The 131,993-nt window shown below is 47.8% G+C and overlaps 1 protein-coding gene across 1 annotated transcript; it reads left to right on the top strand.

Annotated features, from left to right (window-relative positions):
- Positions 1 to 14,420: 14,420 nt before the first annotated feature.
- On the top strand, positions 14,421 to 125,289 carry CABLES1 (Cdk5 and Abl enzyme substrate 1). The gene is made up of 10 exons (XM_004421121.3): positions 14,421 to 15,382; positions 62,201 to 62,272; positions 67,688 to 67,780; positions 84,972 to 85,049; positions 102,935 to 103,031; positions 104,254 to 104,410; positions 105,527 to 105,630; positions 119,742 to 119,848; positions 121,157 to 121,364; positions 124,364 to 125,289. The coding sequence occupies exons 1-10, from the start codon at positions 14,523 to 14,525 to the stop codon at positions 124,502 to 124,504; spliced, it is 1,917 nt and encodes a 638-aa protein (XP_004421178.2). The 5' UTR covers positions 14,421 to 14,522; the 3' UTR covers positions 124,505 to 125,289.
- The last annotated feature ends 6,704 nt before the right edge of the window (positions 125,290 to 131,993 follow it).

Genomic DNA, 131,993 nt, shown 5'->3' with positions numbered 1-131,993 from the left:
AGTCACAGCCTGCCTAGATTCAAGGCAGGGTGGGGAGGATGATGACATAGATGCCTTCTCTCGATGGAAGGAGTGCGAGGATCACATTGTAGAAGAGCATGTAAGATGGAGATATTGTTGTGGCCAACTCTGGAAAATACAGATGGTATTTATTTATCTGCTACAGATGGTATATATTTAGAGTTTTGTAATTGAATGCAATCACTTAGGAAGCGAGTGTAGACAGAGAGAAGAGGTCTTGACTGAGCCCTGGGCACTCAACATCTAGAGATTGGGAGGAGGAGGAGCCAGTGGGCAGAAGGAAGCCTGGAGCAAATGCCATTTCTTGCAGTGGCTGTCCCTTCCTGCTGACATTCCTTAGGGAATGGGGTCAGGACAGGTTCTTGCATCAGCACCACTGCAAGTAGGGGCCAGAACCAGCCCTCCCCAGTGGGCACTGCCTGGGGGCTCCACTGAGCACAACTCCTCCGGCCCACCAAGATGATCAGATAGTCATCAGCTCTCGGCCCATAACACCAGGCAGGGTGAGGAGCCCGGTGGGCACAGACCCCTCCTGTGGGGTGGGGATTGCCCAGTCCAGAGAAACCCATCCTTAGAGAGAAGTATTTTTGCCCCTTCTTCAAGAGCTGAAGAATCCTCCAATTTCCTCAACTCCAAAGGAAACTTAACATCCAAACGGTAGCATCTGGATTTAAACTTGACTTCAGTTTTCTCTAAGAATAGGTGGTGAACATTGCCCTACATCTTGGAGAATTACCTAAACTAAGAGTCCAAAGGTAACAACGTTTTCACCTCCAGGAAAATAAACTGCCAGAAGTTCCCTAAACGGCAGGTCCCAGGTGACAATACAAAATAAAGTCCCTCTTTGCAAAGCCCCTGCTGTGATAGTTAAAATAAACAGTCTGTGTGTTAGAGTTGGAAATTCTATTATTATCCAGCTGTCCTGCTGAAGCGGCTTCTGACCTCTACAGAGAGTTATAAAGACCAAGGCACGTGCTGTTCCTTTACTGTTGTTTTCGCTCATGCAAATGACCCCCTGTTACACCCAGTAACGCTTAACTGCTAAGTTAAAAACAGCTACATAGCAATTTGGACCCCTCTGGGGTCCCCTGACTGTTTTGCGGTTTTATGCAATTCGTATATTGTATACAAGAAGACTTGACCTGGAGCAGGCAGCAAGAACTGTGTAATTAGAAACACTTCCCAAGGAAATTACGGTGACAAGTGAAGGCTTGAGGATTTCCGCGGGAGCCTGGAGCTGCAAATATTCATTATAGGTACTTGGGAGGCACAGCTGCCCTGCTGAAAACCATGTCTAATTGCTGTGCGGCTGGAGGCGGCGTGGAGGAGAGCCCAGAGCCCCCCGGAGCCAGGGATGGTGTCTATGGCAACACAACGCTCCATTTTTAAACTTTTCATTGCAAAAAAAAGAAATTGCTTGGGGTTTTTTTTTCTGTTTTTCTTCCTACCAATTTCCGAGTTTGTCCCAGCAGTGACTACTCTCCAGGTCTAACATTTCCTGGTAGCTAATGACTAGCTGTGTTAACTGCCATTGGGTTCACCTCCAGAGTTAGCAACTCCAGCCAGTCATTAATTACTGCTGCAGGAAGCATTTTCCATTCAAATCATTGTTTAATCAAAACAAAAGAAAATGAACTCTTACTGCTGTCAACAACAATCATTAACTCTCCCAAGGAGTCTAAATGGGAATAGTGGCGGTTTTACATTTACGGACAAGTTTCCCTCTGGGAATCAGTTAAGAAGGGCTTTCTCTAGATATAGTCGAGTTGCTCGGAGGACTCTGAGGACTGTTCACTGTGGGTGGGGAGAATGCTGACCCACAGACAGGAAGACCCAGGACAGTTACACACACCACCCTGGGTCCCCAGTCATTCTTCTTTGTCAGTGTCCTTCTAACCTTGCTGTTAAGCCAAATTCCCTAAATGCTTCTATGGGAGTGCCTGCTTCCACAAGCAGTGCATATGTGAAACCTGCATGCATGACAATACCCACACTTCCTGAGTACTGACAATGTGCCAGGCAGGCGCTGTGCCCATGGTTTATACACACGATCTCCAGTGAGCCCCGTAATGCCCCCAAGAGGAGAGTACAATCGTTATCCCTGTTTTACAGATGGGGACACTGAGACTTAGGGAGGTTAACCTGGCCAGGATCCACCAAATCCTGGTAAACGGTGGAGTCAGAATTTGATTCCTAGTCTTTCCATCAGAGCCTTAGCTTTTTATTTATTTTCTAAACTTTGTGGTAAAATACACATAACATAAAGTTTACCATCTTAACCATTTTATAGTGTACAGTTCAGTGGCATTAAGTACATTCACATTGTTGTGCAACCACCATCACCATCCATCTCTAGAACTTGTATCGTTTTGCCAAACTGAAACTCTGTACCCATTAAACAACAACTCCTCTCGTTCCCTCCCCGGACCAGCCCCTGGCAACCACCATTCCACTTTCTGTCTCTCTGAATTTGACTACTCCAGGCAGTGGAATTATGCAGTATTTGTCTTTTTGTGAATGGCTTATTTCACTTAGCATAGTGTCCTCAAGAGTCATCCACATTGTAGCATGTGTCAGAATTTTCCTTTCCAAGGCTGAATAATATTCCATTGTATGGATGCACCACATTTTGTTTGTCCATTCACCCATGGATGAACACTTGGGTTGCCAAATATCTTTTGGCTATTGTGAATAATGCCGCTGTGTGTAACTCTTAACCACTGAGATACATTGAGACTTGGAGGAGTGACTCTTAAAAGAGGACACACAGCCCACAGGCTGCCTGACACATCCCAACTTCAGCAGATCAGTCCATTCGAGAAGGCGCCACTTCGCTCTCAAGAGAGAGGTATCTGAGGCCAACGCCTCCTGCAGGTTGGCCAACTGGAGCTCCACAGCTCCACGCTGGCACACCTGACGAGGAATTTAGGTGTTCAATTCCAGTCTGTTTCCCTGAGCCTTAGGTTCTGGGAAAAACAAGTCCCTTCAAGCCATACTGTTCAGGCCAGACTTGACTGCGGGACTCTCCTGCTGACCTGCAGCCCGCCCTGGGACTCCATGGACTCATCTGTCACCCCTGCTGGCTTCTTCCCCCTGGTGGTTCCCAGTGGGTCTAGGGGTGAGCAGTGTTCCCCTCTGAGCAGGGCACCACCATAGGGGCTTGGTGGAAATGTGAGGGGCACGAATGGTTGTCATAATGGTCTGGTTGGGGGGCACTACCGATATTTAACGTGTGGGGCCAGGGACTCGAGGCGCCCTGCCATGCGTGAGGCAGTGGCCCACAACAAAGAATTGTTCTGCATCCTGAATCACTTTCAGATGTCTCATTAAGCAAAAAACCTCATTACAATTATCTGAGCCTAAAACCTAATTATGTTTTACAAGTGAACACAAAGAAATTTTGCATGGCTTTTACATGCATCACATTTTCCAGGAATGCAACTATTGAGTAAATTCAGAGACTCTGTGTTTTTTTATATTTGAAACTTTACTTATAGTTGTTCACCATTTTGGAAAATTACAGCAATGTGGCTCCTAGTGTTTGAGTTGCAAAAATGTATGTACGACTGTATCAGCTGCCTTTGAACTGCCACATTCAGGAGAGTCGACTTTTAGGGCAAGCATCCAACTCATGTCTTAGTCTTCTCGTGTAGTCCTGCCCCAGTATTTACATATCGAAATATACATTATATTATTATACATTTCTACTCTTTTGTTTCTTCTTTAATTTACACTCAGGGCATTATATTACTTTTATTTTTAAACATTATTTGTGTTGGTCGATTATATTAGGTCACAACTCCTCATCCAAAACTCTTGGGGCCAGATGTGTTTCAGAATTCAGAATTTTCCAGATATTAGAAAAGTAGTACGGTGTACATACAATATATTATATAACGCTTCAGTGGGGCCTGGAACAGCATCCTATAATCAAGCATACCAATATTGCTACAGCAAAACATATAGATAGACACATAGAGTGGGACGAATAAAGTCTATACATAGCTTCAGATCAGCTCAGGTCAGGTTTTGCTGACAAAACTAAAAAAAAAAAAAAAAAAAAAACTTTGGATTTTCAAAGCTTTTTGAATTCTGGATAGGGATTGTGGCCCTCTATTATCCATGATAATGAAGCAAGTGTTATAGGAAGGGGTAATGGATCTGACAGGCTGAGAGCATGGCTCCACCCAGCGCTCAACATCAGTCTTTCCTGGGGGCCCCTCCACCATATCCCTGAGGTTCCCCCTTCCCAAAGCCTCCTCTGGGTTCAAATGAATGTGACCTGGTTATTCTCTTTCCTGGCGGTCAGCTTCTGGACCTTTACAAATTAACTTTGTCAGGTAACCGCCATCACACACGATGCCCTGAGGTAACTGGCCTCATCTGGTGGCTGCTCCAAGCAGGGTGGTGGGAGCTCTGTGACTGAGCACCGCTGGCCTTCCCAGCTCCTCTCCCCTCCCGTGCCCAAAGGTGAGCTGTTCTTTCTGCCAGAGACTCCCACGCTATCCCCCTTCTCCCCTAGATGAGGGATTACTTCTTTAAGCCCCAGGCTAAATAGCACCTATTTAGGGGACTTCCCCAAGTCCTCCGAACAGCATTTGTCACTCCCTCAGGTGAGATCCTGTAACTCTTGGTATGTTCATTCATTTCACAAGCTTATTTTTTTGAGTGCCAGGCACTGGGCTAGGCTAAAGAACGAGGATCCTCTATAACCTTGGGTTTCACAGGATGATGTCTCCCAAGGCCTTGCTTAGGGCATGAGACGCTCATTGGCTTCTGTCCTTGCCAGTGGAGCAGAGGTTCCCTCCAGCTCCTCTCCAGGAACAGTTCCGTTCCCACAGAGATGGCAACTCACATTTGTAGGGCAGCCACTTGATGTGCCAAACACTCTAAAGTTCTGTTCTCTTCAGAAAGGGGACACTTGCTGGTGTGCCCAGGAGACAAAGTCCCAGAATAAATGTGTCGTGTCTTCCTAGAATGTTAATTTCACTCAAAGATTTGGGAGGGAAAGTTAATTAGTGTAAGGTAAGTAACTTAACCATTTTTACATTAAGTCAATCACGGATATATTATGGAGCAGAGTGCTAAACTAACACACATTTTTCTTAATTTAATTTATCATTTGAATACATGTTCATGAAACAAAATTCAAAAGGTGTAGAAGAGTTTAGAATGAAAATTTACCCCTCTCCTCTCCAACCACCAGCTCAACTCCCAAGAGGCAACCGCTATTCCCAGACTTTTGGGACTCCTCTGAGAGACAATCTATACACAGTACAAGTAGATACTTATGTATGTGGGTTTTTTTTTTATAAAATACAAATGATAGCATAAAATACACACTACTCTGCAGCTTGCTTTTTTCAGATAACACTACATCCTGGAGACTTTTTCATAGCACGTTCATAAAGGGTTATTTCACTCTTCTAACAGCTGCACAGTATTTCACAGTATGGATGTGCCAGAATTTGTTAACCAGCCCTATGACGGTTATTTCCAATATTTCCCTATTACAAACAACACTACAATAAATATAGCCCTGAATATTCTTCATTTTACATGTGCTAGTGTATCTGTAGGGTACCTGCAGGGTACTCCAGAGGCCAGTGTCCTCAGCCAGCCACCATGTGAGGCCATCTGTAACCAAATTGGAGGACTGTGCCAGGACAGACTCAAAGCCTACTTCTCTTTCAATCTGATAAAGACGAGTAAAGTTGTGATTTACAAAAACAAGATCTTCTTAGCCTTTTCATTGGGCTCATGTGTGATGGTGTGGAACAGAAACTCATGCCAAAATTTAGCCAGTATTTTCCCCTCTCAACTGTTCCCCTTCCCTAGGGTGCTGTTGGTTCTTTCAGGAATTACAGCTGCCCCCCAGGTTGGACATCTGGAAGCCAGTTTCTCCTCAATGTCTCTCAAACTTGACCCCTCTTTTCCATTCTCACTGCCAATTCCAAGTTTCATTGCCTTGGGGCTGAACTGTGGTAACTGAGTCCTGACATTATCGCTGCTGTGCCTGTGCATGGCCTGAAATGCCCTATCTCACGTGTGAACTAGAGTCCCAGTTCAAATATCACCTTCTCTGTGGGGCCTCTCTGACCTCTAGGATTCAGCTGTTCCCTGCTGACACAAACCTCCACCCTAAGATATTACAGAAGGAACTATCCAGGGATCAGCTGTGTGACCAGAGGCATGTCACCATGCTTAACTTTGTTGAGCCTCTGTTTCTTTATCTGTCAGATAGAACAAACAGCAGGACTGTGATGCGAATGTAATCAACTATGTAGGTTGAAATGACTCTTGCAGGGCTTGGACAGTAAAGGGAACCCACCCTTGTTCCCTTTGCTGTCTCACCTGGATTTTCCCAGCAGACTGCTAACTCTATGAAGCCTGAGACCTTGCCTTACTCTGAGTGCCTAGTGGAGAGCATGGCATAGAACAAGAGCTCTGTGCATGCTGAATGAATAAATACACAAGTGGAAGAATGAATAAAAAGCCCTCTCCACCCGTTGAGACTCTCTCTTCACCCCTTATGCATATTCATATTTGCCACGTTAATGCTCCTTCAGTTTGGCTTTTCAACACACAAGTTACTTCTTGTTTAAAAATCATCTATGGCTCTTTAGTACCTATAGGTTCGAATTCCTTATTTTAGGTTGAAGGCCCTCATGACCTGGCCCTGTTTTTCAACTTTATCTCTCATTCTTCACTGCTATAAGCCTTTTAATCTAGCTGTTCTGGCAGGTTTATTCATTGCCAGCCATTTCCCAAAAGTCCTTTCGTTCCTTATCCCTGTCCAAGCACCTTCATTCACATTCACGGCAAGGCATTTCTCTCTGCCTAACCACATCCTACTCATCTGTAGCAGAGAAAACTAGTTGCCTCCTAACATCCCTAAAGAAATGGAAAAAAGTCCCCAATATTTCCACCATTTAACGTTTGGGCATATTTTCTTCCCAGATTTATTTCCAAGCATTTAAAAAATATTTTTAAAACTGTTAATTGGGAAGTGGTTTCTATAATGACCACGCATTTATTTCTACTTAGATAAGCAAAAAGAAGCAAATAAAAATCACCATAATCCTACTAGCCAGTGATCTAACCTTCTGGTCACATGTGGCCTTTAGAAACATATTAGTATTTAAAACAACAATTGCATTCATTTTTTACAAAGTTGAGATATTATGTTTGATCTAGTTTCTGTTCTGCTTTATTTGATTAGCATTGTTTCAAAAGGCATTTTTCATGTCATTAAGAAAGGTTGGTAAAAATAATTTTTTAAAAATAGAAGGCTAATTGTTTTATTGTTTGAGTAAAGCATAATTTACTTGGTTTTTCCAATGTTCCACATTTAGGGTTATTTTTTTTCAAGGTTTATTTTAAACAATGCTGCAATTAATATTTTTGTCCATAAAGCTTTGACTTTGTTTCTCAATAGCTCCTTGGGATTATTATAGTAACTACATTTCTTGAGTGCTTACCATGTACCAAGTATTTACTGCATCACGACTGCACTGAATCTTCCTCACAATGCTATAAGGTAGATATTATCATTCCCATTTCACAGATGACAAAACTGAAGTGCAAATAAGTAAAATAACATGTTCAATGCGCTCAAAGCCATGATAGTGGCACCAAAATTTAACCTGCCCCCAGTCTGATGCTCTCAATCATGAACTTTTTAAGGCTCTTGATACATATTGCCAAATGACTTTCCAGAAAGGTTGTTTCAATTTACACTCTATCAGCAGTATAAGAGTGTCCATCACTCTTATTTCTCCTTGTTTCCAGCAATTGCTAGGCATATGCATTTCACTTTCTGTGAGCTGCCTCTTCATGTAGTTTGCCCATCTATCAATGAAAGTTACCATGGACCAGCACTCAGTCCAGCTGAACTTCCCAGTGGCAGGCAAACTGGTGATGTTTCCCCCAGAGTCTGGCCATATCCATTCCCACTCTGATGTGAGAATGATCTGAATAAATGCAAGCACTATAAAATAACGCTTTTATACTGGGAGACATAGAGCCCTCTAGGCCTATTTATGCAGAGTCTAGAGAGCCTTCATCTGGAGGCCTGTGCATGCAGGCCATATGTAAGTCGCATGTTCAGGACCTGTAATTATATAAGTGCTTTGTTCTTTGCCCATGATCTAGTTATTCACGCATACCAGTGTAATTTCAAAAAGATAAAACCAGGTTAATTTCAAAGAAAATAAAACCAAGAGTTTGCTTAAATTTAAATATAAAAGTAACACAACAAAGAAAATACATTGATTTTCTTTAAAATGCCAATATCGTACAAATTCTGCATTTGTATTATGGGTGGCCTTAAGGGCATGAATCCCCTTTTGGAACACTGAGGACATTTCATGGAAGCATCTGAAATGTATTTTCTTAACACAGTTCTGACGCCAGGGTTCTTCCACGGTAGTTACTGTCTCTGGCAGTGGAACGGGACATCCACTGCTTGCTTGCTCAGCGGCATGCTTCTCCAGGGTTCCTCATATATAATGACCATAGCCACCACTCACAGCACCTGCCACATGTTAGACACGTGGAGGTATTCTAGCTATGCTTTGGTTCTAATCTGTACAATACCCATGCAAGGGAGATAGGAATTGCTCCAGCCTTGAGATGGAGAAGCTGAGGCCCAGAGGACACAGGTTAGTGAGAGAGCTGGGATCTGAAAGCCCCAAACCTGTGCCCTTTGGCTGCACCCATCTTACGGAGGGCTTGTGGAACGGACAACTTCATTCTGAATGGTTATCCTTCCTCCTTCACAACTGGCTGGGCTACATCCAAGGGAGAATTTGGATGGATCAGAGGAAATTCGAAGAGTAAATGCATTTGCACAATTGTTTTCGATATCTACTCTAAAAACAGTGTGGAGGTGAGGAAGGGGTACTGGGACCCGTCTCCCCAGACTGATGAGATATCTACGTCCATTCTCGGCTTGAGCTGTTGTCCTTGACAAATTAGTAACCTGCCTAGGTGACTGTTCATGCAGTCCAATGGACATGCCCCAGTGCCTATTTTTCTCAGCTTCTCATCCAAGTTATAAAAGCCTGCAGGCCCTACAAGATCCTAGGCAAGTAATGCGGGAAAACATCCTTCTTCCTTTTTCCTCCACGTGGTGTGAAGGGTCCAGAGACAAAATGATCCTGTTTGGGCCTATCAATGGACACTGTCAGGGACTGGCGCCAGTTACTGAGGGAAGGGCAGGTCCTCAGGCAGGGAGAGGAGACTTGGAGGATGGAACCATGGCAAGAAGTAGCACGAACACCATCTCCCCTGGACATCTTCTCCCATGTAGAGAGAGGAGGGTGTGTCAGATGGGTGGTGCTGGGGGCAAAGGTGAAACAGCCTCTACTCTAGGAGGCAGGCTGGGGTTTGGTTGAACCCTGTGCACACAGCTCTCTCTCTCTTTTTACAATACTTGATGTATTTTGGTGAAAATATTACCGGGACTTTCTCTGCTATTGGCTTGAGGGCTCCAGGATAGGAGCACATCCTGTTCTCCTTGGCACTCACAGAACTTAACCCAGAATCTATCATGGGATTGGCATTTAGGAAATATTGAGATGAAGACTACAGTAAGCCACATTCCGTAAGCTGCTATAGGTGGCTGTATATTATTCACTGAGTTTGTTTCTTCATTAAATATCCCTAAGCTTCTAGTCAAGTCTTATTTAAGAGTCGTCTCAGATGTCCTGGAGAAATTAAGTAAGGAAATTAAGGTATCTATGCCAAATTGAAAAGGGTGCGACAATGACTTCCCATTCACCAGGGCGAATAGAAATGATCAACAGTCCCCATGGGGAAGGTGAATTTCAAGAAGAGTTGGGGCATTGAGGACCACCTCTTGTCGGTGCGCGCCCGGGATCCGAACCAGCGAACCCCGGGCCGCCGCAGCGGAGCGCGCGCACTTAACCGCTTGCGCCACCGGGCCAGCCCCTCCATTTCTAGTCTTGGAGAATCTACCTCTCACTTGATGAAGGGAAGGAGCAGTTTTCTCACCAGCACTGTGCCTGTATTTTAGACCTATTAGTCTCCTGTGTGTGTTCTAGCAGCGGGCAGCAGCCTGCACGTTTGTGGAACACGCAGTAAGATAATCCAATCTGAACTGGAGCTGGCAGCTGAAGTTTCTCATGGTCCTGCCTGCCTGGCAGGACTAGTGAAAACTACAAAAACCTAGAACCTCAAACATCCTGGCCTTTGTTATGTGCATCTTCTATATTTTGCATTTTTCTAAAAATAGTTAGCCACTTAAGATACTCTGCTAGTTACATAATTTATATTATCACTAATCCTTACAACTCTGCAAGACAAAATATTTCTAAACCTACCTTTACAGATGAGGCAACTAACATAAAAAGTTTGTAATTTTCCCAACCTGGAGCCCCAAAAAGTCACAAGCTTGTAAGAACCTAAGCTGGCATCCAAACCCCTGGTTATTTTCACAGTATCCGATGGTTTCTGCTATGAGTGATAGCCACTGTCATCTCTAAACTAATTTTTCGGACTTCTTGGTCTCCTGAACTATTTATTTATTTTTTTGTGAGGAAGATTAGCCCTGAGCTAACATCCAATGCCAACCCTCCTCTTTTTCCCTAGGAAGACTGGCCCTGGGCTAACATCCGTGCCCATCTTCCTCTACTTTATACGGGACGCCGCCATATCATGGCTTGACAAGTAGCACGTTGGTGCGTGCCCGGGATCCGAACCTGAGAATCCTGGGCCTCCGCAGCTGAGTGCGCACACTTAACTGCTGTGCCACTGGGCCGGCGCCCTGAGTTATTTTTTTTAAAGAGTCACTGATTACTTGTAGGTTCTTTTTCTTTCTTTTTTTTTTTTTTATTAACTTCTGTATGTGTCAATCACAATAGCTGGTGCATGCAAAAAGAGTTTTTAGAATGGGTGCTTGGAAGGGGCAATATGAAGGTAAATGGAAAGAAAAACTTGGCACACCTAGAATTACATTTCAGGTTCTAGTCCTCTATGCCTGCAACCCGAGGGGAATCTACGCAGAACTTCCTCTTCCTGACGTGTCCTCCCCCTTCCCTCCATGTCTCCCTGGTCAGTTTAAATCCTGGCTCCTCCCTGAGGCCTCCTCCACAGGCCTCACCTCATATAAAAATCTTCTTTTTCACATTCTGATAACATTTACAGTCCTAATCGGATTACTTATTTGATCACTTAATCAGAGTTGGCCTTGCATTTTTATTTAAATGTGTCCTGAGCTTCTGTTTTCCATTGTTTTCACTATAGAGGGCACAGTGCTCAAGGGCACACTTCTTTTTATCCCTTTTGTAGCAAGGTGGTGATACGCACATGGAAGTTGCTCAGTAATATTTGATCAGTTAATAAACAGGTGAAAAATAAGTGAATTTGGAATAATTCAGAGAGTAAGTAGATTAGGATAGTATAAATGACATTTTTTTAAAGTACTTTAAGGTTTATAAAATGCTTCTCATGCAGTCTCATTTGTACCTTAGAATAACCCGTAGAGGAAACTGGCTCTGAGAGGTTAAGAGATTTGCTCTTAAAACCCAGATCCTCTCCTCCAAAGCTTGTATTATTTCCATTACAGTTGACTCTCAAGTACAAATCAAGACTAAATCTGGAGGTGGCCCCCTCCATAAAACATCCTCACCAGCAGAGGGCGCAAGAACATGTATGGGTCTTGGAGTAAGACCCATACCCGCCCAGCCACTTTAAGAGCTAGGTGACCTTGGGCTAATTATTTAATTTTTCTGAGCCTCATCTGCTAAATATTGATGACAATGCCCCTCCACCTTTGCAGGGTGGTCTTAAGGATTAGAAATATTTTTGTGGCTGGCACACAGTAGGTAAACGATTAATCCTTATCTCCCATGATCTCCATAAGAGGATCACGGGAGCAGTTTGGAGGTTAAATAGACATTGATTCTCGTTTGGTGCTTTAATAAACATTTGAAATTAGTTTGCATACTTGATACTTAAGACAGGCAAAGAGTTGCATCAAATGGGCAAAGAAATGAATATTGATGAAAAAATTTCAATACTCAGTGCCAGCAGGAGTGTGAGGAAGCAGATTGGAACAACTTTTCTGGATGAAGAGCCTTAAAAACATGACAGGCCATTTGCCCCAGCATCTATTTAACATAAGAAAATAATATTGTATGGTAGCAAGATTTAGAAAGACAAAGGATGTCATCACCACTCTTTACAAGAGAAAAAGTGTTCAATGTAGGGTACAGGTCTAATAATTATAGTCTCTCCATTAAACTGGACACTACGCAGTCATTAAAACGATGCTACAGAAGAATATTCTAAATGGAAAGATGACTGCAACACAGCAAGCAAAAACTACAAGACACAGCCCGATTTCATTTTTGTTTAAAAATACACACAGGACAGAAATCAAAATTTTAAGTTATTTCCATAGGAGATGAGATTGTTAGTGATGCTTTTTTTTTTTCTACTTCTCTTTGCTTATCTTACTCTCTAAATGTTCTACAATTAACACATCACTTTTGTGATAAAAAAAAGTTTTCATTTTACGTGTGCCGAGTCGGTGTCTTTCATTTAACACTGCCTGACAGCACAACCAGGCCAGTGGTCAGGTGAATTAAGTTAATTGTAATAAAGCAGCTTGGAAGTTTCAAGGTAGTTAGTTAAAGTAATGAAACTTCAGAGCTGGTCACCAAACTTGGACTTAACTGCTGTAAAGCTGCTTTACATAGACACCAGGCTCCACTTTCTCAAAAGGCCTAAAAATGGCATAAAAGAAAAAGTGAACAACAATTGTTCATGTAAAGCGCCACGAGCCACGTTTGTCCTAAGCAAACGTAACCTGAAACTCCCCCATACCTCCCCCTCCAGGCTGGCGCACGGCTCTGGACAGGCTGTATTTGCTCTACAGTACTCAACTTACTTTCCTGAACTTGAAATGGAGTGGAATTTCATTGTAGAGTTACCCATTAGCTCCAGGGCTAAATTTAAACCTTTAATTAAATTAATCCGTTGATCTTAAACACATTGCTTCTCCCTCAGAAAAGTGTGGAGAATTTTCTTAGATATCGCAGAGCTTAATTCAGTGTAACGATTGTTCCTTATTGCATTTGGTAAGTCATCCAAACCGCGTAGGGAAACCCACACCCGTTTTCAGATTGCTCCTGATGCCCCCACCCCCAACCACCAAGACAGGCATTTGTCGGGGTGGGGCTGGGATACAGCATTCTGTGACTCCTCCCAGACCCGGAGCTGCCCCTCTGGAAGAGTCACCGCGTCCTCGGGCAGGAACCCATCGTTATGGTGGGTTCCAAACAGATGTTTATGAAAGAAACGACAGAAAGTAACTGTCTATATTGTTCCCAGTTTATATGGGAGAAAAAGAGATCATGATCCACAAAAATTTGCAAGGTGACAAGGGGAAAAGGTGTGAGGCCATTTTAGCCTACCTCGGTCTTCATAGAAAACGGAGCACATTTCATGGCCAAAGTAAAAATGTGTTGATGAAAGAGATGAAAGAGATGAAAAGTGACAGCAACATCAAATGAGGATATGTAAATGAGTGGCCACACGAAGATGTTCACCCGCCTGGGCTCTTATGCATCCCCGGGCGTTCATTTTTCTCAGGGGCTGCATCCTCGGCCTGCGAAGGCGTGAGACACAACCTCACTGGTTAGCGACACCTTTAAGGGGGGACTGCCCACACAAGGGGTTGTGGACCTACCTGTGTAACTATTAATTAGGACCTATTTCTCCGGACTCAACGGTAGCGCGAGTCCAGTTAACTAGCTCGCGGGCCGAATCTCTGCGTCGCTCCGAGTAACTGTCCTGCAGACTCACCACTCTCCCGGGACCACACCCTCACGCCGTGACTCACGGGGTTCATTTCGCACCCCCAATTCCAGTCCGAACGCGGCGGGGAAACGTGCTCGCCTCCCTCCTCTGGCTCCCGCGCGCTCCCCGGGAGCCACCAACTCTGCCCGCAGGAAGCTCGGACTACCTACACCGCCCGGCCGAGCCCCCGCCCCGCCGCGCGCCCGGCTTTCCCTTCGTCCTCCTCTTCCTCCTTCCCCGGCCCCTCGCCTCCCGCCGCGTGCCTCCGCGGCCGCCGCCTGCGGCTTTGTTTTCCTCCCAGGTTTCATTCCCCACACGTGATACTGTGTTATTGCAAAGAGCGCTTCGGGGCGCGAGCGCGGGGCGCGCGCACCTATAAATACGGACGCCCGGGCCCAGGAGGGGAGACCGCGGGGGCGGGGAGGGCCGGGCACCCAACGCCTAGGCGGCCAGCCAGCGAGCGAGCCGCGCGCGTGGGCCGGAGCGGCGGCGCCCCCCGCCGGAGCACAGAGGGGCGAGCATGGCCCGCCCGCGCGGGGGCCGGGCCGCCGCGCACGCCGCCCGCTCCCCGCGCCCTGCCCATCCCGGGTCGCCGGCGCTCGCGCCCGCCGCTTAACACTCGGGCGCCGCTCGCTTCTCGGGGCATCGCGGAAATATCGCCGCAGACGGACACAATGGCGGCGGTTGCCGCCACCGCGGCCGCCTGCAGCGGCAGCAGCAGCAGCAGCAGCAGCGCCGGCACCGACGCCGCGAGCGCCAGCGGATTGCAACAGCCGCAGCAGCAGCCTCAGCCCGCGGCCGCCGCGCCGGCCCTGCCGCCGCCCGAGCCCCCCAGGAAGCCGCGCATGGACCCGCGGCGCCGCCAGGCTGCCCTCTCCTTCCTCACCAACATCTCACTGGACGGCCGGCCGCCGCCGCAGGACGAGGAGTGGGGCGGCGGCGGCGGCGAGGAGAGCGGCGCGGCCAAGCCCGGCGCCGGCAGCGCCTGCGGCACGAGGACTCGGCTCAGCCTGTTCGCCGCCGCCGAGCGGGGCGGCTGCAGCGCGCTCTCCGCGGCCGGCGCGGCGGCGGCGGCGGCGGCGTTAGCAGCTGGATCGGGCCCCTGCCTCCCGCAGCCCTCGTTGCTGCCGCCCCTGGCTCCCGGCGGCCACGCGATGGTGGCCGGCCCCGGGGCGGCCCGGGGGTTCTCGAGCTCCCTGGGCGCGGGCCGGGCGTCGGGGGAGCAGTGGCAGCTGCCACGGCCGGCGCCCATCGCCGCCTGCGCTCAGCCGCAGCAGCCCGACGGGCCCGGGGGCGCCGGGCGGGAAGAGCTGGAGGAGGACGATGCCTTTACCAGCGTGCAGGTGCCAGCGGTTGCCTTCTTGGGCTCCGGGACGCCCGGGAGTGGGGGCGGCAGCCGGGGCCGCCTCAACTCGTTCACTCAGGGAATCCTGCCCATCGCTTTCTCCAGGCAGACCTCGCAGAACTACTGCTCCCTGGAGCAGCCGGGCCAGGGGGGCAGCACTAGCGCCTTTGAGCAGCTGCAGAGGTCCCGGTGAGTATCCTGGACGCCCCGCGCGCGCAACCCCGCGGCCCTCCCGGCCGGGGTCGCTCCCACCATCCCGCGCCCTTCCGGATCCCTGGGCTTCTGGCCCGAATTCCGAACCACAAGGGCACGCGAAAGAGAGTCCTCAGGGAATGTGCGTTCACACGTGTGTGCACGAGCCCGGCACTCGCAGAGCAGAAGACCACGCTCATGCACTGGGTCCGGAGTTAGGAGTTGCGGGAGCCTATTAAAAAGCGGCCCCAGAACCTCCCATTACAAGGAGGAGATCACGAACTTCCAGAAGCCTGGTCCAGACCCAGAGACGCGCTCTCCCCACGCCAGGCAAGACTTGGCGGGGCGCAGAGTCGAGCAGTGGGTCCGGCCGGCGGCTGAGCGGCGCGTGTGAGCCTCAATTTGTCGCAGACTCGCCATGCATCCCTCCTAAGAAGTTCCCGCCTGCGCTCAAAGTATTCCTGCATCCCAGAAAAACTTGGCGTTTTCCTAAGAAATGGAAAGTCTTTACATTTCCTAGCACCGGATCCTGGGGGTGAGGGACAGGGAGGAAATAGGGCTTGAGGATGCTTTTTTCCATTCCAGGATGAATTTGTTAGAGTTAGTTAAAAGCTTGCTGTTTTTGCTAGCTTAAGTCATCTGGAGGTATGAGACATCTTAGCAAAAACATGAAATGTTGGACATTTGCGTGGTGTTCAGGGAATAGTTGGAGCTTGTCGCCATATGTTCAAGGGGCTATATGTTCAATGGACAGTTGAGAGTTAAGTCTGTGTCAGGCAGAGGGACTGGAGATTGGAAGAGGACCGGAGTGGAGGGGGGATGCAGGCCTGTTTCCTGGGAGTGACCTCTCTTGTTAGTTGATAAGGCCTCCTGTGAAGTTAGTTATAGCACTGACTTCACCTTGGCTCAGTTAGTTTAACCTCCTGGGGCCTCAGTTTCCCCTTCTGGGATGGGACCTTGCCAGCATTTTGCAGGCCTTAAGATGAGAAGAGACAGCGTTTTTGGTTACAGCCTCTCTTGTGTGCTGCTCATCTGAAGGGTCAGGCTTGCTCTGGCCTGAGTAAGAAGGTGGCCTGTTGGAAAACTTAACTTCCTCCCCCAATGTACCAATGGGGAAGAACAAGCCTGCTCATCCAGAAGTTTGTTCTGAGTCTCTTTCTTCCCAAGTGGGTGAAATCATGACCCTGCTTCGTAGGTAGCATAGCAGTGAGTGCACAGGGGCTGCAGGCGGGGGTGTGGAGCCGGGGAAGCAGCCTCGTGACTGCACGGATGAATTAGTGATGCTGGGCACAGGTGACAGTCCGGCCCTGGCACTTCTTGTCAAGTCTCCCCATTAGCGGGTGAGTGCACAGCAGGGAGTCCCTTCCTCTCTGGGCTGGTGGTGCGCACTCAGCAGTCTCTGGGCAGCATGATGTTAACTGCTCGACATCACACCCTGGCTTATAAAGACTCCGTAGTTTGAATGTAAGCCCAGCTGGTCCAGAGGGTCATGACAGGAATTGTAATAAACATACATGTTATTCTAAGCCAGTGTGCAAGGCTGGCCTGTGTCTCCTGGTAGACAGATGTGTTCCTGTGCTAAAAGCAGCTGGAGATCAAATTACCTGACACTTTGTCTCCAAGACTCTCATTTCGGGGGATGTGGGGGATCTAGTGTGTTGGTATTCTGATCTAAAGCCTAGCCAGAATTTACTCTGATCCTATAGATATGAGCCCCTTAGATGTTTTGTCGATCTCCCCTCAACACACACGTTAAGGTGAGCTGGTCAATGTAAGATGCTTCCCTTTCTGACAGTCACATTCATCTTACTACTTTGGAATTATCCATATCTGGCAACTTGATAGGCATTTTTTAAAAAATTACGGCTGTCAACAGAAACAGCATCGAATTTAATGTACAAAGAGGAGGGAAACGGGTAAAACAGTGATTTCAGAAAGGCCTTGAAGAGGTAGCTTGGCCACTACCTGTTGGAGTGGCAATGAACTTGAAATATCCTAGGACGCTTTGTTTCCGGCACTGTGATGCTTTCAAGAGTTTTCTCAGATGCGTGCTGCTTTCATGATCTCTAGAGAGTATTTTCATCTGCCTAGACAAGGTGTGATGTAGGGTACAGACTCATTTGAATAAGGCCCGGGGCCCTCTTAAAGAATGCCAGTTGCTTTCTGGTGTGCCTCCCTTTGAGAAACCCTGCTGGCCTGGGTGGTTCCATACACTACTTCAGGGATGTTCTGCCGGCATGTAGTTTTTATTTATTTTATTTTTTAATTTTTTTTTTAAATTTTATTTATTTTTTTCCCCCAAAGCCCCAGTAGATAGTTATACGTCACAGCTGCACATCCTTCTAGTTGCTGTATGTGGGACGCGGCCTCAGCATGGCCGGAGAAGCGGTGTGTCGGTGCCCGCCTGGGATCCGAACCCGGGCCGCCAGCAGCAGAGCACGCACACTTAACTGCTAAGCCATGGGGCCGGCCCCAGCATGTAGTTTTTAAATCAAATTGGGCTTTCCTTAGATTTGTCTCTTGCTACTTAAGGAAGTCTATAGAACCTTGCTGCTCAAAAGTGTGGGCTCTTGGACCTTTGGCTTCACTGGAGCTCTTAGAAATGCAAACTCTCGGGCCCTCCTCTAGATTACTTAAGTCCAGATCTGCATTTTAACAAGATCCCCAGATGATTCATATAGAAATAAAAGTTTGGAAAGCATGGCTCTAGTGGATCTGAAATCTGCCCCTTTTTTAATGAACTTGAGATTTCATCTATCGGGTTTGTTATGGCTATATAAAAATCAGTATTTCCTGATCTGAAATCTTGAAACCCTTTATTTTTTGTTACTTCCATCTGGACACTTGTAAAACCAATCACAGTTATTGCTTGGACTTCCAAACTTTGAAATACGACAGACAAGAAAATTTCTGTGCCCAGGCCTTAGCATAGATAGGTCGATAGAATGATGACACCATCTCTGTGCTCTGGGCTAGATATTTGACGTTCATCACATTTAATCCCCACAGCCACCCTATGTGTAGGTTCTTTCACAAACCCGGTGTTGGCCAGGATAGGAACCCGGATCTTTGACATCCAGCCTAGCCTCTTCCCTCTGCCACTCGACTGTGTCACTGTGCCTTGCACACAAGTAAGCAGGGATCATTTGGAGCGGTTTCTGTAAATGTTTGTCCTGGATACGGCAGGTGAGTCTTACTGTTGTGATTCGAGACCCGCTTTCCTAGTCATCCCTGCACATTTGGCCTCTTTGGGGCCCCCAGCTCTGCTGCTGCTTACCCATCTCCCTTCTGTTGGAGTGTCTAGGGAACCCAGGACCATGGGCCTTGCGAACAGGGCTCCAGCCCTGGGAAGACAGCACACTAGGGTTTGCTCTCAGGCTATGTGTCATGTGGGAAGCCAAAAAGATGCCTTCTAGCTTGACGCCCTGTGGTGTTCTCTGCTGGGCAGTGAGTGCTGCATGAGGAAGGTGTTAATAGGTGAGAGGGAGTGTAAATTTATAAGGTGTGTTTTAAGGCTTCCTTTCTCTTTAAAAATTTCATCTCAGGCAGCAGCTGGCAGCAGTCCTGGCTCACTCTACTTCCTAGAGAGCTTCTGATTGGCAGACACTGCCCAGAAGTGCTAGCGTCGAGGTGTGACAGGAGGTGTGCGCAGTGACCAGGGTGTTATTTTAAAACATGAGGGTTTTGCTTCTTAGAACACCTGAGTTAGTGTTGTACCCCGTGGTGAGTTAGGTCTTAAATGGAAAGAGGGCATGTGGTACAGAAGCTTGGGTTCGAATCCTGGTGCTACCGTAGGACCCTGGGCAAGTTGATCAGCCTTTCTGGGTCTGTTTCCTCATGAGGGCCTTGGCCTGTGTGTTGGGCTCTTTCAAGTGCTAATTGCACTTACATTTATTATTGAGGGCTGACTGTAGGCATGTGATAAATGCTTTATATCTGGGCTTCTCAAATGTGCGTTTAGAATCATCTGGGATAAAAGGGAGATTCTGATCCTGTAGGTCTGGGAGGGACCTTGATTCTTCTTTTCTGACTAGTTTCCTGGGATGCAAATAGGCTGCACTTTGAGGAGGCAGGCTTTACAGGTACTGTGGTTGCTCCTATTGTAAGGCCAGAAAACGGGGGCTCTGAGATGTTGAGTAACCTGCTCAAGGTCACTCAGCCCTGGGGCAGAGCTCAGGCTCGAACCGACTGCCCTACAGACTTGGAGCTTCTAACTGCCTCTCCCTCTGCATCTCCCTCTTGGGGTGAAACCTGGGCTCGTCCTCTGACTGTAGTCTCTGTCTTTACTGAAAAGAAAAATGTGAGCTGACTAGGAGATCCACAGCCCGGGAGTAAGAGAGGGGAATTGGACGTTTTCTAACTCTGTCACAACTTGTTTTGTGACTTGAGGCAAGTCACCACTCTGTGCCCTGGCGGTGAGCTGCCTGACCTGTAGGATTGCAGAAGTCTGTGAAGGACTTTGATCTCCTCAGCAGTAAGCAAACCCCGGTTATTGTTGAGCCATCTTTCCAGCAACATGAATTATGGAAGCCAGAGCTGCAGTCCTAGGCCAGCCCAGGCCCTGGCCAGGATGCGTACCCAAGACCTGACGGAGGCTGTGCCTCGCCAGGGGCTGAGGTTGAGGGGCCCGAGGTCACCCACCGCCCTCCTCCTTGCTGTCACCAGGCCTGTAATGCTGCGGGCGAACTCAGAAGGGGCAATAGATCGGAAGCCTACTCACTGCTGGCAAGTGCCCAGAGAGGGCAGCGCGTTCCAGGGTAGCCTTTTGCCCTCCAGGAGGGGTGAGGGAAGCTGCAGCAGGGCCCTACACTGCATCCCCGTAGCTGTCCCAGAAAGCTCCGCCTGCATAGACTTCCTTCCATGGAAGGAGAGTCATGTGGTAGGGAGAGGGCCAGGGGCAGGTGGCCTTGGTAGGAAAGGTAGGTGAGGCTGGGTGAGGTTTCGTGATGTGGATCAGGAAGGCCAAACCGGTACTTGGCAACCCTGGATTCCGGGCCTGCCCGTGCCGTGGCCGCTAACCCTGGAGGGGTCGCTTCACCCCTGCCTCAGTTTCCTTATGGGATTAAAGGGCTGGGACGGATGAGTGCTGCTGCTTTCCAGGTCAAGTGCTCTGAGCCTCTCAGGCCTGTGGCCTGCTGTGGAGGCCAGGTGCGTTTAGCTCAGGGATGTGTGGATGACCTAACCTTGCAATCAGGCGCAGAAGCGGTGTGAAGCGTGTCCGTGCGGCTTCAGTTGGCAGGACGTGCCCTGATGAATGAATGGATGGGTTTCCCTCGGTGTAAGGGAGAACTTTAAAAAACCCCTTCAGCTGTGCTCCCTACAGCCGTGGAGGTGTCACAGCTGGACTGACAACTTCAGGAGGCTGTCCAAGCTGGTGGCCACTGCCTGGTGAGGCGGTCAGCCCCAGCCAGCACCACCCCCAAGGTGGAAGCAGTCTGTAGTAACCTCCTCTGTTGCTCAAGGGCCTTCCAGTTTACAAAGTACTTTTGAAGACATTGATTTCAGTGCTCTAACAGCACTGAGGGGCAGGAATCCAAGGTCACCGAGCTGGCAAAGGGTGACCCCGGTGCTTTGTTTTCTGTCAGGTATATTGTAAGGAAATTCTGGTGTTGAGACTTAATGCCTTGTATCATTTATGCAACAAACAGTGAACATAGTGAATATCAATTGAGGTGCCTCTGTGCTGTCACGGGAGATACAGACATAAAACCTGGTCCTTGTCTGTGTTGGGAGACAAGTGTAAACAGGCCATTTATTCCAGTGATGAGTGCCTGGTTAGAGGTGAGCTTGTTTGAGCCCCACCAGGCAGGGCCACTTCATGCTCTTCCCTGCGGGACCTGGCTCTGTGCCTTGACACAGTATTTTCCTCTAACAAACATGTCCCAGGCATTATTCTAAGCACTTTATGGGGACTAAGCAAGTTCATATCAACCCTTAGACAGCACTGCTCCATCACCCCCATTCTGAAGCACAGAGAGGTTAAGTTACTTGCCCAGGGTCCCTCAGCCTGTACATGGGAGCTGGATTCACACTGGGCAGTCTGTGCTCTTAGCCACTTCACTCCGCCGTGCTGTGGTTTGTGAGTCAGGCTCAAAAATACTGGTCAAACTGGCTTCAGCTGAACTGGGCAGAAGGTGGCCTACATGACCTCTCAGGGCACTGCTAACCCTGCAGTTTCCTTATTTGGGTTTCTGCCCTTCTGTCATCCCAGGAGGACCTCTGCGTGAGGGCCCAGAGGACAGTGCGGGGTGGAGGGAGGTTCCTGTGACTGCAGTGTTCAGGCCCGCCCTCAGCGCCTGCCCTGCTTGCCTCTTCTCAGCCACATCTAACTGCTGTCACTTTTGCCAGGTCTTGGGCATCTGGAGCTTTACATGCCCTACGTTGTTTGGATCGTGGCGGGACGGGAACACGAGCCTGGCCCCCGCAGGAACCGTGTGTGTGGCTCTGGCTCTGCCACTGACTTTGTGGCTAGATTCCCATCCATGAAATGGGAATACTAATAATACCTCCTTCCCCGGCGTGTTTCCTTTGTGTGGACCCTCTGTATCTCAGCATCACTCTTTCCCCTGAGCCCAGGGGTATGCAGACTCTACGGCCCACAGGCCAGATCTGGTCCACTGGCTCTTTATAAGTAACGTTTTCGGGGAAACAGCCCCGCCTGTTCACTTCTGTTTTGTCTTTGGCTGCCCGGTTGTGCTACAGAGACAGAATTGAGTGGTTGCGGTAGCGACCACGTGACCCGAAAAGCCTAAACCCTTTATTCTCTGGCTCCTTACAGCAAAAGTGTGTGACTGCTGCTCCAGTCCAGTGCCGTGTACCCCGGAGGTACGCACTGGTCCCCTGGCCCGCCCTCACGGGTCCTTGCCTTCTGGAGGCTCCTGGCTTCTGTTTGGACCCGCCAACCCCTTCTCCCCCGGCTGACCAAGGGACCTTTCTGAAATCCACGTCCAATCCTGTCAGTTTTAAGTTCCTTGTACTTCTTGAGAGGCAGCCATGGCCGCCCCCTGGCCGCCGCTGCAACCCCCCTGCCCGCCCCCCGCACCTGTCCCTTCCATACTGGGCCACTTTCCAAAGGGCGCCCCGGGCTCTGGCACTCGCAGGCTTCTCTGCGGGAAGGGTCCCCACCACCCTCCACAAGACACCCCTTCCTTTCAGACCTGTCACCCTGCAGAGCCCTCGAGTTTGGCGCTGAGCACCCTCCCCTGGGATTGACTTTCTTCCTTCTCTGTGGGTCTGTGCTCACCCCTGGCCTAACACTGATCCCTCACAGGTCGGGGACTGCTGGCCATGGGCCTTAGCCCGGCTCGCAGCAAAGTGGAGCAGCTCCTTCTGTAGAGCGACCACAGAACCAAACCAAACCCAAATTTCCTGACAGTGTTAGTAAGGAAACTTCATCCCAGGACCTCAGCAAAGCTTCTTGAAAGTCCTGTTAGGATACCTTTCTCCTCAAAGCCCCACTGATCCTCGTAACTGATCTCTCCCGCCACCGCCTCCGCCAGCTCTCTAGTCTTTTATTTGCACCCAGCAGTCACTTCAGACCCTTTACTTGGTAAAGCAGTTACCACCTCCTTCCTCAGTTCTCCCGACTTGAGTGTTCCTCCGGTCCCTGTCTCAGGGTTAAAGTGACAGGTTGTGTAAGTTGCACTCCTCATCCCACATTCCCCCCTCCGAGGGGAGGTGACAAGTCTGGCGTCCTGAGCACCTCTTACGTGCTGTGTGCCTCACATGCGTTGCTTCGTTTTATTTGCGCGGCAGTGCTGTGAAATGGATTGTGTCCATTTTAGAGCTGTGGAGACTGGGGCTTGGACGGGTTAAGGAAGCTTCCTAATACCTCATAACTGGAACCTAGAACTAGAAGTCGAACCCTGGTTTCTCTGGCTTCTAAGCTGGGTTTCTGCTAGACCCCATAGTCTGCTGTGGCTGCTCGTCTGAACTTGGTAGATGACTGAGGCGTCTGTGAGCTGGTTGGTAACCTCAGGTCGATCATGCTGGGAGAATTTACACCACGGGAATCAGCCAGCTTTACAATTCAGGGCTTTTTTTATCCATCCAGAGAGCTGGTTTATCAGCACGTGTACAGGGACTACACCACACCCCTTTTGTTTCATTTTCTCCTTGGGGGGCTGTGCAAAATGTCACCATCTGAGGGAGAGTGTTGAAAACCAGATGTTTTTATGAGAATCTGTTACTTCACATAATTTTGTGAATTTCTCCAAGGGTCACCACCACCCATTTTCTACTTCAAAAAAATATCTGACCTACTCAAGTTTCAGCCTACATGCAATTTAAAAACCAGACTTTTCACAGACACTGTGGGGCTCGAACAGACTGCTTAGTATCACATGTAGGAATCATAAAATCATTAGCTATTACTCTCCTTTACAAACTATTTTTATTTTCGTTTGGTTTTTAAAAGCCTCCAGGAACATATAATCAATCAGGGTTTCCTGGTTTTTTTCCCCTTTTTGTTTGTGTTAGCATTTTGGATAATTGCACGCTAGTTTATATTTAACGGGGTTATCATTAATGTGGTTTGGGTTTATTCCCACACATTTAGTCACAAAAACAAAAGCTTGTAAAGCAGAACATGCAAATGCTGGAAGTTTAGGACTTGGAATATTGTAATAATAGGTGTGTGCGTGGAAGGGTCCAGTCTTGTCCCTGAGTTGAAGGCCAGAGTGTACTCAAATCTAAGTTAAATTCCATAATAAATAGATGACAAACCACTCAAGAAGAGACTAATAAAGTATTCGAGAAGGCAAAGATTTCTTTGTGCCTAGCACATTGATTTTTGTTTTAAAGCACTTTACTCGTTGACCCAATTACTTATAAAGCAAAATGTCTCCTCTGATAGTCTTAGGAAGGAGGGCGTGGAATGGGAGGGCCTGGAGGACAGGCAAAGTCTATAAAGGTTTTTGCTTAAGGACAAAAGTTGGCATGTTAGGGGACGTGGTTGATCTGATGTTGAAAAGTAGTTGTCGATGAAGTATTATGTTTTTTTAAGTTCAATAAAGTCGGCTTTTGGAGGAGGGGCAGTGAAGAAGGAAGATGAGATTATAGATGTCCAAGGTAATTAATTGTGTGGGTAATCAAGGGATTCAATTTATCCATCACAAAATAAATGTCTGATAATATAAGTTCTACTTAATGGTTTGGGGCTTTATAGTTTACAGAGTGCTTTCATGTGTATTATTTCATCAAGTCATTTCCAAAAGGCAACAGGTAGCTGTTTTATAGATCAGGAAGTCAGGACCATGAAGGACTAAGTGACTTGTCCACGGTCACGTGCTCTGTATGTGGCAGAGCTGGAACTTTGAAACCTACATATTCTAATTCCAAGTTGACAGTTTTAACACAAGCAAAAAACTCCACCGTAGCTGTATCATTTAGGACAAACAAAGAACTCTATTAAGTGCTGTAAAATTTTATTCTCCTTCCTGCCCTAAATCTTCACTTGTATATTAATTAACCTCAAGAAAACAAAAATGCTGGGGCCTCATCCATTTCAGACCTTTTGGCTGGAGTCAATCAAGGTCAGGATGTTGAAGTACAGAGAAATCCTGTGCTGTAGTGTTGGCTGGCCGGCGCCTTCTCATCGTGGGAGGACGCGGACTTGCATGTGATAACCTCTGGGGCAGGCCAGCAGAACCCCTGTTGGGGCCTGAGTTGTGGAAAATGTTCCCAATAATAACATCTCTCTCCAAATAATACTTTGGTGTCAGTTCCTCCTTTCCCACACCGCTGCTCTTCGGCCTCATTCTCAGCAAATTGGGTGAACAGATTCAAGAGTAGAAAGACCATCTCTGCGGTCCAATAGCTCTGCCACTTAGTGGCACCTCATTGAACCCTGAGCCTCAGGGTCCCCCTTTGTAGAATGCGGATAAGAATTCCTGCCTTTTTGAGGAGTTGCAAGCCTTAAATAAGAATGCAACATGAAGCACCTAGCTGAGGTTTGGTCCTTAGTGGCTTTTTTTCCGACTTTATGATGGTGAGAAAGTGATATGCATTCAGTGGAAACCGGACTTTGAAGTTTGAATTTTGATCTCTTCCTAGGCTAGCGTTATGCGGTAGGATTCTCGTGGTGCTGGGCAGTGGCGGTGAGCCACAGCTCCCAGTCAGCCAGGCCATCATGAGGGTAAACAAACAATATACTTACCAGGACATAACCCCGTCATAAGTCGAGGAAGATCTATACAAGCCAAGGATTGCTGTCAACTACCAGTGGTGGGAAGAAGCAAGGAAGGACTCTCCCCTAGAGCCTCCAGAAGGAGCCAACCCTGCCAACACCTTGATTTTGGACTTCTAGCCTCCTGAACTGTGAGAGAATAAATTTGTTTTTTTGAAGCTCCCTAGTTTCTGGTAATTTGTTACAGCAGGTAACAAATTTTGAGGGGGGAAACCTAAACTCTAAGCTGAACAATTCTGCTTTTGTCCAGTTCTTTGGCATGGCTACACACCAGTACCACCTAGGAGCTTGTTAGAAATGCGATTTCCCAGGCTCCACGCCAGACCTGCTGAATCAGAAACTCTGGGGGTGGGCCCAGCAGTGTGCTCTGCAGGCCTAGAGGTGTGTCTGGGGCCCATTCAAATTTGGAGACAGTTGCTGTAGACAAAGCCTCGTGTGTCTCAGCCTTATTGTACCTTCTGGAAGATGTAAACAGTGTCTGGTGTTACTTGAAATATTTTTATTTTGCTTCAAGACATTTGTTCTAGTGCAAATCAGTGGAAGTTATTTCCTAAGGTGAGGCTCTGCCGAGAGCCCTGGTGATTCAGGTTTGAGGCGCCACACAACCATTTTAGGTTCATCAGTCCTGTTGTGACCCCCACAGCCACACTGTCGATCTGGTGAACTTCTAGACATGACTCCAAGGAGTTCCTTTCACATTAGCGTTTCCTCCCTCCTGCCTCCTCTTGTCTGGTGTATCTCTGCTCTCATTTGTGTCCTAAACATTTTATGTTTACCTCCATTTTAAGGTCTTAGCAATTTTTTCAAGTATTCAAACAGATATATTGAAAGCCTTCTGCCATGTGCCAAGGACTGGGGATGCGGTGGGACACCAGTGAGAGAGGGCCTCGCCATCACAGATCTTAGTGTCTGGGTAGGGGTTGCGGGGGAGGCAACCGAAAAAAGCTACACATAAATTCTGAAGAATGCTGTGGAGGGAGTCGTGAGGTTTGTGAATGTCTGTTAGACACAGTGGCGGGAAAGGCCTTTCTGAGGAAGAGGAGAAAGCAGTTAGCCACCTAAGATGGAACATGGGCTTCAGGACTTGGGAACCGTGTGTTCTAGGGTCCTGAGGTGGGAACATGCCTGACGTGTTTAAGGAAGAAAAGGAAGGCAAGGGAATTTGGACTTTGGTGAACTCAGGGCCGAAGGGAGCTGAGGCCCCAGAATTGATCAGGGGCCACAGAATGCCAGGTCTTGTAGAAGATGGTGGCGAGTTCTCATTGTGTTGTAACTGCGCTTGGAAGCCGCTGGAGAGTGTTACGTGGGGAACCGCGTGGCTTACCTTTCAAGGACCCGCTGCGGGCTGCGTGGCGAATGGATTGAAGGAGGACAGGCATGGATGTGGGGGGACGTTTGCAAGCCTGTTGCCTCCAGGCGAGTGTCCTGCTGAGAGACACGGTGGCCTGGACTAGGGTGGAGATGGAGAGGGGTGATGGACTCCAGGTGCGTTTTGGAGATAGGATTGACAGAATTGTAGGTGGCTTGGGCGTTCCCAGCCGTCACAGCTGGAAAGAGACTAGGATGTAAGACTGCAGCTGTGCCATGTGGTGCAGAGGGGAGGTCCTTGGTCCTGTTGGAGCCTGTTTGACCGGGTTGTGGTGTGGAAGGCTGGCCTCTGGAGGTGACTGCTGAACTAAGGTCTCAAGGATGAACAAGGGCTGGGAGGACTGGTCAGACCGCGGGACCAGCCTGGGCAGGGGGAGGGAGCAGGGGGTGCTGGAGGGAGTGGACAGAGAGCAGTGTGTCGGGAGCACAGAGAGCGAGGAGGAGAGCGGGTGAAATAGGGGCCAGGGTAAAGACTTGGGTCTTCATCATGAGAGTGTGGGAAAGCCAACAGAGGGTTTTCAGCCAGGTGGAATCAGAATGAGACTTGTGTTTCGAAACAATTGCGCCGGCTGTGGTGTGGAAGGACAGTTAGACAAGGGAAGCCGCAGGAAACCAGAGAATCTATCGCTGTGGTCCAGGCAGGAAGATGGTGGTGATGGGGGTGGGAGAAGTGGGCGGATTCCACAGAGATGTAGGACGTGACAGACTGGACTTGGAGATGGATTGGCTGTGGAGGGCTGGGGAGAGAGAGGCATCAAGGGAGACCCGTGGGTTTCTAGAGTGTGGACTGATTGGATGGCAGTGCCACCCCTATGACAGGGAGGAGGGTGCGAGTACCATCCAGTGCTGAGTTTAAAAAAATGCTGCCTAGGGACCGGCCCTGTGACCTAGTAGTTAAGTTCGGCAGGCTCCGCTTCAGCTGCCCGGGTTCAGGTTCCTGCGCACAGACCTATACCACTCGTCAGCAGCCGTGCTGTTGCGGTGACACACATACAAAATAGAGGAAGATTGGCACAGATGTTAGCTCAGGGCAAATCTTCCTCAAGCAAGAAGAGGAATATTGGCCACAGATGTTAGCTCAGGGCGAATCTTCCTCAGCAAAGAAAAAAAAAAAAACCTACCTAGACGAATTATAGAACTGAAGATGACCCTATTTCTTCTCATTGCCTTTATTTATTTATTTTTCCTAATTTGGTACTTTTACTCTCCAAATAGCTTGAGTTGACATATCTGTAGTCATAAATACTTTTTGTTTTTTTTTGATAAGGAAGATTGGCCCTGAGGTAATGTCTGTGCCCATCTTCCTCTTTTGTATGTGGGATGCCACCATGGCATGGCTTGATGAGTGTTGTGTAGGTCCACGCCCGGGATCCAAACCCATGAACCCTGGGCTGCCGAAGTGGAGGGCATGAACTTAACCACTATGGCACTGGGCAGGCCTGATAAATAACTTTTTGATTGAGGATGTACATATGGACATTTTCCTTTTTCTTCCAAAGTGGGGAATGACGTTTATGCTTAAAGAGAGATAATCTCAAGTTTGTTTTTTTGTGTGTGTGTGAGGAAGATTGGTCCTGAGCTAACATCTGCGCCAATCTTCCTCCATCCTGTATGTGGGACACCACCACAGCATGGCTTGACGAGTAGTGCGTAGGTCCATGCCTGGGATCTGAACCTGTGAACCCCAGGCCACCGAAGTGGATCATGCAAACCCAACCGTTATGCCACCAGGCTAGCCCCTCATCTCAAGTTTTATGCTCATTTCCAAGTTTTTTGGTCTAAAAATTCTAATATTACCTTTTAATGTAAATGTTGAGCATATCAATTTCAAAACAATACCTCAATCAGATTTTATTCATTTAATTTCAAAGACATAATTTCTTTTTCTTTTTCTTTTTTTTGTGAGGAAGATCAGCCCTGAGCTAACATCCATGCCAATCCTCCTCTTTTTGCTGAAGAAGACCGGCCCTGAGCTAACATCTATTGCCAATCCTCCTCCTTTTGTTTTTCCCTTTTTCTCTCCAAAGCCCCAGTAGATAGTTGTTATGTCATAGTTGCACATCCTTCTAGTTACTGCATATGGGATGCCGCCTCAGCATGGCCGGACAAGTGATCCGTCGGTGCGCGCCCGGGATCCGAACCCGGGCTGCCAGTAACGGAGCGCGCGCACTTAACTGCCAAGCCACAGGGCCGGCCCCCATAATTTCTTTTTATTAAAGAAAAACATATCCTTGAGCGAGATCATGAGATTTTTCAAACAATTCCTAGTTCAGCTTGCACATATTTGCAACAAATTACCAGGTGCTCAAGTCTGAGTGATCTCAAATTGGAAAATAAAAATATGTTCTCCAAGAGAAAACAAGATGCCTTTGTGACAGTGCCTGACTGTCTGCTGTAGGAACTAAACAAGTCCCCGGGTGATTTCGTACTTGCTCCGTGATTCAAAGTAAGACTGGGGTGCAGTCTTAATATTCCAGTAGCAGTTGCGCCTTTTTTGTTAGTTTTGTTGGTGGGTTTCATAATAATGGCATGCTCTTTGAACACTAACATGATAAGCTACGGCGCCATATGGAAATCGCTTCACATCCCAGATCTGCGGTTTCCTGGGTGTGACCTTAGGCAGATTCCCTCATCTCTGTGAGCCTCTGTTCTTGTCTTCAAAGAGGGGAGAGTAATATCTAGTGATCAGATACCTCATAGCATGACTGCCAGGATTAAATCCGATGATTTCTGTAAAGCCCTTAGCCCAGTGCCTGGCACATAGTAGGTAGTTTGCAATAAATACCCAATGTGATTGTTACATCCCAAGGACTCTGCCGCTGCTCTGCATGTTCTGTAGGGGCTGACATCACCACACAAACGAGGGAATTGAACTCGAGGGAGTTTACTTTTCTCGCCAAGTCACATAGAGCTCGGCAGAGCTGGGATCCTGTCTAACCCCAAAGACCATACTCCTGCCACTGTGCGTTATTGCCTTTGACACGTGTAACGTTGCAGCCAAACAAGTTTTGTGACCTTCCTGAGCAAAACAGGTTCTGTTTTAGGATCCAGGTGGTGTTTCTTGACACTTGCACTGTTGAAGAATATACACTGATGTTGGTATTGTTTACCTATCCAGCCCATTTTTGGCTATGGCTGTGTTGGTGGGGAGCTGCCATGTGTATACAGAGTGACTAAACCAGATTGTTTATTTGACCCTGTTTGCTCCAAATACAAGTGAATAATTGAGGCCAGACAGATTGGAAGAGATGGGAATGATATATTTCAGTCCAGTCATCCAATCTAGATACACCCTCCCTGTGAGCAATATTTCACAGAGCTGGAAAGAATTTAGCCCCTAGAGCTTATTAAGAGGTGCGACATTCGTTATGTATAACTTGAGTTCTTTTGGTGCCAGGAAAATAAAAGTCAGGACTGGAATATAAGGAAACGGATAAGATATGTGCAGGCTGGTGAAATCTGGAAGAAAAAAATATTTACATGGGAGTTCAGCTTTGATTTTATATTGTCACAAATTGATGCCAGATGCCTGCATTTCAGACAGACTCCCTAGCCCGAGAGTGTGAGTTGGAAAACAAATCGCCTTGCCGTTTGGAATGCTGATTGATACTTTAGAAGTTTCTTTTTGTTTTCGAAGGGAAAATAATGCATATTACAGGCCTAGCAAACAGAACTTTTATAAATGGCAATTAACAGAAGACGCCCAAGGGAGGAAGTCTCCAGTTTCTTTTTATAACCCTGGCAAAAGTAATTGAGGTGACACTTTATTGGCATTGGCATCTCCCACTTGCTCTAGGAGGTAGTTCAGCCTTGTGTAGCCATGTCCAGAGCTGGTAGCGTCATTTCCATTTTCCTTCAACCTCAGGTCAGAGGAGCAACACAAGAGCACTTCTATCTGAGGCAGCCGGCCTCATGTGGTCTCCATGTGGCAGGACCCCAGGCTCGTGAGGTGGCTCGCACATTTTCCCTTATGGTTTAAAAAAGTGGCTTTTAGTTTTGAGTCTTAGGTTTGGCCTTGACAGTGTTCCTTTATCCTACAGGCTGTTTTTCTTTCTGGTATTTGCATGACTCATAAAATGAGTTTGACTAGCCTGACACCTCTGCCGTGTTCCTTGAATGCTCTCTAAAAGGTGCTGCTGTGTAAGAATATATGCTGATTTTCCCATTTGAGTTGCTGGAGGGTCACGTGGATGACCGGGAGAGCTGAGTCTGAATTCTGGACACTGTCAGACTTGCGTGAGAATCCGTCTCTGAGGCTCAGCCTGGAAAAGCGGGATATCAGAGCTGCGTGGTTGGAGGATCACCGGAGTGGAGTGGGGTGAGGGCGTTCCACGGCCCCCAGATGGGCCTTGGTATTTCCTACAGCAGCTGGGCCATAGACTTTCAGATAGACAAGAAGGGACCTCGAAGAGGCCGAGAGAGATGAGGCTGCCATGCACTCTTTGAGCTCCATGTATGTGGGAACGGAAGGACAAGAGCCCTTGCCCCTGCGCACTGGAGCTAATATTGGCCAAAGGCTTCTCAGCTGTGGACGGAGACCCAGAGGGTGCCAAGACTGTGTTCCAAGTGCAAGTCACCGTGAACTCTGAATTTGCTGCAAACACTGAATACTGCACCATTGCTCCTAGGGGAAATGCAGGGCTGGGTTCCTGTGAGCCCCTGGTCACATTTTCATCATCCAGTCAATACATAACTTTGTTTCATGTGTGTTTCTGTTTGAAGATGCCTTATTTAATATATATATTTAATTCATTAACATTGAACTCATGCCGGCAGTAGCTCATGCCTGAACGAAGCTTCTCTCACACGTGTTTTCTCTGTTGGGCACATGGCAGCGTTCTTGTAGGTAGCATCACTAGCTGGCACTTCAGTACTTTGCCTGGGGGCCATTTTAAACAGCGAAATCACCAAGAAAAAAGCACAGAAATGCAAAAAACGTGGAAAAAGTACAAAAAAGTACCACGAGAAGGACACTTGTTTACAATATGAGCTGAAACAAGAAGGCAGGGCCTCGCCTATGTCACTGTTGCTGTTTAAATTTTTCCCCGCTCTACAGGTGCACATGTCCATGAGTGACGGCGCCGTAAGTATTGATTTTGGGTTGCAAATTTTAGCAAGAAGGCGAATTCACAGCTACAGAATCTACAAATAATGAGCATCGATGGTACTTTACTCAGGTATTCGTTAAGTACGTGCGTGGGCTGGAGGCTTCCCAAGACTAAGGAAGATTTGGAAGGCGTCTGTTTTCTGTTTTACAAAGGAGTGCCCATCCATTCTCATATTATTCCTGATAACACCCTTGAAGGGAAGAAGGGCTGGCTTTATTTTCTTCCCTTTATTGATGGGGAAACCGAGAACCCGAGAGCTCAGGACTCGGGCCCAGCAGACGTGGATCTGACTTTCTGGTTCTGAGTGCCTTGTTCTTCCCACAGTGCTTGGCAGGCCGGTGTAGTTACAGGATCGCACCAGAGCTTAAACCATAGAATTTGAATGCTGACATATTTTAATACTGTTTTAAAAGTTGTCTTCCTAATCATTTGTCTGTGATTTAATTAGATAAGGAAGCATAGCCTTGTGACTAAGAGCGTCAAGTCTGGAGCCAGACTTAGGTTTGCATCCTGGCTTTGCCTCTCCATACCTGTGGGACTTTGGGCAATTTATACCTAAAGCAAAACCTTTCTGACTCGCAGTTTCCCTATTTGTAAAATAAAGATAATATTAACACCCAGTGTGTGGGGTTAGTGTGAGAATTATGTGAATTAATTCATATTCAGTGCTTAGATCTGTACCTGGCACACCATAGCCCCTCTGTGTGTGTTAGCCATGATTATCATTTAGCATTTTTGTATATATGTATCATTTATCATTGTATTTAGTGATAGGTGCTCAGGAAACGCTTGTCGAGTCAATGGATGATGACCCTAAAAATTAGGCAGATGGTAAAATATGGTTGTAATTGCATGGCTCAGAGCCAAGAGGAGATTTTGCAATTTTCTCGTCCTTTTGATCCATTTGGGTAACACATAGTTCAGACCTGGAAAATCTGTTTTAGAGCTTTATTTATCCAGTTTGTCAGCAGTCTGCAGATTAAACAGACTTTTGTCACGTCTGTGTCATTTTGGGTGAGTGGACAGCTAATCAGATGAGCAAATATTAGTGGGCACCTGCTGGGTGCCAGGCAACCCGCTGGGTTTAATAGTCCCGCTGTGAAGATTCAAGTAATAGAGACAAGAACATGAGACGTCACAAGGCAGAACCTAATTCAGGCATGTAAAGAGCAAATTTCCGTGTGACCCCAAAACCTCCTTCTTTACAGCTACTAAAGTGTATTTAAAACTGCCAGAGTGGGGCCAGCCCGGTGGCACAAGTGGTTAAGTGCATGCGCTCCGCTGCGGCGGCCCGGGGTTCGCCAGTTCGGATCCCGGGTGCGCACCGACGCACTGCTTGTCAAGCCATGCTGTGGCGGCGTCCCATATAAAGTGGAGGAAGATGGGCACGGATGTTAGCCCAGGGCCAGTCTTCCTCAGCAAAAAAAAGAGGAGGATTGGCAGATGTTAGCACAGGGCTGATCTCCTCACAAAACAAAAATAAAAAAATAAAACTGCCAGAGTTTTCCCTCCCTTCCTTCTGCTACTGAGCATCTGGTAGAGATGTTAGTAAAACGCAGTGGCATGCCCCACAGGGATGGGGAGACCACATTGGGTAGAGGGTCCCCAAACGGCAGTCATCCCCAGACCCATCAGACGGGTAACCTTTCCAACAGATCTCAGGCAGCTGGCTCTTGGTAACGCCTTTCATGTCACCAGCGGAAGGTAACGACAAAGCACGTAGAGTTATTTCCACATCTGTATAATTAGGATGTTGCAATAATTTGGAAAATCGATTCTTTTTCTTCTCTCTGGAATCCCCACTCTTGGACAGTAAAGTTACTTTCTGCATTTCTTTGACCCTCCATGGACCTGGATCTCAAGTGGCACACAATTAATGTTTCGAGGGGATGCTTCAGTTTTAGGAACAAGAACATAGGGCAGCAGACTATGAGAGCAATGTAGGAAATTCCTGTTTGCTTTCTAGAAACTGAGTTTGGAACTTTCCAGCTCTGGGGGAGACGAGGGAGGGCTTTCTGTCATTTGCTTACAAAAAATCGCAGGACTAAATTCATATTTGTCCTATTATCTAATATTAAACTTTGCTTTGCCTAACCTGCTTATGTTCATAACATAAGCTTGCTAGAGTTCTCTTGTTAGAAAACTCCTATTTCCTTAAGAGGAAGGGACACCTTTCCTATGAGCAAGTATTTTGTGACACGTTTTAAGTAGACCTTTTACCCTAGATAGTTTTTTCTACCGTATATAGTTTTATCAGCGAACAAGTGATTCTTTCTTCCGCATCTGTGTTTATTCAGCCCGAGGCGACTGTGCGAGATACACTGCTCAATACATTCCAGTCAGATGATGCTGGCTGTGTGAGCTTATAAAAGACATCTGTTTAAGTTTAAAAATAAATAATTAAAACACATGCACAGACAAAAGGTTGTTGCTCCTAGCGAGATTAAAATTAGTCTGCTGTGACAGAAGGTCTTCATATTTTTCTGAAAAGAACTTATAATTATTTTTTTCATTTTATCTAAAGATAAAAATCTAGGTAGAGAAAGTGATAAAGATTTGATTTTTTTTTTATAACTCACCGTCAAGTTACACAGTTAAATACCCTCACGTGGCACCAGGCCTCTTTCCTGTTTCTGGAGAATTGTCAGGTCATTCTTGGCTGTGGGTACTCTGAAATGACCTAAATAAGGTAAGATTCTCCCCAGCAAGGGCTTTCAGAAAGCTGTGTTGATTTTCAAACAGCTGTTTTGATAGCGGATGGATTACTGGAGTCTTGGATTGAGAAATGGGAAAAGACATAGGCAAATCATCTTCCAGTTTTCTTTTGTGAGACGTTCCGTCCTAGGTGTGGTGCCAGGCACGTCGTGTGCGAGCAGTGGACGGCTATGCTGCTGTGTCCTGTTGTGTGTGGTATGCCTTTGTGGCCTGCCTGTCTGTCCAGCAGGCCCTTCCTGGAGGGATCTCGGCACATCCATTGTCTGGAGTCATTACAGCAGCAGGCCTGGCATGGGGGGAGGTGGTCACGGGCATTCCCCACCATGGTTCCCAGGTATGCTTTGTAGGGGCCATATGTCCTGTCTGGTCTTCATCCTGAGACTCCTTTCTGGTGAAGGCCCCTTCTAAATACAAGCTGGCCTGCAGACTGTGATAAAAAAGTCTTACTTTTGAAATTAAAAGACAAAACAACCAACTCTCACTTTATCGGTCGTGTCTCCCCTTCATATTTTCTCCTGAAACACTTTACTGGTGCTTTTTGGGAATCTGTGTTTCAGAAAAGTTGTATCTAAATAACAGTTGTGTTAAAAATGAGTGACAGTTAAAAAATAACAAGTAAAATCATCTGTAATCCCATCACTGTTAACATTTTGGTGCCCTTACCCCTAGGGTGGGGTTCCATCTTTCTCCCATCCCTCTATCAATAGATTTTTGGGCCTGTGCTCTGTGACAGCAGTAGATGAGGGACATGAGATGAACACCAGCCCTGCTCTCATGGAGTTTGAGGACTTGTGTGTGTGTGTGTGTGTGTGTGTGTGTGTGTGTCTGCACGATTATTTTTTTTATTGTTGTCTTAATAGTTTATAACATTGTGAAATTTTAGTTGTACATTATTGTTTGTCAGTCACCATATAAATGCATCCCTTCACCCCTTGTGCTCACCCTCCACCCCCCTTGCCCCTGGTAACCACCATATAGTTCTATCTGTCTGTGTGTTAGTTTCTATCTTCCACGTATGAGTGAAATCATAAGGTGTTTGTCTTTGTCTCTCTGGCTTGTTTGACTTAACATTAATACCCTCCAGGTCCGTCCATGTTGTTGCAAAAGGGACGATTTTGTCTATTTTTATGGCTGAGTAGTATTCCATTGTATATGTATACACATCTTTATCTAATCATCAGTCGAGGAACACTTGGGTTGCTTCCATTTTTTGGCTATAGTGAATAATGCTGCAATGAACATAGGGGTGCATAAGCCTCTTTGGATTGTTGATTTCAGGTTTGTTGGATAGATTCCCAGTAGTGGGATAGCTGGCTCATAGGGTATTTCTATTTTTAATTTTTTGAGTAATCTCCATACCGTTTTCCATAGAGGCTGCACCAGTTGGCATTCCCACCAGCTGTGTATGAGGGTTTGTATTTCTCCACATCCTCTCCAACATTTGTTGTTTTTTGTCTTGGTGATTATAGCCATTCTGACGGGTGTAAGGTGATATCTTAGTGTAGTTTTTTTTTTTTTTCCTGTGAGGAAGATCAGCCCTGTGCTAACATCTGCCAATCCTCCTCTTTTTTTTTTTTTTTTGCTGAGGAAGACTGGCCCTGGGCTAATATCCATGCCCATCTTCCTCCACTTTATATGGGACGCCCCCACAGCATCACTTGCCAAGCGGTGCGTCGGTGCGCGCCTGGGATCTGAACTGGCAAACCCCGGGCTGCCACAGCGGAGCGCATGCACTTAACCGCTTGCGCCACTGGGCCAGCCCCTCTTAGTGTAGTTTTGATTTCCATTTCCCTGATGTTTAGTGATGTTGAATATCTTTTTATATGCCTATTGGCCATCTGTATACCTTCTTTGGAGAAGTGTCTGTTCATTTCCTCTGCCCATTTTTTGATCGAGTGGTTTGTTTTTTTGTCATTCAGTTGTGTGAGTTTTTTATATATTATGGAGATGAACCCCTTGTTGGATATATGTTTTGCAAATAATTTTCTCCCAGCTTGTGGGTTGTCTATTTTTTTTTTTTTAAGATTTTATTTATTTATTTTCCACCCAAAGCCCCAGTAGATAGTTGTATGTCGTAGTTGCACATCCTTCTAGTTGCTGTATGTGGGACGCGGCCTCAGCATGGCCAGAGAAGTGGTGCGTCGGTGCGCGCCCGGGATCTGAACCCGGGCCGCCAGCAGCGGAGCGCGTGCACTTAACCACTAAGCCTCGGGGCCGGCCCAGGGGTTGTCTATTTGATCCTGGTTTCATTTCCCTTCTAGAAGCTCGTTAGTCTGAAGTCCCATTTGTTTATTTTTTCTTTAGTTTCCCTTGCCTGAGTAGACATCGTATTGGAAAAGATTCCTTTATGACCAGTGTCAAATAGTGTATTGTCTATATCTTCTTCTAGGAGTTTTATAGTTTCAGGTCTTACCTTCAGGTCTTTGATCCATTTTGAGTTAATTTTTGTGTATGGCGAAAGCAGATGGTCTACTTTCATTCTTTTGCAAGTGGCTGTCCAGTTTTCCCAGCACCATTTATTGAAGAGACTTTCCTTTCTCCACTGTATGTCCTTAGCTCCTTTGTCGAAGATTAGCTGTCCATAGATGTGTGGGTTTATTGCTGGGCTTTTAGTTCTGTTCCATTGATCTGTGTGTTTTTGTACCAGTACCATGCTATTTTGATTACTATTGCTGTGTAGTATGTTTTGAAGTCAGGGATTGTGATGCCTCCAGCTTTGTTCTTTTTTCTCAGGATTGCTTTAGCTATTCGGGATCTTTTGTTGCCCCATATGAATTTTAGTATTCTTTGTTCTATTTCTGTGAAGAATGTCCTTGGTATTCTGATTGGGATTGCATTGAATCTATAGATTGCATTAGGTAGTATGGACATTTTAACTGTGTTTGTTGTTCCAATCCATGTGCATGGGGTATCTTTCCATTTCTTTATGTCATCATGGATCTCTTTCAATAATGTCCTATAGTTTTCATTGTGTAGGTCTTTCACATCCTTTGTTAGATTTATTCCTAGATATTTTATTCTTTTTGTTGTGATTGTAAATGGAATTATCTTTTTGAGTTCTCCTTGTGTTCCTTATTTGTATACAGAAATGCAACTGATTATTGTAAGTTGATTTCGTACCCTACAACTTTGCTGTAGTTATTGATTATTTCTAATAGTTTTCCAATGGATTCTTTAGGGTTTTCTATATATAAAATCATGTCATCTGCAGATAGTGAGTTTCACTTCTTCATTGCCTATTTGAATTCCTTTCATTTCTTTTTCTTGCCTAATTGCCCTGGCCCAAACCTCCAGAACTATGTTGAATAAGAGTGGTGAGAGTGGGTACCCTTGTCTTGTTCCTGTTCTCAGAGGAATGGCTTTCAGACTTTTCCCGTTGAGTATGATGTTGGCTGTGGGTTTGTCATAAACAGCTTTTATTATGTTACGGTACTTTCCTTCTATACCCATTTTATTGAGAGTTTTTACCATAAATGGATGTTGGATCTTGTCAAATACCTTCTCTGCATCTATTGAGATGACCCTGTGGTTTTTAATCCTCGTTTTGTTGATATGGTGTATATCACATTGATTGATTTGCGGATGTTGAACCATCCTTTTGTCCCTGGCATAAATCCCACTTGATCATGGTGTATGATCTTTTTAACATATTGCTATATTCGGTTTGCCGATATTTTGTTGAGTATTTTTGCATCTATGTTCATCAGCGATATTGGGCCTGTAGTTTTCCTTCTTTGTATTGTCCTTGTCTGGCTTTGGTATCAGGGTGATGTTGGCCTCGTAGAATGTGCTAGGAAGTGTTCCATCTTCCTCTATTTTTGGCATAGTTTGAGAAGGATAGGTATTAAGTCTTCTTTGAATGTTTGGTAACATTCTCCAGAAAAGCCATCTGGTCCTGGACTTTTATTTTTTGGGAGGTTTTGATTACTATTTCAATCTCTTTACTTGTGATTGGTCTATTCAGGTTCTCTATTTCTTCTTGGTTCGGTTTTGGGAGGTTGTAGAGTCTAAGAATTTATCCATTTCTTCCAGATTGTCCAGTTTATTGGCATAGAGTTTTTCATAGTATTCTCTTATAATCCTTTGTATTTCTGTGGTATCCGTTGTGATTTCTCCTCTTTCATTTCTAATTTTATCTATTTGAGGCTTATCTCTTTTTCGTAGTGCGTCTGGCTAAGGGTTTGTCAATTTTGTTTGTCTTCTCAAAGAACCAACTCTTTGTTTCATTGATCGTTCTCCTGTTTTTTTTTTTTTTTGGTTTCAATTTCATTTATTTCTGCTCTAATTTTTATTATTTCTCTCCTGTTGACTTTGGGCTTTGTTTGTTCTTTGTTTTCTAGTTCTGTTAGGCGTAATTTAAGATTGCTTATTTGGGATTTTTCTTGTTTGTTAAGATGGGCCTGTATTGCTATGAGTTTCCCTCTCAGGACCACTTTTGTTGCATCCCATATGAGTTGGTATGGTATGTTTTCATTTTCATTTGTCTCCAGATATTTTTTGATTTCTCCTTTAATTTCATCGATGATCCATTGGTTGTTCAGTAGCATGTTTAATCTTCACATCTTTGTTAATTTCCCAGTTATTTTCTTGTAGTTGATTTCTAGTTTCATAGCATTATGGTCAGAAAAGATGCTTGTTATGATTTCAATCTTCTTAAATTCATAGAGGCTTGCCTTGTTTCCCAACATATTCTCTATCCTTGAGAACGTTCCATGTGCACTTGAGAAGAATGTGTAGTCAGCTGTTTTTGGGTGGACTGCTCTGTATCTGTCTATTAAGTCCATCTCGTCTAGTTTTTCATTTAAGTCCACTATTTCTTTACTGACTTTTTGTCTGGATGATCTATCCATTGACGTAAGTGAGGTATTAAGCTCCCCTACTATTATTGTGTTGATGTTAATATCTCCTTTTAGGTTTGTTAATAAATAAAGGTTTGCTTTATGTACTTTGGTGTTCCTATGTTGGGTGCATGTATATTTATAATTGATATGTCTTCTTGGTGGAGTGTCCCTTTTATCATTATATAGTACCCCTTTTTGTCTCTCATTACCTGTTTTATCTTGAAGTCTACTTTGTCTGATATAAGTATCATAACACCTGTTTTCTTTTGTTTGCCATTAGCTTGGACTGTCATCTTCCATCCCTTCACTCTGAGCCTGTGTTTGTCTTTAGAGCTGAGATGTGTTTCCTGGAGGCAGCATATTGTTGGGTCTTGCTTTTTAATCCATCCTGCCACTCTGTGTCTTTTGATTGGAGAATTCAGTCCATTTATATTTAGAGTGATTATTGGTATGTGAGGGCTTAATGTTCCTATTTTATTGCTTATTTTCTGGTTCTTTTGCATTTCCTTTGTTTCTCGTCCCGTGCACACTTATTTTTTAAGTGGTATCATGTTTTACATGTTTTTGAATTGCTTTTTTCTTTTTCAATTAAGGCAAAAAAGAACCACATTTGTAAAGTACCAAGAAAACTCTAAAAAATAATTGTGATAGGTTCTTTGTAAGGAAGTTTGTATAATCGAGATAATCACCTCTCATGATTGTTGTGGGTGTGTTACATTCTTTTTAAGCAAGATAGCATTGGCTTAGACAGCTAGCTGCTTAATATCCTGATGTCCTTCCATAAACTTAGGCAGTTAAAGGAGGCACGTTCCTGGCATTGTCTTTCATTAGGTTCATTCTTTCAGGAGTGTCTACTAAGGATATACCATATGCTGGGATCAGAGCATAGAGGGCTGAACAAAATGTCGTTGGTTCTCACCCTCAGGGAACTTATAGTCCTGAGTGGGAGACAGACAATTAGACAAGTAAATACAAATACGGGTGTAAGTTGTGTTCAGTGCCCTGGAAGAAAAGAACATGAGCTGTGAAAGAGAATAATGCAGGATGGGAGCACTGCTTCTACTGAGTGGAGTCAGGGAAGTCTTCTTGGAGGAGGGTCTTCGGCTGCTGGAGGAGAAGCCAGCAGCATGTGAGGAGTGTGTGGGAAAGAGTTCTAGGCAGAGGTAATGACAACTTATTCCAAGGCCATGTGTCAAGAAAGAGCCCATTTGGGGAAGAAATGAAAGAAGGCCAGTGTGGCTGAGAAGTATGGCTGGGGGTGGGGTAGGCAGAGATAGACAAGTCTGTTTATGCTTTGTGGGCTTCGTTAAAGGGTTTGTATTTTTTTCTCAGGGCAATGGGAGACAGTCAGTGGGTTTGAAGCCCGGAGCAGCAAGATCCAGTTAGCTCATGCTGGTTACTCAGGAGACGAGCCTGGCTCAGGCTGAGGGTGGGCAGGCATGCAGAGGGGTCAAGGTTTATTTCAGAAGTAGACTGGACAGTACCTGGTGCTGGACTGAATGTGGACATATTGGGGGGAGGAGTGGTCAAAGATGACTCCTGGGTTTGTGGCTTGGCTTCTTGGTACCACCAGCTGAGATGGGGCAGCCGGTGGGGACTGGTTTAATGGGAGAGGGGGAGGAGGTTGAGTTTGGCACATGAAGTTCAAGCTGCCTGTGAGAATGCCACGTGGAAATTTAAGGAAAACACCTGGATATACAGGGGCCTGGAGCTCCAAAGCTAGGCGGGTTGGTGAAACAGATTTAGGCATCTCAGCATGTAGGTGGCATTCAAGGCCAAGGGAGAGGGTGGACTCACCCAGGGACGGGGTACATGGGGACGACAAAAGCCCGAAGCTTGAGGGTCTTCTGTGTTGAGAGGTTGAGCAGAGGAGCACCTACAGCAAACACGGACGGCTCGGCCAAGACATGGGAGCAAAACCCAGCACAGGGTGTTGCCAGGAGCCCAGGTGGCTGAAGGGAAGGACGCAGAAGGGGCTGCAGGAAGGGCTGAGGAGTGAGGAGGGAGCACAAGATAGCATTTGGGGAATATGGGAGAGGGAGTGGACACAAGTGGAGCAAGTGGAGCAAGACCTTGGAGTGCCTGTTTGAGGCTGGTGACATGGATTTATAGTGACGTCAAGCTGCTTGACTGTGTTCCTTTAACACAAGGAAGCAGGGGACAGTTATTCACAGGAGGAGGTCACCTCAGATCAGAAGGCTTGAGGAAAGGTCCCTGCAAGGAGGAGCATGTGCTGTGACTGCCTTTTTCCGTATAAATTCTTGTGTTCGTTAGTATTAAGTTTCTTAAGGTTAAAAAGCAAGAGCTTAAAAAATATTAACGGGCTGGTGCCGTGGTGTAGCGGTTAAGTGCGCGCGCTCCGCTGCTGGCGGCCCGAGTTCAGATCCTGGGCGTGCACTGCTGCACCGCTTGTCAGGCCATGCTGTGGCGGCATCCCACATAAAATGGAGGAAGATGGGCACAGATGTTAGCCCAAAGCTAGTCTTCCTCAGCAAAAGGAGGAGGACTGGCATGGATGTTAGCTCAGGGCTGATCTTCCTCAAAATATATATATATATATATATATTAACATATGTAATCTGTAAAACAGTCCTATAAGGTAGGTCCTATTAACTCTGTTTTACAGATGGGGAAACTGAGGCACAGAGGGATTTTTTTTTTTTTTTTTTAAGCGCATCTAAGATCCCAGGACTAAGAAGTTATGGAGCTGCCGTTTGAACCCAGTTAGGTTCTAGTGTCGGGGTTCTGATCCACTCCGCCATGCTGCCCATGGGGCTCTGCAGCCAACTGGTGGTCTTCCGTTACACTCCTTGAGAGGAGCAGCATTATAAGGAAGTGGAATTGTTTCAGAAGCTTTCTGTAATCCAAAACACCACTTTCCCCTCAAGTACTTATCTTTTACCTTGAATCACTTGGATATGGCTCGAATGGTTAATTTCAGCTTGCAGATTAGGACATGGCTGTCTGCCTGTAGCCTGTGACTGTTAATCTTGGTTGGTCCCCCTCCAGGTCGATGCAGGCCAGTGTCCCTTGTCACAACGGCCCTGCAGCATGACCTCAGTGTGCAGCCGGTCCTCCCAGGACCCTCACATCAGCCAGCAGCACAGCCCAGTGCATGGGCTACTTGCGAGCTGTGCATTTTCTGGTGTATGTTTTTGAGATTCTTTTCCTGTGTTAGGTTTTAACTACAGGCCAGGCTCTGTGGAAGATAGGCTGATGTCGGGAAAAGAAGGGTTTCTGTGTGCCAGAAATTGTTCCATGCATCTGTAAACTGAACTGAGTAGAGAGTGCAAACCCACCACACTTAAGCTTTGCATAACATAACATTTACCACTTTAGCTGTTTTTAAGTATACAGTCCAGTAGTGTTAATAAGTATATTCATATTGTTTTGCAGTTAATCACCAGAACTTTCTCATTTTACAAAACTAACTCTGTACTCATTAAACGATAACTCTCCATTCCCCACTCTCCCCAGCCTCTGGAAACCACCTTTCTACTTGCTGTCTCTATGAATTTGACTATTCTTGGTGCTCCATATAAGTGGAATCATACTATATTTGTCCTTTTATAACTGGCTTATTTCACTTAGCATAAAGTCCTTAAGGCTCATCTGTGTTATAGCATGTGTCAAAATCTCCTTACTTTTTAAGGCTGAATAATATTCCATTGTATGTATATACCGCATTTTGTTTATCCGTTCATCCGTTGATAGACATTTGGGTTATTTCCACCCTTTGGCTGTTGTGAATAACGCTGCTGTGAACATGGGTGTCCATCACTCGTTGCTCTTTGTTCCCACCTATCGAGAAGCAATCCCATACAGAGTGATTTACAAAGGGGAGGGGAAGGTTGGCTTGAGTACAGTGATTCCTCATCAAACTTGGTGCCTGAAAGTTTCAAGGGAAACGAGTGATTTCCTGTCTGCTGGAAAGAAACAATTCTAGGTATTTTTTGATGTGTGTGCAAGCAACTGGCTAAGAAATTACTTAATCATAATGGGCCATCTTATCAACCTTTTTTTTCTGTCTTGCCTTTCCACCTGTTTTCTTCACTAATGGCACCAATTGATTCTTTAATACTACATGGAATACCATAACAGTGCACATATACACACATACATATTTATGTCTCTATATAGAATATGAATGCATCATTTTTTAAAACTACTTTTTTCTGATAACAAAAAGGAATACCTGTGTGAAACATTTAGAAAAAACAGAAATTCAAATTACCCATAAACCTACCTCCCAGAGATGAGCAGTTAGTGTTTTGGTGTAGGACATGCACAAATATGGGTATGTTAGAATCTGTCAGTTATCATTTGTTAGGGTGTGTGTACATATTTTCTCTCTCTCTTTAAATACTAGAGACCAAACTGCACATAGCATTTTGTAAGTTTCCTTTTTTCACTAAATAATACATTATGAACACCATCCCTTGTCATTAAATGGCATCCTGCATGTGACTCTTGGTGGCTGGGTAGCGCTGCCCTTGTAGGAGCATGTTGAATCCTCTCAGTGGTGCGTCATCAGCAGTCAGGGTGTCCCGCGGGTGCCTGTCAGCAGTCAGGGTGTCCCGCGGGTTCCTGTCAGCAGTCAGGGTGTCCCGCGGGTGCCTGTCAGCAGTCAGGGTGTCCCGTGGGTTCCTGTCAGCAGTCAGGGTGTCCCGCGGGTGCCTGTCAGCAGTCAGGGTGTCCCGCGGGTTCCTGTCAGCAGTCAGGGTGTCCTGCAGGTTCTGTGTCGAGCGTGATTTCTCTGCTGAAGGTCTTAACGGAGGAGGAAGGGTGGCATTTCCCTCATTTCATCATAGAAAACACAAGGAGTAGAAGTTAGCTCTGAAGGACTTAACCAGGACAGGGGAAGCTGGAAATAGAAACCAGATCGCTCACTCCATGCCTGGTGCTCGATTCACTTGATAAAAGTAATCTCAAGATCACTATCAGCGGAAATTATTTTCCCTAATCTCCTGGGAGTCTGCTTTAATATTTTTATGTTTGCTTAATGGTGATTTCAATTCCATGTCAATTTTTTTTTTCTCACTTAAATAATGAAAACTTTCCAGGCGTCTTTGGGAGACTTCCTGGATCTTTCCTCTCACAGGGCTGGACACCTGTGTGGCCACATAACGGACAGAGCCTGGGACTGCCCCTCACCGCACCCACATGGTCCAGCTGTATGCCAGTTCTTTCAAAAGCTATTTGGAAATTCAGGGTCTGTTTTATTTACCAGATGCCTCCTTTTTTGCAGTTTTATTAGCTCATTCAAAATGTACTTTAGAAGGTTAGCAAGGTGCCGTCTTAAGGAAATTATATTGGGTAGATTCTGTGGGTTATAATTTGTATAGTGTTAATTTGGTGCTAATTGTTTTGGGGGTTTTGAGATGCTGATTATTTTGGCCGGTTCAGTCGTTCAACAGGTATTTACTGTGTACCTAATATGAGTTAGTCCTGGACCTAGGGAGACCTGAGTCACTTAGGAGAGCCAGACAAGAAAGTCCCCCAGGACAGTGCAGGGCTGTGACAACAGCAATGCCCAGGACGACAGAGTAATAGCCAGGATGACGTGGGAGCACCAAGGGGCTCTGCATGCAGAGAGGGGCGAGAGGGAGGATGGGGGGCCGCCATTCCAGACCAGGGCCCCTGCAGCCCGCAGTGTGCCCTAGGGGAGCTCAGCAGGTAGCTTTGCCTCCTTGGAGGGAAGGGTGTGTTTGAGGGCATGGAATGAGACTGAGACGTGCGGGGGCTTGTGCCCCTCAGTCCATTCCCACACTTAAAAGCAACAGGCAGTTTCCCATAAATACCGCAGAGCTGAGCTGGCAGCTCACTGGGTGACAGCTGTGTGGGACGACGGACAGTGGCAGCTCCTGAGACTGCCTCTGCTCCTTTCACACCTGAGGCCCCTCAGGGCCACCCAAGGGCAGCCTGTGGGGCATCTGATGGGTCTGATGCCAGTTTGCCCTTTCAGAGTAAAAAAAAAAAGAAAAAAAAAAAAAAAGGTGTGGAGCTTGAACAGATATTTGCCCACCCATGTCCATTGCAGCATTGTTAACAATAGCAAAAGGTGGAAGCAGCCCCCGTGTCCGTAGATGCATGAATGTCTAAACAAAGTGTGGTGTGTATTGCTGTTCAGCCTTAAACAGGAGGGAAATTCTGACACATGCACCTGGATGAACCTTGAGGACGTTATGCTAAGTGAAATAAGCCAGCCACAAAAAGACCAATACTGCATGATCCCACTTATATGAGGGACCTAGAGTAGTCAGATTCAGAGACAGAAAGTAGAAGGGTGGTCGAGAAGGGAATGGGGAGTTATTGTTTAATAAGAGTACAGAGTTTCAGTTTGGGATGATGAAATATCACTAGAGGTGGATGGTAGTGATGGTTGCACAACAGTGTGAATATACTTAATGCTACTAAGTTGTACACTTAAAAATGGTTAAAATGAAAAGTTTGTGTTATGTATATTTTACCACAATAAAAAAATTTTAATGGAAAAAAAGAAACAAAGCATAGAGCAAAGCTGTGCCCCAGGCTAGGCTGACAGCTGAGCCTGGAGGAAGAGCCCCCAGCCGCTCTCCCCTTTCCACATCCCTCCCCCCATGAGGCCCTCAGTGTGGGAAGAGAGCTGTCCGATCTGTGCACGTGCCCATCTGTACCAAGAGGTTCCCACACAGGGCTGCATGATACGTGGTCTCCACTGGGCTCCAGTCACCTGAAGACCTCATCTGATGACTGAACACTTCAAACCTGTCAAGTCAGACATTTTACGAAGAAGCTGCCTGGTCTGTCAGGAAAGCAGTTAATTCTAAAGTGAATGGGGGGCCGGCCCTGTGGCTTAGCGGTTAAGTGCGTGCGCTCCGCTGCTGGCGGCCGGGGTTCGGATCCTGGGCGCGCACCAACGCACCGCTTCTCCGGCCATGCTGAGGCCGCGTCCCACATACAGCAACTAGAAGGATGTGCAGCTATGACATACAACTATCTACTGGGGCTTTGGGGGAAAAAATAAATAAATAAATAAAATTAAAGTGAATGGGGCCTTGGAGTTCCAAGAGTGAAGCTTCCCCTGGCTCAATCCAAGGTTCCAGAATTAATTTTTTTTAAACCCATCATTCCTTCCCAATTGAGTAAAACTTTATTTCTTTGGCAAAATAGCTTTCATTTGAAAATAAACTTTGAAGTTGTTTGAAGCTAAAAGAGCTCTCTTTCAAATGAGGCAGCAACAGAAAGAGCTTCACTTCTTTTGAAACAAACTTCTGGAGAACTCATCAGAATTTTAAAGGACTGTAGGACACATGTCCTGTTGCTCGGAGGAGTACGTGACGGGGTGTGAAGTGGCGTGTGACCTGCAGAGGCTCTCCCAAGACTCCTTTGAAAGTCTGTGGGTTTCCCCTAATTGGAGCCAGTCACCATGTGTGGTTGTGGGCAGCCAAGGGGCAGGTGGCTCCTGCCTGGGCTTGGCGGTGGCCACGAGTCGGGCAGCAGCCCTGTGGGAGGGAGGGATCCCCGAACAGCGCTCCATTCCTCCCAGCTCCCCTCTGGAAGACAGCCCCACTCCTTCCTCCATAAGAGACACACATTGTGAGCTGCTGATTCTGGAAGAGGAGAGATGCCAGAAGGAATCTCCTTTGCAAAGTGCCACCTCAGTCTGTTTAATGTAGAAGTTGCCCTGTCCCTTATCTGCCACCTCCTGGCTCTGTGGCCTTGGGCAAGTTACCTACTGTGTCAGTCTCTCCATCTGTAAAGTGGAGGTCAGAAGAGTACCCACCTTCCAGGAGGGTTGTGAGAATTAAATGCGAACATGTCCGTAAGGCCTTTAGCAGAATGCTTGGTACATAATGTTCTTCGCAAAATGAAATGTGAGCCTGTAACTGGGGTCTGCTGGCGTTTTGATCTGGTCTGGCGTCCTTCCTGAGACCCTTAGTGCTGTTTGGAGGAACGTCTGAGCACACACGGCATGACTGTCTCTTTTCTTCTGCACCTTTGCTCTGGCCTCTGGAGAGCTGGGCGGCAGGGAAGCTTCCAAGCTTTCCGCACAGTGTTTCCGGGTTCCAAGACCACACACCCAAGGCCTCCCGGCAGCATGTTGATGGGCCTCGGGTCTGTTTATGCCTTCTATGCTGCTTCTTAGTCTGAAAGCAGAAGCCAGACTGCTGGGGTTTTTATGAACTCGAGAAAATGGGCTCTTGGTGATTATGAGGCATTATATTGTGGAGCCAATTTAATAGGCGTAGTCCAGGATCAGAATGAGCCTTGCACGCTGTGGTGCTTGACAAGCTTCAGTTTCAAAGGACATATGTCAAAATCCAGGAACAGAAATCTCAGACTGAGCAGGGAGCAGGATCAATTTGAGGGGCCTTTTCCCTTTGTAGAGGAAAAGTTAAGACTGCCTTTCCCCATATATGCTGGTTGCAAAGAAGGTGTGACTTGGCTCTTCCCTTTGGAGATGAGCGGGGAGTGTCATCCATTATTAGGGGCTCATAGGCTTTCCTAATGTGTGACCTGTATAGCTGGGCTGTTCGTGGTCTCACCTGGATTAGTGATCTCCAAGGTCCGGCCCTGCGCTGACCCCAGGAAGCCTTCTCTGATTGCTCCTCCTGGGCCCCACCCTGGCCTGGCCTGGCATCCTTCCTCCTCCTTGCTCCCATAACACCTCAGACATGTCTGTCAGTGCACTCTCCGTTTTTATAATTCTCTCTTCGTGTGTCTCCCCACCAGATTGTTCTTGAAGGCAGGGCGTGTGCTCTATCCTCCTTGATTCCCCATCACCTCGTAGTGGTGCTTTATCAATGATGGGTGGGTGGTTGAATGAATGCACAAGTGAGTGATAGTGTGTAATTCTGGTGAGCTTTGTCCCAGGTGTAAAGCGGAAGATTGATGTGTGTTGAACTTTCCCATGGTATCCCCCTTCTCATCAGCTCCGCGTGTCTTTATTCACCCCTCCATTTCTTGGTAAAGCTTTACAAAGTCTTTCTGTTTTGTTCTCTATTTTCCTTTCAGTGGATCAAAGGGTTATTATTTCTCCTGTGATCTTTAGCAATCTATCCAGTTTTCAGAGAGGACCCTCATCTCTACTTTGGTGCTGCTTTGACTGTCATCCCTCAGCTTTTTCCAAGATTCCTGCCACCCACTGAAACCCTAGCCACCTGGGCCTGGCCCCATGGAATGGAGCCAAAGGCTCCACAGATCGTTACCAGCACCCACCCACCACCACACGCACCCTTGCTGGACCTCTGGTTCCCCGTAATCCCATCAGCCTGGTCTCCCTGCCCAGCGGGCACAGCTCAGAGCTCGCCTGCATTCCAAGCTCTGCTTGTGAGTATTTCACCAAAGTCTTGAAGTTTTAGAGCTGTGTTTGCCCTGTCTCCATACTAGGTCATGAGCCACCCCAAACAGGGACCAAGTCTCACATTTCTTTACCCTTTGTATCCCCAACACCTAGGACTGTGAATATTTGTGCATACGAGGTGATGACAGTGATAACGATGACAATGACAACTTGCTGAAAGTCCCATAATAGAGACAGAATTGGATCTGGAGCCCTGCCCTGTTACCCCTGTGACCCCTGTTAGCACCATCCTTTGCCTGATAACAGTGGTTTCTGATCTTTTCTTGGGATCACATAGACTATCTTAGAAAAGAGGGGGAAATGGACATATGTACACACATCCACGGGCTTTACATCTGACTTTAGAGGGACCTCTAGGAGGTCCGGGGGCCCCAGTTTAAGGATCCTGCCCTAAAGAATATCATTGAACGTCCTTTGGAAAATAAAATGGCAGTTGATTGCATTTATTGTAGCCCATTGCTTTCTGAAAACAGTATATCCCCCACCTTCCAGGTTGTTAAGAATATATTGTTTTTCACAATAACCATTCGATATCACAGCGAAGCCATGACATAAAGGGGCCATGCAGACCTGGGATAGGCTTTTGCTGAAGAATCCCATAAGCAGTTGAATCTACATTACATTTAAGTGAATATTCATGTGGTTTTAGGCACAGCCCTTGTGTTGCGAATTCACTTTGGAAACCTTTCCTGAAAAGCCTGGTAATTAGAACTGTGGCTGCTAGTTATGTATATGGTGAGGTAGATGCGCTAGTAATATATTTTCAAAGGTTCCAAATGAGCTGTTAAAAAATTAAACTAACTCCCCAGACGCTGACAGAAGCACCTCAGAGGGTATATTGTCTTCTGGCTTCTTGGATGCCTGAAGGTACTCCCAGTTTCTCTCCTAGAAAACAGGATCAGCCTTTAATAAAAAGGGAGTAATCTGCAAGTATGTCTTCCACTATCTGCTAGGGAAACGGGAAGTTATGGAAATTGAAGTCTCAGAGCTCCACACAAACAACACTTCCATGTGTGCAGTAAGGAGGTTTCCTTTTTGCCCTGCGGGGATGCAGGGAGAAAGGGGATGGATGTGGGCTGTCAGCAGGAGTCGGTGATGCAGTGCTGAGGCCAAGGGGACCACTCCCTGGGGGAGATGCAGGAGAACGAAAAGCCCAGTGAAAGTGATGAGCTGGCCGTGCCCTGTAGAGCGTTTGCCCATGTCCAGCGCCTTCCGTTCTCACTGGTGCCTGCTGCTGAGGGCTGGAAACAGCCCCAAAAGGGCCAGTTTAACCCATATTAGAAAGGACGGGGAGGGCTCTGCCATGAGATGGTCTGGGCCCTATCCTTGCTCTCACACCATCAAGCTCTGGCCTGGGATGGCCACTTGACTCTCAGTCTCCATGGCTCTGGTCAAAGGAAATTGAACCAGATCCATAGTTCTCAAAATTGTATTATCTAGAGCTCTAAGGACCTCAGCAAGCACATTGGGAGTTCCACAAACGGTTGATGCATTTTCACTATGTATTTTTTTCCGATGTATACTTTTCTATGTATATAGATTTTATATATCCTATATAAATATTTTAATAGCTTGATTGAGAGAGAATTCATACACCATCCATTTAAAGAGTACTATTCAGTGGTTTTTAGTATATTCACAAAGTTGTGCAGCCATCACCACTATCTAATTTTAGAACATTTTCATCACCCTCGAAAGAAACCCCCTGGCCATGAGCAGTCACTCCCCATTCCTCCCACTCCCCACACCCAGCCCTAGGCAACCACTAATCTACTTTCTGTCTCTATGGATTTGCTTATTCTGGGCAGTTCATATAATTGGAATCATAGACTATGTAGTCTCTTGTGGCTGGCTTCTTTCACTTAGCATAATCTTTTCAAGGTTCATCTATTTTGTAGCATGTATCAGTACTTCATTCCTTTTTATGGCTGAATAATATTGCATTTTATTTATCCATTCATCAGTTGATGGACATTTGGGTTGTTTTCACATCTTAGCTATTGTAAATAAAGCTACTATGAACAATCATATACAAATTTTTTTGTGGGTGTTCTTTCATTTCTCTTGGATTATATCTTGGAATAGAATTGCCAGTCGTATGGGATAATACTATGTTTAACATTTTGAGGTATAATTTATATGTAGTTGTATATAAAGTGTTTTTAAAACTGTGGTAAAATACAAACTCAATAGTGTTCTATAGCAAACCTATCACACTGGTGGTGTGTTAATTATGCATTATTAACTTATGCTGCTGGAGTAAGTTGATTTTGTGCAACTAAGTTTCACCTGCACGTCTATTTAATTGAATTGAGTCCTGATATGTTTAAAAATGGTTACCATGGGCGCCTACTTATCTGTGTCAGTTGGGATTATCTCCATACTGTACAACCAAGACCAAAAGAAATACACTAGATGCTGAAATTGACCCTAGACTAGAAATGTCCTCCATGGCTCTTGGTTTCAGATTTGTTTGTACATCAAAATAGCCTCACTGCTCTTCTAGTGATTGAGTTATAAGTAAACCTTTCTGTATTTAAATGTATAATTAATTATACCTTATAATACATTATAAGGTATAATTATTCTAATCTGTTTTATATTTTGAGATTTGATGTAAGATTTAGTTTGAAAAAAGGCATTCTGCTGCTCAAAAGCAGTTTGAACATCAATGATTTGCTGCTGTCTGAGGTTCAACTTTGGTTCTGGCCCTGATCCTGATAAGGCTCGGCAGTCTGCTGGCTTGCCAAGGGTCTTTGAAGAGCCCCTCAGAGCAGTGTTAACCTGCCTCCCTGCCTCCCTTGTTGCCGTGTCGTCGCCCCTCTGTGTGTGTGTCCACCCCCCCCCCCCACCCCGCTGCAGCGGTGGCTACAGACAGTTGTCCTTAAGGATTTGCTGAGCACCTGCTGTGCTGAGGTAATGTGCTCATTTGTTATTAAAGGGGCTTCAGAGGAGAGAAGACATAGTTATCTGTCCTCAAGGTACTTGGAGTTGAGTTGGAGATACAGGGTGTAAAATAAGAATAAAATCAATCAGTCTATAAGTGGAATATTTCCAAATACGATAAAGATACCAAATGTCGTAGGAATTCAGAAAATGTCAGGGAGCTTCACAGAGCAGGTGGCACCACACTGTGCTTAGGAGGATGGCAGGATTTGGGTGGATGAAGAGCGGGTGAAGCAGATTCTGAGTTTTCTTTTGAACTAAGATTTGGTCACACCCTTGGGGGCATCCCTTACCCCATAAATGAGGCCGGCGATTCAGCTGTGGCCGTTCCCCATTCAGCCTTCGGTAAAGGGAATAAACATCAGTGGCCAAGGAGAAACAAGGCATTTTTTAAAAGGGCTTCCAGAAGGGAGTCTGAGATAATTCGGGCCCTTGGTAGGAAACCGGACGCTGTTGCTTGAAGCTGGAGAGACGAGGAAAGATCCATCTTCGTTTTCATAAGCTGCTATTGAGCGTGGGCCACGGTTAATCTGAAAAACTCCTAGAAAATAAAGATTGATGAAACCCCCTCAATCCCGAATTTGCTATAAATAATTGCATGCTGTTTCCTAGCTGTCAAAATCCATTTCTGCTGAAGGCGCTTTGCAACAGAGAAAGGTCAAGCTGGGAACCGAGGGAGAAACTCAGGGGAGCGATTATGCTGGAAGGCGGCCCCCTGAAGGTCCTGTTAAATACCGAAGGGGAAGTAACCAGACTGCTTGACTCCCTGCTGGTTCTAATTAAATTACCTCCCATTGATAGTTTAGCTCTTCAGGAGTGAGGAGCCGGGGAGAGGGGTACACTTCCAGGCAGGGCGTGGCCTTCTCCTGTGCCTCTCCAGTCTTTGTGCTGCAAACCCCATAGAGCTGGGCACAGAGAGCCCTCATTTTGCTTTCGAATGGAAAATAAATGTGTATCTGGCTTAGAAAGCCTTCAGCAAGCAGAGGTACTTTTGCAAAATACCAGTAAGTCCTAACGATTGGGAAAGAAAGGCAAGGTCACCGATGCTGAGGCCATTGTCACAGGGAGGTGTTTAAGAGAAGGCCCCATCTTTAGTACAGAAAAGCGAGTCCAGGATGAAACACGCTTCCTGAAGAGGCTGGAGATGAGTGGAGGCCGTGGATCCATCAGACACGACTCAGGTGCTTGTGGGCCTTCAGAAGGCCTGGGAACAGGGTGCAGTCAGCCTCTAAGGAAGCAACTCCAGCCTACTGCGTCTGCACCCTCACTCCCCCATGTAAGCCTTGCACGTGTTCCTGCACCTCCTTTGTTCTTCTGATGTCAGAAGGAAAAACTGCATGAGTGTGCACACACACTTGTGGGGTGCCCGCATTTGTTCCATTAGCTCCCAGCCCCACCCATCTGTGCGTATTCACTTGGGACCTCTCCAGCTGCTCCTGAAAGAAACGCTAGCTATCTGATTGGGGGCCTGTCTCCTGGCTCCTGTTGGGCTCCTTCCCTGACTTTGCTTCAGGGAATTCCTCTATGCCTTGCACAAGCCTGGTGTCCCATCCTGTTCAGCCCCGGGGAGGCATGTATGTCAGCAGTCCATCCCGAGTCCACCCCTGGAACCTCCTGCCCTAGTCTGCTTGCTCCTTCTCCGGGAGGTACTCCCCTTGCCTCGCCCCAGTTAAATCTTGGCTCTCCTTTGAGCTCACTCGTGCCCTCCCCTGACTCCTACACACTCCGCACCTGGTCTGTCCTGGCCTTAAACTCTGGGCCCAGGTGCTGGATTCCCAGCCACTCTCCCCACCTGGCTCAGGGAATCCGCTTTGTAGAGAACACCTGGATTTGATCCCTTGAATTGTGATGCCCTCCCAGAACATACATAAGTTGGCCCCAAACTCCTTGGACTGGTCATATTAGATCAACAGGGCTGTTTTCTCTCCAGGATGAAGCTGACCCTTTTATTCTGAGTGGTTTTCCATTGTTCATGTCTCTTTCCCACCCTCACCCTGTCCTGACTTAGCCCCTACTTGTCACACACACACCCCCCCCCCACCAAAGGGTATCCAGCATGTTCCATAGCAAGGACAGTGTCATTTCTCTCATCAGCCGCACAAAACCCAAAACCTTTCTGGATCCTGACTTTTTTTTCAATACACCTACTTTTGGATTCTGTTCTTTTGCACATTTGGTCAACTTGCTCCCTCTAGGTGCAGGGGAAGGCCTTTCCCTCCGGGATGAGGCTAAGCAAGACTTAGAATGCAGCACTGTCACTCAGCCCATGGCCCTGGGCTGGCCCCTTTGTTTCCTGACACCCCAAGGATGGCTCAGGAGATAGGGCAGGTGCCTTCGGGATGGCCAGGTGTGCTGTGTCTGCTGCTGTCTTCTGAACTCCGCATCTAGTCCCTTTGTCAGAGGAGTTTGGACTTGTTCCCAGAGGGAGTCGTTGTGGATCTTCAAATTGGGGAATGACATGATGGAAAGGGTGTTTTGTAAGATTAGTAGGGTGGCTGTGGGCATCTGAGGAGCGAATACCTGGCCAGTCATTAAATCCTGCGAACAAGTCTGTCTCTGAACAGCCCAGAACACTGAGATGACCTCACACCTTGGTTTTCCAGGATTTGGCGAGTCTGATGAGAACTTTGAAATGAAAGTAAACTCAGGCAGGTCGAGTGCCTCTGTATTCTCTGTAAACATTTAGAGTCACTTTCTTGACCCACATATAAAAATATAGAAACAGATCTTATTTGAACAAGCTGATTGGCAACTCTTGGTGTATTGACTGTAATTTGATTTTTGCCTGATTCGTCAGCTGGAGACTTTAAATACAGCCGGATTCAAAATTAGTTTCCTAACATTTTGTATGTTTGTTGATCTACACGTCCCTCCTTTTTTTAAAGATAATCTATTTTCTTTCCTTTATAAGGAAGACCCCTGTGACCCATTCGGGAGTTTGAATTGCTTCCATTCGTATTCTGGGTGTGGATCTGGCTTGTGGTGCATAAGCTGCTGTGGGGAGAGGAAGTTTTTCCTTGCACAAGCAAGCCAGCTGTGTGCTCTTGGCCTGAGGCGTTGCAGGGGCTGACTGGTCCAGACAGGGTGCTCTGCAGGTTGCCCAACCTGGTGACCTGGCCCAGCTAGTCTGCCACTGCAGTGTCCAATTGCATGTCTCTCCTCTGGGATTCCCTCCACAGACTAACATGCAGCCATTGCCAGGTGAGCACTTAAGGGCCACGCTCGGTTTCATCCACACCTTTGCTGCTGGACAAAGCTTTAGATCCGTGGGAACCAGAACTAAGCATGGATCTAATGAACACGTCTTCAGGCTGAAGCTAAGTCCATTTTTGCTTTAAGACTCTGTGTAGTTTCTGTTTAGAGGTGACAGCTGACTTTTCTTTCTTCATCTGTGAACACATATGTATTGGTGCAAAACAGTCTGCTTCTTCAGTGAGCACAATCTGATTGGACTTCTGCTAAAGGAGCATCTGGAATCTTGGCTTTAAACTTTGCCAAATCGTGAACAATGTTATAACTTAGTTGCTGAGTCTGGAGAGCAAGCTCATGGTGCTGTGGCCTCAACAACTTAAAGCTGTGTTAGAGAATTGAAGGAAATAACAGTGGGGTGTTAGAGGTGCATTTGGCTTTAAGAGAGCTTGGTATTTGAGAACCAGCATCGTCACAAAAAATGTATCAATGAAAGTATAATTCTTGGATATATAGAGGTTCTTCTGTTTAGGGCTCCTCTAAGTAGTAGGCTCCCAGAGTAAATCAGTTTACAAATTACAGTTTATACTCTACTTTTTAGGACCACCTTTTCCGTGTGAGCTGAACACTATTTCCAGAACAAAAGAATACGTCTGATGTGGGGATATGACAACCAGGGGATGGGATCTTATGACATTTTACAGAGGTTTTCTGTCTGCTGAAAGACCAGCTCTGCTTTCTAGGCTAGTGACCCCCAAGCCTTTTTGTACTGGCCCTGATTGGGCACCGTGGAAGCTTTGTGACTCTGCGTCAGGACAGGAGGCTAAAAGATGAAGGCTCCCTGGGTCTCCAGGTTGAAGTGGGGCTGCTTGCTGTGCAGCCCCAACTCCTCGCCCGCAGCACCTGCTTTACCTGGGGTAGTGGGTCTGCACCCTGATAGTCCTCTGGCCCCAGAAAGGCCTCAGGCCACCGCCCCCACACCTGCAGCTCGACGTGGTGAAGGCTGCTGGACCTGCGGGCGTCAGCACCGGATGTTGAGGATGAGGTTGGAGCCCTCATCCTTCTGGTGGTCCTTGACGGCCCCCCTCCCTGACGGGTGTGGTGAGGGGTCAGGCATGGCCTCTGTATGCCAACTGCCTTTTTCACTTGCTGGTTCGTAGCCAGAGAACGGGGTCCTCAGCCCCGGGGACTGCTTCCCAACCTAGGAGAGAACTACAGATTCTCTCTCGGCTCCCACTCTTGCATCTTGTGAAGTGTCCCAACAGTGTGAGCCAGATTCTAGCTTCATCCCAAGGCAGGGTGCTCTTCCCTGCTGCCTTTGTTTTTAAAAAGGCAGAACCTCCTTTTCCTTTTCACAGTTTCTGTTACAGACAAATATGTACCCAGAAGTAGATGTGGAACTAGGAAAGAGTCTGCAAGGATGTGCACCAGACTCTCTTAGGGTGCTCTCTGGGCGCTGGGGTTTGCGGGTCATTTTCTCGGTTTCTACTTCATGCATTTCCTCATTTGAATTTTTTTACAGTGAGACATTATACTTTCATAGTCACAAAAGCAGTAAAAATTCCATTTGGGAGAATGAATGTTTAATGAGCTCAAACAGAAGGAACCCATTTGAAACAGATCAGGCCTTATCCTGCACCTGTGAACTGCTCAGCTGTGCTTGGAGGGCATGGTCCCTTCTCCCACCCCACCCCTCCCGCTGGATGAGGGTCTTCTGCCTCCCTCTGCGTCTTGTAGTGCGCCATGGGGAAGCTTTCTGAGGGTGACTTCTGGGCTTCTGTTGACCACACTGGGAACTCGTGTGTTGACTAGAGACGGCCCACTAATCATTGTGCAGAGAAAAGCACAGGCTTTTCGAGTGGAAGGTCGGGCGCTCTCTGGGAAAAGTCCACGAACACCCACCTGCCTAATGATGGAGTTAATTAGTTTATTCAGCCAGCCTTGACTGAGTACCTACTGTTTGCTAAGCATGCTCTATCCCTGGGGTACACAAGTGAGGAGAGCGTGGGCCCTCCCCTGAGCATCTCACTGTCTGGTGTGGTTCACTTTTGTCTGGGGAGGGAGATGGTCTGTGGGAGAAAGACACAAGTAACAAAGAAAATAAATTACAAGTGTGTGGGTGTCTTGTGACTATGTTAATAAGTTATTTTTATGGTTGGGTTTTTTTTTTTTGGTCATAATAACTGTCTGAATAGATCTGAGGTAATCATGGCCTCAGCTCGCCCATCACCTGTGTAACTGAGGGATCCATGATGCCCTCACTTGCTTGACACCTGTGAAGAGGCAACCATGCCATCCAGTGGCCCGTCTTAGAGCCAGGAAGGGAGGGGCTCTTTACATGGGGAGAATTGGAGCCACATAGGAAATTGCCTTTTTGTGAGAGTAGCAATAGTTCGCCCAGATGACCAGGGTCCCTTCTTGCTCTCAGAGCTTGTGTTTTGCTCCCAGAGGTTTTAACGTTCCCTGGGGTTCCAAGGTGCAGGCAGGGTGGAGAGCATTGATCCAACCTGACTTCCTCGTTTGACGCTAATGCCAAGGCCAGGAGGTCACCTTCCTCATCACATGCAGTCCTAACTCTTGGGCCAGAGCTGTCCCCTGCAGTGCCCACTGCCTGACGTTGGCTTTCAGGCCATAATGGGTTTGGCCTTGACCACCTGCCCCAGCTGGACCCCAAGGTGACCCTCACTGGTCAGCAGCGAGCCCAGAGTCCAGCTCTCGTGAGGCTCTTCTGGCACCTGCCCCCTCCCTGCCCACATCAGCTTCCTCTCCCAGGCACTGTGCTCATCAGGCTGAGAAGAGACGGCCCTCGTCCAGAAGCACTGATGAAGGTGCCTGGACACAGCTCTCGTCTTGCCTCTCTCTCTCCTGGGGTCCCCAGAGTCACTGCCAACTGGACCGATGACAGGGCTTGGGCCAGGAGGCCTTTCGGGATGGCCGAGCCGCGGGGCCCGTTTTCCTTCCCCCCTGTCAGTGTGGATAGTTAGTCACTGCTCCTGCTTTGAAAATGAGGCTGGTGACACTTTTGTGCCTAAAAGACACTTCAGAAATACTGGTCCTGGGTCTTGCTTCGTCCAGTCCTCTGTCGAGTCACCCAAGTCACCTTTTTCTGTGTGACTTTTTTTCTCTCTTCTCCCAGTGACCTTTCCTTAAGCTTTCAGTGTAAGTGGATTTGTTATAACCACTGTGACCAGCCCTGGGTCTCAGGAGCACACAGTGACGTGCACTACAGTGAACCATTAGCCCTAATGACAAGTGGGTTAATTTGGTCTGGGTGGGTATGCGCAGGTAGGCATATCTTGTCAGGGATTAGCATTTCCTTGTCTCGGCGGAGTCGAGTGTTCAAAGGATAACGTTCTAAAATGAGTCTGGGGGCTTCAGCGAGCCTGACTTATGTACGAGCGTCGAATGTGAACCATATCAGCCTCAAAACTGTGTGTAGCCAGCGTGGAAGGGCCCAGATTGTAATTGTCAGACAAGATGGAGGACCCTGAGTTCTGAGGACTCAATTGGGGACCAGTTGTGGACTCTGACGCATAGCGCTTGGGCTTTTACTGAACGTCTCCTTGGTTAATAACAGGCATGCTCTTTTGGTCCAAGCCTAAGTATTCTTGTCAGTCATTAAAACGGGCAAAGACCTCCGCATGTTAACTGAGCCCAGTGATAAGGAGTTAGCAAGTAATGGACTTAGTTATGAGGCAGATTGTGGGTGGGAAGTGCCTGGAGAAGGTTGGCCACCTGCCCTGAGCCTTCTCTCCCATTGCGGGCTTTCTGAGGATAGAAGGCAAGGGGAGAGGTTATTACATACCTTTGAAGGATCTAGCGAGGTGGCAGTGGGCAGAGATGAGCACCACAGGGCATGCCCTTGTGGCAGTGAACAAACCATTATTTTGTATAGGAAGGGCAGGCATCCCATCTTCGATTTCATGGTGCCGTATGGTGGTTCCTTTATAATGATCAGTAGTAGCTCTGTCCAAGCTCTTATGTCCATCTCAAAGAATATATTGCTTGGTTCCATTCATGAAGAAGGGAAGCAGATCGCTGAATTTAAAGGAACAGGCGGGCATTTGGGTTTTGGGTTTTTTTCCCTTTAGGGAATCCAGACCTTAAGTGCCTCTGTGTGTGTGTGTGAGTCTACACCTGTTCAACTCATGAAGAGATTATCAAATGTACTGGCTTTTAGAAAACAAGTCCTTATAAATGTATGGAAAGATATATTTTAATTTGGTTATTTTCCAAATAAGCACCTCTCTCTTCCAGCATAAGAAGAGCTGGATTTGATAGAGGAATGGTCAGATTGTGTGCTTCTGTGAATGGACCTATCTTTCTAGGGTGAACTTCCTGGTCTGAATGTGGGACGAGAGCCTGTGTTCACTATAGGATTTGCTTGGCATTTGCAGCTGGAACACTGGCCACACTGTTCTCGGGTAGGAGTGGGGAGGCAGCCCCAGATGCCAGAGGAGCCTGAGGGATTGTTAATGGAATTCCACGGACACCCCCTTTAATATGAGCTCCTTGAGGACAGGAGTCAAGCCTGGGTCAGCTCTGTGTTCCCAGCAGGCCAGGCTCACAGTTGGCATGGTCGAGCGGGTGGGCACAGCGCATCGAGAGGATGCACCTGCCTGGCCTTTGGTGGGGCCTTGGGTTGTATCTTTGCTGCCCATGGAGCCCATCACAGAGCTTCCCGGTGGACCTCTCTGTTAGGATCAGCGAAGGAGAGTCCTTGATGCTGCACAGTCGCTTCAGTTGCAGATTGAGCAAAACACTGAATGTCTATTGACTGGTCACCTGAAAACGCTATTCTACAAAGGAAGGCTCAAAGTCTGGCAGAATTTGTTGAGATTTCCAGGATCTGAAACCTAAATATTTATTTCTGCCTATGGACATAAATTGTCATTAGAGATAACTTAGGTGTGCATACTTAATATTTCACTTTTGATTTAAAAACTTAGAACATTATGCAGAGGTAAACAGAGTAAACGTCATTCTAATCACTACCTTCTGGCTGTAGAGGAGACTTTGGTGTTAAGTGAGAACACTGCACAGAGGCCTGAGGGGGACTAATTTTATAAATGGCCAATGATCGGCAACTCTAAGCAGAGTTATGCTTAGAAGGGGGTGTGGGTGTGGAAGGACACGTGGCAAAGGTGGGCTCAGGCACAAGGCATTTTGGGGTGACCCTGCTTCTGGCTGGGTTTGGAGGAAAGGCCAGAGCTAGGGCAGTAAAGCTGATCCTGGTTAGTTGGGGATGGGGTGGGGTGTCGGGTCAGGGTGCAGCCCCAGTGGAGGAAACTAGAGTGTCCGTCAAAAGCCCAGTAGCTACTGGTCATGAACTGCCCTGTGGCAAGGACTTTGTGTCTGTCTGTTTCTTAGTTACTCTCCTTTTTCCATTTCATAGATGAGGAAACTGAGGCTCAAGGACTAAGGAGTTTTCTAAGGCTCCAAAGTCTCTGGGCCCCAGGATTGAATTCTGAGTCTGTCTGACCCAGCACACATGCTCCTTTGTGGAATTGCACTGTCCTTTGGTTGGGAAACGTGGGGGTACCTATCCCTGTGAGGGGTGGGAGTGTGACTACCTGGGCGTCTGCCCCTGTCCCAGCCTGGGACTCTGTACCAGCCAGACCTAGCACTTGCAAGGGCTGTGCCTTAACTGACGGCCTGGACCCTTCAAAGCCACAGCTGCAGGGTGCTGTCACAGGGGTCCTGGTGAACTGAGTCCCCAGAGTTATAGGGCTGCACAGGCAAGTCCTACTTAACAATGAATTGGCCACCTATAAAATCAGTTCCCTACCCCCTCAAGCCCTTTTGTACCCACCTCGGGTAAGGGCAGTGTCTCCCCACAGCCATTGCCTCAGGTCTGGCTGACTGTTGGAAATCTGGCAATATTATGGATATGGAAATTCACTGTAACTTAATTGCAGAGTGAAACTGCAGATCTTGCAGAAGGTCCAGCATGTCATGTAGACACTGAAGGTGATGTTGGAGAACTCTTGGTTCTCACACACTGACGAGCAAGGGTCTGAGAGGATTAGACCATTTACCATTGGAGGGAAAAGAGGGTGTGCGATGAGAATGATAGAAAGGATTTGACGATCAAAAGATTAAGAAAGGCTCTTAGAAAATTGATGAAGCCCTTGAATAGTTTGCAGAAATGACTGTTGTGATTGTCTTATTAAAAGTAAAACATGAAGCAAGTTGGTCTGAAAACGTACACACAAAACAAAACAGCACTCATTTTTTGTTCTTTACAGCAAATTAGAATATGGTTATAATTGCATGTTCTTAACCTAAATTTCTTCAAATGTAATACAAAATAGACTTATCTTTCTAATTTTAGTTCCATTTTTTGAAGGTAAAGACCCAATCAGATTTTTTCTGTGCACCCGCCTCAGCCAGATCATTTACTATGAAAGATGGATTTACTGTGAAGTTACCCACCCTGCCCCTGTACCAGATCTTCTCAGTTAACTAGGATGACTTCTTGGTTTAGTCTGGCAAAAGAAACTAGCCTGAGGAGGTTTTAGTGGGTGACTTGCAGTTCTTTAGCAGCCGGAAGAGTTACTGTTTTTCCTAATCAGGCCCTGATATTTATTCTTCCTGGTCCCTGAGAAACTGTCCCAAAGGAATGATGTCTTCCTTGTTTCCAGTTGCTTTTGAAACCATGGCTGTCCAGAGAACATAACTTTTTTATTGCATCCTAATGATTTTGATATTTTACTTAATATAGTTTTAAAATTTAATATTTATCAGGTAACCTGGTTCAGACCACTGATATTTGAATACTTAACAGTATTATCTAATGCTTTAGAAAAACTGCTCACAGTACCCAAGTTATATATTATAAGAGGCATCTTGTCGTTTTTTTGTCTTTTGGGGAAATTGCAGCATAAAAAGGATTGGTTACTTCCCTAATCGCCACAAAGCGGCCCTATAACCAGGGAGAATGCGCCTGGCATTCAGGGCGCAGGCTGGGAACATGGCAGCCTCTTATTAGACTGCTTTTGTCCAATTTTTTTTTTTTAATGACTTTATTTTTTAGAACAGTTTTAGATTTACAGAAATGCCTGATCCATTTTACAATGCAGTTTTAAATCCTCGATGTTTTTCCTCTCTCTGCAGACGTCGGCTCATCTCCCAGAGATCGTCCTTGGAGACCCTGGAAGATATTGAGGAGAACGCCCCCTTGCGGAGGCAAGTGTTCGGTGTTGCGTTTATTGTATGTAAATGGCCTGCGGTACAAGATGGCAGCCAAAGTTGGATTTTTTTTTAAGTTCTTGATTTACAGAATTAAATGTAAAAAGTGACAATCGCATCCCCAGACTCATAGTTTGAAAACCCCAACCCTGAGGACTGGTAGAACTGGAACACTGTTAAATCCCAGTTAGGTATTGGCATAGCCCAGTTTACATGTGAATTGGGGTGCTGTTCCCCTTTCATTTTGAAAGCTGCTGCTTGATGAAGAAGAGCCCATCATGGTCCCAGCCTTCCCAGGCGCAGTGACACAGTAGTCACAGTTCTGGACTTCATTAGGAGGTGCCCAGACGTCACTCCATAGCCAGTTGCTGGGGAAACTTGATTAGGACGGCTGTGAGTGCTCCCTTGGGGCTGAAAGCCGTCCGTTTCTTCCTCAGGATTAGAGAAGTGCTTGCGAGGCATCTTTTTTGATTGACAGCAGTTGCCGAGCTGTGCGGTGCGTCTGAGTGGCAGCTTTCTTTCCCCTAGGCCTGTACCCCTCCACCGGCCCTGCCTGCACCCCGGTCCACCCGGCCCTCCTTGAGTGATGCTCACACATCATGTCTCCTTCAGTCCTCACTGCAGCCCCAGCTGCGTTGGCCAGTGTGAGGGCTCCTTCCTGCAGAAGGAGCTGAGGCAGATGGGACGCTGCGGCTTTACAGGGCATGCGTGGCAGGAGGCAGAGGGGAAGGCCAACTGGAGGATGTGTGCTCCCTCGACTCGCACCCCTCCCCTGGAAACCCACATCTGCACCCCTCGTGCTCTGGCCGCTGGCCACGACTCAGGAGTCCTGGACTCCTCCCTGTGAGCCTGGGAGGGTGCTGATGTGGAGGGAGGGGTCTGGCCCTGGAGCTGGCTGCCTCCCTGCCTGAAGTTTCACAGACCACCAGGATGAAGGGTGGAGCAGGGACAGGCCTGGGGTCTGATGGAAAGTGTCAGGTGACTGTGCATTTCATCACTGACATCATTCCAAAGAGAAAGTCAGGGCTAGACAGTCTGATTGCCACTTCTGAAGTATTTTGAAAATATACGTGACCTCTGGGACCATCTTAGGACAAATGGCGTGTAGCTGTGTGATAATGTGGCTTGGGTGCCAGTGTTCTTTTTTCTATCTATGAAATGTTGGCAGAAGGCTGTTTCATTGAAGGAATCCCGAAAAAAGCTATATTACAAGTCAAATTAGGGAGCTGGCACTGGTCCAGAGTGATCAGTGAGCGTGGAGAACTGCTCTCAGGTGGCACCCAGTGGCTCTGGCATTTGAGCAGGTAAGGTCAACCCTGCCACGAATGGGAAAATCAATGAATCGAGCTGAAAAGCCTCTGGGTTTTCTCGAGTGTGCTAGAAGCCACGATTGTTTGAGCAATGTAGTAGCTGCCCGCCAAGGAAACCAGGCAAAAAAAAGTTACAGGCTAAAAAACGTTACTTCCTCCTCAGGGATTCCCGGTGGTTAAGAGTGTCCCGAGGAGCTGGGCGCTGTGTTCCTGGCCATGTGCCCTGTCACCGCTGGACCCTCCTCTCAGAATCCACCCAGGCTTGTCCTCTGCCCTCCGCCCTCAGTCCTGTGACAGCACAAACGAGCAGAGTGAAAATGGCTTCTCTGCCTTAACTGTAACTTCATTCAGCTCGTACTTACAGGATACTATGCTTAATTTCCAACAAACCTGGTGTAAATATAAACTTCAAAAAAAGAAGTCAGAAATCAAGGAAGTTTGGGCAACTTAAGAAGTCTTTATTTTCCCTAGTGGACTCTTTTTGAATTTAAAAAAAGTTCTAATATTTACTTAGAAACTTACTTGTTCCTAGGAAATAAAATTAGCATGGCATAGCAGAAGGGATGTTAGTTTGGGAGTCAGAGGACCTGAATTCTTGGCCTGATTCTTCTACTTACTGGTTACGTGGCCTTGGCAACTGGCTTTGTTGCTCTCAGTTTTTCCATCTGTGAAGTGGGAGGGCCAAATCGGCAGATCTTGGGGGCCCTTCCCGGCTCCCAGTTCTGTGAAACGAATGTACCGATAATGACACGGAAGTGTTTTGGGAACTGTGGGGGCGGAAGGCTATTAGCCCAACTTGCTTTTAAACTCAGCCCATTGAACAAATGACTCCAAGGCATCTATTAAAAACCTTTTGCATAATTAAGTGTATCCTGTAATCAGTGCTAACAAGAAAGAGCTAATCTTTCATTAAATTAGTTTTTAATTTAATTCTATCCTAATTTAATTTTGCATCACTTAAAATGTATGTTTTTAAATGGATATTTACACGTCAATGTAGGCAGCTTTGAAATTAATTTGTTCTTTCCTTAACCTGCCGCAACCTGAGCCTCAGTCTTCCAGTTTCCTTGGCAATTGTTGCTAACGAGGCAGTTCTCTTAAAGCATTTCTCAGATTCCCAGGTCGTTTAGTTGGATGCTTGAAAAAAACACAAGACAACAAACAGCTTGCTGAACGAGGGGCCAGATTAGTAGTGTGTGCAGTTAGAATTGGGGGCTGATAGCGAAATAAAGCACCTTTGTTAAGTTATCCTTTTAAAAGTCTTGCTTTTCTCTTGCACATCACAGTTTGTTAGTAAGTTAGTTTTCTGTGTCCAGTAGAACTCCAAGAATTGAACATTTACAATGAGAGGAAGGAGTTTTGCACTTGCCTGGTGGTTACCTGGTGTCCTAGAAGTAAAGACCGAGGACATCTCTACTAGGTGTCCAGAAAAACCTCAGTTCCTCCGCAGCAGACGTGGCAGCTGTCACCACCTGCCCGGTTTCAGGGTTGCTGGCTGCTGGCTGCTGCGCCGTTAGGTGGTTACTGCCGCCGCCTCGTTTCCTGGCTGGCGCTGACAGCGCCTGTGCTCTTTTGCTGACTTCCAGTTCCAGCAGAAGGCCAGGGAGTTTTGTGCTCAAACCTGAACAGCACCTCTTTCTGCGGGCGCAGGAGGCAGGGGGCAGCTCGGGTCGTCCCTCCTCTGGACTGGGGTCGGTAGCAGCTTCCTGCCGCGGGGTTGGGAGTGGGAAGGCACCCTCAGTCTAGCCCACAGCCTAGCTCTTGGCCTGTTGCCCTCAGACTGGCTGGCCTGGGAAGCTCTGCTTTTTGGGGGTAAGCAGGGTAAGGGTGTGAAGAACTCCTGAACACTTGGCCCTGTCCAGACAGCAGTGGAAGCATACCTTTATGCTTTCAGAGAGGCTCCTCTCTCCAGCAGCTACATGTTTCTAGAACCTTCTGTGTGTGTGAGATACAGTTCGGGACCCTGAGTGGCCTGCAGACTGGAACAGTCATTCTGGAGGTCTAACTGAAGCAGTTTGGGGTCCTGGGTCTGCCTCCAGAGAGCTGCCCCAAGAAGGCGGAGTAAGGCTCTATCCCCTTGAATCCCATGAAGACTAAATCTGGGTTTGGAAGCCTGGAGTGGGGAGGGGCATTGGTGGGTGTCGTCCCCTATTCAAACCGTGCCTGAAGTCCACAGGAAGCATCTGCTAAATGCCCTCAGGCAGGGCCCTGCAAGTCTTTAAAAGAATCTATTTAAAACAAGAATTCAGGACCCTTAATAAGGGTGCAGTTTTAAGAATATAGGAGACAAATAGTAACAGACTATGCACGCTTTGTAACTAATGGGCTAATAGTCACAACACTTAAAATTTGTATGTGAATATTTACATGTGTGTACATATGTATGAATGTGCATACTTGTATTTGAACCTGTCACTTGACAGTTTAAGATGCTCTTGTGTATATCAGCACATTTAATTCTGACTACGACACCAGGGAGGGATCTGAAATATTACCAGTGACAGGTCAGGGTCGTAGTGAGTGTGGGGCGGAGGCTGGGAGCACTGTGGTTTCCGCTGAAGTGTCTCTTGCTGGGCCACCCGGGCTGTGGACCTTGCTCCAAGGTAGTGGACATGACTAGAAGGGGGGCTTTCCCTGCTGTAGACCCAAGGCCCGGGGCATCCCTTTTTCCTGATGATGGCCACCAAGTATCTGAATCATGTCTTTGCTTTAGGCTGCCCTCATTCATGTCAACCTTGATTTTTTTCAAGTTAAATTACATTTTAAGGTGGTGTTTCTTATGGAAAAAAATAATTTTCCGCATCCTCTGGGAAAGGGCTTCTAAGGAAGACGGGCCCTGACCAGAGGGTGGGGAGGAGGATTGGGGGATGTACACCCTGAGGTCTGGACGGGTGACATCGCCCAATTTCCCTGGGGGAGAGTAAAGGTTGGAGTTGCTATGTAGGTTTGTGACCCTGTCCGTTCCCCAGTCCTCTGCCCCAGCATGCCCCATACCCCACCTCCCCTCAGCTGTACCTCCTCATTGGGTTATCTTGTTTTTCTCTTACCTGAAGCCTCAAAGTACAGAACTGACTGAATTCGGGTGATTGGGCCCAGCCCAGACCTCAGTATGGCTTTGGGAAGCAGGGCACTGCTTTTCTGGAACTCACTCTCTGAAGTATAAGGTTTTGGGTACCCATGTCCGAAGACAGGAGCCAGCCTTTGGGGCCTGTGGTCAGAAAGGCTTAAGTAAACAAAGAATTTTGGTAGCAAAAATGCAAATAGAAAAGTCACAGCTCCCTTTCTCAAGATAAGACCAAACTTCAGACTCTTATTTGTTGGGTTTTTTGCTTTTGTTGTTGTTGTTTTTGTAGTTGTGTAACTTAGAATTTGCCGGGTGACCTTGAGGAAAATATACACATGTAAGATCTTTTCAGCCTGTGGTCTATTCTGTCAGTCCTGTAGTGCATGCACATGCTGTATTCCAGGAAAAAATAATTTGAATCCAAGTCATTTTGTTGAACAAATATTTGTTTAAAATTTATCTTAAAAAAAAAGAAAACAGCCACTAGCTGGGTGTCTAATTCTCATTCAGAGTAAAGCTGTGACTTCCAGGCACAGTCAAGCTGAGAGCTGAGGCAACTGTCCAGGCATTTCAGGCCAGAGTCCTGCCATGGAAGAAAAATGATTCAGGGTTGTTTTTAAACTGAATTTTCCAGTGTTTTTTCCCCTTGAAATCCTTTAAATATACGGTTTTCTACAACCTTTAAATTTACAGTTTTCTGTTCCTGTTACCTGTGTTGATACAGGGGGATTCTTTTTAAGATGACAAGAAAGAATAATATGTTTGGAATCCATGTAGGTTATGTTATTGTAACTGAGGACAATAGTTTTCATTAGCTGGCTTTTCAGAGATCCATATAAATTATCATCAGTATTATCAAGGAAGTTGTCTGTCGCTGGGTTTTTTTTAAAGCTTCCTTGCTTCCAGCCGTATTGTCCTCGTTATCCTTGGGGGTGACTCAAACCGTTTGTCTGGTCTTTCCTTCCTCTCTTTGTGTGGAGAGGTCTCAGCTGTCCAGTGGGCAACTGACCGTGATTTTGAAATGACTTTATTTTTCAGATGTCGAACTCTCTCAGGTTCACCCAGACCAAAGAACTTCAAGAAGATTCATTTTATCAAGAACATGCGGCAGCACGATACCAGGAATGGCAGGTACTACACTGACAAAAGCTGCCAGCCAGCTTCCCTGCTGTGGGGGGTGGGTCCAGGGGGAAGGCAGGAGGGGGCAGTTTGAATGACCAGACCCCAGCAAAGTAAAGCCCACACTGTTAAGACGAAGAAGATCTCAAGCAGCCTTCCCAAACAGACTGTCTCCACCCCACTCCCACCAGAATCATCCAAAGAAGTCTGTAGCAAATAACGCTTCCTAACAGTGGCCAAAGGCTTGGTGAGATTTTTAGATTAACCATAAACTGAATTTTTAATAGTATTAAAATATATTTTTATAGAAACCTTTGAACAGAAAAACAGTTGAGTGTTTTTCCCTCTTTTTCTGCTTTGTTGGGTTTTGTTTTCCTTTTTCACCAGAGCTGTAGGCTCTGGTCAGGAGATATCCCGCCAGATCTGCTCCTGAACTTGGTTTTGGCGCCAGCTTTGATGAGTCTCTAGGAGGGCGGAATCCTGACTTTGCCAGCAGATTCTTCCTGGGCGTGGATTCAAATTCCTGGGCCTGCTGACATCTGTGGCACGTGTTTCTCCAGCTCGTCAGTTGCTCTTTTGGAAACTGCTGTTAGGTGAAAGTGATCCTGGTTGAAGTTTATATGACCTTGATATTAAAACTCTCCTGGTGACAAATAGATCGAATCATTACTGCTGGCATGTTGTGATTGGCTAAGTCCATTCATGGCAGCCAATGGTGGTGCTGGGAACAGAGCTCCAAGACCTCCGGGATCCCCTGATGCTCTGATGCCTTAGGGGAGCCTCCTCCCCACTGACCTGGGATGTGGGTAGTGGTTTTCCTTAAATGAGAGAGTTAGGAACACCATCCCTGAGCAGAGGTCCTGACACAAAGACCATTTTTTATGATCTCCTCTTGATTTACAGAAGATCATATGGCCCCACTAGTACTCTCTAATCCATACCAAATGAGAATTGCTAAAAAGTCTTTAGTTAGACTCATGGAATGATTGAGGCCCAGCATTACTATAATTTGGTGTAAAATACACTGTTCAACCTGAACAGTAACACTAACGATTACAGTTTTTAACGAGTTGTTTTCTTGAAGTTGATACCTATTTTTAAACCTTACTTGAATAGGGAACATGATTTTATAACTATTCAGTGATTTCAGAATAGCAAAATTGAACCCTCTCATCAAATAATTTTTACGTAGTCAGTATATATTCCTATTTTAAGTACAGAGCTTTTAGTTTAAATGTACCCACCTGTCATCTGTTAAATAGAGAACTGAATTTCTCTCTCTTACTCTCACTGTCACTTACAATTATTGTGCCTTACTCATTTAACCACCATGTTTGTGTTTTCTTTTGAGGCTCATACTGAATCCAAATCCTACTCGTGCCGTTTTTAGTATGATTACTCATCTTTTATTTACCTTTATGTTTTTGTTCATAGTCTCTTTAACCATAAAATAAGCATACAAAGCCTTTAAATTCCTAAATAAAATCAATGACAAGGCTAAAAGAGTGGGCCCAATTAGTAGTGTTCTCTACCTCTTGATGCTATGGAAGATATGTCAGATAATCACCTGGCGTGGTTCGGCAGTGAGAGGATACAGTTAATAAAAGATTTGGACTAGTGGGATTGCCAGTGTATGTGACAAAGCCACCTTCCCTGGCACACCCTTGACCCGGGGACAACATAAACAGTCGGGAAAGCATGTGGTTGCTGGCAGTTTTGCTGGGGAGTCTTCACAGGGAGCCAGGAGGGACTATCACTTTCTCTGAAGATCTGAGAAGTGGGGTTTAGGGCAGGACAGCAGGCTCTCAGAGCTGCTGTGGGACCCACAGGCTGGAGGCCAGTGTGTCTGCCCAGGTGAGAGCTGCTCTTCCTGCGCCAAAGGAAGAAGAAACGGCTGGCGGCGCTCTCCTTCCTCCCTCTGGTTTATTAGCTAGGATGGATTGTTCTTAGACAGATGAAAGAAAGAAGTCAGAAGGACGCCAGGAAGAAAATACGTGTTCTGAGGTGACAGAAGGATATCGTGGTCAAGAGCTGATGAATGGGAGGATGTGACCCGCCTTTCAAGAAAGGAAAGGAGGAGAATTGCCCCCACTGCAGCTGGGCAGCAGACGGGGAATTGTCCTGAGGGTGGCCGGGGACACATGGATGAGCTCGAGTCCAGCAGAGGTAGGCAGGAGGGGTCCTGGTCGTTCTCTCGGAATGGAGGGACTGGTGTGATGGCGGGTGTCTCAGATTCCCCCACCTCGGGCGGATGGAGGCACACAGAGAACACTGGACTAGAGGGTGCATTCCTGCAGCGAGGACCAGAGCCACTCGACTCCGATTGCCTGCCGTGTCGGGAGAACTGAGCCTTTATGGAGAAGGCTGGAGCTGTTCATTGAAGGGCTTGAAGGTGTGGACAGAAAACGGAGTGGCCTGAGTACTGGTATGTCCGCCTCTTCGTGCCCCCAGGGAGGAGAGACTGAAAAGGAGCCTGCACAGCCCCCGAGACCCACACAGGCGCCTCTCAGCCCAGACAGTCACAGTCCCCGCTCCAGCCCCGACTTCTGCTCACTCACAGCCGGGCCCAGCTCCCCAGTCTCCTTGTGACCTCTGGCTAGCACAGACCAGCCTCTCAGGCTGCAGGTCCAACCCGGGGCCTGCTTGCTGGCCCTGAAGACCCTAGTGTTGAGGCTCCTCTGTCCCTGAACCTGCTGACCGTGTGACACAGGCAACAGCATCGAGGAGGATGTGGGCTCCGGTCTCAGCAAGGACTCGTCTGTTTTGAGGCTCAATGCCTGACCTGACTGTGAGTGTTAAGCACGATTTAAGATAGAAAGGGGAAAAAATAATAAAAAGTGAGAACCAATACAATAAAAGATAGTACTTGTGTCATTGAAAAAACAAAACAAGAAACCCAAGTCAACTTCATGATCAGTAATGTCAGGGTAGCTGCTTAGAGATAAACCTCGGGGTTTTGCTGGCTCCCATTCGCCCACTTCTCTCTGGCGGTCCCAGTGGGCGTGTGGAATGGAAGTGAGCACTTTCAGCAGAGGGTGTGGTTCTGATGGAGGATGGAGTCTACTCTAAGTAAAAACGGTCTTCCTCTGTCTGGAATCTGGGAATTCTATGAGGCTGGTGTTGAGAACCTGCTAGAAGGCTCTGTGTGTGGATAAAGTGCAGAGACCAAGCTGCGAGTGTTTTGGAGTCAGGCTGCAGACTTTGGGTGGGATGGAGCCTCGACACAGGTTACAGACCCAGTGATGGAAGCTTCAGCCTTGCTGTTAGAACCTGAGGCGTGATGAGTTCTTTACTGGCCCTCCTGGGTGTTTGCCCTCCTGTAGGCAGGGGAGCCGTGAGAGGAGCTGGGCGCTCTCTTCTGCCTCTGCCGGAAGGTTGGTGATGGGGAAGTCGTGTTGAACCTGATAGTTGTGAAAAGAAAGCAGTGTTTGGCTGGGTTATAGGAAGACAGAGCTCAGAAGGTTCACCATATTGCCAGTAATACTGTCGTTGTGTTAGCCAGAAAAATGCCTCCCAAAGATGCCCAGTCATATGCCCAGAAGCTGTTCATACATTAGGTTATGTGGCAAGGGGGAGTGAAGGTTGCAGATGGAGTTGCAGTTACTGATCAGCTGCCCTTAAAATAGCAGGATTGCCCTGGATGATCTAGGTGGGCCCAGTGCAATCACAAGAGTCCTTAAAAGTGGAAGAGGAAGGCAGGAGAGTCGGTGTCAGAGTGATGTAAGGTGAGAAAGACTCCACTGTCCATTGCTGGCTTAGAAGATGGAAAAAGGGGCCATAAGCCAAGGATGTGGCAGCCCCTAGGAGCTGGAAAGGGCAAGGAGACAGATTCTCCTTTCGAGCCTCCAGTAGGAACACCTTGACTTGAGCCCCGTGAGACCATATTAGAGTTCTGATCTCCAGAATTGTAAGATAGCAACTTTGTGTTGTTTTAAGCCACTGACTTGTCATTTGTCACTGAAGCCTTAGAAAACTAAAACGTTAATCATCCCAGTTTGCAAAGGAGGAAACTGGAAGCCGTGGCTAGAAAGTGGGTGGTATGGGCCGGCCCCGTGGCTTAGCGGTTAAGTGCGCGTGCTCCGCTGCTGGCGGCCCGGGTTCAGATCCCGGGCGCGCACCGACGCACTGCTTCTCTGGCCATGCTGAGGCCGCGTCCCACACACAGCAACTAGAAGGATGTGCAACTGTGACATACAACTATCTACTGGGGCTTTGGGGGAAAAATAAATAAATAAATAAAATTATAGAAAGTGGGTGGTAGAATCTAGATACAGGCATCAGATTCCAAAGGTCATCCTGATAATTGAAGGGAGGGGTGGGGAGTAAAAGTCCAGACACTGTAAGACAGCGTGTCATGGTGGATTTTGAGAAAACTCTGTTGAATTCTGATTTTTAAAAATCATTAGCTAAAGACCAAAGACCAATAAAAGAATGGCTTAAGCAAATTTGTTTGAATAGTGTGAGGGAGATTAAAGTCCGGAGTGAAGTAAAGATTGATAAAAAGAAAAGAAGATCGGAACCCTCGTACATTGCTGATGGGAATGTGAGATGGTGCGGCCACTGTGGAAAGCAGTCTGGCAGTTCCCCAAAACGTTAAACGTAGAGTTACCATATGACCCAGCAATTCCGCTGCCAGGTATGTACCTAAACGAATTGAAAAGAGAAATTCAAACAGATCTTTATGCACCAGCATTCACAGTAGCCAAAAGGTGGAAACAACCCAAGTGTCCATCAGCAGATGAACGGATAAACAAAATGTGGTGTATACATACAAAAGAATATTACTCAACCCTAAAAAGGAAGGGAGTACTGATACCTGCCACAGTGTGGATGAGCCTTGAAAGCATTATGCTGACTGAAAGAAGCCAGACACAAAAGGTCACATATTGTAGGATTCCTTTTATACAGAATATCCAGAATAGGTAAATTCGTAGAGACAGAAAGTAGACTAGAGGTTACCAGGGACTAGGGGAGGGGGATAGTTTCTTTTTGGGACAATGGAAACGTTTGTAAATAGATAGCAGTGATGGCTGCACAACATTGTGCATGTACTTAATGACACTGAATTATACCCTTAAAAAATGGTTAAATGGCATATTTTATGTTATATGTATTTTGCCACAATAAAATAAAGTGCCAGTGATAGCCTTGGGGCTTTTAAAACCGTTTTCAGCAGAGGGAGGAAAGGGGTGGAGAACTCGTTGGGGTTAATGGTACAGGACAGAGCAGATGGCAGCTGCTGGCCTAGTTGCAGCTTCTTTACCGAGTAGAACTGTGAAATGTAGACTCTCAACAAAGCAACGTGCTGGGCACACAGTAGGCGCTCAGTAAGTGTTTGTGAAATGAATGGAGAGGCCTTAAATTTTAAATACATTTCGGTCTTCAAGACCAGATCCTAGGGAATGGAAGAATTTAGAAATACAAAAGATCTTTAAAATGCCATGGAGAATAAAAGAAGTTCTAAGTCGAATGCCAGGAAAATGTTGCCTTAAAAAAGTCAGAAAGAGACTGAGGTGGTAGCAGAGAGTAAGTTCTAATAATCATAGACTAGCAAGCTTAGAGCTGATTGCTGGCAGAGTTCTGGGATGGATTGTTCAACAGATGGTTTGTGTGCTTTTAGAAAAGAGTGGAGGTTGCTAGCAGTCAACGTGAGAAAAAGTCATGTTGAGTTAACTTCATCTCCTTGTTGATGGAATAACTGGATTAGTAAATTAGAGGGCTGCCATAGACGTGACATTTCTTGATTTCAGCAAAATGTTACACTGTTCCTCGTTATAGTGTATCCCAGGGGATGCTGGGTGATTGTGAAGCTGGAGAACCTGCAGGCAGCTGAAATTTGTTAGCCAACCATTGTCAGCCTGAAGGGGAGTTTGAAAAGATAGCACATGGTATTCCCTTGAGCATTATGTTCTCTGTAGAGTGAAGGCCAGTAAGCCTTTTTTATTTATTTATTTATTTATTTTATTATTTTTTTTTTCCCTCCCCCAAAGCCCCAGTAGATAGTTGTATGTCATAGCTGCACAGCCTTCTAGTTGCTGTATGTGGGACGCGGCCTCAGCATGGCCAGAGAAGCGGTGCGTCGGTGCGCGCCCGGGATCCGAACCCGGGCCGCCAGCAGCAGAGCATGAGCACTTAACCGCTAAGCCACGGGGCCGGTGAAGGCCAGTAAGCCTTCATGGTGGGCCATGTGGAGGACCAAAAGCAGGAGAACAGATGAGGACCAAGACCCAGTTACTTCAACAGCTGGAAATGTCAGGCCAAGCTCACCGAGATTAAACTTAGCAGGGATAAAAGTTATAGACATAGATGATCAATTACAGTGCAGGATAAAGACTTCAGAAGCTCATGTGAAAAATATCCTGGAATGTAGATTAACAGTGTGCTCCATGAGAGGTTAGTTAGAGGCTAACCGTGAGCTGTAACCGCAGGGTGAGCTCATTTACTTGTTCTAATAGAAGGACTGTATCAGGGAAATGTATCACTTTGCACCCTGCCAGGGTCAGTCGCATCTGTCCTGTTGCGATCAACGTGAGTGTCGCATTTTAGGACACTGGGTTTGTATTAGGATGGCCCCATGGTGGTGGACTAGGATTTTCCAAGCCCCTTCGCCATGGAGGGCAGGATGGATGATACATAGCGAATGGGAACAGCCAGATCTTCCATCTCATTTCATTGAACCACCTGTGTATAAACAGCCATTTTTCTGGAAGGAGACATGCATGCAGATAGAAGGTGCCTCATAAAGCAGTTCTTTAATTACGTGGAATGCAGGGACACCTGTGTTGAGTCTGTTCCGCACCTAGGTACCAACACCTGCTCTGCGCTGGGACTGTTTTAAGGGATGGGCTATATCTGTGGATAAAGCAGACCAAGATCCCGCTTCAAGGAGTGACAGGCTAGTTGGGGAGGCAGACGATAGACAAATATATCCTACAAGAGTTGGGTAGATGTGCTGTGGAGGAAATCTGAAGCGGCTGAGGGGTTGAGTGTGTGGAGGCAGCGCATGCTGGTGGGCCAGAGTCCTCACTGATGGGGAGACCTTTGAGCAGAGGTCTGAAGAGGTGAGGGAGCCAGCCCTGTGCTATCCCAGCGGGGAATAGCATTCAGGGTGGATGGAACAGCAGTTGCAGGGTCGCTGAGGCCACATGTAAGGGGTGTTCCTGAGGAACTATAGGAAAGCCAGGTGGGTGGAGGAGACAGAGAGGGAGCAAGGAGGAGGAGATGAGCCCTGAGAAGTTCTGGGAGGGTGGATTGTGAAGATGTCTACTTTTATTGTGAGTGAGATGGGAGCCACCGAGGGTGCTGACCAGAGGATGGACGGGATCTGGCTTGCATTTGAACAGGCTTGCTCTGGCCAACCAAAAATCAAGGGCAAGCATTGCAGGTCGGTTTTGGTAACCTTATTCTTATAGAAAACTCGAGTGTGTGTGTGTTGTCTTCTAAAAGTGAGTTTATTTTGATATGTAGTTCAAAAATGACTCGAACTCTTTAAAGAACTGGTCAGAAATGGATGAGCAAAACTTGTGTCACGAAAGAGAGGTGACCAGTGGCCCTATGCCACAGCATCTGGAACAGGGGCCCTTGAACATCCTGTGACGAGGGTGCCTGGCGAGTGGGAGCTGCTGCTTAGTAGGGGAGAGCCAGTGCCCATTCATTCTAATCTGTGTTGTCGCTGAGAGCCCCACTGTCTGCTGGGGAGAGGAGGTTAAAAGTGAAGACAAATCTCAGTCCTTGGGGAGAAGATACACCCTTGAAAATGACAAACATTATGAGGCCGGCTAGTGCCAGCTGAGAGCTAATTGCTGCCAAGTGGAACTGAATCACCAGAGTGGAAGGTGGAGACTGAGCATGAAGACTGAAGACTAGCCAATGGCCTTTCAAGTCATTTATGTCTAGTGACGTGGTCCTCTTAGGAAAGGACCTTTCCTCCTGGTGCTTCCAGCTTTGAGTGATTGGTGGCAAGAGCCCTTATTTCAGATGGCCATCACCCACCCTCTGGCACGCAGCTGTGGGCGTTCTTTGGCTCCCCTTGGAGTCATCTGGGTTTCGAATGTCTGCATTGTACACAAGCGAGCGCTGCCGTGTGCACTGGCAGTCCCCACCTCCTGGGTCAGCTTTGAGAATCACTTCATTCTGAACAGGCAGAGTAATGCTCTTCGCAGTGAGTGGACTGGACTATCTCATCTCTTGGGAGGGATTTTCAAAGAGATTTAAGAGGATTTGAGCTGGGAGTGGATAAAGAAGTCAGCTAGAGGGTTGTCTCTAGTGTGAACTCAATAGGAAAACAAAAAATGTGTATACAAGATTTCAGCACTCTTTATTTGCTTTTTAAAGTAAGATGGTAGAAGTGCAGTAACTGAAGTCAAGTGGTAACCTCTCCCTTTTCTACTGAAAATTTTGGAGGGAAAGGGTTATGGGTGATAACTATTAAGACCTTGTTTGTGATCTCATCAGTTCCAATCTGTCAGCCTAGTTTAGTTTGAAAAATGAGTTGGAGGAAGTGGCACATTTCAAAAAGTAAAACAGCTCATTACCAGTTCTGGACTGGCCTTGAAAGAAGGAAAGTGTCCCCGAAATGAATCCATCCACTTTGGTGGATGTCGAGCATCTTCATGAGGCTCCGTGCAACATCCACCCCTTCCCAAGCACACTTTTCCCCTCAGAACTTCTGTTCCTCGTTAAAAGACCAGAACCCACCGTCTCCCTACTGCTCCCCTACAGCAGGAGGCCGGCAGGAAGCATCTTTATCTGTATCATCATCAGTGTTTACAACCAGTTGTCAGCGAAGCCTCAGTCCTGATGGACGGTGAGTGGATAGACTGAAGAAGCCTTCAGTAGTCCCCAAACCACACTTAGACTCCTGTGCCCAGCCTCTCCCACCACCGAAATGTCCCCCAGAGCCGCTCTCAAAATTGACTGACCCATTGACCTTCCCTTGCTTCCCCAGTGCTCTGAGTGGTGGGAGGAAGAGAGGAGCTAGGCTCCTAGACCGGCCACTGGGAGCTAGGAATGTGTATGCCCTGGGGCCAGCTGGGTCAGCCCTGCGCTAGGGTTTACTAAGGTTTTATTATTCGTACCTCTTTAAGAAGCGCGGAGGTTATGCTGGCTTTTTCTGTGACTCTGCACAAAGCTTTTGAGAGAAGTTATTTCAGTCATAAGCAACTGTGCTCAGTGCTTCGCAGGTGCAGATGTACATTGCTGGAAAGTTCGCAGCCTGCAAGTACTTGTTGCTCCTTTTCAACCAGTTTGATTTACAGGAAATAAAATCAGTCACAGAGGGAAGGTTTAGGGGCTGGACAGAACCTTTCCTTGCTGGTTCTCTTTCAATTCTCTGCTCGGCGAGAGGGCCTGGGAGCCCGGGGGATACCAGTCCTTGGTTCCCACCGGGGGATGCAGCAGTCTGAGAAGAAACTGTAGTTACAGCTAGCAGACGGCTCAGGACGGGGGCCACGCCTCAGGCTACAGCCACCAGTGCTGTCCTGGGGGCGCGGGCAGAGCGGGTAGCGGAGGGATCGAGGGCTCAGGAGGGGCCCTCTCACTTCTGTGACACCACACTTGGCTTGTTTTCCTCTCTGTTACGGGCTGGATTGTGTCCCCCTGAAATTCTTACGCTGAGTCCCAACCCCCAGTACCTCAGAATGTGACCTTCTTTGGAAATAGAGTCATTGCAGATGTAACTAGTTACGATGAGACTGCACTGGAGCAAGGTGGGCCCCTAATCTGATAAGACCGGTGTCCTTATCAAAGGGGGAAATTGGGAGACAGACACGCACACAGGGAGCGCGCCCTGTGGCCATGTGAAGTCCGCGTTATGTCCACAAGCCAAGGAGCTACCAGAAACTAGAAGAGAGGCCTGGGACAGATCCGCTGTGCCTGCGTCAGAGGGAGTGTGGCCCTGCGGACACCTTGAACTCAGACTTCTGGCCTCCAGGCCTGTGAGACCGTTGGTTCCTGTCAGCTGTTCAGCGTGTGGCACCTCGTTAGGGCAGCCCCAGCAAACTCACCCCCTCACTCTCGCGCGCGCTGTCAGGAGCTTTGCTCCTGTCCTCTCTCCCAGCCCCTCTTCTTCTCATTGCGCTCCCTATCGCTGGGCAGTTCGTCCGGCAGCTTCAGTCACCTCTGTCATCATCACTCCCAGGCCCCAGCCCTGGCACCTCACCAGTCTCGACCACTCCTCCACCTCCGCACCAGCCTCCAGCTATCCTGAATTATTTACCGTAATTGCTTGGTTAAGGGGAGAGGTTAGTAATTGGTGGAAGGAATACCCAAAAAATTACAAGCATAGCTTAAACATCGTGCTTTAATTTAAGGCATATTAGGAATTATCCATTCAACAGTTTTTTGACGTCAGGCCTTTTCTTTGTATGTGGGTCGACGGCTCGAACTCTGTGGCATTGACCTCACATAGCATCACTCCCATCATTGCTGCCGTGTCCACACTGGACCTCTTTAAAGGGACCTAAGATTCTACATGCAAAATTTTCTTGGATTTTTACAATTTTTTCCTAATCTTTTATAGTTGTCTTCCCCATAGCTATTTCAACTGCAATTTTTGTTTTTTTAGTAATTTGCCTTGTTTGAATATTTTTTAAAGCCTCCAGTATTGTTTTTCATAGACACAGCCTTTCTCCGTTGTGTCCCTTCATGTTTCGTGAAGCCACGTTTTGTGCACACGTTTTGTGCAGTCTTTAGTGAACAAGTACAGATTACAGGTACAGCTGGCATGAACAGGTTGGGGACGTACATAACTAACCCTTAGTAAGTGTACAACCCAGGTGGGCATTCTGGAGAACAGCCTCCCAGCCCGAGCTTTGAGTGGCCCTGGGTGTGGTCAAAGAGACTCAACAGGGCGGAGTGGAGGCCCTGGTGGGTCAGGCAAATGGGGGTCAGCGAAGAGAGTTTTACTGAACGCTCATCCTCAAACAGGCCTTCCCCTCTTTCTTCTCCCAGGCTGGACTCCTCTACCAGTCCCTCTGCCAGCATATCTTCTCCTTGTAGCCTGATTGCTCTTTATCCCTCAGGTCTCAGCTTAGCTGTCACTTCCTCCAGGAAGCCGTCCTTGCCTCCCTCAGGCCAGGTAGCTGCCCCACTGATGTGCTCAGTAGTGCCCTCTACTTTCCACTTAGGGCACTCACACCCCTGTGTAAATATGCCACCCAACGAAAGCTTTGTGAACATGGAGGCCTTGTCTGTGTCACTCGTCATCAGATCCCCAGCACCTAGCACAATGTCTGACACAGAGTAGGTGCTAAGAAAATAGTTGTGGGAGGGAGGGAGGAGAGGAAGATTATATAACTTGTTTCTCGGAAATCTTCCACCGCTCCCTGCCTTGTAGGATAAGGTGCCCCTACTCGGCAGGCAGTGGAGGCCTGTGCTGTGGTGGCGGTAACATTAGCAGTGATGGAAGTGGTCGTGGAGCTGGTGGTGTATGAGCAGTCAGGATCAGAAGACCAACACCTCCACTGATGATAACACCACCATCTTGTATTTGTGGGCTACCTAGCGTAGACCTGCAGGTGCATTCTCCCACCTAATCTGTGCCACCTCTGTGTCCCCCGGTCCCCTCGCTCCGAGCTCTGTGTCCCCCGGTCCCCTCGCTCCGATGCCCTGTGCGGCCTCACAGGTCACTGCATTGGTTGTGTTTCCCTTTATCCTGGGCTCTCCGTTCCCAGTTCTCATCTGTTGGAATCCCACTCCTCCTCCAGGGCCTGACCCAGATCCTAAGCACCTGTCCCGGGCCTCGCCCACCACTTCCTCAGGCTTCCAGGTCCCTCTTCCCGGCTCCTGGAACTGGAATATCGTCCCCATCCCGCTCCAGAACGGAAGGGAACAGATGGTTTTGTGAGGACCGGTCTCATATCCCTCGCAGCTTCTTTGCATTTGTCCTCATACCTGGATAAGGCACATCCCACAGTGAGGGCAGTGTTTCCTAAGGAGGAAAGACATCCCCCCAATGGCCGATGAGAGTTTAAATAGGGTAAACAAGAACACTTTGTTTTTGTTTCCATTCAGCTCTTATGTAATTGCAGCCTTTCGGAAAGAGAGAGAAAGGGGTCAAGGCCCCTTCTCCCAGCATTTCACAGAGCACTGTGAGAGGAGGAAGAAGCAGTGGTGGGAAGAGGGTGAGCGGGAGAGGAGCTGAGAAGAGAGTGCATCTGGCAGGCCTTGGGCTTCAGATGTCGTCATATTCGCTTGTCCCCTGGTGTTAGTCTTAACAGTGTTGGACTTCTCTGTGCACCAGCAAACGTAGTGTGAGTGCACAAGCAGGTGTTGTGTGACACTGAGCAGCACTGGGAAGAAAGTGACCCAATGCCAGCTGTTCATTTTCTGGGGCTGCCCTACAACGTGCCACAAACTGGGTGGCTTAAAACAATGAAAATGTGTCCTCCCACTGTTTTGGAGGCCAGAAGTCAGAAATCAAGCGTCAGCTGGGCCCCGTGCCCTCTGAAGGCTCTAAGAAAGGATCACCCTTGGCTGCTTCTGTGGGTGCCTAGTTCCTAATGTGGACCCCTGGGCTGTCGACGCCCCTGGGCTGTGTTCATGCATTTCTGTGCTCATCCACCATTGTCCATGTGATGTTCTTTGCTCTAGCTTTTGAAATGGATTGCTTGTTTTTATGTCCTTAAGAGAATATTCTACTATAATGGGATATTCGACCTGGAAGAGGTTGAACCTTCCCACAGTCAACAGAGTCTCCCCAGGGTTCTGGACATAGATCAAGAAGCCAGTTTTTGGCTTAAGAGGGAACACTTAAGTGTCCTGGGTGGCATTAGACATTGCCCAACAGACATCGTCAGCGCTGGGCGGAGGGGTTGAGAGAAGATTCGGTGAAAGTGGTCCATGGCGCTCTGTCAACTGTGGGGCCTTTATGCATCTCCTGGCTGTTCTGAACACTAGAATCTCAAGGGCAAAGCGTGGATTTGGAAGCTTTATGGCCTGAAGCTGTAAGTTCCCTCATACCAGAAGCACTTTCTTAGCAAGGAAATGAAGCTACATGAAGAAGAAGGTTAGACGGGATGCCAGCTACAGAGCACTCCCAGTGCTTCCTGGAAGGGTTTGGAAAACACTGTGTGCCCTGAGAGGCAGCTCTGCCATGTGGGCTGCAGCCCTGGGGAGCTCTCTCCTTTGCTATTTTTTTTTCCTTTTGGCAGATGTTTGTATGGAAATGTGATCTTTAATTCCTTAAAGACCCATCTCTCTGGAGTTAATTCCTCTTTTGAAGTCATAATCTTTTGGGTAATGCTTTCTGGTCACCTTGACTCCAAGTAAAGTGTTATATGTGACAGAAGGGGAAAATTAAGTGGGCTTTTTGCGTGCCATTTGAGCATAAAAGAAGATAACCACAGTGGTTGGAGGCCAAGACACGGAGGTGGTCAATTTCTGAAGCCCTGTGGAAATGGAGTTTGGCCGTCTTACGTCATTCTTGACAACTAGCATCTAATTTAATTCTTTCATCAATACAGAAGCACTCAAAGGAGGCGAACAAATCTGATTTTCTTCTCAGGCATTTCCATTATGATGGATGTTTCCCTGATACTCGTAAAGAGCAAAGCTGCAAATTCATGTGAACCCTCTAGGTTTGGGGCAGAGCTGTTGGTCACGTGGGACCTGTCTTGAGATTCACACTGCTCAAAGTTGCTAGTATGGGAAACGGGAGACTGAGACCTCACCATTTGTTGATATTTGCCTGTTCTGGCTAGGGCCCGAAGTCCTTCCCAGTTTCCAGGGCTACTTCAGGAAACATAGAGAATGTGTTCTTGGGAGACCCTTTGGCTATTTCCAGCTCCCCAGGACTTGAACAGCTGCAGACCTGGGGCAGAGCTGCTGTGCAGGTCTCTGCTCTGGATTCCTCCTCTGTCCCCTGCAGAGAGTGGGAGTCTATAGGATGCAACTGGACCTGAGAATGGAAGGAAAGTGCCCAAATATGCGGTGCTCCTTACTTTCCCCCTCCCCCTCCAGCTGCTAGAGAATGGCCAACCGACTGGGATTGCTGGGAAACATTCCATATTCATAGTTGCTAAACTTGACCTATGTATTAGAATAATACCTTTTTCTGAATGAGCTGTCAGCCTCTCTCGGAACTAAATGGTGAGGACCACACAGTGTGAGCACTCAGTTTAACAGAGCGATGCAGCCCATTTACTAATAGGCACATTGTGGTTGAAACTTTGGAAAGAACACTAAACTTCACATGCATTTATATTCTCTCATTTTCTTGTTCTATTAAAAATGTCCAAACAAATTCCGTGTGTGGGAAGGAAGGGCATGTTAGCACTGAGTAATGAAGAAAATGCAGTAATGCTAAGCCAGTTGAGTCTGTTCAACACATTCCTTCCTTTGTGTTGCAGAAGACGTGACACATGGATGTCGAGTGGCATGAGGAATGAGTAGTTCCAGACTTTTCTTTTGGGTGGATGGCAGGGAGTGGTGGGGGTTGTGTGGAGAACCTGTGTCCTTCCATCTGGAAAGGGGCCAAGACTGAGCAGAGCAGGCAGGAGTCTGAGCCGCCCAGGGCTCCAGCAGCTCTCATGTCAAGGGCTGTTGTGATCGGTCACCCTCTGGCCCCACCCATGCTGGGCCTGGTAACCTGCAGGCCAGGCCAGAAAGCCAGCCACCCTAGAAAATCTGGATGAAGGCGGACTTCTTGATGGCCAGTCAAACCCACAGGAGCAGACTTTTCTAGTCAGTCTTAGAGGAAAGCAAAGCATTGAGGCACGTAGTGGCAAAGAGCACGTGTTCAAATCCTCGGTCGGTCACGCCTGCTCGTGCGTCACCTGTGGCACATCACTTACTCGCTCATGCCTCGTCAGTTAAAACATTTAGAATCTGGCACCTAACTGATACTTAGTAAGTATTAGCTATAATTACGTCTGCTTCTGTAAATTTACGTGGGCATTGCGATGTCAGAAGCTCTGATGCTGGTCCCGTGGGTGAGAGCTCCAGGAGCTTGCTGGTGTCTAGTAGATGGTGTGCTCAGGACTTCTTTAATTCTTGGCCCTCAGGCCTTGGCGGTCCACTCTGGGTGAGACGCTTCTGTCCTTAGAGCAGTCACCAGGGTTTGGGGTTTTGGTATGTGATAAACATCTCCCTTAAGAGAGGAGAGACACCTCTGTGCGTGTGTGTGTTGCATCTTTGTAGACGGGCCACGCGTGTCATCTTTCAGTGTCCGTCTAGCCTGGCCTGTCTCATCTTAGCAGGCCTGTGTATTTTAGCACAGAGGTCTGAAGAGGTTCAGAATCTAGGTACTGTGCTGGTAACACTTACCGCAATCCGAGAAGGCAGTTCCCAGTAAAAACAGGGAATATTTATTGCAGGTGTGTTATTTGCCCACCACCTTTCCAAGGGCTCTCCCAGTATGGACTCATTTACTCTTTACAATATTCCAATAAGATGGTTACCAATTTTATCCTATTTTTTTAGATGAGGAAACTGAAGCTTAGAATTAGGAAGCTGCCTGAGGTCGTACAAAGGTGGCAGAGCTGATATTTGAAGCTGGGAATGTTGCTTCTTTCCCATCAGCCACGGTAGATGTGAATCGCTGTGGAATAAACAGACCCCACAGTCCTGGCCTCCCCCTGACGGGGACGCCAGTACTGCTCTGAAGCACAGCGTTGCCCAGACTGTGTTTGTGGTGGGGCGGCCGTGTGCTAAACCCTTGGACTCACTGCCTAGAAAAGGAGGGCAGCAAATGTGTGGCAGCTTTGTGATCAGTGCACCCCTGGAAGTGGAACTAAGGAGTAGAGGCAGCTCCAAAACGAAACCGTGAAGGAGGGGAATATCTCCTGGGGAGGTGGCTTCTGAGCCAGGTTTTGAAGAATAAGTAGAAATTCGCTAAGCATACTGAGTAGGACACAACAGGCAGAAGAGATAGCCTGCAGAGGACAGCGGTATGAAATGGGTTTTAAGGTGGGGGGACTGCAGGTCCTTTCGTGTGGCTGAATGGTTAAGTCACAGAGGGAAATGTCGTGCGTGTTGAGACCAGAGAGGCAGAAAGAGCCAGAAGACAGGGCCTGATTGCCACGCCAGGGACCCTGACTTTATCCTGAACGTGTAGGCAATTTAGTATCATAGTTTTAACACAAGGTCAAGGGGCCGGCCCATTGGCGTAGTGACTGGGTTCATGCGCTCTGCTTTGGCAGCCTGGGGTTTGCAGATTCGGATCCTGGGCGTGGACCTACACACCGCTCATCAAGCCATGCTGTGGCGGCGTCCCACATACAAAATAGAGGAAGATGGCACAGAGGTTAGCTCAGGGACAATCTTCCTCAAGCAAAAAGAGGAACATTGGCAATGGATGTTAGTGCAGGGCCAGTCTTCCTCACCAAAAAAACCCAAAAAACGAAAAAACCAAGGTCAAAATCCCCAACCTTGAGGCAGTTAGTAGTACTGTTTTCTCTCTGGTCTTATTATGATGATTATTGAAGGAGAAGATACAAAAGCCAATAAGCTCCATATGTGATATGTATTGCCATTGCCCTCAAGAATGTTGTTTTTTAAATCTCCTCCACTCCTTTCTCCATTTTTTCATCAGCAGTTCTCTTTGGCAAATGTTATTCTCAGATACCAGGGTAAGTACTTTTGAGAGTTGGTTTTTTTTTTTTTTTATGTTTTTTTAAGTGGCCTCTGATTGCCTAAGAGCATCACGTAGAACTGTTTCCAGTAGTGTCTTTATAGCAGGAATGAAGGCTAAGACTGGTTATGTAATCGTTTCCTTAATTTATTCTCAGAACCTAACAAGCTGCCAGCGTATAAAAAAACCTAATGATCATAATGGCATCTGAGTGTCTTTCTGGCACTGTTGCTCTTGCATTGTTTACTGAGGAGTAGAAATCAGTGGTTTAAAAGTGGCATGACTGTTGGCTCAGCACTGGGCACCCCAGACTCGTAGCTCTGTCTCCCCATCTTGCATGTGCTGCCCACAGCCAGCAACTCTCACCGGAGGAAGGATTCGTGTGTACGCATTAGAGACCTTTGCCGGTGTCTCGCACGTTAACATCTGGATAAGGAGAGGCAGCCTACTTCTGCTGTGCTGACGTTGCATTTTGCAAGGAGCACAGAATCCCATCTGTCCAAGGAGGTGGCGGGAGTGTGCAAATATTGCTTTGAATTCCATGACTGATTAATTGCTATAGAATTTTTCTTTAATTTAAATCTTTGCATTTAGTTAGTTTGTTTGTTGTTTGTTTTTATTTTTATTTTTTAGAATAGTCCTTGTCAGTGGCAGAAGATCCTTCTGTAGTATATTTTCCGTGCTGCCGTATCGTGACAGTGCCCAGGCTGGGTATGTATATGCATGCTTGCTTTGTGGTTCTCTGGGTGAAAAGTGCAGACACCGTGTGCATAGTGTGGCTGCACTTTCCATTTCAAAGAACTTCCCTTACTTTGACATTGCAAATTCAGTATTTGTAAATTTGAAAGGAAAAAAAAAATTCCGCTTTCTTTTCAGCTAGAAAGCTTCCTTGTTATTTTGTGTGTGCACATGTGTGCACGTGTCCTCACCACATTGCCTGCTGTTTCTTTCCTTTTTGTTTGTTTTTTATTGAGGTGTAATTGACATACAGTATTATATTAGTTTCAGGTGTACGTCATAGTGATTCGTATTTATAGACATCACAAAATGATCACCACGTTGTGTAGTTACCCTCTGTCACCATACAAAGTTATTGCAATATTATTGACTATATTCCCTATGCTATATATTACATCCCTGTGACTTATTTATTCTGTAACTGGAAGTTTGTACCTTTTAATCCCTTCCATCTATTTCGCCTACCCCCACAACCCCTCTCCCCTCTGGTAACCGCCAGTTTGTTTTCTGTATCTGTGAGTCTATGCCTGTTTTATTTTGTTTGTTTGTTTTGTTTTTTAGATTCCGCGTGTAAGTGAACTCATACAGTATTTGTCTTTCTCTGCCTGGTTTATTTCACTTAGCATAATACCTTCTAGGTCCATCCATGTTGTCACAAATGGCAAGATTTCATTCTTTTTTATGGCTGAGTATACTCCATTGTATATGTGTACATTTTGTCATCTCTTCCATTTCTGTAAAGCCAAGAGCAACATGGGGCCACCCCATTCCGCAGGGCCTTGTTGACTTTTGGAGAAAGGTAGGTCAGGAAAGGAATCAGACAAACCATGTGGCCATCCTACCTCCTTGCATCTTGGGCTTGGGGCTGGAAACTGACCAGCAGTTGGAGCAGAGTGGTACCAGGAACAGACCTGTGTGATTCGCCACAGGCCAGAGGAACGCTCACCTCTCTAGGTCAACAAGCCCCTCCTTTTGCTCTGAAAAAAAGGAGGTAAGTGAGGCTCTGTCCTTGCAAAGCCTCCCCTTCTCATTCCCTGTCCCGAACTCTATGCTCATTAGTCTCGACTCCCTCGCCCCCTCACCTGTTCACTGCATCCGATGTTTGTCGTCAGGGAGCTGCTGGTATTCAGGGCAGGGCAGTTCACTGTGTAGGATGCCGGGAGCTTGTGGGGTGTCAGCTCTGGCCTCTGCAAACTAAATGCTGGGATTGCCCTCTGGTCGTTGTGATAACCACACACTAGCACACATCACCAGTGCCCCGTGGGAGGGCACTATGGCCCCTCGTGCTGATGCGCCACTTATTCGTCTTCCACAGTCTTCCATGAGGTCTCCATCGTCATTCCCACTCACCTGGCCTTCCCTTTCCCCCTGTACTCCTGTCAGACTTCCAGCCTGTTCAGTTCACCATAATCATTATTTGTACCCGACACCATAAGCCTTATGGGACAATGTAGCACATTTTATTCATGGCATCCTAACTTGATCATTTATCAGATGTGTGCCTTAAAGAGCAATAATAAGTCTTACTGTTGATTGAGCACTTACTTTGTGCTGGTCCTCTTTGTTATCTACATCTCTGTGACAACCTTGCAAAGGAAGTGTTCTAGAAACAGTAACAGCAAATCCTGTGGCTTAGAGGTTCAAGAACCGCCTGGGCGTGGACAGCAGGCTGACCTTAGGAGACGTCACAGGGAGTCTTCCTTCAGCTTCTCAGCTTCCTGTGGGCCTGGGCCTGGCTGCCCCTGAGAGCAGACTCATTCCCTAGAGACACTAGCTTCTACCACCTCGCAGCCCAGAAGGCCAGCTCATTCATCTTATTACCAGAAGTGGCCCCCGGTGCCAGAGTATTTGAGTGTGGCCAGCCTGTAAGCATACTTCCAGGGGCATCTGAATCATCGGTGGGATGCTGTCTGCATGCGTGTCCTCTCACGGCCAGGGCTGGCATGGGCACTGCGGTCTCTGCCTTATTTTTCTGGGTTTCCCTTGCTGACCTTTCTGGTTGTTGTATTCTTTCCTTAGCTATGTTCCCTTCATTCATTTATTGAGTGCTTACTGTGTGACTAGGTACTGGGATAAAGGTAGTGAAAGATGGACCTGGGACCTGCCCTCCCAGAACTTACAACCAAGAGAGGGGACGCACAAAAATTCGCATATGATTGGTTCCCGCTTTTAGTAAAGGCTGAAGATACCAAGACAATCTGGCTTCTCCATGCTTTCGTCTTTGAAGTGTTGATGTTAGTTTCATTCTGGAAGGATGATCTTATCTCCAAGCTCTGAGGTCCCCTCATTATGGTACCCATGTGCTTATCCTCATTTTATAGATAAGACCACTGATCCTCGAAGGTTAAGGTCTCAAACACCAACTTTGGGCCAGAATGGGAATTTGAACCAGAGCCTGTCCAGCCCTAGGATTTTCCAGACCCACCCTGGCCAACAGGCCAGACGAGCTCCGTGTTCACAGAAACCCGTCTGTGAAATGGAACTTTTATAATAACTGCCTCCAGGGTCCCTCAGACTCGCAGGGTAACTGGGTACAGGTCCAGCCTGGCACCTGGTACACAGAGAGGTGGGTGGGGCCAGCTTGTCAAGGACCCTGGATTTCTTACAGCAAACCAAGTGTGGGAGTCAATATGGAGAACTTGGGAGACTGACAGTTTTTCCCCTGGGCAAATCACTTACCTTCTGTGAGCCTCTGTTTGTTCCTCTGCAGAATGGGGGTGGCAAGTTACTACCTTGTGTCGTTAATTTGAAGATCACAGCGTTTTATGCAAAGCCAATAGGAATATGTTTTAACTTCAGTTACCCGGGAAGAACGCGCTCAGATTATCTCTGTTTGACATCCTGGTGGAAATACATGGCCCTGCACGGGGCAGCCTAGGTGCTGGGGAATGGTGTCTGTCAGTGCCCAGGTCTCCCTCCACAGTCCTGGGAAGGCCTTGTGTGTTTCAGGAGGATTACCAAGAGGTTCAGCTCCTCTGCTGGTTGGCCCCAGATGAAGAAGCAAAGGGAATGTGTGGGCTCACAGGACATAACCTTTTACAGCTTAGACATGAGTAAACTCAAACTTACCGCACCTTCAAATTTTATAGATGAGGAAATCCAGGTGCAGAAAGGTTAGTTTTCTATAACAAAACCCATAATCGAATCCTTTGTACTGCCTAGCAGAGAAAGGAACATGCTTGTTTCTGCGGCATATTCTACTTAAGTACTCACATAAGAAACTGAGCACAATTCAAAATATCGTAATTTAGAATTAGTATTTGGGTGGTGAACATGATGTAATCTATGTAGAAATAGAAGTATAATGATGTACACCTGAAATTTATACAATGTCATAAACCAATGTTACTGCAATAAACAAAAAATTTTAAAAAAAAATCATAATTTAGCAGCAGGATTAAGAAGCATTCTGCTTTTTAAGTTTTTTAATGAACAGACATCCTATTTATGAGTAACTGCCATTTATCATAGTTATGATTTTCTTTACTAATTTTTAGGAAACAGCTATGCTCAAATAATAAAAATATTTGTACTACTAAATTATATACATATATATTTTAAACTAGTTTAGTTCATACACATATTAACTAATACCTTTCCACGGTGGAAAATTCCTTTACTTCTATGCTAAAGCTCTCTTTGTGACTAGGACGTAAGTCACAGAATTTCAGGGACGGAAAGGACTTAAGAGATGATGTGGTGCGGCCTCCTTGCTTCGCAGCATGAGCCCTGGAGGCCCAGGGGGTGCAACTCACCCACTCCCAGCAGAGCTGGCAACACCGAACCCAGGCCTCTGCCTGCCAGCCTGCGAACTTTGTGGATTCTAGTTCCCAGGCTTCTGTTGTACTTAGGCACATGGGCCGGGCCACATGTGCCTGATTCTTCCAGACAAGCATGTACCCCCCTGCTGAAGGGGGTAATGTACAGTTCCAGCTTCATCACAAGCACGTTTAAAAACAGGAAACTCAAAAGTTCATCCACTGTGTACTTGAACCTCCTTTGCATGGAAAGCATCTTATCAGGATGGTCTTATCTCTTTCCGGTTTTGTTTTCTGGCTTCTCATGCTGCACTGAAGTTTCCCAAGTCCGGCTCTCACATCTTGGCTTACCCTCCCTCCCACCCTGACCCCAAAGCTTTGTTCTTGGTTTTAAACTGAACCGAACACTTATTTTGGCTCCTGACATCAGTTGACCAAAGCAGACAGGCTAATCTTAGGACAGGGTTTTACCATCCATTCATTCATTCATTGACTCATGTATTAATTCATTCGTGCATTCAGACATTTCTTCTGGTCCCAGTGAGCATGAGGCCCTGATGGAGGCTGGGAGGGTGCAGGGATGGGTAAGACTCGCTCTCCAGGAGCTTATCATCGAGCAAGGAAGCCAGACGTGTGGACAACCAAACCAAGACAACTGGGGAGCCCCAAAGAGGTGCTAGAGAGGGCTTTGCCCCCAAATCTTTATCAACGTCCACATTTACAATAAATCTACAATCTTCAGTAAAAGACAAGGGTCTGTTATGTGAAGTCTCTTTATCCCCACCCATCCCTCCAAGTACATTGCCGTCCCTGCCCGCCTCCTATGTAAAAGTGCAGGCGCTACCACCGCACAGTGGAATTCATTCATTCACTCCACAAAGTCTGTTGAACCTACTGTGTGCCAGGCGCTGTTCTAGGCAGTTAGGGATACAGTGGTGAACAGGAAAACGCTCTTTCCTCATTACCCTCTAATGGTAGGAGATGGAAACAAGCGAGTAAACAAACTAACCATCAAACAGAAGGGCAAACAAGTGAGTCCCAGGCAGTGTGCAGCTGGAGCACAGAGGGAGGAGTTCAGTGAATTCAGATGGAGCCATCAGGGAGTGCTCCCCAGAGAAGGTGGCTCTTCAGCTAGACATGGAAGTTGAGGTCTTAGAGAAGTGGAGAAGGATATTCCAGCCTTAAAGTTGACTTCTGAGGATGTCAGAAGATGATTTGGCTCATCGGGAACTTCCATGGGAAGTCTCTATAATGCCTCACATGCTGAGAACTCTGTACAGCACCATCCACGCTAGAATCCCGTGGCTGACCCACACCACGGCGTGCAGGCCTGTCTGGTGAGGAGGGAGAGTGGTGAAGACAGCTGTGCTGTGAGACCAGGTCCTGGTCCCAGATGTCAGTGTCACAGGCCCATCGCTCAGCCTTCCCAGTCTCAGTTCCCTCGTTTGTACAATGGGCGGGTTGACTGGACTCGCAAAGGATCCTGCACGCTCAAATAGTTTGTGTCTGTGTTCTCATCTCGGTCAACTTTGCTAATGTGGAAGCCGTACGTCTGGTTGAATAAGGAGCTTATGAATGGGACATACTGTTCACACTCCCATCCACCAATGATCAGCTGCTTCTAGAGCTCATATCTACATAATTATTCTCCTTCCAACTTTTTAAATTTTGAGTTTTTTTAAATGTGCAGATCTGGTGACGTTCTGTAGTTTTATTTGGTACATTGTTTCCTGCTGTGGGCTATGAGTATAGGGGCTTAATCAGCCCGGGGTTGTGAACAGTATGAAATGTTTGGGGTCTTTGCATGCCATCCGATGTATACAACTAGGCTGATAGTAGCATTATTCGCAAAGTGCTTCTGCGTGAAGCAGACTGCCCTGATTACTTAACAGCTGCCACGGGCTTCAACTGTTCTTCTGCCTTGATTTATAGGTAAAAAGATATTGGAGAAAAGAACATATTTCCTTAGGACCAGTTGATGGTGTAGTCAGACATTTGTGTGAATGTGATAAATAGAGGTACTAACTTAGGCTGAAACATCAGTAATGCTACGGCACGCCAGGCACTGCTCTAAGTTCACTCATTAGTCTCTGCAACAGCCTCATAAGGTAGATTGATCATTTCACGGATGCAGATGCGGAGGCTGAGGCAGAGGTCGGAGGTAGGCCAGGCAGGCTGCGGGCTCCACGGGCGTTGTGTTCTCTTTTTAATACTTCCACCCCACGCCTGCCAGAAGTTCTCATCTCCCCCATGTCTTACTTCTGTCTCCTCGTTTCCCCTGAGGGCTTCCACGGCATACAATCTAGGCTTACCTGTGGGAGTCTGGGAAATGTAGTTTTTTAGCCTTCCTGGGTATTGTGAGCCAATCTGTGGCTTCTGCCACTGAACCTGCGGAGGCCACCAAAGGAGTCCAGCCCCTAACCCAGCATCAGCTCCAGGAGGGAGCCCTCAGGGAAATGAGGGTCCCTACGAAGCTCAGAGGGTCCCTGCCCTCCCCCTAGACATGCTTCCCTGAAAGAAGACAGTTTCTAATTAGACACCATAGGTATGCAAACCTCAGGGCTCTGAGTTCAGACAGGCCCCCAGCTGAGCTCAGCAGTAAACAGCACCACCAGCCTGCAGCCTGCCAGCCCTGGACTGAACTCAGACCTCTCCTCCAGGCGGCTCTCTCAGGCGCCCCTCCCCAGTCCTAACGCCCCACCCCAAGGCCCCACTAAGAGTCCACTCGTGCTCTCTGGTACCCTTTGCTCAGGCCTGTCATAGCACTGACACGTGTATTTTACCCTCTTTGTAACTTGTCCTTACCCTCCTTGAGGGTGTGGATTGTGTCTTAGTCCTCGAGCCATCGCTAGCACTGCACAGTGCACAATAGGCACTCTTGCTATGTTTGTTGAATGCGTGAGTAAAAGCGGTGTTTCTGAGGACTGTGCCTCCAGGCTTTTGAGAAGGGCTAATTTTATGAATATACATCATTGCCCCAACAAACGATGGCCAGACTACAGCAGGAGCAAGTGCTGTTTCTCAGGACGTTCAGCCTGGCACCTCGTCCCTGTGGACATCTCGATAGAAATGGTGATACTGGATGGACCATCAGAAGGAAGGGCCTGGAAGGTGCTAACAAGGATGATCTGACATGGACCTCAGGGCCCTGCTTCTCTGGGAGTAACTCTGTCACACCCACAATGAAAGTTGCTAAGCCTACAGGACAAAAGAGGATGTCAGGGTGCATCCTTGCAAGCACAGATGCAGGTGCTAAGCCCCATCCAGGTCCCCAGACCTGACCTCCATAGCCGGCTGTCTCCCCCACGTCAGACATGTGGTCTGGGCAGCTCTGACTTGGCCTCACCAGCACAACAAATCACCTGTGCTGTGCACCTTCAGAGTCGCTCACAAACGCTAACACCCTGAACATTCACCCAAGAATGCCAAGGGCCCTTTGCTGAGGTCACACCTGGTTCTGTGGTCTCTGCCCAAGCCCCTGGGGAGTTCCCTGGTTTCCAGTGGCCGCCGTCAACTCAGGTTGCCAGAATGGCTCCAGGCCAGCATCGTGTGATCAGAATGTAAATAACAGCCAGCCGCATTTTGAGCAGATCAACACATGGTTTTCCTTTAGTGTATACTGCTTTTGTGTAAAGCAGGGTACATCTTTGGATTGAGTCTAGGAAAGAGTTAGAAGAGGGTAGTTTTCCCAGGTCAGTCTTGGGGGGAGTGGGGAGCTTCATCTTGTCACTGGAGCCCCTCTCCATGTCTGGGGTGAATTGAAGCCCCTGCCTTGGTCTTCCTTACCGCCACCCACCTGCACACACACATGCACAGTCTGGTCCTTGCTGCCCAGCCCTCCCTGTGCCCAGCATGGCCCTCTCTAATCAGGTGCACATGTTGGGAGGATGTTGGGATTTATTGGCATGCTTAGATTGAAGACTGGCTACAGGCTGTGCTCACTCCTTTCAGATAACACAGCAGCTAAGCCCCAAGTCCCACTAATCGTTACCAGAATGGATTATATTTCTTAACAGGTGGCCTACAGGCTGAGCTTGATGAGCAAACACCTATTCCGAGGACGTGGAAGCCCTTCCTGGACATAAGGGCAGTGCCACTTCTCCTCGGGGTATCCCCCAGCTAATTCATTAAAGGGTACCTGACATGGAAGATTCGCCAGGTAACGCCAGTTCGCATGGGTTCAGTGAGAAGGAGCACTCTTCAGCTCCAAAGTTAGACTCTTAGAGCTAGAAGGAACTTAGAGACTGTCTAGCCCTGTGGTTTTCAGACTGTTTCTTTCTTTCTTTTTTTTTTTTTTGCTGAGGAAGACAGGCCCTGGGCTAACATCTGTGCCCATCTTCCTCCACTTTATATGGGACGCCGCCACAGCATGGCTTGCCAAGCAGTGCTTCAGTGTGCGCCCGGGATCCGAACCGGCGAACCCTGGGCCGCCGCAGCGGAGCGCGCACACTTAACTGCTTGTGCCACCAGACCGGCCCCCAGACTTTTTCTTTTTCTTTTTTAGCTAAAGAAACCGTTTTTCCAACACAAGTTTACATAGAACGCCAATAAATAAAACAGCTAACCACGGAGTTATTCCAGAAAAGTGGGAGAGGGGACAAGAAGCCCACTCATCTCTACTCCATCCCTCATGGCTCCATAAGGAGCCGTCCTTATCCATCTCTGCCGTCAGTGCCCATGGGCATCTGAAGCCCGGAGCAGTAGGGTGTATGGGAGAGAGCTGGTGGTCAGGCAGAATCCTCAGTCCCCAAAAACTAATCAGACTCACTGGTCCCAGGCTTACTCACCTGTAAAGCTGGCTATAATGTCAACCTCAGGGAATTTTGATAGTGTTAAATGAAATATTCCATAGGAAAGCTTTGAGCCCGCTGCCAGTCTGTAGTAGATTCTCGTTAAATGTTAGCTTTGGTAACGTTTTGTCCAGTCACAGATCTGCTTCACTGCTCTCTCTAGATCTGCCCCAATACAGCAAATCTGTCTGGGTCACGATGAGTTTAGCCAGCTGTGCCTTTCTGCAAACAAGGGATTCATCTTCAGATCTGCTTTTATTTGGTCTTTAAATTATTTTCCTCAGTTGTGTGTGCTTATTAAAAAAATCTGCAAAGTATGTAAAAATAAAAGGAAGATAAAAATGACCGAGCCTCACCTCCTAAACAGAGTCATCATTAACATTTTGGTCTATTTCCTTCCAGTCTTTTTTTTTTCCTAGTACGCTTGCTTGTATGGAATGTGATGAGACGATTGTTTTGTTTTGATCTTTTTGCTGGTGGGAAGAAGCTCTGCCAACTCCCACCTTTCAAAACCAGCTAGTGGAAGCTGGTTGCTGAGAAAAGGAACAGATGTCGCCCGTCTTTTCCCTGTAACTGTAACATCAAACCTTCCCATGGCTGTAAACACTCTTCTCAGATTAAGCTTGTAAATTATACCATTTTCTGGGAAGAGTCCCAGCCTTGAACCAGCTCCTCGTCTCAACCAACAGTTGCCAAGGCCCGTCGGAGTCTTTTTGCCTTTTATCCACATTAGTCACTGCCTTCTCTTTTCCAGCATGGATTTGTGGTTTGGCTTGGTGACCCTCAGCTTATAAAGTGAGTTGCAAGCAAGATTCTTGACTTTCTGAGTAGGCAGACCCCACTTGATAAACAGCACATCCACATGTCTACCTAGGATCACACCCTCCTCTTGCTCCCCAACCGCTGGCCTGTCCTCTGGGCTGCTGTGCCATCACCATGGGCCCAGGAGTAGAAGATCTGGGCGTTGCAAAGGAATCTATGGGTTCAGAAGTAGAGAGAGGGAAAAAAAACTGTGAAAAACAGGAACAGCTTAGGAGAAAGGATTCTGGAGTCCTGAGAAGGAAAAGGAAGTTCAGAGAGGGAGGTGGAGATAATACAAACTTGACCTCCTTTAAAATGTTGCTGAGGGTCACCCCAAACCAGGAAGCCCTGAGAGAGACTTGGCTTTCTCCTGTTTCTTTGCTCTCTTTTCCCCTCTGACCTGTTGCTCCTACACCGCAGTCTTGCTTGTACTATTGAGCTAGTTCAGTGACATTATAGGCTAAAAGAGTGGGCTAATCTCCATTTATAACATCATGTCAGTGGGAAAATGCAATCCGAGTTCTAGATGGCCAACTCAAAAGCTTTTAGAACACAACCCACTGGTGAGTGAGAGACTGCAGGCATGGTATTGAGGGCCAGTCCTAGGGTTGTTGCTGTGCATAAGGGAACTGACAAGGGTGACCCAGATGCTCTTTATTTCTTGAAACATACGGACATGAGTAGATATTTCTGTATATAAGGATCCAACCAGAAGGAAGGAGGAATGAACCCAGCTAACTTGTGGTTGGGGATTATGTAAAATAACCAAGCTAGTGATTCCAGCAAAAAACAGTTTCTGTGATGTGTGTGTAGATGCAGACCCATTCAGATAACCATTCCTGATTGAATGACAGTCACTGGGTTAGTTGACTACAAATGTATTGGAGAACACGTGATGAAGAAAATGGCTTCCCAGTGGAGCACAAGGTATCCCTGGGGGCGTGATTTAAAATAGCAGCTTCCACTCAGTGTCTGTCCATAGCTTTTGGCATTGGGGCATTTCAGATGAGGTCATCCTCTTGGTTCCACTTCCTGAGTGTTGATCATTTTGTGACACAGAGAACAGCTTCTTCTATTCTTAGAGAGGGCCTCCAAGCCTGAATGCTCCCTGCCTGGCTCTGGGCCCATCCTCCCTTCCTCTCCACCCACTTTCCCCCAAAATGTCTCTTTTCGTTGTGGAAAATTACACATTCACAAATTGTATTTCTTTCCTCACACCAAGCATATTCCCACACAGAAACAGATTCTAGAATGATCTCATGAATGAATCATGCCATTATCCGGCTGTTTATAGGAGCTGCCTTTAGACAAAGATTTTGGTGTAAGCTACATTAAGGCCCCTTCACTGTCTGCCAGTTACCCTTGAGGGGATGGCTTATTGATGAAGTGCCGAGTGTGAGGGGGACAGGACTTCTAGACTAAAAGCTGCTTTGATTTCAGTCTTTTCTGTCAGCCCTGGGCCTTGTTCCATTGACTGTGAATTGTGGTGATATAACATTCTGCTCGGATACCAGTAAGCAGGCCCAATCCAAGATGGCAGCTGTACTGTATCTGGAGAGACCACAAATGGGGCTTCTTAAACTATGGTAAATGCTTGTGTCGTTGAGTTCCAGTGGATATGTAATCTCTTAATTAAAATGAGCTCACAAGTGGTATTTCCTTTCCTAATCCAGCTTTCAAGCTGTGCTTTCTGTGCAGCAAATCTCTATTTTTTTTTTTTTTTTTGAAGGATCTGGAAATCCTGTTAATATTTAATTGGCTTTTAAATTATTTACACATTAAAGTGTTCAGCCTGTTGTTTTCCTTTAAAGAGCAAGTGCCCAGTGGAGCTCTTGGCTGGCATTCCGCTATCTTGAGTTTAGAGCACATTAGAGAAATGGTCCTGGATAGAAGTCGGGCCATCCCCCTCTTAGAAGCGGAAAGCCCTGGAAACTGGTCAGTTGATCACCCACACACTTTTCTGTCTATTTCCCAGGTGTTAAGTATTTAAATCTTACATCTTTTTTTATTAAGAATATTGGTTCATTCATTATAAGCCCCCTAAGGAAAAGGCCTTAGCTTGAACTTGGTATCTCATAGGGAATCTTGTTTGATCAATTCCATACATTATGGCTCAGTGAACTTCAGAAACGGAAACGAAAGATCGTTTTGCCTGTTACACAAAATGAAATCCAGAGTTGGCCATTGTGTGGTAATAGTGACCTAGGTAACCCACTTTGGGCACCGGGATATCTGGATTGGCCATCTGCTCTGACCAGATGACTCCACCACTGTGAAATCATGTACGTTCGCTTTATGCCATGGGAGCCAAAACTAAGACAGAGGTCCAGGGGGTTTCCAACATGAATTTACAGGCTTTCAAGGAGAGCTACATTAAATGAATAGTGGTGCCATCTTATGAAGGATGGGTTTACACCTCTAAAAAGAACCAACCTATATTTTTGCTCCTTGCTTAAGGTATAACTGCTGCTGGGCTGTCTCCCCAAATGCATTTTCATCTCCTGTTTTAATCCCCTCCTTCCAGTCCTCTGTGAGCCCCTCCCCTCTCCCGCCTTAAACCTTCTCCCATACACCCCCCACCCCCACTGGCCAGCCTTGGTAAAAAAAAAATCTTCGTGCTGGATTTTCAAAGTATGTTTGTTGTCTACAGCCTCTGCAAAAGTTAAGACACCTGAATAGAATGAGAAATGAGCTCTTGTAGCTAAATAAGTCTGAGCTGTAATGTCACCCAGGACTGTGGAAGAGGAGCCAGACCATGCATTGTCCATGGTTTCCTACCAGTGGTTCTGTTAGTGCATCTGTCGAAATGAGATCTTTTCCTATTACCTGACTGTGTTCATCTCTGAGTACAATCTACAACATTTAAACCTAACGCACACAATTTTAGACAATATCCACATGTGGTATTTGAACTTGCTTGCATTCCGTTTTTAGAAGGAGATGGAACATAAATTTAACATTTGAACTCTAGGCATATCTGGGAAAAAATAATCTTCTAGGCTTTTCAAAGAAATTGAAAAGTCCACTTTCGGTTTGCTTTCAATTACTTTCAGCTGCAGGTCCACGTTATCCAGCTCTGTCTCCTGGTACTAGATGGTTAATGCTGGCACTTGAGCCAAACAGATATTTCTGTTTTCATACACAATTTTGATGAGAGTTCAAAATAATGATCTTAGAAAGAAAACGTCAAGATTTTATCACTGCTCCACTGGGACTTCTTAATTCTTTTTCCTTGGAGTTTTTAAAGATTCTGTTGGGTGAACCAGCAACACCCTAGTTCCTTTCTGCAGGCGACTCCCACCCTCTAGGTTCCCACAACAGGTGGGGCATCCAGGGCCACGGGTCTCTTGTTTGTTTGACACTCACACCAAGGCCTAAGCAGTTACCTCATCTGTAAATTAGGTGGCACGATGTGAGATCGCTCTTTATATAGAACAAAATGGCAAATAACAGCAATTTCATATGACACGTGTGAGGTTTCGGCGACACTAATGAGAGCACTTAGCTAAGGACCCTAGAGAAGTTTGTCAGCCTCTTGGTGAAAGATGTATTTTTCAGATCCTAAGAGTCTGAACATACACAAATTCAAAAGCTCTTACAAGAGACCAACGTTGTTGAATAGCTTAGGTGAGATCTGTTTCATTTTCTGTGGACACCTGACTGTGCAAGCGATGTGTGTACACATGTGCTCTTGATTCAGTCCCACAAATGGCAGCCGTGAAGTTAGTGACAACCTCTCCCTGAATCTGAGGCAGAAATAATGGGAAAGTGTGCCCTCAGCCGCCACCACAAGCTGTCAATTTTCCAGAGCAGTGTGAGGTTTATTACCATGTCCGTGAAGTTTTGAAGTGCGATGGAGCAGGAATGAGTGCACCAGCTTCAATGTGCAGGAAATACCTCATTTCTTCTTTTATTAAAAATTGACTTAATATGAACTATTAGCCTCCCTTCTACAAGGCCGGAGGGCAATTCAAACTGATTACCAGTGGGCATCCCTCCCCACTTCCCCCAGGATTGTGCAGAGGACCTGGAATCTCCTGGAATGCCTCGGCTTTGGGGAGCACATGCTGTTCATTCTTCCTTGGTGCTCTGGCACCACCGAAATGCCCATCGCCCCTGTCCCCGTGGCCCTTCAGGGCAAAAGCTGCTCTGTGCTCATGTAGGATGTGTGTTTTTCTCACAGCTGGAAGCCCTGTTCCTGGGGTGCTGGTGCGGTGCAGGGCGTGGGTCCTCTTTGATCATGGACCCCGCAGTCGTCGTTTCCCTCCCCACTGAAGGTAATCCTGCTGTGCTGGCTCCATCTTCAGGGTCTCGCGTCTCCCCAGCCTGTCTGGGACCCCTGACATAGTCTCTTCAGTGAGCTGGGGTCTGGGATGTAAACATCCCCTGAGGCAGTGGGCAGAAAATGGGGAGAAAGCTGGAAGACAAAACCTAAGTCACAAAGTATATCATCTATGACTGTCTTGCCACAGGAAGTTATACATTAATGGTAGCCGAAGGGCCGACCCCATGGCATAGCAGTTAAGTGCGTGCGCTCTACTGCTGGCGGCCTGGGTTCAGATCCCGGGCGTGCACCGACACACCGCTTGTCAGGCCATGCTGTGGCGGCATCCCACATAAAGTGGAGGAAGATGGGCGCAGATGTTAACCCAGAGCCGGTCTTCCTCAGCAAAAAGAGAAGGATTGGCATAGATGTTAGCTCAGGGCTGATCTTCCTCACAAAAAAAAAAAACAAAATGGTAGCCAGAATCCTCAGGAGTAAGCACTAAGGCGTACTTAGTCCAACACAGTAGCCACTCACCACATGCGGCTATTTAAATTTAACTAAAATTAAAAATCCAGTTCCTTAGTCAACTCGGCACACTTCTAGTGCTCAACCGCCACCTGTGGCTAGTGGCTCCCATATTGGACAGCTCAGAGAAAGAACTTTTCCATCACTACAGGAAGTTCTGTTGGACAGCGCTGGTCTGTCATGAGCAGTATGCTCACAGTTGAGAGTGAAGCCACTACTCTCCCAGCTTATTGTCTTACTCGGCTTGGCCTCAGTTATTGAGAAAGTAGAATGACACAAGTGAAGAGCCAGGGAAGTGGTGGCGGCAGTCAGCAGACCAGCACAGTATAATTCTTGAGAGATCAGTTCCTGTGGTTAGGTGTGGTGGAGCTTTGTGGCTCTTTCTCCTCTGTGTGGTCCAGAGTGTCCCTGAGGCACATGGACAGTCACCGGGTCTAAGAATCCCTGTTTCTTTACATGGAGTTAGGAGTTTATCTCATGGAGAGGAGTCTTGGATTTTACGTGAGCACTTAAAGTGTAATTTTTGGTATGGCTCCCTTTGCCGTGGAGAAGGCATCAAGAAGGGGGTTTGGGGTAAGCGTGGCTGGTTTGGTTCTGTGAACTGGAATGTGTGCATTTAGCAGCCAGGGGCTGGCTGGCAAAGGCGGTGCTGCCCGGGGAAGCAGTGAGCCTGTGAGCAAACTTAGGCAGATGAAAATGGGCACAGTGGAAAAACACCCATGTTCCACATCGTCTTTATGAACCTGCACCCGCAAGACAGCAGCGAGCCAGACCGCCTCAGCTCAGTAAACAGCTCTTTAAGCATCTGTACATATCAGATGCTGTGTAGACAGGGTACAACATGGGATGAGACTCTGTTCCTGCCTGCAGCCAGCTCTCCACCCAGGAGCACTGTTAATATGGGCCTATTTTAATACTCCTCACTCCCTAAAGACATTCCCTGCTTTTGTATTAATTTCAGCCCTAAATAACATTCTCTGGCGAAATGGATACAAGGAGACAATTGTTTGGGAGTTGGGAATTGGAGGCTTGTGCTTGCTGGGTTTGCTTTGGGCAAGCAGGACGTCCGTGGAAGCGTGTGCCGTGAGTCCTCTAATGGAAGGCCAGGCGCTGCTGTCTTTGTACCAGCTCAGCGTCTGCTCTTCCTTTGTTGGGCCCCTCGCCCTGACCCACGTGGCTGTTTTATCTTCATTGTTCGGGTTCTTGTTCTGTAGCCACCTCCCTTTGTTAGTGCTCTGTCATATTCCTCATCTCCGTCCTTAATTGCTTGAGGAAGTCTTTTGAGAGCCACCCTGGACACTCATGTAGGAGGCGGGGCAGCAGGGCGGGTGGTCTCTGTCTGGGCCATCCTGAGGTTCTCACGGCCTTGCTGAGCCCGCTCTGCTCCAGGCCACTTGGTCCTTCCTGCTGTGGATTTGAGGTCAGTACCTGGAATGCAAATCTCTCTGTTGGCACAGCATGTCTATAAAGTGATGTGACTTAAATTATCCTGGACCCCATAGTCCTCAGTGAGTGTGGTCCCCAGCAGAGGAGGCACAGCGGGAGAACTCAGGCACATCCTGAGAGGACTTCCGTTGCTCAGACATTTTTGGAGCTCTCAGTGGGGTGGTTTGCACCTTCTAACGAAGTGTTTACAATTCTCTGAGTTACTATCCTATTCTTTGCTGTCCTAAGGGGAGAGTTTGATGTTTGGAGTTACCTGAAGTCATTTACAGTCAAATCTGGTCCATGGAGGGAACACTGATTAAAGTAATAGTGTTCAAGGTGAAAAATATATATATATAAATATAGAGTTTGAAGACTGGGATGGGTTGGTTGGTTGGTTTTTTCTGCATGACTTGAATGTCGATTTCGAAAAGGGCTCCAGAGACGTATTGAGCATGGCAGTACCGTGGCCTCCCAAGGAGACTACCTAAAAATGCGGTACTTACTGAGTGCATGTCTTGGGTATTTCTTTTGAAAACTGTCATTAATCACGCTCCGTGTTATAGGTAGGATTAGGGAGCCAGTTCACCCATGGAACGCCCAGAGACAAGGGTTATTGCTCTACAAAATTAGAGAATCCCTGTTTTCCTCCATAGGACGGGGGTGGGGGGCTTCTTGTCTCTCTTCTCCCCACTCACCTGGCTCCCTTTCTCTCTTGCTTTTTCTTTGATTCCTTTACCTTTGGGCCAGAGAGTCTTGCCTTCATGTTTTATTTGTTCTTGCTTAGGTTGTAGGAGACAGCCCCTAAACACGGTGCCTTTCTAGGCCACATGGCAGGAATACTGTTGGCCTGACACAGCTTTGACTGACAAGCCCTGTGCCCTAGAGGCGGAAGCTGGAAGACAGTCCTTCCCAGATGTGGCTGCACTTTAGAATCACCTAGGGAGTGTTTAAAACTCCTGCCGCCCAGGTTACACCCCATACCCACTGAATCAGAGCATCTGGGGGTGGGAGCCAGACAGCAGTAGCTTGTCAGAGATCCCCAGGTGATTCTAACATGCAGCCAAGTTTGAGAGCTACTGTAAGGAGTCAGGTTGTCCTTTGAAAATATGAGCAGTTACCCCTGAGCACAGCCATCGCCAGCCTGCCTTGCATCTCCTGCCTTGCAACGTGATGTCCTAGGGACGGCACTGAGTGCAAAACCAGTCTCTACAGCCTGCTATCCTGGTGACCTTGGCAAGGCATTTTCCTACTCCAGGCCTTGTTTTTCTCATCTGTAAAATAGAATAATAACAGGGGCCAGCCCCATGGTTTAGCGGTTCAGCGCGTGCGCTCCGCTACTGGCAGCCCAGGTTCAGATCCCGGGCGCACACCGACGCACTGCTTGTCCGGCCATGCTGAGGCGGCGTCCCACATACAGCAACTAGAAGGATGTGCAACTATGACATACAACTATCTCCTGGGGCTTTAGGGAGAAAAAGGGGAAAAAAAAAAAAGGAGGAGGATTGGCAATAGATGTTAGCTCAGGGCCAGTCTTCCTCAGCAAAAAGAGGAGGATTGGCAGATGTTAGCTCAGGGCTGATATTACACACACACACACACACACACACACACACACACTAGAATAATAACAGCAATACCTGTCTGACTGTCTGATAGGGTCATCTGAAAGACTGAAAGAGATGATGTGTAGCAGTCTTTGTAAATTGTGACGTGCTATATAAATGCTTGTTATTACCACTGGAGATTATTCTTCTGTAGAAAGATACTTATTTTCTAGGTGGCCTGGCAAGGTAGCTGGGGTAGCTTTAGTGGCATTAATTCTTTCGTTACCAGCAATAAACCTGAGAACTGTTCAGGACAAGAATTTCTTTCTCTCATCTGATAAAGGGGGTGACAAGGAGAAGTGGTCTCTCCTCGCTTTAGAAAGAGCCCAGCAGCCAGAGCCCAAGAGAACCATTGTCCCACCGGGCCCAGGGGATGCTCCTTGGCTTCCTGCTCACTGACCCTCTAAGAGTGGGGGGGTCTTTTGAGCGGGAAGGGACGTCTGAGCCTGACTTCCACCTTCAGGCTTTCTGTTCAGTTGGATTTTGTTTATTTCAAAGTGGATGGAACTGCCTGCAGAGTGTTGCTGATAAGCCCTGAAGGAGGAACAGAGGGAGGTCCCGTTGGCCAGGGCCCGCTTGGTCATTTTCACCAGTGTGACTGTGGTGTCTCATGCAATAAACATCATCACGGCTCTCTTGGGTGCAAACAAAAGCATTTTTTTTTTTTTTGTCTTGTGCTCCCCAGGGATCTGAAGTTGGATGGAGGGAGACAATCAACAGGTGCCGTGAGCTTGAAAGAGATCATTGGCCTTGAAGGTGTGGAGCTGGGAGCTGACGGGAAGGTAAGCCTGCCTGGCTTCTAGGCAGCGGGTTTGTGCCAATACCACACAGGTCAGGAAGCAGAGGCAGTGTGACAGACCATGAACCTCACTTGTGGTGGAGGAACCAGGTGTGGGTGTGTGACACCAGCCTGTCCCTATTCCCCCAGCGTGCAGACAGAAATCCACCAAGCCAGTGATGAAATAGCAGTGCATCTGTTTCTCTGCCAAGGCTGTTTATGATGGAATATGAGGTACTGACCAGTGTCTCATGCACATGCACACACACCTGCATGTTCTGGGGCGGAGTGACTAGTGGTTTGAATGTGTATTAACTGATGGTGGTGGCAAGCAGCATTCCCGCTACTAGAAAGTTTTTTTGGCTTCCCATGGTCCTAAGACGCTGAGTCCCTCAATCTGTAGTGACCACCGAGCAGCAGGGCTATCACATTCCTCTTTATGCACAGTTCAGTGAGCTGCTGGGTTGAAGTCTGAGGAATGCAGGTTGAAAGATGAACTTGACCTGTTTTTGCTGGATTCAGACAGTCTTCATAAACCACCCTCCCAAAGCCTGTTTATGGAGACGATAATGTAAATACACAGAGAACGCTTAAATGACTCTTTGGGGAAGCCATCCCATGGCAGACAACCTCCCCTCCCCCAGAACAGCTGGTCACCACTGTGCCCCAGTGGTATCAGCCCGAGCTCACAGGCTAGAGGTGCATGAACCACATTTCCTCAAGCAGGTGAAAAGGAAAACATTTGTTCTGTCTTTGTTCCTAAAGGCTGAGTGTTCACATAGGAATGAGGGAGGATGGCATAGAGGTGAGCATCATAGATAGCATCTGCCAAAGGAACGTATAGGAGGACACAGTCCCTTGTCAGAGACTCTTGGGGCCTGAGGTGTTCTGGAATTCTGCACTTGGTGCCGATTGTATTGCTCAACACCCCAGCAGCTTCTGCGATAGTACCTTGTTATCAAACACACTAATGTTTCTGCCATATAACGTGAATACTCACGCCAGGTGGGATAAATTAAAACTATACACAACCTCCATCAGTCCAGGTTAGGTTTTGGCCAAAGTGAGTGCCAAAACAGATTTCATTTTTCAGATCTCATTGGACTTTAGAACTGCGGGTGTGGGAGTATGGACCTGACCTTGGGGTGGCAGCGTAGCGTGGTCAGAATGTAAACCTGGCACTGCCTGGTAGTGATCACTTGCCTGCTTTTGTCTTCGCCTTTTAGACTGTTTCTTATACCCAATTTCTGTTACCCACAAATGCCTTTGGAGCCCGGAGAAATACCATAGACTCCACTTCCTCCTTCTCCCAGTTCCGTAACCTGAGCCACCGCAGCCTCTCCATTGGCCGAGCCAGCAGCACCCAGGGGAGCCTTGACACAGGTAACCTGAGGCCTGGCTGGGTCCAGGAAGGTTGTGGCAGGAGGTGCCTCGCTGTACAGTGTGGGTTCGGTCTTCCTGTTTGCAGACTGGAGGACAGGTGCGCCTAGAGCATGAGCTCATCCCACAGGCGACATGACTTTTGGGCAAGCCCAATATCGGGCTGTGTGGGCTTACAACCAGGCCACAGGCGGATGTCTCTACTGAGATGCTTCCGTCACCAACCCCCAAGCCTCCCACAAGGAGAAATGCCAAGGCCATCTGCACCATGCAGACATGGCTACATTCCCCAGCGTCTCGCCATCATTCAGCTCCTCATCTCAGCCTGGTTCCTGCCTCCATTTTCATAGTGCTCAAATTTGGCTTTTCTTCAATTAATTGGGCCAGAAACTCAGGATCAGGTATGAAAACTTTCTTTGTGATTTTCCTAGTGGGTGACCTACTGAGGTGCTGAAGACTTGCATGCTTCCAGCTTTGCCTATGTAAACCTTTGTAAGAATGGACACAAGGGAGAAAACTCTTTATGAAGTAGTATTATTTCCATTCTCAGAGAAATTCCAGGTGAATGTGAAGTCCCACAGGCCTGTCCAGGGGCTGAGTTCAGAAGCACTGTCCTCACGTTCCAGCTGCTTCCGGTCATTGGCAGCTGTTCGCATAGGTGCCTGCTCTCACGTACATTCATGCAGACACGGTAGCCTGCCCGGAAGCACTCACACCAAAAACGTGCTTCTCACCTGGCACAACCTGAGTTGGCTAATCTCACTTGCAGGTTTAGAAAAGGAGCCTTTTCAATGTCACATTTTATAACCTGTGCGTGTTCACTGCATCTTGCATGCTCTGTGAGGTTTTGTGCTCTCCGGGGTCAGGGAGATTAATGTGTAATTTTCTAAAATGGAAGAAATGTCAGAAGTATTTGGTGAACCCTTTTGTGGAGGGATACACTCCACTGGTGTGCAGAGACGTCTACTCAAGTCAGAGTGAGCGATGTGACCCTGAGCTAGATGCCCTGAGTCCGGCCTTTCTTCAGTCTAACTTTATACTCGGCATTCGGCTAGCTGCTGCTGCTGCTGCTTCGGGGGGTCCAGGGCCACTAATTATCATTTTGCATGTGATCCTTAGGGAGCGACCTGGGAGACTTTCTGGACTATGACCCAAATCTCCTGGATGACCCGCAGTGGCCTTGTGGCAAGCACAAACGCGTTCTGATCTTTCCTTCGTACATGGTGAGTAGCAGTGGAGGGACCGTGGGTTTGCTCACCCCCTCGCCCTCCAAGGAGTGGCTTGGAGGCGGCAGGCTCACCTTAACAGACGGCTGCTCTGCTTGGGATTGGGGGGCTTACTCAAACACTGCCCTGCCTGAGAGACCTTCTTTAGGACTCCCCCGTGTGGGTTGCTTATGGAAGGACCGTCACATGCTGGTCCAGGATTCTACTGGTCACCTGGCCTGTGTACACCACTTCAGCTACCAGCTCCGGGTCGGAGACCCTCACCTCTGAGGGACACCCTTGAGTTTATACATCCACAGACCCCACTAGGGGAGGACCAGGCCCATCACTGGCAGCACCGAGTTCAAGTTCAGCTCTGTTTGGAGTTCCTTGGTGACTGTAGGCCTCTGCACACACTCCGAGCAAACATTTGGCAGTGGGCTCTGGATGACAGAATTATCTCCTGGGAAAGTGAAAGTAGGGCAGTGTGGGTGTTAATGCAAAACCTTTCCTTGCCGTTTTTATTTCATGGACTCTTCCTGTTTTTCCCTTTGTGTAATTTTGGTTTCTGCTTTTGGCTGACCACTATTTCCCACCACTCCAGGCTACCGTTTCTCCAGACAGCAGTGGGGCCTGATGGGGTCCCGTGTACTTTCTTTGGGCAGACGTGCCCTACCTCGGAGGCGGGCAGAGCCTGGGCTGCTGCGGGAGGAGGGGGAGCTGGGCTTGCAGAGAAACCCGCCACACACGGCATCAGGTGGGAGAGCACTGACCCAGAATGTCCCTGCCACCTCCCTCCAGGCCCAGGTGGGATGTGCACAGCTGAAAATGGCCTGCTCTGGCTCCCTTGCTCCTCCCCAGCCTGTGCTGTTCTCGGCAGCCTCAGCCTCAGAAGTGAGCGGAGGGTCCTTTTTCTGTTTTAGGCTCTTGTGTCTGCAGAAGCCACAGTGGGACCCATCCCCATGTACCAGGGCTCGTGACCACCCCCTTGGAGCTGAGAGTTCTCAGCTATGGGGTTCCACCCTCCAGCCTCTCTCCGCTCTGCACATTGGCACGTAGCTGACATCAGAGAAACCCTGGGCAGGACTCAGGCCCTTGCAAATTACTTTCCGCATATATCCTCTGGTCATTTGGCACATAGCTCAGAGGTCATTCTGATGTGCCGCATTGAGTCAGAGTGAATTACCAAAGACATTTAGTTTAAAATTCCCCCACTCTGCACTCTCCCGTCCTTATTCCCCAACTCCTAACACAGAAAGCAAAACCAGAGCCATGTTTAGGTTTTTTTTCCCCACTCTATGACCTGTTAGATTATTTACTTCTTTTTTAAAACCAGGGCTTAGCATATAAGCTAGCACATAATCAGCGTTCGATAAATGACCAGAATCGTTGCCCTGATGTTAAGGGGGGAGCAACAGAAAGGTCACAACTTATGTCAGAATACGGATTTTTTATGTTGTTCACTGCTTTATTTATTAAGGTTCACTTTCTTCAGTACCTTGGGCAGGAAACTGTGGCTCAGGGAGTCGGAGTGAGGCTGTCACGGTTGACAGACAGGAAGTGGGGGGCTGAGCCTAGAACTCCTGGCTCAGTGCCTTCTCACTGTGCCTCTGCATCCCACTCCCTCGGCGGTCAGTGGCAGAACTGCCAACCTCAGGGTCGGGCGTGAAGATGAATCTTTGGGCCAACAGTTCAACAGATTTCTAGGTAACTGGGAGAATGAGGATGCACTATTTTTTTTTTTTTATTGTGAAATTTTTGTTGTACATTATTGTTTATCAGTCACCATATAAGGAGGGTGCACTATTTTTGAGTGGTGTTAGGGTCTGGTGGGGAGCTCCTCTATAAACGTGTATTGTCTGGTGATAGCACTGACCTCCTCTTTTATGGGCCTGGGTTGGGCTGCTGCCAGATCTGATGCTTTTTCCTTTTCTTTAAGTGATCTTGTTGTGAGCTGAGAGGTTCTGGGCCACAGTCCCCATGAGCACACCTGTGCACACGGATGATTTTTCTTCCTTGGACAGCATGCTAGATGACTTTCCAAGTCAGCATATATGTCCTACCCTCGGTGTTTTATGTTCTCAAGTGGGTCATTTTTTATTTCACCACTTTGAATCTGCAACCTATGCTTCCTGTAACAGGCCATTTTTTAGAGAATGAAATTGCTCATGAATTGCATTTGCCTGGTCAGCTCCACAGGACCTACATCTCCTTCTATTGTTGCCACAGATATTGGCAAGAAAGATAAAATGTGGGACGTCCGTTTTGCAGCATTCTCGTTTAAGACATTGACGTGCATGTCATGTGTTACAAAGAGCCTCCAACCAGCTCCCCAGGGGACTTCCTCTCTCTAGAAGCAGGCGAGGACTATAGGGCTGTTTCACATGCATTTTACATCGCACTTGCAGGAGCAGGAGCAAGGGGTTCTTGGGGTTTGTTTGCTTTATTTTGTGTGTTGGGTAACAGGTATAGAATTTGTCCATTCAACCAGGATTGACTGAGGCCCTACTGTGTGCCAGGCAGGGTGCTTCCTTATACAGTAGAGCACAAACCAGCCACAGTCCCCGTTCTTCTCGACCTCATGGTGAGTGGGAAATCAGGCAGTGAACAAGAGACAAATCGCTATAGTCATGGGGAGGGTGAGGAGGGAGCCCTCCTAGAAAAGTGGTAGGAGATGACAGGGAGGATTGGAGGTTGGAGGTAGGCCTCCAGGAAGGCTCCTCTGAGGAAATGGCATTGAAGGTGAGCACTGAGGAGTGAGAATGTGTGAAAGAGGTTTGTAAAATCGACGTTTTTAACAGTAAAAGTCACTGCCCTTCCCTGTACACGTGCGAGCACACAGGCACGTGGGGAAGTCACACCTGTAGAATGATGGTCCTGGCAAACCCTCCTCACTAACTGACCCAGGCACGGGAAGCTGCACTTGTAATAGTCCCTGACTACCAACGTGGACAGAGAGAACTGCAGGGTTACTTGACCCAGGTTGTTGACCGCCCTCTTTGTGGGTCTGGGGCACATCTTGGCCCCTAGGCAGGAGGTAGGCACACTGCCCAGACAGACCAGGCTTGGAGCACTCCTGCTGCGGTGTGAACCTCATCGTTGCAGGGCGCCCCCTGCAGGCAGGTGTCGGACCTGTGAGAAGCCTGTGGGCCTGGCTCCCCACCCCCTCGACAGGGCTCCCTGCTGTGGCCTTTGCTTGGCGACTGGGGAAGGGAGCCGGCAGGCCATTTATGTGCTGACCGTGCACAGTGCTGCCCACCTCCCTAAATGTCGGCCCCAGAGCCTCCGGGGTCCTGTGGCTATGCCTGTCTTCCTTCGGCCCCTGGGGCGGCCCAAACTGGGTCAGCCCAGTGGAGGCCCCGAGCCTGAGAACCAGGCCTGTTTTCTGGGGTGTCCTGTTCCTGTGGAATTTCAGAGTCTGAGATGTTCCTGTGGCTCTGAAGAATCAAGCGACTCTGAGAGGGATGAGCCGGTCCTTTCACCCCATCAAATCCTGCAGCCGCTGTTTATGGTTTTTCTGTCTTCATATTAAGGTGTAATTTGCATCCAATTAAATGCACCCATTTTAAGTGTACAGTTCCATAAATTTGTGACCTCCACTCTGATCAAGAGATGGAGCGTTTCTGTCCCCTAAGACAGTTCCCTCCTGCCCATTAAGCTCTGCCTCCCACCCCTCCCTGCGGAGGCAACCCCTCTTCTGACTTCTCTCACCAGAGACTGGTTTCGCTTATTCTGGAACTTCATGGAAATGGAATCATACACTGTGCTACTATGTGCTCTTATTTTTTTGTCCATCTTCTTCTGCACAACTTAATGTCTGTGAGATTCGATTGTGTTTCGTGGATCAGTAGTTTGTTTTTTAATTGCTGAGTAGGGTTCTGTTGTGTGGATATACCAGTTGATTTATCCATTCCCCTGTTGGTGGACATGTGGGTTGTTACCAGTTTAAGGATGTCATGAGTATTGCTGCTGTGAACATTCTTGTACGAGTCTTTGTGTGGAGTATATTTTCATTTCTCTTGGGTAAATCCCTAGAAGCAGGCTTTCTGAGTCATAGTGTAGGTGATGTTAACCAGCCAGGATGTAATTGGATGTGTATTTTCATTCATGTTTGTTCTAAGTATAAGATAAAAAGGCTACTCGTTGCCACAGTTAGGACGCCCCTTAAAGCAGGAGAGTTCCAGAGGTGAACATTTCCCTGAGGCTCAGGAAGAAGCCTGTTATTTACAAAGCTTGAGTGGCGCCCCTTTAAAATGGGCCTTGTATTCGTAGTTCAATTTGTGTTTTTTAACTTTGATCCAAGGTCACTCCCACTGGTAGCCACTGTGAAAGGGCAAAGGTGAAATTTGGAACTAAAGAAAAATTCCCGGGGCAGGTGTGGACACCAAATTGCTGCCGCCCCTGTGGTTCTGGCCTTACACTGTCTAGAAGGTGACCACAGAACATGAAAGGACGTGGCCCCCCAGGCTGCATGCAGGTTCTTGTAGGGCCTTAGCTTAATGACGGTGTTTCTCAGGGTGGGAGGGAGGGCAGGAGGCCTCGTGTCAGAACTGGACGCTTCCTGCCTGGTGCACCGCCTGCCCTGTAATTAAAGTTGCACTAGAGAGCGGTTATTTGTCATTAGAACCTGGCAGCTGGAGTCGGTAGTGGTTTTGGTTTTTTTCCCCTTTATGGGTGTGGAGAGCAATTAAGAGCAAGTAACTGAAAGAGCTGACAGAGAGAATGCCAACAAAATTAACATTATTTGAATGGATTTCTGGAACCTTTTCCTTTCTCAGGAAGAAACATCTCTCAGACTATTTTGACATCAGAAGGAAAACCAACTAAGAACCTTTATGATGCCTGTAGGTGTATAGATCTCCAGGGGACATCTCTTGGATTGATCTCCATGATAAAGTGCCTATTCTTTTATTTACTCAATATTACAATCTAAGTACTCATGGAAAAAACCCTCCTTCTACCCCACATCTCCCCAGTGTTGTGGGGATGTATCTTACAACTTAGTTTTTCAGTGCAGTATGAGCTACTGAGCAGTGGGAAATAGAAGACTCAGTAAAAGGAAGACTGAGTCAGCCTTCCCGGTGGTGGGCGAGTAGACTCTGCTTTCCCCACTGTATTTCTTTTTCATTGAAAGCCATTTCAATGATGACATAAGTGCCTATTTACCTGTCTGCAGGGTGGGTTTATTGAGAAGCTGAAGCAGCCTGAGCCCCGGGGTTCCCTCCGTTACCAGGCTCCTTCCAGGGCCCTCAGGTTTCGAGGTGCCTAAAGCTTATTTAATTCTGGAAACCCTCTTTAAGGAAAGGAATGCAATCTTATAGAAACACCATTGCTCGGCCTCACTCTCCCGAGATGTGAAAGGGCCCTGGAGCTTCCCAGGTGCCTGCACAGATGCTGAGCAGCAGGATCGTGGAGGACCAGCCAGCTTTTGGTGTGAGTGTTGAAATAAAATGCCTCACTGCATTGTGGTGGGTTTTGTTTTTTGTTTGGGTTTTTTTCTTTTTTTTTTTTTTTTGGTAACAACTTTATTGGATATAATTCACATATCATACATTTCACCTCTTTAAAGTGTACAATTCAGTGGTTTTTAGTATATTCACAAAGTTATGCAGCCATCACCACACTCAATTTCTGAACGTTTCCATCATCCCAAAAAGAAGCCCCCGTACCCTTAACCTCCTACCCCCTCAGCCCTAGGCAACCACTGATCTACTTTCTGTCTCTGTAGACTTGCCTGTTGTGGGCCTTTCATATAAATGGAATTGTACACTATGTGGTTTTTTGTGTCTGGCTTCTTTTACTTGGCATAATGTTTTCAAGGTTCATCTATGTTGTAGCATGCAACAGTATTGTGATTTTTTTTTTGCGATTTCATTTTTTTCTAGTAAAAATAGTACAAAATGAAATATTAGCTTTACATTTTTACCCAGGATGTTGCAGCATCTACTCTCTATGTATTTGTCTCAGATTCTTGATAATCACTGGTGATTTTTAACATGACCCTCCATACACAATTCATTGGCCCAAGCTCCAAGACCATCGTGTAAGAAGCATGGATTTGGGCCGGCCCCGTGGCTTAGCGGTTAAGTGCATGCGCTCCGCTACTGGCGGCCTGGGTTGGGATCCCGGGTGCGCACAGATGCACTGCTTCTCCAGCCATGCTGAGGCCGCGTCCCACATACAGCAACTAGAAGGATGTGCAGCTATGACATACAACTATCTATTGGGGCCTTGGGGAGAAAAAGGGAAAAAAAAAGGAGGAGGATTGGCAATAGATGTTAGCTCAGAGCCAGTCTTCCTCAGCAAAAAGAGGAGGATTAGCATGAATGTTAGCTCAGGGCTGATCCTCCTCACAAAAAGAAAAAAAGAAAAAACAAACATGGATTTAAGAGTGCATCTGCATCCCATCCAGACCGCATCCACCCAGAGTCCTCTCGAGTGGGTGGAGACGCTTCCATACGTTTCTGGAGTACCCGATACATATTTGACAAATATCTGAAACTGTGCCATGCTTTGCACAGCCTGGTAAATGCACGTGGTCGTGTAAACCTGAAGCAAAAGCAGCTTTTCTTGTGTTTCTCTCCTTGATTTGCAAACCATTTCATTTCAGTAAGGGAAACTGAAGAGCTGCTCCCCTAAGGGGCAGGGGGGAGAGTAAATCCAGGATTATGCATTTGGAATCCGAGGGGTAGAAATAGCAACAAATGCAGCCCCAGGCTGCACAGGCCTTCCGCTCTTTCCCATAGTTCCCTTGTGATTTACTGTCCTCTTAGGGAAAGGGATTAAATGCATAGCCCAGCCCAAATGCCCAGCTGTTCATGGTTAGATAGATTTAGTCTCGGGCCAAAGCTCTGCTTAATTACCTTAGCAAGCACATGACATCTGCTTTCCGGTGCCCAGCTGAGCTAGGAGCGCCCATGGGTGTCGGGCCAGTGTGGTAGAGGCGGGACAGCTGTGACTGTGCAGTGGCTCCTGGTGCTGGAAGGAGCTGCATGTCTGCCCCTGGTCTCCCTGCTGGCTCCTGGGCTACAGGTAGCCGTCGGGTGGGAACCCAGCTCCTTTGGAATGTTCCTGCCCCCAGGGGCTCCTCTGACCCAGAGGGGAACAGTAGCAGAGTCTACGGCATGCTCCTATCTGTTCAGAGCTGCTCAGAAGACTTTCTGGGAGATATGGAGGGCAGGAGAGTGAGGAAGGAAGGGAAGGGGAGAGCCTAACAGGCCCCGAAGGGGAAGCACGTTTTATGTTTTCTGTTGGAATCAGACTGCCAACCTGTCAGCTCTGGGCCCCTCATTGTTCTCCAGCATTGTTACTGGGGCATGTGTACCCCACACACACCTGCTGCCTCAGTTCCCCTCACCTCCCCCCGCCCCCCAGTGCACCCTGAGCCCACCCTGAGAGGCCTTCGCTTTACAGCATTACGACTAGTGCCCTGGGCCAGGATGCGCCCAAGTTCAGTGGCGGTCTCCTCCATTCTCTCGTGGTGAGTCAAGCCTCTATTTGTTTTTATAAAAAGCAGAGGGTATCTCAGCAGTCGATGTGGTGGGCTCTGCCAGCTAGATAACTCAGTTGTGGTCTCACCATCTCTTCCTGTTATCTCAGAAGGGATTTGTGGTGTCAGCCCCCACACGGGGCCTTCCTCGCTCTGCCTCCCGTCTCCGGTGGGGCAGGCCGGGCAAAGCTCCTTTCTGTATTCTGTCTCTCTGGACATTCTGTGTTTTGGATGGTCTCCTTCTCCCCTTTATGCAGCTGTGCATACACAGCTTCCCTACAGCCAGGCAGCTGCGAGAAAGTGGGTCTTAGCCGTCTCACGCCCTGAGTGTGGAATGGCCCCCTCTGCAAAAACACAAGCGCCACGGAGGGAGCTGCCCATTGGGCACGCAGCCCGGCGCAGCTGTCGGCCACTGCTGTAGGGCCGCCAGGAGCCCTGCCTCTGGCAAAACCCACGGCCTGGAATTAGATGGCGTTGAAAACAATGGGCACTCAGTCTGTCCCAGACCAGGAAGGAAGCCTGTTTATTAGCGTTTTGATTCGTAGTATCGTGCGTGCGTGCATTGGCAAAACCCAGGCATTGAGAGTCTCTATAAACCACACAATTAGACTGATAGGTGAGCTAGAACAAAGCTTTGGCCTCACTTGGATTCCTTCTCTCTCACGGCGGAAAGACTGAGTGGCTGGGGTCCCGTTGTGGTCCGCGCCTGCAGCTCAGCCTCCCAGTACTGCCTCCTGGGCCCACCCCCACCCCTGAAAAGAGGACTGCCATCTCTCTGGGTGGCCGGGGTGGGGGGGTGTCCAGCCTTTAAACGATGTCATAAGGCTCCCTCAAGGCAGATAGGACCATGCAGAGGAACTGTGGCTGCTATATTCCAGGAAGTGTTTCTTAGCGGGAACTGGAGCTGAGGACGTGAGGACTGTCGTCCCCTCTGGAATCTGCCCGAGGGGGGGGCCAGGACTCAGGGTGATTCATCCAGTGCCTGGAGCCTGGCCCGGGTGGGGCGGGTGTGAGCAGTGAGCTCAAGGTGCAGCATCTGAGCAAGGCCCTGTCTGAGCAAGGGTCTGTGAGCAGATTGTCACTTTGGGGACCGCCCCCTCAGCTGCTGTGATTATGTATCTTGTGCACCTGAGCGTGAGTAGGACCTGGAGCAGCCCCACAGACCTGGTGCCCTGCAGCCGTCATCATAAAGTGGATGATGGAGAAGCCAAATGAAGAAGCTGAGGCACAGAGAGCTTCAGCAGTTTGCACTGGGCCGCCCGGCTGCCAAGTGGCAGAGCCGGAGTTTAAACCCCGGGGGTCTGGCTCCAGAGTCTGGGCTCTTCCCCACTGAGCTGCAGCTCAGAGAAGCAGAGACAAAAGCAAGACCGAAGAGAGAGCTGTCTCAGCAAGCAAAGGAGGCAGGGAAAGGAGAAACATGGAAAGGACTCCCTCAGACCAAGGCCTGGGCCAGCACCTGCTGCCTGGGGCAGAGCTGGGACCTCACAGGCGGGCGGCTCTGCATCCAGCCTGGGAGGAACAGCTGGGATTAGAGTACAGAAGGCCGCGTAGCAGCACCATTATGAGCAAGCACCACTGTGTTGTGTTGTTGAATTTTGTACCCCAAAATGATAGGCTGAAGTCCTAACCTCCAGTACCTCAGAATGTGACTTCATTTGGAAATAGTGTGTTTGCAGATATAAATTAGTGAAGATGAGGTCGTACTGGAGTAGGGTAGGCCCTAGTCCAATATGGCTGGCGTCCTTCTTCAGAAGACAGAGACACACAGAGAAGACAGCCACGTGAACAGAGACACACAGGGAGAACACCATGTGAAGGCGGAGGCGGAGACTGGAGTGATGCATCTACAGGCCAAGAAATGCATGGGACTACCAAAAGCTAGGAAAAAGCAAGGACGGATTCTCTCCAGAGTTTCAGAGTGAGCATGACTCTGCTGACACCTTGATCTTGGACTTCTGGCCTCCAGAACTGTGAGAGAATATATTTCTGTGGTTTAAGCCATGCAGTCTCGGGTGCTTCGTTACAGCAACCACAGGAAACTAACACATCCACTTGTGCGTTCTCCACCAGCCGAAGGCGCTCAGACTGACGTCCGTGATTGACCACCATCCTCTTACCATCTTGAGTTTTGGAGGCCTTTCATTGCCCCGGAAGCCAACCTACCTCACCCCTAAAATAGATGTGAGCAAACAGACTAGAATGACTGCATCATTGGGCACCGTCCTCAGGTATGGGCAGCTGCGAGCACCCAGCCGTCAGCACTCACAGCCTCTTTTCCCAGATGCCCTTGAATTTCCCAAAGCAGCCCCCTCGGGAATGCTGGGCCCAGCTGGCCTGTGTCCATCCCATACCTTCCCCAATGGAGTCCCTTCCTCTGCCACACCCTCCTGGGGACAGCGCTGCTGGCCACTTGGAGGTCAAGAAATGGGGGTTCTTGACAGAAAGATGGATGTTTGCAGAGACCCCCACCCCAAAATGTACTCTATCTATGTCAGAAAATACTCTGAGTAGCCAGGTAGTGGCCCAGTAGATGAGTAAGTGGAGGATCAGGCTGCTGGCACGTTCTGCTCAGTGCTGGGAGCAGTCGCAAGGACATGGCCTTCTGTCTGGAAACTCCACATGGAAGGGATCACAGAATGCTGCTTCTGTGCCTTGGGGCAGCAAAGCCAGGATTCAGAGGAATTCTGTCACCTAGAAGATGAACTCGAGGGCTTGGCCGTCCCTGCAGCTGCCATAGCCGTCCTTGCTGGGGGCTGGAGACTGGGTCAAGGGTCTCATAGCATCAGCTCACAGGCCCTCTTCGCCCCCCACGGTCCAATATGGAAATAAATATACATGTCCACTCATCCCCCTGTCAGGAAAAGTAGGCCCCAGCTCTGTACCCCAAGAGCTACAATGAGGCTACTTGTAAAACTAAGAGTTTCTCCTGCAAGGCCTGGGCCTGGGAAGGGACCTGAGCCTTCCTGGCCCCACCTCCAGGCTGCAGGCTGAGCTAGATTCTTGGTGCTCACGGGGTCATTCCAAAGCTAGGACTGGTCAGGAAATGGTGTGTGAGGGCCCCAGGGCAAGACTTGGCACCGTGGCAAACTGATAACATTGGTGCCTTTATCAGAAGCTCTGCCCTTATCCCACATCTCCCCGGTGAGGTTCAGCGACAATAGTGGTAAATGCCGTCAATGAGAGCAGTGTGTGCGTCAGTTATGGTTCAATTATGAAGTACAGCATCCACTTGCACTAGTTTAAGGAGAAAGGGATTTATTAGAGGTACTAAATAGCTTATAGAATCACTGGGGAGGCTGTCAAAACAGGCTAAGTTGGGATTTCAGGAATTATCCCAAAGCCACACTGCAGAGCCAGGCCACCAGAGGAGCCTGCACCAGCCTCCAGCTCTGGATGTGGCAGTGCTGCCACCTCCCCGGTCAGGAAGCTGCCACTGCCGCTGGCTCCAGATCCATGCTGTCCTGCTGTGGTCTACACCCACGAAATGGGCACCCAGGACTCTAGGACTCCTGCCATGACTCCTCTTGGCAAGAGAAAGAAACAACAGAAACACAACCTTTGCTTCAATTCTGCCTTCTTGGGCCAGTGCATCTGATGGGAAGAACTGGAATTGTATTTGGAATCCTAGCTGCAAAGGAGTCAGGAAGTACAGCTGGAAGGGGGACAGGGGTGGATATCCACACCATAGCATATGATGAGGGTGAGTCACGGGGAGAGCATAGGGGGTTAGGGAAGATGATCCTGCAGAAGTGGCATTACCAGCCAGACTGTGGGTGGGTGTTAGCCAGGCCAGGAGAAGCTGATTGGAATAAAAATCACGTGGGCACCATCACGGTGCAGCCAGCAGGGCCCCACCCTCAGACACTGACTCAGTGGGACTGGAGCCCAGCTGTTTGCTGCCCTCTCCCACTTTGGTGCTCTCGATAAAATTCTCCAGTGCCCTTCAGGTACATTCTGTTATCTCTGATCTTCAAGATAAAGCAGCTCCATCAGGTATTCTTACCTTGGCTCAGAGAAGAGGAAGGTGAGGCTGAGGGAGATTAAGCCACTTGCCCTAAGTTGTCCGACTTGCTGGAGGCGGAGCCGCTGACCAGCACCCGACCCTTTCCGCCTGCCAGCCATCTCGAACTGCTCTCCACTGCTCATTTCAGTCCAATTAAGAACAGAAAAGCAGGCAGGCAGTGCGAGTGTGAGCTGGGGATGTGGATCCCAGTGCTGGCCCTGCCTCAGTCTGCTGAGGTCTAGAACAAGCCTCTCCACCTTTCAGAGCCTCTGTTTCCTCACCTGTAAGGTGGGGTGGCTGGAACCTATCTGCAAACTTCTTTTTTTGGCAGTGGGAGTCTGTTTTCAAGAGAGGTGTTGTGTCTATCTACATATAAGACAGAAAAAAGCAGAGCTGCTGTAGTTGCTGCAGGAAGGGATCCAGACCCCCCCCCCTTCCAGGATACCACTGCTTGGGGCTCACAGGGCTTCAGCCCCCAACAAATGCCAGTGGCTGCTTGCTTGAGCCCACTCACATCATTGCAAACCTTGACTTTCATCTACAGAGGAAGAGCAGGAGGGGGCTGTCTCTGCAAGTTCAGGGTGCCTGGACATGGGCCGGGGGGAAAGGTGCGGGGTATTTAGGAAACAGAAGAGTTGGCTGATTGGCGATGGGCTCAGCTTGAGGTAAATGGGTTAGATGTGGTCCCCCATTCTGCCACCTGTTTCCTGAATGAAAAATCTTACATCCTAGTCAACCAGAGGTGACATTTGTTTGAGATGAAATGAGCAGTATTTAAGTCGGAAGGGAAACAAGCCCGTCTTGGAGGGCTGCCCCAGGGGAGGCATCCACTCTGCTGGACCTTGGCAGTAAGTGGCCTCCATAAAATCCCGGGTGCCCCCCATCACTGCCTGGCACGCACGTGTGTGTGCATGCACACGTCCGCACATCAGTGCTGCACGTCGCAGGTACACATGGCAGCTACCAGAATGGGCGTGTCCTGGGCCAGCTGAGGGAGTGCCTTTCTGACTGGGCCGGAAAGACCAGCATGGCATCGCACCCTCTGAGTCCACTTCTACCCAGAATTTGAGAAAGCTTTGAGCAAGTGTGGTGGAATCACTTGAGTTAATATTGCTACAGTTTGCCTTTATTCACCAGGGAAGCAGAGAAAGTGCCCTTAAGATCACTGTGACTCTGGACGTGTTGGCTGTTTGCTCGCTCTTGGTTATTAACTGACACCAGAGGCATTCCATGTGCCTCTTCTAAAATCACATCCAACCAAGCATCTTCTGAATGGAGGCGTTCCCGGAAAGCCACCAACTTTTGTTAGAGCTGTTGAGGAAACCTTTGATGCATCTTCTGGAAGAGGCCAGGCACTTGCCTGAGAAGAGGCTGGCAGCAGCCGTCCATGAGAACGGGCCTTCTCGTCGGAGTCTGTAGTTTCTTCTCTGGCTTGGCCTATAGCCAGCCAGAAGGGGCATCATATGTTGTCACAGCCCTTGGAAAGTGTACTCCTGAGGAGGAAGGATGAGACTAACCCGGTGAGACCCAGCCAGAGGCTGTGTTTAATTCAAAGCTAACAGTGTAAGGCACAGAGGAGCAGGGGAGACCAGGGTACTCAGAGAGGGCTTGAAGGAGCTGGTCTTTAAGGATGGATAGAATTAGAAAGGGGGAAGGTCAGAGGAGGAAACTCAAGGTTCAAGGGACTATTAATGATAGCTGACATTTTATACATACAGTGGAATATTACTCAGCCTTAGAAAGGAAGAGCGTTGTGACACATGCTGCAACATGGAGGAACCTTGAGGGCATTATGCTGAGAGAAATAAGCCAGGCACAAAAGGATAAACACTGTGTAATTCCACTTGTGTGAGGTACCTCGTGTAGTTAAATTCAGAGAGACAAAGTCAGATGGTGGTTGGCAGGAGAAGCTGCAGGGAGGGAATGGGGAGTTGTTTAATGGGGACAGAGTTGCAGTCTGGGAAAATGATAGAAGTTCTGGGGATGGATGGTGGTGGTGGTTGCACAACAATGTGAATGTACTTAATGCCGCTGAACTGCACACTTTTATGTATATTTTCCCACAATTTAAAAAAATAAAAATAAAAAGCTTTTGTGGAGCGTTTGCTGTATGCCAGGCACCGCACAGAGCACTTTCCTTCTCTCGTAGTTCTTGCTGTTGCCATATGAAGTAGGCACTGTTACCTGTTTTCATTTTACAAATGTAGAACTTGAGGTTTGGGGTCGTTAAATAAGCCTCCACAACCAGAGGAGCAGTGGTGGTCAAGTGTGGATCGCACCCAGATCTGCGCGAGTCCAAATCCAAGCCCTCAACACTGCGCCGTGTCAACGACAGGCTGAAACACGGGACCTGAAGGCGGCACTCCCCTCCCTGCCGGGCACCGACTTCTGACGGTCTAGAGGCTGGTGTTTCTAAATGTCCCCTTGTCCTGCTGATGGCAAGGATTTGGTTTCCGTCTACCTCCAGAGGCCACTGCCCCGTTCAGGCTCCTGGACTCAGCGGAGCCCTCGTGGCTCTCAGCTGGGTTCCCCGTTGCTTGGTGGTGTTGGAAGTTGTCAGTTGGCTGCAACTTGCACGTAACTGTTACCTATGACTCTTATTTTAAGGAGTGACCTGTGTCGCCTCATCTTTTACAGACCACAGTAATCGACTACGTGAAGCCCTCGGATCTCAAGAAGGACATGAATGAGACCTTCAAGGAGAAGTTTCCTCACATTAAGTTAACACTCAGCAAAATAAGGAGGTACGTGAGGATCGACAGACATCCACTTGAACTTTCCCTTCAGTCCCCTCTCCCAGCACGCGTTAAGCTCATGCTTTGTACGATGGTTCTTCCTGTTGTTCCTGGCACGTGAAACACAGGCACGGTCAGTAAAAAGACTCGTCCGATGCTGGCTGACGGGTGCCTCGACGTGAGAGCCACGGGAAGGGGGACAGAAAGCAGAGCTCTTGACATGTTGACATGGATCTAGGGGGAGTTTCCTTCAGCGAAAGAATAATTTCATGCTCTCTGCAGCTCACCAGTTCAGTAATATTTGTGTTATGGGAAACTCAGAAAGGATAGGAAACATTCGGTTCCCTGCTTTCTCAAATGTAGACAAAACAGAAGAGAAAAGAGTTGGCATCATAGGGTTTGAGATAACACTTTACCTACAGTTGTCCACCCAGAGGTGACAGCCGAGCCCTATCTTTAATCAGTCAGCAAAACAGCCAAAGCAAAATCAGGCCCGTATTTCCGCTACAGCTGATTGGATCTACTTTGTGGTGACCCATATCTGCTGCCAACGAGTCAAGAGGACTGGCCCTGCTGGGCCCGAGAAGAGTGACTGGTGGTGTGGTATCTGTGTGTCAGGACAGCAGAATTGCAGTGCGTGCATGTGTGTCTCTGTGTGTGTGTGTGTGTGTGTGTGTGTGTGTGTGTGTGTGTGTGTAGTAATGGAGGCTAGACTAAACACCAACACAACATTGGAATATGTGCCCACATTTACACACATGGGTATCCCAGTCCATTTGATTTGATTGATTGACGTTTGATTGATTTGATTCTGGCAGGTTCCAAGCCAAAGAGGTAAGGAAAATTAAGTATTCACACTGTCCATTTGCTGGGCAGCATTCCTCAGTTCACTGGTGCTTGTGCTCTTAGCCTCACCCCTCTTCAGCTGTAGTTAATGGACATGACCGATATTCGGCAGAGCTGATAGCAAGTACCTAATTTATTTCTACATTCACCTCTCTGGAATGACCATAGTTCCCCTCTTGGTTTCCCTCTCTCAGAGAGCCCCTCAGGTGTCCACTTGGGTTCAGTGTGATCCTGTGTCCCTGTCGACCTGGTGTGCACAACTTCACCAACAGAGAAGAGTCCGAAGCCCCCGCAACTTGAGTCTGTTGCCACACATTATGTGACTTTCTCACTCAGAGATTTCATTCCATTCCACGTTGCCCTTCTGGAAATAAAAAAGAGAAAAAACTTTCAAGATGGAGTAGTCTTTTTCTCTGGGGTCCCTGAAACTCCACGTTCTGACAAGACTCTGCCCTCCTTGTCTTTCTGTAGTCTGAAGCGAGAGATGCGGAAGCTTGCTCAGGAGGACTGCGGCTTCGAGGAGCCCACCGTGGCCATGGCCTTTGTCTACTTTGAGAAGCTCGCCCTCAAGGGAAAGCTGAACAAACACAACCGGAAGCTTTGTGCCGGAGCCTGTGTGCTGTTGGCAGCCAAAATCGGAAGTGACCTCAAAAAGCACGAAGTCAAGCATTTGATCGATGTAAGTGGCCTGCATCCTGATGGCTGGGGGAGCACACGCTCCAGTCCAGCATTTGTCTCGCAGAAGAGCCTGGTTGGCAACCCTTCCCCGGGGGAGTTCTAATCCTTAGTGGGTAATAGAGACCAGGGCTGTGAGGTCACTCTGCCTGCAGTGGATGTCAGATGCCACGTCTCAGGCCGTCATAAAATAGAGAGATGATCCACTTTGACAAGACTGAAGATCCCCAGTATTGGGTCTCAACATAAAAATCCATTTTCAGACACCATGAGGGGTGAAATTACTCTCACAGCCACAGCAACCACTGTAATGACAAGGGGTCTTGTGGGGAGTGTGACCGCAGAGCGTCCATCAGACGTTGGCTCAACAGACCTTGGCTTTCTGTGGCCGTGGTTGCCTCCTCTTTGGAGAAAGGCATTGGTTTGACAGAGTGGTATCATCTTTCTCCTAAAGGAGATCTCCATCAAAGCAAGGAAACACTGATCTTTTTGGACAGATATATGAATGCCTGTTTTAAAATACAGTGTATTCTTAGAAAATATGGGGTACAGTAAAGCCAACAGATGAGGAGACAGTTGCCATTGAAAAGATAGTTTCTTACTCACAGGTCCTGAGAGGAGGGGTATCTTAGCTGTAAGAAAACACCAGACTGGGTGGCTTAAACAACAGACATTTATTTCTCACAGTTCTGGAGACTGGGAAGTCCAAGATCAAGGTGCCGGCCACTTGTGTTCCTGGCAAGGGCCCTCTTCCTGGCTTGCAGATGGCCACCTTCGCGCTGTGTCCTCACATGGCGAGGAGAGAGAGAGCAAGCAAGCTCTCTGGTCTCTTCTTATAAGGGCATAATCCCATCATCAGCTCCTCTAAACCTAATCACCTCCCAAAGCCCCACCTCCTAACGCCATCACATTGGAGGTTAGGATGTCAACATATGAATTTGGGGGACACAATTCAGTGCACAACGAGGGGGCACAGCACACCATGGGGAGCCATGTGGGGCAGCAGCAGAGTTGGTCAGGAGGCAGAGGGAGAGGAAAGAACCGTGGGCAGGAGCCGTTATTGTGGTTTCTGAAGGAAGGGATGGGCAAGGCAGGGTGAGCAGGCTTAGGCCTGGCTGGTCTGAAGAATTCCTGTGGGCTCTAGGGTACAGGGGCCTAGTTGCCTGGTACCTGGCCCCAGTGATCAGGGCAGGTGGATAGTGGCCTGCAGTATGAGAGCTGATTGAAGAGGTGCTGGGGTGGGCTCTGGATTGGTTGGTTGCACATGAAGAGTACACTTGCAGGTGACTTGTCCAGTCTCTCCAGGAATTGACTAACCCTAGGGGGGCAGTCCCTCCAGGGTCAGCAAGGCCCCAAGATGTCAAAGCATCAGATATGGAAAATAAAAGACGTGGGTAATACCCCATCTGTCCAGCTGTGCAGCTGTCTTCAGTGACAGAGAAGAGAAGGCAGAAAGGGAGCTAATGGAGGTACCCCCCAAATAAGAAAGAGTATTCCTTTTTGTTTTTTAATTTACTGTTTTAATTATTTTTAAGTGTACAGTTCAGTGGTATTATGTACATTTATATTATTTTGCAATCATCACCACCATTCATCTCCGGAACTCTTTTCATCTTGCAAAATTGAATCTCTCTACCCAATAAACAATAACTGCCCATCCCTCCCCATCAGCCCCTGACAACCACCATTCTACTTTCTGTCTCTGAATTTGACTATTCTAGGTACCTCATGTAAGTGAAATCATACAGTATTTGCCTTTTTGTGACTGGCTGATTCCACTTAGCATAGTGGCCTCAAGGTTCATTCACGTTGTGACATATGTGAGAATTTCCTTTTTAAGGCTGAGTAATATTCCACTGTATGTATATACCACATTTTGTTATCCATTCATCCATCAATGGAAGAAAGAGTATTCTTTAGGTCAGTGCTTTACTGATTTTAAGAAAAATCTTAAGAATTTTAAGAAATTTTACAAAATCATCTAGCTTGTGTAGTAAATACTTTTAGGAACTTGGAGGTGATCTTTGGATACCAAATCTGAGCTGAGAACCAATAGGTTTACATAGATATTAGCTGAACTGATGAATCTTTAAAAGTGTGATGTTATGCACATTTCATCATAGTTGAGTAATATACTATACAGCAAAAGCTGATAGTATTAATGCAGAGTGTAAGGGTAGTGGTTTGACAAGCCATTTACAATAACAATTAACCTAATTCAAGATCCCATCCCAGTTATCATCGGAATACAATGACCAACCACTCTGTTGCTGAGATTTTTCTTTTGTTTATTAAGCCAAAGCAGAATGTGCCCTAGCAAGAATGAGGCCTTCCCTGCGCACCCTCACCCGGCTGCTCTGCATTTCTACTCCAGCAGCGCCTACAGCTGGGTGGACCGAGAGGCAGTGCAGGAACACTGGGCGCTCAGCCCGTTCAGATGCACACGAGCTGTGTGATGCTCTAAAAGTGCGGCGGCCTCAGCAGGACTTGGTCCTCGTGACCAAACTACAGCGAAGCAGCTCATCCAATTCTGCATTTACCGCGTGGTTATTATTGTTGTAGACGATTTGCTGTGTTTTTAGTCTTACCTCTAAGCCTGAATAACCTAGTTGTTAACAGGCAGTTTGAGTCCCAGTTAAGTTTTGAGTCTCAGCGTTGCACTTTACTGCCGTGTCATCTTGGACAAATTAACCTCTCGAGCCTGTTTTCGAGTCTGTAAAATGGAGATAAGTGTGGGATGATTGAGAGATCAGTGACGTCATGGGATGTGTGTGAGGCTCCCGGCAGACGGCGGCTCCTCGGGGAGGCTGGATCCCTTCTCCACCGGGACCGCGAGCCGGCAGCACAGCTGTACCTCCCTCTCTGCCTCCACGGTCTTGCTCATCACGGGTTTCTCTGTCAACGCTTACTGGCTGATGAGAGAGAGAGGTTGCTTGTGGAGAAAGCCTAGGATTTTGATTTCAAAGCTAAAATGCTTTTGGTTTTTTTTTAAATTTGTTGCAGAAACTGGAAGAGAAGTTCCGGCTGAATAGACGAGAACTGATTGCCTTTGAATTCCCAGTGTTAGTGGCCTTGGAATTTGCCCTCCATCTGCCAGAGCACGAAGTCATGCCCCATTACCGCCGCCTGCTCCAGAGCTCCTAGCACAGGCCCCTCGGAGGGCCAGAGACCACTTCCTCTGAGCTCGGCGGAGCGGCACTTACTACTGGAAATGCGAAAACAGAACTCATCAGACCCCACTGTTTTCCTCTCAACGTGCTCTTGTGTAGAAGCAGCACCGGAAGCTTTTCAGGGAGTCTTTGGTCTGGCTAGCCGACATGGGCCGCGAGCTGTTGACTACTCACAGAGAAGAGGAGACCGTGTGGAAGACGGCAGCGGTCCTCCCAGCTCTCCACTTAGCAAGAATCTCTGGCTGCCTCACCTGGTCTTCCTCCCGGTGAGGAAGGTTCCTCCACACACAGCCTTGCAGGTGTGGCCCAGGGCCTTCTCTCTAGACTCCTTCCAACTCAGAGTATGAAATTCTAGAGCAGAGGGGGGAGAGTATTTGCAGAAGTTGGGGGGAGGCTTTTAAAAGTCACCCTCACTGTGTCAAAAGAGCGTGCCAATCTATTTTTGTATCAGCTGTTGGAAGTGCACTTTCCCGTAGGGAGCATGGGTGAGCGAGTGTGAGAATGTATGTGTCTGAGAGAGAGCCGTCAGCCCTGACCCCCAAAGCCAGTCTCACCCTCCATAGAGCAGATCTCAGCCTGGGGTCGTGAGCCAGGCTGACCTTGGGCAGTTACTTCTAGATAATCTCTGGATAATAATCATTCTCTCAGTACCAGATTGTCTGACATCCTCTGCCCCTAGAGAATGACATTGTTTCTGTTCTGCTCCTACCACCAACGGGACAAAGAAGATGAGTCGGCGGTGATGGGTGGGTGGGTGGAGAAGCGTGGGGCATGGTGCTCTGTGCCCTTCTGCCGTCACACCGTGTGCACAGATTTCACCTTCGCACTTTTCCCGCCGTGGAGACGGCCAGGGTTGCACTCCGTGGTGTGGATTCCTGTGCTCTATGTTAGAGTGCATAATGAGCACATTTATTGTGCTGTATATGTATATATAAAAGGTGTTTTATAAAAATCCAGAATCGGGGTAAGACGCATGATGGGCGTTTTGAAGCTTTTGACGGCTGGGACAGACTGCGTCATGAGCTGAGGTTGAGTCGATTGACGAGGCAGCCACTCTTGTCATCGCCACATACCCAGGGCTGTCAGTGCAGAATTTTAATTGTGACTTGTCCTGACTCACTGGGACGACCTGTGCTGGGGCACATCACCACACCATCACCCCACAGCCGCAAGAGGGAGGTGCCCACTGGGGTTCGCCTGACTGAAGAAAGCCTGTGGCTGTGTAAAAAGAGAATTAAAATATTTTATTGTTTCTATAGACATGTATGTGTCTATATAGACATACTCCTTGCCCTGCATTACTGATTCGTCTGCCACCGTCCCCACTTCCCATTTCACACACAGCTCTGGAGCGTCTCACATCACCCCCGAGAAAGGGCGACAGGGGAACTGAGTGTGTACCGCTTTAGTTAGCAGAGCTTGAAAGAATCGGACAGTCACACAGGATGGAGAAATTCAAGGAGCAGCTGGGAGAGAGCAAACAGGATACTTGCCTTCTCCAGGGTGGCAGATTTAACTGGGTTTAGTCCCAGATATTTTGCTAACAAATGTCCTTATCCGGATTCAGTTGTAAGAGAGTGATTTTGTTGGGGGATATGATGAACGTGATCTCTTTGGCTAGAGTAACTAATATTTAAGGGGCACCCGCTGTTCATGAGGCAAATTGGGAAGGAAGCACAAAGTATCCCCTGAACTGCAGTTCTCTCCAGTGTCTGCCTCTCCCGATGTCCGTCACTTGCAGCTCTCTGGCGAGCCCCCCGGTTCTCAGCTCACTGAGGAGTGCCTGGCCGGGGGACAGCGTTTCTGAGAGGTAGGGCCACTGGCATCTAGAACTTGCCTGCAGAGCTCCCTGCCATCTGTCTGCCTTGAGTCTCCTGCCAAGCTTGGGGGGACGACCAACGGATGACACAGGCCACCAGCCCAGACATGGAGAGGACAGCCTGTCTCCCTGCCTCCCTCCTTAAAATCAGGCTACCATTCTTGAATTTGGGATAATTTGTTTGGTTTTTAGCATTTATGAGATGGACTTAAGAAGTTGGTCCATTTAAAAAAAAAATACTCAATTTTAAACTTTATTTTGGCCTGTGGATTTGTTGAGTGGGAGTTTTATTCGTTTTAATTTAGTTGGGAGGGGAGCTGAGGATGAAAGATTTTGTCGAGAGGTTTCCTTTGTCGTGTCCGTAGCATGAGCCTTCCGAAGGGACAGGAGGACAAGATGGAGGGTGGGGGATGCAGGTCATAGCCAGAGCTGCCCCTGTGGTGTGGAGACACTTCCCAGCTTGGACCTTGGCAAAGGGTCAAGGAGGCAGCCTGAGCCTGTGTGGAGAGAAGGTGACTCAGTGGACTGTTCTAGAAGACCCTGAGGGTCTACCCTTCCACCCGACACCACAAGTGGCAGGTTTGGCCTCTTGCAAGCCTTGCTCCCTCTCAGGCCTGCCCTGGAGTCTCTCTAGCTCTCCGCATGCACAGATGTCTATGAGGAAGCCCGGCCCAGCCTTGTGCCCCTCCAGTCAACACAAGCTGCTCTGCCTGACTTGGTTCCCCAGCTGGCTTGGGGGACCCGAGGCTCCTCTCCTCTAGTCAGCCCTGACGGCTAGGTCAGGTAAGAGATGAGATCAAGTGAGCAGACAGGCCAGTGCTGCCGCCCTGTCCCGGAGCAGTGGGCCCACTGTGCGCCCTGCCTGGGAAGGGTCTGGTCCCCCATTGCCCAGAGCACCTGCCTTTGGGGCCTGAGCCCAGGCCAGCTCGGTGACACTTCATAGAAGTCACTACTTTCCCTCCTTTTCCCCCAGTCAAACCTGTCTTAAAGCAGGAAACCCACACCAGCTGCAAGCCTGTTCCTTTTCCTTGGTTGCTTTTTTTTTTTGATCAAAAATTCTCCCACAGTATCTGTCATCCTCACCCAGCAGGTCCTCTTTGGGCTATCTGTTACTCCACACAAACCAGCCCATACCACAGGCCATGCCTTGCTGATGTGGGAGCAGGGGACATTGGAGGTGCCTTCCTCTCCTCCTCATTATTAGTACTCCGTCCTGTCCTCTTCATTCCCCCAACAGCAAATAAAACTGTTTACTGCCCCTGCAGCTGGATTCGTTATCTCGCTCTCAGACATTTCCGTGCCCAACTGCCGGCCCTCTCCCTCCACTGGCCCTGGCTGCCTCCATAACTCATCAGATCCTGAAGCCGCCTCACCCCCTTGCGGTCTGCAAATGGGGGGGAGGGGTAGGCTGGAGAGCAAAGCCAATTGGAGCCAGGTAGTTTTGTTACCTGCTAATGGTGTTATCTGTCCAGTGATGGAAGAGTCCTTCAAAGAAAGGGGTTTGTGGGGGAGCATCCCAGGGCTCACCTCTCCCAAGGGCAGGCTGAGTCTACCTCCCCGGGGCTATCAGGGCCGTTTGGGTAAGGACAGTGCTGGCCGGGTCACAGCAGGGCCGGGTAGGAGAGTACTGAGGGCCAGAGGAGGGAGGAAACATCAAGACTAAATCTGGAGTCGCATACCGTCAACACCAACTTAGACAAAAGGCAGCTTCTGGGAGTGCAATGGCAAGGCAGAACTGAGGTAAAAAGCTATAAAAGAATGAAATGATAGGTGAAGGCAATGGTCCTCTTACTGCCAAGGGAACTCAATGCAGGATGCTCAGAGCCCCCACCCCGCAAAGGACCATTCAGACTTCTAAGTAGATGCTCCACAAAGTCTGCAAACACAGAGCTGGTTGAACCATGAAAAAGCCTAACGAGGGTGATGCCTGCCTATATACTATCTCCCACTACCATCTTGCTACACAAAAGTGTGGTCTGAGGACCAGCAGCATCGGTATCACCTGGTGGCTTGTTAGAAATGCAGAACCTGGGGGCTGCTCTGGTGGCATAGCAGTTAAGGTCACGCGTTCTGCTTCGGCGGCCGGGGTTCGCTGGTTCGGATCCTGGGCGCGGACCTACTCACTGCTCATCAAGCCATGCTGAGGTGGCTTCCCACATAGAAGAGCTACAACTCTACAACTATGATACACAACTGCGTACTGGGGCTTTGGGGAGAAAAAAGAAAAAGAGGAAGACTGGCAACTCATGTTAGCATAGGGTCAGTCTTCCTCAAAAAAAAAAGATGCAGAATCTGCATCTTAATAAGATCCTGTGGAGATTTGTATGCATAAAATCTGGGAGGCACTGTTTCTCCATATAAGCATAGGAAAGAAAATTTTTGTCTGAAAAAAGATACCATTTATCATGTATAGAGTTGTCTGAAATAGAGAAAGGTGCAGAGACACAGTAGGTGGTTTTTAATACCAAAAAAATAGCGCCAGTCTCTCACTGAAAGGGAGTTTTGACATCCGTTTACCTAGCTGCCTCATCTAACATTTTCTGGATGCACGTGGCCAGAAAGATTTCAACTGGACTAAGCTATGGTTAACCTCTTGTAGGTCCCAAATGCAGGGCAGGCTTACAGGGGGTCGCCTCAACCGGTGTTGACCAAGATCGCTGCTCGGATGAGGCCTGTATCCCAGGTTCTTGGGCCCTTGGGTGGAGGGCTGCCGAGGGTGCTGGAGCGGGAATCCCCTCTATCCTAGCTGGGGAGCGGTACAGTTGTGACCTTGGGGACATCAAGGTTGAACAGACCTCCAGTTTCCTTGGACTGATACTCGTTGAGGTCCATCTAGCATTTTTTAAATGTGTCTTAAACTGGGTTCTCTGGGTGACAGCAGGGACCCCAAGGGCCTGCCCCTGAGGGGCTTCCAGAGGTTAGACAGTGACCCCTGGGGGCGGGTAGAAGGCACCCTCACTAGGTGCAGTGACACTGTTCTCCAGAGGGAGCCCCGACCATGCAGAAGCTCAAAAGGGAAGCCCCGACTTCCAATGGGCCTGGCATAGTCAAGCCCAAGGCAGCGGTTGGAACTGCTGCACAGGAATCAGCCTGGCACACGAGGATGAGGCAGGCCAAGTTAGGGCAGACCTGTGAGTGGAGACCAGGAAGACAGGCTGAATCAGAGACTGCTTACCAGGGCACCTGGACGGCCGGTGAGAAGCCAGAGATGTGAACGGGGTTGGGCAGATACCCCTTGGACACAGTGTTTGACAAGGGGCGGAGCTGGGAGGACTTGATAGTCATCAAGCAGATAGCAGGCGCCAGCCCTGTGCTAGGCACCTAAAGCACATGTCCTTATTTAACCTTTAAACAAACTCTAAAATTAGGTCTCATGCTCCCATTGCATAGATGAGGAAACTGAGACTCTGAAAGATCACTTGACTTCCCCCAGGTCACACGGCTATGAAGTGGCAAAGGCAGGAGTTGTATCCAGGTCTGTCTGACTCCCAAGCCCAAGTGGCTGTCCTGTCTCAACTGAGGTCAAAACAGAGAAGCTAAGAAAGCAGAAGGCCGGAGCAGGCAGCCATCAGATGTCCCCATGACCTGCTGCACTGATGGCCTCTCGGGTTAGGTGGGGCGTTCTCCCCACCCCCTCCAGCAGCCGCCAGCCCCTTCCACACACAGGGAAGGGATCTGGAGCCACTAAGTCTAGTGTTGTTCTCACGGTATGAGCAGCCTTCAGAGCTGACAGCACACTTCTGGGCCCTGGAAGAATGTGGGCTTTTTGGAAAACGTGCTTCTGCAACAGGTGAGCTAGGGGGCTTTTGAAACTAAGCAGATGGTCACAGTGCAGTGTAATACAGCCAGTGGTCTTGCCCACCAGCATTCCACCAATTAGTTTCTCATTTTGCACATATGGGTTTTCCACCATGTGTGATAATTAACACAAATTCTCTTTGCCCCAGTACTCTGCATGTTCCTTGGCTGCCGTCCCTCCTACCAGTGTGTGACTCGGAAGTGCACACTTTTTTTTCTCTAGGGCTGAGCCGAGTGTACCTCGGGCAGGCAGGCAGCTGGCAGGGAGGCCACAACACACAGTGGAGTCCCTAGGGTGCTCCGGGATTATGAGCTGTTTGAGACTATTCATGCCTCAGCCCCCAAATGTCACATGCGGAACACAGGCCCTCGTCAGATGCGAAGAGAGGCCCTTTCACAGTCATTAACTGCTACTCTAGACCATTGGGTTCAAGATGGTTCAAGAGGAACAGCATCCAACACCGTCTCCTCAAGCACCCAGCACAGTCCCTGGTACACAGAATTCACCAAATAAATGTTGGTTGAGTTGACTGAACCATCACAAAATAATCACCCCATTGAGCAAATTGTTCTCTGTTTGCAGCTCTGAGTCAATTCTCTGTTCGGGTCACACCCAGGTCTGACCCTATAGATCACACCACCAGTTCCCATGCCCTCCAGCTGCTGATAAGGCTCTGCCGAGGAGAAATGAGCGCAGGAGAATGAGGTCTCGCTATGTGCTCCACAACCCGCCCCCACCCCCACCCCTGCTAGTCCCAGGGTCTCACCGCCCCTTCTTGGTCCCTTAACCTGTCCACACCTCCATATTTAAATAGTGCCCTCACTGAACTCACTTCAACTGCCCCCTATTGCACGTGCCAACCCCACCTGGCACACCCAGTTGGCAAAGCAGGACATGGTGTTTCATCAAGCACCGGCAGTCAGTGTTCTTTGTCCCACAAAAGCATCAGGAATGGATGGGAGGGGCCAGCCCGGTGGCGTAGTGGTTAAGTTCGTGCTCCGCTTTGGCGACCCGGGATTTGCAGGTTCAGATCCCAGCACGGACCTACACGCTGCTTATCAAGCCATGCTGTGGCAGCGTCCCACATGCAAAATAGAGGAAGATGGGCACAGATGTTAGCTCAGGGCTAATCTTTCTCACAAAAAAAAAAGAATGGATGGGAAAGGTCAAGAAGATCACACGCCCTTTTAAAAAAAAAAAGGCAGTTTGGCTACAATGAACCTGACTCTGAAGCAGCCCTCCTCAGGGCACTGGTGGTATCCAGGCCCCCTCCACCCAGCTGGGCATTCCCTCGGAACCTCGGACTTCTTGGTAGTCCTCTTATGAGGGGCTTCTGAACAGGAGCTGATCATAAAAGATGACCAAAAAGGAAAACTCAGTGGGTCCATTGGGGAGGCTGATGGCATCTGCTGCCAGAACCACTCACTATAAATTATTTTTAAAAATCCTGGCTTAAGAAAAAGAAAGCAGATCCCCTTTGAGGCATATCTAGAAGTCCCTGGTGAAACCAACATACTGTTATGTGAGAGTCTAAGCCAGATACCATTTTTTCCTAAGGCAACTGCCTTCTCCCATGAAACCAATTTTCGTTTCTATTTATTTGCAAAATAGAAACAAGATGCAAGTGGAATAGATGACTTCCCCTCTCCTTCTCTGTATGTATTGGAGAGAGTGGCAGAAGCAGTTTTTAAGGGAAGCCTGGGGGCAAGAGATTTTTCTGGGAAGAGCATGCAGCCAGAAGCAGCAGGGCCCAGAACAGAAGGGACAGCTTTCAGCAGCAGCCCTGAGGGAGCCGGGGGGCAGTGACCGTGGGAGAGGCAGGCAGAGAAGAGAAGGAAGGGGCTC

The sequence above is a fragment of the Ceratotherium simum genome, chromosome 14 (assembly GCF_057802395.1).
Source record: "Ceratotherium simum simum isolate JZ-2026a chromosome 14, ASM5780239v1, whole genome shotgun sequence".
Classification (NCBI taxonomy): domain Eukaryota; kingdom Metazoa; phylum Chordata; class Mammalia; order Perissodactyla; family Rhinocerotidae; genus Ceratotherium; species Ceratotherium simum.
The sequence above is the reverse complement of the archived record's forward strand: the minus strand, read 5'-3'. Positions and strand labels throughout refer to the sequence as shown.

Excerpts from the sequence above, each read along its gene's own strand:
- CABLES1 (XM_004421121.3), top strand. The coding sequence starts at position 14,523 with ATGGCGGCGGTTGCCGCCACCGCGGCCGCCTGCAGCGGCAGCAGCAGC. Across the intron at positions 15,383-62,200 it reads GAGCAGCTGCAGAGGTCCCG|ACGTCGGCTCATCTCCCAGA; the intron begins GTGAGTATCCTG and ends CTCTCTCTGCAG. Across the intron at positions 85,050-102,934 it reads CGTGACAGTGCCCAGGCTGG|GGATCTGAAGTTGGATGGAG; the intron begins GTATGTATATGC and ends TGTGCTCCCCAG.